A 104,116-nucleotide genomic window follows, 5' to 3' on the forward strand; every position below is an offset into this window, starting at 1 on the left:
AAAAGCAGTTCCTCACAATGGTGAGTTTCATGGTCTCTGGCAGCTCATCCCTTTGCAAACATGAATAATTAAAGTAAACGTCCCATCAGGAGATGCGTGCAGTGAGACAGATTGAACACTGTGTGGAGCTGTGAGTCCTGCAACTTTTCACATGAGAGGGAAAGATTAACAATAAATCTTCTCTCAGCTCCAAAATACAACCCCACGTGACGCTCTCTCTTAGAGCAATAAGGTTCATTATGTTTTTGTTAGTGCACGTTGAACGTGTGTGTGTCCAGTCAGAGAGGTGGCGTAACTGTTGGATCACAGACTGAAGAGAGAACAGAGAGAAATGAGACAGCAACAGATGTATGTCCTCATAATCAGCTGTACATAAGAACACCTTCTCAGCTTAGTGCATGTCTTTTGTGTGTGTGTGTGTGTGTGTGTGTGTGTGTGTGTGTGTGTGTGTGTGTGCGCGAGCGCAAGTGTGTGTGATTATATATTTAAGGTTATCCTTAATGGACACAGATCAGTGGAAGGAGATTAATATTTTATTTGTTTTAACCCCTGCCCAGATAATCATCTCAACACGTTGTTCTTCTCATTTACTGTCCTGCAAGCTTAATGTGTGTGTCTGCGTGCGTGTCTGTGCATCTGTTACCCTCTTGTGTATTTGTGTGTCTGCCTTATAGCATGACATAGTTTCCTGTCATCAAGGCCAAAGGTTGCTAAGCAACTTCCCTTCTGCCGATTGTCAGAAAAGATGCTTCTCCGCTGACTGGCTCACAACCTAACTCTCTCTTATGCTGTCATAAATGTAATGTCTGAGCAAGATGCTGGCTGAGTGTGCTTGGCTGCCCATGTGTTTGTATGGACCACTGTGCATTTCTGCTTTGCGGGACAGAACAAGCTGAGGAGAGAGAGGAGACAGTGGGATGTGGAAATGTGCAAATGTATCGTCTGATAGATTTTTGTAAAGTGATAAATGTTAATGCATGGCAGGATCCCTCCAGTTGTTTTTCTAAATTATACAGCAATATATCTGAGCAGCCTGAGCCCACAGAGTGTGATGAATTACCCAGTGATGGGGCAACTTGTCCCTTATGCATGTTCCCTATACACAACCGTTCATAACTCCATATTTAAGTGAGATGTACAGATCTAAAGATAATGCATGTGTGCACTATCACCTACTATCTTTTTAAATATGAAAAAATGGTGAAGTACTTTACTGAGAAGTGAAAGCTAAAAGGTGAGAGCTCTCTTGCTAATTGTTGAGACATTTATATGGGCACAACGAAAGTCTTTTCTCAGTCTTGACACAAATGTGTGCCCAAAGACCATCAGTGCCATCCCCAAACACCACATGAACCCCAAGAACAGTGTCGTTTTTAAGCATCTTATTTTTAAAAACGTGTTATAGTGTACGTTTTTTACAAATAGGCCTATTTTTTAATTCTATACCATTACTACTTCCTCATAATATAAGTGCTATCAACCTGCTCTTTCTACACGTCCTGTTGATCCCTGCTATGTATCTTGTCATTATGTATCTGCAGGGCTGAGCCTGAGGGGAGATAATGTGCTCGGTTGTGTGTGTGTGTGTGTGTGTGTGTGTGTGTGTGTGTGTGTGTTTGTTCTTCTGTAACCGTCTGTCACTCCGCAGTTAATTTGGCACTCTACCTGCCCCATCTACCCAATCATTGTGTGCTCATTCATGACAGTTTGCTCAAAGACCTCTGACCTCTCATTCTGAACTGCAGCATCTGCAGATTAATTATGTACCCAATCATTTATGATTCATCAAAGTAATGCACAATACAAGATAAATAAATCCCTGTTTTCGTGTTCTCCACTGCCATCGTGACTGTAAGGGAGCCCGGAGTGACGATCAAGCTAGATTCAACTCTTTGGGAGGAGAGAGAAACACATCTTGTGGAGATCTGCACTAGTGAGTGCACTTTTCTACCTTCATATGTGCCAGGCACATTCAATTTGAATTTATTTCAAGGTTCCTCCTGAATGCAAATGTTTGACCCATATTTGCTGTGATCCTTCATAAGTTGTTTATTGATATATTTGTGAACTAAATATTTGACACCGTCATTTGTCGACCGTGACGTTAAGATATACTGCGTATTATACATATTTAGGTAAAGAGGCAGAAAAGCCATATTTACACAACAGACGGATGATTATGTCTTCTTCAAACTGCTGCTGTGAAAACTGAAACTTTAGGAAGATGACATCGACACCACTGACCATGGTGTGTGTGTGTGTGTGTGTGTGTGTGTGTGTGTGTGTGTGTGTGTGTGTGTGTGAGATCTTTTAACCTCTTCATACACTACCACTGTTAGCAGGTCAAACTGTGCAGTATCTGCTAAGTTTCACACTGCTGTGTGTGTTTGTGCACATGTACAGTGTGTGTGCCGTTGTGCTCTGTATCAAGATGTGCCCTCAGGTGGTTGTCATGGCAATTTCAGTGATTGATCAGGATTATTGATCCCTGATCGAATTCCCACGGACAGTGTGTGTGTGTGTGTGTGTGTGTGTGTGTGTGTTTGCATTTGTGACAATGGCATAGAATAAAAACACTTCCACGTATATAATGTTATGTGATGGTCACCATGGAAACACACCCGAGGGGCTCCTACCGCTCACTGATAATAATGTTTGGCCTAGATACCCATCCTCAACTGATAGCAGAGGGAATGTATTTCAGCCCGTGTGTGTGGGTATGTGTGTGTGTGTATTTCAGTGACTAATGTAAAGCATCATTTGAACACACCACAGTGACGGAGCTGAAGTAAAAAATGCATGAAATGATCCTGTGGAGCAGAAAGAGTCTTGCATGAGTTACGACAGTAAGTGTGAGGAGGATGAGACGAGCTGGAAGGAGAGGGAACACGATGGGGAGTGGGAGTGGAGACACAGCCACAGAGAACCAATAACAACCGATTACCTTCCACACACAAACACACTCAAAACACACACACAGAGGCTGCCTACCATGCTCATCAGTGTCCTTCTTGGGGAGAGGAAGATGTTAGCAGTAGAAGTCTTATTGAGTGTTTGTGTGCTTTGATGTGTCGGTTATCTTTAACTGTGTTGTTGCGATACACTTAATGTTTGATGCTGCTGCTGTAACATTTATAACAGTTCTGATAGCTTCAAGGAGTCTTGTCTGCTGTGGGCGTTGATTGGGTATAGCACTGTGTTTCCCTCCTCTGAGTGAAGATCTAATCTTAGTTTATAGACACACTTGTTGTGAATCCGTGGGTCTGAGAATCCTACACATTGGGTCAGAGCAAAAGTTTGCCACAGTTTGTTGAAGACATTCTGCAATCATGATGATTAAGGTGATCTCCTGACTTTATATCTGAAGCCTAACAATTTCCACTTGTTCACTCTGGATTAGACGTCTCTATTTATTCGATAGGAATACTGTTGTACAACAGTTGAATTACAAAGTGGAGCTGCCACCACCAATCACTTTCATTATCTCATCATCTCCTTGTTAGTGATAAATAAGTTACAGATTTAGGCATTTAACATGTTATAAAATTGTTAAAAACAAAGCAAAACCCTTTTCATTCTCATTGAACCTTTTAGTGACCCATTGCGCCCTGTAAGATAAAACTTATGGTTCTCCGAACGGTTATATAGGATAGTTATTTGTGACATTTCTGCACTGTAAACTAAGCACATTCCCCGCAGCCTTTGCTTTATTACCCATTTATGCACAGACTATATTAGGAACAATTGAAAAAGGGTATTGTCTTTAAATCTGATTATGAAAATATCTATGAGTTCAATCTAAAATGTAAAAACAAGACGAAATAACACCTTTACTCTGCTTATGTGTGCATAACTTGTTATGAGTTCATAGATAAACCCTTGATTGTAAGCCTTGTAGTTTTTGAGATACAGACATTTTATTTTCCTCCTATAAGTATTTGGGCACATGGGACTAGTTTTTTCCATATATAATTTAACATATAGATGAAAACAGCAGTCCCATGTGGACAACCAAATGGTTTGACTGATTTTGAAAATGTTTGACATACCAAAGTATCCAATCTTTATTTCAGACTCAAGGTCCATATCACAGAAAGACAAAACACACATCAATAAATAAGAAGTGAGTATGCTAACAACTTAATGCTTAGCATGTTACACTTACATGCTTAATATTAGCAAGTTATCATGCTAACATGCCAACATTTACAACAGCAGGCTGATAAGCTCACATTCTTGATACAACTTCCTGCTGTACAAGCTTGGATACCATATTACTATGATAATAACAGATGACATGTGACATGTCAGCTTAAAGATTTGCATTACTACAGTCACGGCTGATTGAGCCTAAGAATAGAAAAGTTAATACATGTTTTCTAGCGTGTATAGAGCATTATTGCCCCTCAGAGCTGCTGCTGCGGGACTCTTGTTTTCTGTCTAATGGAGTGTAAACCTCAAACAAACACCCCCAGAAAATTATTTGGAGGCCATATGTGAAAATTTAAAAATTAGCAGGAGAGCGTTTAAGACAAGTGCTCCCTGTAAGCTGTTTGCTTAGACCTGCTGCACACTGAGATCTAATATTAGTTCCCAAAGTGGGATCCTGGGACTGCCAGGGAGCCTCAGGGAGCCTCAGGGAATTGGATGTAGCCCCCGGAAAAAGGAGCTGTAGTTGAGTTTCATTTCTATTTAAAGACGTTGAATATGCCTATTCTGCCTTTTTCACTCAGTATCACAAACTGTATACTACTTTAGTCCGTTAACTGATGAGACTTCATAACAAACATAACAAACATAACAAAATAGAAGTTGGATCCTGCTTATAGGCTGTCCATATACAAAATATTATTTGCTTGGAGGAAATTATTTCAGGGCTATCTTATTTGACAGTAACCCTAACCTTTGTCCATTTAATTCCTAACAGTATGTCCTTAAGCGTGCCAAATGTGGGACAGGTATGATTATTGTATGTCGGCCTACAGTAAGTATGTCCTGAAAAGAAGGGGGATTTTGGTGTTTTTAAAGAGGCCCTATATGATTTTTGGGTTTTTTCCTTTCCTGTATGTCTTATAGGTTTGTGTGCATGTAAATGCAATGGAAAGGCTCAAATTCCAAAGTCCTCTGATATTTTGCTCATTTTGCTCAACCTTTGCAATTTTACTTCTCAAAAATCTCAACACATTAACTTTGTATTGGAGTAATTTTACCTTTTAGAAGAAGATGAACCTTTATTAATGCCCCTAGGGGGCAATTCAGTTGTTCACTCTGGCTTGCATTTTATTTTATTTTTTTAATATACACACGCAGTGATAGGCGCACACATGCACATGCAATACAAATACAGTTACAGACTATACAGAATACACATGCATCTGGAGAGGGCCAGTGTGAAGAGGCTGCCAGTCTCGCCGGCGCCTGGGAGCAGTTGGGGGATTGGTGCCTTGCTCAAGGGCACCTCGGCAGGGCCCAGGAGGGTTGCTACTTTACTTCGGCTACATAAAGGCTCTGGAGTCAAACATTTTTCTCTGAAACCTGAAATAGCTAAATATGATATCACCAAGTTGTTGGAGCTCTGCCACCTTTGAATTCAGTTAATGGAGTTCCCTGCTGAGGGTGACAGGAAGCATCATTCTTTTATGTCAGCAGCACCCTAGGATCCGCCCCCCCAAACCCACACACAGTGTCCGGGCTCGCTGGCCGGTGAGATAGAGACAGGGGGATATTGGGATGGGGTGCACTGTGAGGCGGAGGAGAGAGAACAATCACATGCTCTGACTTGCTCTGTCAGTGTCAAGTTATCCGGTATTAAGAATAGATGTCGCCAGCCAAATCTTTCAAAAATAAAATACATATTAGAAAAGACAAATTGCTTCTACGGGAACAAAAAAATACTTTGCTAATGCTTTTTTAGAGCCAGCCATTCTTGTGTTTAATTTAATGTATATTAATGTTCTTATTATTTACAAGTTACCATGTTTACTACCACCAAATGACAAGCTAAAACCCCAAAGAATGTCATAGCCTACTTAACAGCGTAACATTATTTGTTTTCTGTTAGGCTTTGCATGTGCCAAATTTGTATTGCAATCAGGCACACGTGCCTAAAAAGTAAACTAAAGTATTTTTTCCTACCGATATTATACGAATGTCCCGTTCAAGACTGTATTACACCGTATAGTCTGGCTTCCGGGACTACCTTGTCTTATTTTGAAGGTAAGAGACGAGTATCTCCGCATCGCCTCTCCCCGGCTGGCTTGACGCGGCTCTGCCTCTCCCGGTGCGCCTGAACTCCGGTACCTGAACACCGCAGAGCGCGTCCGGCGGCTGAGGGGACACAAACGCACGGGGAGTCGCCTTGTTGTATTTAACTTTACTTTTAATTTAACTTAAAACTTCTGCGCCAAATTCCTCTCTATTTTTCCTCGTTTTGATCCCCCTAACTGACCGACTGAGTTAGGATATCGACAGGGAGGGGGGGGGGGGGGAGGAGGCAGAGGACCAGCGGGCTGCACTCAGATGGAGCACCAGGGCTCCGGGAGCTCAGGGCGCACGGCGGACCCGGAGTAAATGACACCGGTGGATGGACGCTGCTCCCCGGTAAGGAATGCAGACAAAGTTTTGGGATTTTTTGCTATAATATACTTTTTACATTTGCTCTCCTGTCCCATGCACTGCCTTTGGTGAGTGTCCGTGGCACAAAAGAAAATGTCCAGAACCTATGATGACGCTTTCTCTGTCAATGGCGGTGTCTTCCTCAAAAAAAGGAAGAAATTAAAATAATATTTCCATAGGCTGTTATAAAGTGTGGTACTCTAAGTGACCTTAGAGTACTTTATTGTAGGCCTATATATTTACATCATACATTATCACTTCAAGGATAAGACTCATTTTGAGATGTTTGGATTTATATTATTCTGCAATTAATCATAGGATTAATAACACTGGTTCTCTTTGAGCTTTCTAAACCAGATTGATGTTTGGAAATGCTGTATCCTCATAGACGACGTTTATATGCCATTTGTTGGCCTTCAGAAGGATGATGAATATACATTTATAACACTTAGAGTTAAAGGAAAATGTTGCAATTTCTGGATATTAGTTTTTTCTTCTGCTTTTATTGTGCTTGCCACCGTAGGTCATTCATGTTTAAGATTGGAGGCAATTTATGAATTTGTGATGAGGGTTAAAAACGTAATGGGTTTCAGAGGTCTTATAAATGTATTTTGTTCAGGTTACTGATATTTGGTAGGATGATGTAATTTCCACATGCATGGCCTGGTTGTCAGCAAGGGAGGCTCATAATGAGTTTTTTAAGTGTTTTGAAAGGATTCGTCAGCAGGTTTTGCAGAAGAATGCCTTTCTATTTTTTAATGACTGATTGATGTCCGCCCATCAGCTACTTTTGAATCACAACAAAAAGCCTAAACTGTTCGGCCCTGGACTCCTCAGACAATCCAGGATGTGTGCCCATATTGAAAACACAAAAGAAAGAAAGATGCTGGCTGATTCAATCTCATTATTTTTCATCAAATGCACACACAAGCTGTGAACTTGTGTGCCAGCTCTCCTCTTGTCCTGTCACACTGTACGCAATGTTTTATTATATATATGTATATGCATGCAAAGACACATGATTTGCCAACACAATTATCCTCATCCTTCTTGTTTGTTTTCCAAATAATCAGTTTCTTCCTAAGAAATTGGTATCCTTGGAATACATTTAATAGAATCTCTGCTGGGATCAATAACCAATGCGATGAGCACACGGTGGACCAGAAGGAAGAGTGTTTGCTGTGCACTCGAGACAATGTGGACTGTGTCACATGCTCCAACTCCCTTTCTGCCAAACTCCACTGCATACTGCCCTTTACAGCAGTACATGTGAAGAAATGAAAGTAAAAACAAATGAAAAGCCAATAAGTGAATCTGCTCTTGTGATCACGCTGTTAATGAAAACTGAGATTATCAGACAATTTGACATTTCCTACATGATAGTCCCATGCTGCGAGAAATTACAGTCAGAGCTTATAAAAATAAACCACAGTCTGATGTAACTCGACAATGTTGTGAGGTTTTCTGTTAAATTAGAGCTTAAGGAAAAAGTATATTTCCAAGAGCTATAAGTTACATTAATCATCATGAGTGGGAATTTATTGCAAATGAAAAAACACTTTAATCTGTTTATTGCTATATGGAATAGCAGTCTAAGCTACTCTCTCTCTCTCTCTCTCTCTCTCTCTCTCTCTCTCTCTCTCTCTCTCTCTCTCTCTCTCTCTCTCTCTGAATGTCCAGATTGCTTAAAGCCTGTATGGAGTAAAAGCATCAGCAGTAATGGCCAGTTGTCATGAATTGCACAACTGTAGGATTATAATAAAGTGGACTAAGTGCTTCCTGTTGTTTGCACTGATTGTGTTTTCACCTTTAGCTAGATTTATGTTTCCTGCACAGGTTTGCTTGCTGGCTGTGAGTCTTCTCCTGAAGGTCGCCTATTGTTTCAGAGAAAACACAGAGAAGGATCTTTTTTTTGGTTTAATGCTGCTGCTTCGCTAGAGGGTAAAGGGTCTCGTGGACAGGATGGCAGGCTTGACAGTGAGCGCAGTTTGGGTTTATTTTGAGTAGCTGCATTGCCAGCCACAAGGCAAAAACAGCAAACACACACACACAGTCACATGGTACACACTCACACATGATGCATCAATTATGTTGTTGTGTCCTGAGCAGTTTGCCGTTGCCCCTGCGCCCTCTTTCAGGTTCAGGCTGTTCACAGCACGGCCATGACGGGCACCCATGACCCAGACCTGCATGAGCAGCACAGAGGACCAACGCAGGAGGAGGGGGATGAGGAGGAGGAGGAGGAGGAGGAGGAGGAGGGGGAGAAGGTGCATGTGTCAGTTGAGGGAGATGAGAGGGAGCAGGAAGAAGAGGAAGAGGAGGAGGAAAAAGAGGAGCTGCCGTACCCCACTCTAGCACCAGTGGTTCTTTTGGCTCTGACCCAAACCAGCCCACCCCGCTCCTGGTGCCTCCGAGCTGTCTGCCACCCATATCCTTCACCTAAAGCCCTGCGAACTTGTGTGTGTGTGTCAGTGTGAGACTGTTTATAACGTGAGAGAGACATTGTCTGTTTGTGTTTCGGCTCTGTCCTTTCTCAAAGCCGTTGTACCTACAAGGCCCCAGCGCTGAGATGTTTACTTTACTTTTAAACACAGGAGAGACAGAAAGAAGGTCTGAATTGTGAGCGTGTGTATATATATGTGTGTGTGTGTGTGTGTGTGTGTGTGTGTGTGTGTGTGTGTGTGTGTGTGTGTGTGTTGGAAGACCTCAGTTATTTCCTTGGACCCATTAGCTGTAGGAAAATATGGGTAACATTTGTCCCTGATTGGAGGTTTCCATAGTAACAAGCCCTAATGAATCTCCAGGGTTACAGTCGCCTGTCAGTAGCATTGTTACCGGCTTCCGTTAATACAGCCGAAAGAGTCACAACAGAGTAAGAACTCGCATCACCTCCCAAACCTTGCTCTGCTTCTGTCTTCATCATCTCGCCTCCCATTCCCCTCCCTGTCTCTCACTCTCCGTCTCAGCCTCTATCCACATCTGCTGATGACGTGAAGGTGTGAGTGTGTGTAAGTCTGTTATCAGCGCTGGATTGCTGTGTGTGTGAGTAGCTATGAATACTCCGAAGCATGCATAAACGTCAGCAACACCTCAGGGATTTGTCAAGCCTCTCCAAATTGAACATTTTCCACTGCTTATGACTCGGTGTGTGTGAGTGTGTGTGTGTGTGTGTGTTCCTCTGCGTGCGTGTGTCGCTGTGCGCTTGTCTAGTGTGCACGTCCGTATTTGCCAATGTCAGCACTCTGTGTACTCTATAAAATATGAAGTCATAATTGCTGAATAAATAAAATGTACACCAAGAGGAAAAGAGTACGAAAAAAAACTACAAATGCCATAAACAAAACTCCTCTGTACCCTGCTGGGCTTCATGGGTGCCTTGTACTCTAACTGTGTCAGCACAACTTAGTGGACACACACACACACACACACACACACACACACACACACACACACACACACACACACACACACACACACACACACACACACACACACACACACACACACACACACACACACACACACACACACACACACACACACACACACACACACACACACACACACACACACACACACACACACACACACACACACACACACACACACACACACACACACACACACACACACACACACACAGGCGTGTGAATGCCCTCACACAAACGAGGGAATCTCCCATGGAGAGGCTCTTTAGAGGAATCACCTGGTTGCTTGGCAACAGCGTAGCTCTGCCCCGACGGCACGGTTACTTCTGATTGCAGCGTTTGTTTGTTTTTGTGTGTTTGCGTGTCTGTCAATCAGTCCATGTCCATACAGCATGGCTACTGGCGTGTGTCCAATTTCCTGTTTATCGTATATGTTTCTATACTTGTGTGTGGTGTGTGTTTGTGTGTAACTGAGTGATCTGCGGGGTAAGTAATGTGGGTGGACGTTGTTCGACAAGGACATTAATGTGAGCACACTGGGAGGGGGACCATCCCCAGGAGCTGTAAGTCCCATTTTTCCTGAGGTGACCCCTCCTTCCTTTCTGCCTTTTTTCTTTGCACTCAATACAAATTACAAATTCATTTCCCTTCTCATGTCCTTCCATTTCCTCCCTTTTTGAAAACACATGTGCCAAACCTTCTTTGTGCCATGTTTACAAAATACTGTACATCTCTCCACCCTAGCACATCTGTCTAACACATTTATTTGGAACAAAAAAAACAACAAGATTGGATTTTGCTATTATATAACATTCTCTTGTACTCTTTCAAAGCTACATTGATTTGTGTAATTTCCTGTTTCTTCGGGAGGAGAATCACTCGGAGAGTGGAACAAGGTGCCCACTTTGTGAAGTGCTAAGCTCTCCCATGTAACATATGACACACATGGAAGCACGCACACACGTGGGGATGTGCGTGGGCAAGCCGACACACACACATACGAAAACACGCACTCACTCACACACACACACACACACACACACACACACACACACACACACACACACACACACACACACACACACACACACACACACACACACACACACACACACACACACACACACACACACACACACACACACACACACACACACACACACACACACACACACACACACACACACACACACACACACACACACACACACACAGACAGACACAGGACATAACTTATTCAGCAGTGCATGAAACATTCAGAGCGTTTCCTTTTGTTTAAAGATGAGAAAAGCTGTAGCTGTCACTCCTATACAAGTATCTCCTCCCGCCTTTCTTCTTCTGCACTCCATCTGGTTTCTTCTTTCTCTCATCCCTCTTTACTCACTATCTGCCCTCCTATTTATCTCCCTCTTTTCCTTTTCCTAAACTGACTCTTAATTGCGTTGAGGTGTGTGTGTGTTTGTGTGTGCGTGTGTGAAGGGGGATTGATAGGGAGAAAACGATGAATAGGAGGAGGTCCTACTCAAAGTAGGGTTAGCTGTCAGAGGCATTTCAGCCAATTAACATGATTCGTGCAAGTGTTTCCATGGTTACTAGCTGTTACATTGTAAGGGGGTGGAGTCAGAGGACTTGACAACCTGACAGTAACTTGACTTGGACCACCTTCATTTCAGACACACACACACACACACACACACACACACACACACACACACACACACACACACACACACACACACACACACACACACACACACACACACACACACACACACACACACACACACACACACACACACACACACACACACACACACACACACACACACACACACACACACACACACACACACACACACACACACACACACACACACACATCACAGACTTTGAGTCTAACTGGGTTACGTTTAATCAAGTCTGTGTGTGGATATCAGAGTGCAAGCGGGGGTCTAAGCAGCGGGCGCATGGGGGAAGTCGTGAGCAGGTTGCTCATTCATACAGAGTCGCTCACATGTGAGGATTTCCATCCAAACCACACGCTTTTAAGTTCAATACCACTTCATAGTTTGGCCAGACTTTAAAGGGTTTTAACGTTATTAAATAATTTTGATAAAAAAATAATTTACCTGGAGTGGATTCTCCTCACCCAGTTTGAATGCATTTGTCTTCTAAGGCAGCTTTCTAAGGAATAGCTACTTAACCTAGACAATGTGTGTATACATTTCTCGCCCTGTGTTGTCTAAGAAAATGTTGCTTTCCTCCAATGGGTCCCTGCTGAACAACAATTCCCATTATGCACTTTGTTGTGGTGCGAGAGAGAGAAAGTCAGGATCACCAAAGTCATTATGATTCATCGTCTGGGTCCAATGAATAGATTGTACGGTAATCAATAGTCTTTGGAATATGTCAGTATGAGCTGACTTTCTTACTCTAAGATGCTATATTTTAGTTAGTCATGCAACGGAAGGAGCCACAGGTGTCTTTGTTTGTAATAATCCAGCTGTTGGGCAATGATAAATGTAAGTAAATCATTCACATTTGACAACAATCCATTAGGGTTTGCAGTGAGTAAATGTAAGTAAGCCTTTAATAAGTAGGGTTTGGTCCTCATTCTTTGCAGAGCCATTCAAAAATGGCGACTGGAGAGGTTTTACTAATAAATTCAAGGACTGGTAAAAAGACAAATAAAAAGGAGCCATGCTGAAGTTATTCTTAATGGTTTGAACTTGATACATATAGAGCTATAAAGATAACAACGTCTATTGTTTAATAAAGTGTGCCTTGTGAGGCAGTGGTACGACGTTGTAAAACCTCCTCCAGCTGAAAAACATGGCCGTATATTGTGTGTGTATCCAGATGGCCTGTGTGTCCCTATGGATGATCCTTTTAAGATAATGAACATTGCAGATGAAAATGTTCCCTTTCGCTGGCCTTGGCATGTATACCCAGCCAAGGGTGGAGGATGATGCCTGAAAGATCAGGCTGATGTTATCTGATCTGATTTATAATGTCGGCCTGACCTTTATTACCTGTGTTGGCACTCGAGGGGAGTACAAGAGGGGGAGAGCGCGAGAGACAGGGAGGAGGTGGTATATCTTGGCGAGGGAGGAAGAACAAGAAGATGAGACAATTAGGGAGACAGGATAAAGCATCGAGGCCATGTAACATTTTCAATTGTTTACACTTTAAGCTCTAATGGTCAGAGTCTTAACCTCTTTCAGTGCACTGAGCCTTTTTTTTACTCAGACATGAAGCCATTTTTCTTCGTCTCATCTCTAATTTCCCTTGTTTCTTGCCCTCTCTTTCTCTCCCCTCTACTTCTCCCGTAATGCCTCTCCATCTCTCTGACGATGTTAATTATTAAGGGTAGTTGTAGTTTATCTGTTGGCTGAGACTCAGCTTTCTAACAGAGAGACTATAAGCTCTTCCCAAGGGCAGGCATATGTGAAGATATGTAGAAAAAAGAACAGGGGGCGGGGCTGGCGGTTCGTAGAGAAAAGGAAGTGTGCATGGGAGGCAAAAAGAAATGCAAGAAATAGTACGGAACGAAGATGGGAAATTATACCACAGTGTATGAAGGAAGAGGGATAGACAGAGGGCAGAAGGAGCAGAGCAAAGAGAAAAATAATTGGGCCAAAGAGAGGGGGAAAGGGCTGTAGATAAAAATGAGAAATGATGGAGGGAAAGGCTGAGTGTGAGAGTAGATAAAGGAAGAGCAATGAAGAGGCTGACACAGAGGGACAGCGGAGAGGACGTTCCCTTCGCGTTTCATCACTGATGTTGAGTGATGGGCCAACTGTGGAAAAACTCCCCTCGCAACCATCACTCACACCTTGACCCTGCCCTGCGCCTTGTTTTCACTCTGTGTGTGTGTGAGAGCGTGTGTTTTATGGACACTCAGGGTAACTTATAAAGATGGAACAGGATTAAAACGAGTCTCCTCAGCAGTGAGGAAAGGATGGAGCTGCGCTAAAGGACATCGTGTGTGCTTTGAGAGCGTATTAATTATGTTGTGTTCCAGTCCAGACAGGATGCAAGCGGATTGTGAAACTCAGAAGTCAGTTCCCACGGTGAAATGGGGGTTCCCATGGCAACGAGAGCGAAGGGAGGACACTGGATTAGCCTCTCTCTCTCCCTCTCTCCCCCTCTCTCTCTATCTATGTCTCAAGGGTGATAAAGGATTGTACTCTCATTAATTTTTCTGCCCTCTCGAGAGCAAAGTGTCCGGGGAAGGGACTCTATGTGTGAGCGTGTGTGTTTCCTATGTGTATGCTTCCAGGCTTTATTATGAACGCGTCCTTGGCTCTTAAATACGTTCCTGTCATCCATTCAGCAGTTTTTAAGTGTGTGTGGCTGTGTTCGCATGAAGGCAACACAATCATTCCTTCAACTTTCCACTTTAGACTATTTTCCTCTTTATATACTATACACCTCTTCCTACTTGAGTGTTTGACAGCTAGATGCACAAACACCCGCCATATATGCAAGTTTACACTTAATCTGACTTCAAATGTGTTTCCTGGTAGCTCTCTTTCTTTTGTAGTTGTGAATATTAAACATGTCAACATGTCCTGTCAGCGTCTGTAAATTCAAGTTGATACATTTGAGCTTATATTAGCAATTTCCCACTCTTAAAAAAGTGCTTTTTGAGGTTACCCCTTTCAGTTCTGTGCCTGCACATTTGATTTTGCAAGCTGTTAAGTGCAAAGTTGTGCACATAACAGTTGTGCTTGAATATATTTTGTAACATCAGTCTTGCATCTTTTTGTTTGCAAGGGCGACATGGCTCGAGTTGAATGTGCCAGTTTTCTTCTTTAGTGCCTCCTCTGGGTTTCTACAGACCATTGACTCGATACAGCTGGGTGTCAAAGCAAAGGAAACACCTGAATAGATGAACGGAGGAACATAATGAATGCAGATGATTCCACATCGAGCACAAAGGGTCACTGCGTGGCTTGATGAGAATGAAAATGATGGTCTTATCAGTCGCCAGATCTCAAAGGGGGAATTCAGAGTAACACGTTTTACAATTTATATATACAGTCCATGGTTGTGCAGTGCTTTTCAATATCTTGGATGGATGATATGTATCACTCAGGTAGAGTTTAGAGTGTTGTAAAACCTAACCTAACTGGTCTGGCAGTTTGTGTTGGTACACACTCTTGCTTCAACCCTTCATGTTATTTTCCTTTACGTTTTTGCCCATCTTTAATTCCATTAATCAGATCTCAACCCTCTTTAAACTAAAACATTGACCCAGCAGCTAATACCTAAAGAATATTGCAGGAATGAGTCTTAAACCAGGATATCAGTTCCATCCCTCGCGTTGCCAGAATTACTGTCTCCGCTTAACACTAGCTTAAGTGTTTGTCCCCTTTTTTCCCCCGTATGACATCAAATGAAATACCCCACTTGTGAATGTTAAAGGTTATATGTGTCTCTAAAAAGGCGGTTGCTAATAAGTGTAAAAAAACTAAAGACTGGAGATTTCAGAAGTTGTCTGGGACATTTTACGCCCTCATGCCATCCTCGAAAACAAATCTACTTATTTGTGGTGACGTTAAAGTTATGCATCCATGGTGTAGTTTGTTTATAGCTACATGTTAGCTTTCTACTTCTTTTGATTGCATTAACACTTCAGAAGTCTGGGTGGTGTTGTATCAGTTCAGTTTCTGTTGGCTTTCTGTGGAGGGTAACTAATTGTAATCAATGTTCAAACTCTGCTGTGGTGTTTACACTTAACCTCATGTCACATGGTTCGAGCGTGTGAGCATTTTGGCCATCCTCCTGAACTGCGTGACTCTCGGGATGTTCCAGCCCTGTGACCGCACACCCTTCCTGCTGCAGGTAAAACACACACACACACACACACACACGCACGCACGCACGCGCGCGCACGCACGCACGCACGCACGCACGCACGCACGCACGCACGCACGCACGCACACACACACACACACACACACACACACACACACACACACACACACACACACACACACACACACACACACACACACACACACACACACACACACACACACACTCACACACACACACACACACACACTGAAATTACAAACTAATTATGCTCAGCTCTGAGACTTTATTATCAGGGGTCTGGAAAGTCTTTGCTTTAATTTTTTTCTCCCTCTTAATCAGTTTACACTAATCCTCTGTGTGTGGTTGTGTGTGTGTGTGTGTGGTTGTGTGTGTGTGTGTGCACGTTTGCAGGCTCTGGATGATGGCATCTTTGTGTTTTTTGCTGGGGAGATGGTTATGAAGATGGTGGCTCTGGGGATCATAGGTCAGAGCGGCTACCTCAGCGACACGTGGAACCGATTGGACTTCTTCATTGTTGTGGTGGGGTGAGTTGTTGGACAGACGCACACAACCACGTGCACACCTACACACACGCATTTGACATTAAATATAAGCCAAAATCGTGTGTGTGTGTGTTTTGTGCAAAGCTTAGACACTTGTTTAATGCCAGTTAAATGTCAAGCGTGTGTGTGCGCGTGCTTAGAGGAACCGGTGGAAGTTTATGTGTGTGCGCGACAGCTCTGCAGAATGACAATGGCATCATTGGGTCCTGAGAGACAGAGACCTCGGTGATTGGTAGTTAAAAGGCTATGTATCCCAGATACAGTGCACTGCTGGATTCCCTGTAGACGCCAGAATTGGCCAAGGTCAGGCTGATCACGATGCCATTGACACAGCGGTGGCTTTCCCTCTGCGCAGAATGCTGGAGTACTCGCTTGATGGACACAACGTCAGCCTGTCAGCCATTAGGACCGTCCGGGTGCTCCGCCCACTACGAGCCATCAACAGAGTTCCCAGTGAGTTTGTCTCCTTATTCCTCCAACATTCACTGCACTCAAAGCAGGGCTGGGCAATATATTCATTTTAAAGCCATGTTGTGATGTTAAACTTGTGTTAAATAAGTGATGTCTTTCCCGGGTCAAATGCCGAAATACAGTGAAGAGATGTTTTGTGAAGTAGTCAGACTGTTCTAGCTGTTCAAGTTCATTTACAAGTACTGTACTTAAGTCAAATGTAGAGGTACTTTACTTGAGTATTTCCATTTCATGCTACTTTATACTTTTGAAAATGTTGTTTCTCCACTGCATTCATCTGACAGCTTAAGTTACTTTGCAGGATCATATAATTAATAAATCAACTAAAGGATTATGATATAATGAATAATAATAATAATTCACCAATGATAATCCAAAAAATATAACATAATTATAAGGAAAACAGTCATTTTAGTTTTGCTATTTAAAGTAAATGTAGCTGTTTATATTCTCTATCACCCAGCCCTACTCAAAATGTAAAAGGTTTTGATTGTCTTTCGTTGTTTTGGCTCTGTACATTGGATTTGAAATGAAACACTAACTGTGAGGTTAAAAGTGCTGACAAGGCCTTTTACACATCCGACCAGTAAAGTTGGAGCAGAAGAGTGTCCTCTGACTTTAGGACAATGCAGCAGGTCGAAGACGGTTAAGACAGAAGAGAGATGGAAAATAAGGAGATGTTGATGGTCAAACCGTACAACAGTTCTTGACTCAAGACAAGACACTGACCTGACTGCAATCTATAATCAGTGGACAGCAACATAAACGTCACCTGCTTTTGTCTCGATTGTGGTCTAGGGAATCAATTCTCCTAAGATCCAATTCCAAAGAAAAAAGTCAATTTCCACACACATTAGTCTTCGCTGCATTGATTTATTTAAAAAGTGTCAACATTTTGACACACGGGGGCCTTTCTCAAGACATATTAAAAATCATTAAGTATCACATGGATTAAATACAGCCCATAATTGCATGGTAGCACAAAGGGCTCAGATCAAATGACCGACTGCATTCCAAATCATTATCTGGTGTGCTTGCTTCAGACTAGAATGAGGGCAAAAGGCCTCAGAAACAGGCAAGATGAAGATGTCTGCAGTTCAGGCCTGGCAGAACATCAGCAGGACAGATTCCAAGTGTCTCCTGACATCTGTGGGTCATAGCCTTCAGAAAGCCACTGACTTAATATTAAATATGATGACTGTGAAAGAAAGACTGCTTTCACTTTCAATCCATCAACTCTCTGTCCCCTATATCTGGTGGGCCAAGTATAAAAAGGGACGCAATGTTTGACATGGAAACACCCTTACCTGGAAGTCAGCAATCACATACAAAGCCAAGACAATGAAAGATATGTTACTGTCCTTGAACTCTCCTAATTTGATTGCCATTAACAGCTCCAGCTTTCCTCTTGATGAATGCATGTTTAAACAAATAAGGACACAGTGAACAAAGTCAAGGGAATCATTCAGGTTGTTCTTATCAGCTTCACACACTGGCCATCCATTTTTTTCAAACTCAGTGACCAAACTCAGGCTGAGTGTGTTTCAGGTAGCTGAGTGTGTTTCAGGTAGCCAAGTCTAGAAGCAGTGAATAGGAAGCATTTTGTATCTGTGCACTTTAGCAGAGTGGAGTATTATTGTTTGGATGGTAACTATTTACCATTCAATACATTACTGCTCCAGTTTGTGCAACATACAATAAGGTGTCTCCTGTCTAGAGTGACCTCCAGTGACCTTTATTTTACCATAAAGTTACAGATGCTATTACATTCCACGGATGTATAAAGAGAACTGGATGCAGGATGAGCGTGAGGCTTTAAAGCCACTTTTTTGTAGTGACCAAACTGTGGCATTGCAACTTCTGTGTCAATTAAGGTAAAGCCATTTGGTCATAAAAGTTGTAAAATGCACTAATAGTTTCTGCTCTATGGGCAGGAAGATATGAATAATGTTATACTCAGAAGTTGAACTTTTGTTGGCTTTTCTCAATAAAATTCCCTCCACTTCCAATGCTGTTTCCAGCCCTCTTTATACATCCATGGTGTGTCACAGTTGCCTATGGTGTTTGTGCTGCATGTGTGTGTGTTGGCAGGCATGCGTATCCTGGTGACCCTCCTCCTCGACACACTTCCCATGCTGGGCAACGTGCTGGCACTGTGCTTCTTCGTCTTCTTCATCTTCGGCATCGTCGGCGTGCAGCTGTGGGCGGGGCTACTGAGGAACCGCTGTTTCATGGGAGAGGATGTCAAAATGTGAGTAACCATAGTAAACAGCAGATGTCACTTCAAGAGATTCATTGGCCTCATTAGTTTGAAACCTCTTTAAAAAGTTTGCTCACAACTGATTAGCTTCTTTCCCATAGCTGTTATTTCTAAGAGAGGATCGATAACACTGATAGTCTGATCTAGTTGTTCTCTAATCAGCGCCGTCTGAGAGCAAGTAAATGTGTTTCCTGCAGTAACCTCCAGCATTAGGGATCTTAGGGATCACAAATCAAGGGATTAGGAGGGCTAAGTGAATTTCTATGTTCCGGTATTCAGGGACTCTCAGTGGCTGACTCAACGTGATCCCTCAGAGTTTCACTGTCCCTCCAGCTCTCTCATACATGATCCTTCACGTCATGCTCGATATCTGTCTAACCGACGCTGGAACACAATCGCTCTCAGTCTCGCTCCCACTCACATGTACGAAAACATGATCAGATAATATCACATAAGATCAGATAACATCATGTTCAGCACCTGACCTCACATCTGATCAACCTTCCCACTCAGATAATAATCCCTGACAGTGGTGGCTGTATGTAGAGGTGGGGGTTCATCGGAACAGCCTCTACTGTTGTACCGTTTGATTTACTTAGATACAATGTTGTTTAATAATTATTGTGCAGTTACTGTTACTTAACTAAAATATATGATGACACTTTATTTTAATAGCAGAACACTCAAAGCAAAAACTAAATTAAAACCAGAAAAGTTCACTCAGTGGGATGCAATCAAAAACACTAAATTATTAAACATATTAAAATTGGAACTACTACCCCCGCGACCCGACCACGGATAAGCGGGAGAAGATGGATGGATGGATATTAACATTAAGTAAAGAAAATATACATTTGAAAATATATAGTCCTATAATCACACTCTCGCAGACTTTTCCGGTGTTTCTAAATTAGATGACAATGTATTTGTGTCATTTAAGAGGAAAAGATGCCTGTTTTTTGTTGTTGTTATTACTGTCAGGAAATGTACAACCTAACCCTGGTCCGCCCAGTAGTAATAGTCAGATCGCTACTCCTGCTGATTTTAAAGCTAGGTCTGGGTTGGGTTTCATCCACTTGAATGTGCGCAGTCTGTTAGGTAAACTAGATTTTGTCCGTATCTGGGCAAAATCGACTGACGCTGACGTCATTGTCTTATCTGAAACATGGCTAAATAAGTCTATTTTGGCCTCTGACATTGCCTTAAATGGTTTTAATGTGTATCGTACCGACCGGCCTAATAAAGGTGGTGGCGTTGCAATTTATGTTAAGAATAAGTTCAGTGTAACCACATTAGTTTCCAAATCGATCAGTAAGCAATTTGAATTTTTAGCCTTAAATATAGAAGTGGCAAAGGGTCAACAGGTCATGGTAGTGAGTTGTTACAGACCCCCCTCAGCTGTCAAAGACTCCTTGTCTTCACTAGCAAATATTTTATCACAACTAGACTACAAGGAAATAGTGCTACTTGGAGATTTTAACTGGGACTAACCAGTCCCAGTGACAACTGCAGTGTCAGAGGATTTAAAAAACCTTTGTATCTCATTGAATGTTACTCAGATTGTGGACAGTCCTACTCGTCCAAATATTAAGTCCCCTAATAAATCCTCCCTAATTGATCTCATTTTAACTAATGTTCCCCATAAATATTCATCTGTGGGAGTATTTGCAAATGATCTGAGCGATCACTGTGTTGTAGCCACAATTAGGGACACTAAGGTCCAAAAGGTTAAACCTCGCATTATCATCAAGAGAGACATAAAACATTTTGTGGAGCAGGGTTTTGTGCATGATCTGTTTGATTTTGATTGGGGTAAAATCGATCTGTGTGCTGATGTGGAAACCGCATGGTCTTATTTTTATCTTGGTTTTATGGAGATCATTGATAGACATGCACCCCTGTGTAAATTTAGAGTAAAGGGACGAGACAATCCTTGGTTTTCTGCTGAGCTGTCCAGTCTCCTTCATGAGAGAAACAAGGCCTGGGCAAAGGCTAGGAAATCAGGCTCAGAGGTAGAGTGGCTGCGTTTTAGGCAGCTAAGGAATAGCTTCACTTCAAATGTCAAAAGTGCAAAGTCGAAGTACTATTTGTCAGTTACCACAGAAAACCTAAATAATCCTAGGAAATTTTGGAAAGCAATAAAATCGATATCAACCGGTGAGATCCGTAATGAGCTACCTCCGTGCCTTACCACAGCATCTGGCTCTATATCGGACAGGGCTACTATGCTAAATTGCTTTAATGAGCATTTTGTGTCCTGCGGTTCTATGTTTGATTCTGTTTCTAACTCTGCTTCTGTGAACACTACAGTCTGTGACTCTGAACAACGTGGTCTGGAAAACCCTTTCAGTTTTACTCCTTTTACTGTCAATGTTGTTCATGAAGCCTTATCTAAGCTAGATCCTAGGAAACCAGCTGGCACGGACAACTTAGAACCTTTCTTTTTAAAGATAGCTGCAGACTTTATTGCTCCACCTCTTACTTCTCTTTTTAACCTCTCCCTCAGCACAAATACAATTCCAAAAGTATGGAAGTCTGCTTATGTCTTGCCTTTACTGAAAGGAGGGGAGGCAACTATTTTAAATAACTATAGGCCAATCTCTAAATTGTCAGGTTCTTGAACGCCTAGTGAGTGAACAGGTAAAGGAGTTTTTATGTACAAATGACATCCTGTCTAAACATCAGTCAGGATTCAGAAAGAAACACAGCACCATCACTGCGACAATGAAAGTGGTGAATGACATTACTAGTATTTTAGATAATAAGCAGAGTTGTGCAGCGATGTTTATTGACCTTTCCAAAGCGTTTGACACCGTTGATCATTGCATCTTAAAGCAGAGGCTACTTAGTATTGGCCTATCCAGCCTTGCAGTGGGGTGGTTTGTGAACTACCTCTCTGAAAGGTCCCAATGTGTTCATTTTGATGGACTGTCTTCTGAGTGGTTAAACATTTCTAATGGTGTACCACAAGGTTCTGTTTTAGGACCACTTTTATTCTCCATATATATTAACAGCGTAGGTGATAATGTGGATGAAGCTACTTTACATTTGTATGCGGATGATACTGTAATGTATTGTGCAGGTCCCACCGTTAAGGAGGCTGTTGTTAAATTACAAGCTGTTTTTAACACTATTCAGACTCAGCTCTTTGAATTAAAGCTTCTTTTAAATGTGGATAAAACCAAGGTAATGCTCTTTTCAAAAGCAAAAAAGACACCAGAGCCTGTTTTAGATATTGTAACTACGCAAGGAACAAAACTTGAAGTTGTTGCCTGTTACAAATACCTTGGTATCTGGCTTGATGATTGTCTCTCTTTTAAACTTCATGTCAATAACCTGCTAAAAAAACTGAGGGTTAGGCTAGGGTTCTTTTTCAGAAACAAGTCCTGTTTCTCGCTTGAGGCCAGGAAAAGGCTAGTCACTGTGACCTTTTTACCTGTGCTGGACTATGGGGATCTGGTCTATATGAATGCACCTGCCAATTGCCTGGTCAAGTTAGATGCTGCGTATCACAGTGCACTGAGATTTGTGACAAACTGTAAAGCATTAACCCATCACTGTACCCTGTATGCAAGGGCTGGTTTGCTTTCACTAACTGTACGGAGGCTCAGTCACTGGTACATTTTTATATACAAAGCCATGCTAGGGAAACTTCCATCTTATATCTGCTCCCTGATCTCACGGAAAATTGTAAGTGGCTACTGCCTGAGATCGAATGCTGTGGTTTTATTAAATGTGCCAACTGCTAGGACTGTCTTAGGGAAGACAGCTTTTAGATGCGCAGCTCCTCTGTCTTGGAATAGTCTGCAAATTAAATGGAAACTGAACAATCTGGTGCCACTAAATGTTTTTAAAGCTCGGTTGGATGCTACTCAATCGGAAGCTATTGGTACCTGTTTATGTGGATAATTTTGTAAATGATGCTGTATGATGTCCTTTTGTTGTTCTATTTATGTTTTTATGTTTCATGTGGAACTACTTGAGCAGGTCTTCCTTGGAAAAGAGATCAATGATCTCAATGGGATTTTATCTGTATAAATAAAGGTTTGAAATGAAATGAAATGAATTTAAAAGTGTGAATCCCCAAAACAATTAAAGGTCCTTGAGCACACGCAACACATTTTAAAGTTGACTTTAATGAAATATATTATGTCAACAGGTTACAAATAATTATATTAGGTTAATTGAAAGCAATAATAGTACATTTAAATACTAAATATTAGGTTCCATATATGATATAATATTATTATGCTATTCCCTTTTAACTAATCTAATACAATTATGTGTAATCTGTTATAAAAACACATTTAATTGAAGTCAATGTTTATTTTTTCAATGCAAACAATCATGAATTTAATTAAATATGAAAAAAGTGAATACAATACAACAACAAATATAGAAAATACAATAAAATATAGTAAATATAATTATTATAACAGGCTACAACCAAAAGGGAATAGGATTATGTGTGCTGCACTAGGCCTGTTTTTTTTTTTTACTTCTCTGAAATTAGAAGACTTCTAAGTGTCAACCTCTATGAAAATGTTTTGACCAAGTGTTAGAATTGTATTTACGCATCGACTGCAACGAGGCAGATGGCCTTTGCGGCTGGAGACGGAGAGGAGGGGCCAACTATAAATGTTGTGTTTAATAACAGCCATTGACAAATCCTACTGATCACAGCCCATAATAACTAAAGGCTAAACTAAAGATTGTGATTCAAGAGTGAGTAGGCAGAAGGGTCTACTCAGTTCCTTGCCATATTGTTCCCTGTTGTCACATCCGAGCGCTGTAGACTCAAAATAGTTCAGATTATTTTCACTAGAACGCAGTATTATGACAACAACAGAATCTTCAGCACTGCATTATTCTAATTTTATCACCAAGCCTGCAAGCCAGGACTCTGTGATTGTATTTCTAACGTAGTGCAGCTGTATCAGGAAAGACAATGTGACATTGTTATTGGCTCCTGCTTTAAACTCATGTTGTCACAATAGCCTCCTAAATAAGTAGCATATATATTTCCACCCGAAACAAATTGTTCTTTGGGTTTTAGTTTCAGTTAGCATTTGAGACAATAAACAACAAAATAACCTTTTTGGATAAGAAGTGAGAGCCCTGCTCCTCTGTGACCCGTCTCTACACCACACACGATTGATTGCTTATCTCTCCACTGCACCCTGTCTCTCTCTTTTCTTTCTCCGCTTCATCTGTATTTCTCTTTCCTCATTTCCTCCCTAAACACTCTTGTGTATTACGCACTGTCTTTCTGTTCTCTCCCAGAAACCAGACCATCTGTACAAACAATACGTTGTTTAACGATTTATTTTCCTAAAAATCGCTCAAACGTTACCTGAATTTGTCCAGATATGTATTTTTTGGTATTCTAAGCCCCTTTTGTGATTCGTTTCAAAACAAACAGAGCCATTCTATGTGTTTCCCATTGGACCAAAACCAACAATAAAATGGTTTTGCTATAACAAGTTTTATTTTTGCAGCCAGATTCTAATACGGCTTGTTCTTCGGTGTCATTGTTGTAAAAAAAAGAAAAGAAAAGAATATTATTGAGCACATGTTGACAAGTTCCTCCATTTAAATGAACATGGGCACTTTAGTTTATATTGAGTCAATCTCACATACACATTCCTGCTGTTATAGCTCATCAAATGGCTATTAATCCGTGACTGAAAATAGTCCAACAATCCCTCCTGTCTGAAAAATGACAGTGAGCAGCTCCTAATGCAAAAATTAAAACTGTTTTTCTTTACTGTGACCCATTTTTAAAGATTTACATCTTCTTGGGGACGGGCTTGGGGCAAAGTTCCACAGACAGGAACAAAAGTAGAAAAGTTCTGAGATACTGTCTGTTTGTAGAATGGGGAAACCTACTTTAGATTTAAGCACATATATTAAGTATATTATAGCCCCAGCTGTACCAAATGTGACAGTATGTATTGGCTCTTGCTCTATGCTGTTCTGTTAACCTACCCTCCGTAATTAAGGTGTTTCTAATAAATTCATACGAAATGTTTTTCTCTTCTTCTCCAGGAGATATAACATCTCCTTCCTGAGTGGCTACTATAAGCAAGATGGCACTGATGACCACCCGTTCATCTGCTCAATGGACAGAGAGAACGGGATGCTTCGATGTTCGGATGTTCCTCGCCGCCGTGTGGGCAGGACTTACTGCCTCCTGAGTCCTGAGGAGGCCCGGACAGAGGAGGGACTCAGAGGAGACGATTCGGGGTCATGTGTGAACTGGTACCAGTATTACAACGAGTGTCTGACGGGGGAAGTAAACCCACACAAAGGAGCTATTAACTTTGACAATATTGGATATGCATGGATTGCCATTTTTCAGGTAGGACTTCTTTAAAGGGATTGATCTTTTATCAATAATGATGATGCAATTGAGACATCTCACTGTGAGTACTGTGTGCTTTCATACAGGTGATCACTCTGGAAGGTTGGGTGGACATCATGTACTACGTCATGGATGCACATTCTTTCTACAACTTCATCTACTTTATCTTCCTCATTATAGTAAGTGCACTCTCACGCACACACACAAAGCTAACATAGGTTTTACCTTTTCATGTTGTACATCATATTGAAGTGCTTTTTCTCATTTTCTCCCCTCATGTTTGGAAATGGGCTAGTCAAACATTTTAAACTTAGCGGAAACCACCAGGGTTGAAAATAGCAGCCTTTGAAGAAGTGCCAAAAACTGCTTTTAGAGCCACATGAAGCTGGATCCAGCAGACCAATCTCAACAGACCCCCATGTTAAAATGCCCCACTTCACAGCAGTAATACACGTCAAAAAATAGCAAATGTCTACTATTTTTATTGTTAATGTATAAAAGCATGCATAATTAAGAGCTAGGACTGAGTGATAGGTGGGTGCCTCAACAGATTGGGCCGCTAGCTGACTCACATTGTACTTCACCCAGGCCCGCCTCAGCTACACCTCTTTGGACACTTTTGGATTAGTCTGGAGTACTATGGTGGCTTCACTGCCAGCCAGGTTTGAAAGGGCTGGAGCCTCACAACAACTCTTCAGAACCTTGTATAACGTTTTGTTAAAAACACTTCTCAGCGTAATTCAGTCCAGTTCAAAACCTCTGCAGAGAACATCCTGAGCTGTCGTATTGGATTGCATTAGATAAAGTTGAATACATTGGACACTGGACTGTGTTTTTACAGTGTGTCATGTTTTTTTGTAATGACCAGGTGGGCTCCTTCTTCATGATCAATCTGTGCCTGGTCGTCATAGCAACCCAGTTTTCTGAAACAAAGCAGAGGGAACACGCCTTAATGAAATCGGAGCAGCACGCCCGGCAGCTCCACCAATCGGCTTCTACGCTGGCCAGCGACAGCCAACCAGGGAGCTGCTACGAGGAGATCATCCGCTACCTGGGGCACCTGGGCCGCAAGGCGTGGCGGCGCCTGGGCCGCTGCATCACTGGGACACGAAAGCACTTCCACTGCGTGTGTCAGAAAGACCCTGGAGGCGGAGCCACCAGGGGGGGCGGATCAGGGGAGATGAACGGACTCGCTAACCGGCACTCGGGCCACGTTCCCAACGACCTGTCACACCTTCATCAGCTTTATCACCAGCATCACCAGCATCATCATCATCACCACCACCAGCAGCCCCCCCAGCCTCAGCAGGAGCCTGAGGTGAGAAACGGAGGGAATGGTTTTAATTATCCCTTCATATCGCCCCTCCTCAGCCACTTGGATGCAAAGGCCCGGGACAAGAAGAGGCTGGTTGCCAAGGAGACTGTCAACAGACTGCCACAGCTGGTGCTGGAGCATGGTGAGAACCAAGGGGTGTGTGTGTGTGTTTGAGGGTGTCAGTGTTTGTGCTCCGCTATTAGCTCGTCAACCTGGTCCCTGCAGGTGTGACTGCTTGGGTGTGTTGATTATTTAGATTAAAGGGGTTGTTAACAAAGCTTTCAAAGAAGAGTTCAACCCAAAATGTAAACACTTCTTCCTCTTACCTGTAGTGCTAATAACCAATCTAGATTATTGTTGTGTGAATTGCAGAGTGTTGAAGATACTTAATACATCTCAAATATAGGGGGATTGAATGGCATTAGCAATGTTTTTGTTTCAGAAATGAATACCAGTTAATACCAATACCAGTTACCAGACCAATACCAGACCGTTTTGTGAGCAGATTTAATTAGACACCGTTTTCTTTCTACCAAATTACAAGTGCTTACCATGTCACTGCACATAACAAATTGTGCATTTATGGACAAGAGCAAAAGAGGGAGGGGATTTGTGGTGCTCTAACTACCCTCATTTGCCATAGCCCCCCTGTAACTCATAACCCCCAACACATGTATGTGGTTTATTTTACAATATCATTTACTTTTATTTATTTGTTTATGCTTGTTTGCATCTCTCTGTCTCTCAACATCCAGCACAGCTATGCACCTCCTAATGTACTCACTTAACAATTTCACAACACAGACACTCACTCTCTTAGCTGTTGGGCTTACGGTAATCATATGCCAACAATATTTAGACACTAAATCAAACCACTGGCCAGCAGTGCATCCACCAGGATGATATATGTGCGGTGAAATCATTTTGATTCATTAGTCGACGTTTTGTTCACTGGCTGCATCAGTTTGAGATTTCAGAAATTGACGCTGAATGTTGACAGTCCTGTCTTTTGCTGACTGCGTGTGTGCAAGCCAGGTCTGTGGAAATGATATATTAAGATGGGTTTTGTAAACCTTATATTTATCCCTTGAGCTGAATATATTGCGTTGTTTTTAAAATGAAAGGACATTGTAATTTTGTGCATGCATGCGTGTGCAACCCCCATAACACCAGCAAAGGAAAATCTCTGACTCTGTTCATCATACCAGAGGCTCGTGCTCAATGTTTTGGTGTAGTTCAGTAGTGATTTCTGGTGTGGGACCTTGCTGTTGAGTTTTTCAAATGTAATTTTGATGCTTTGAGCACAAAAAGCTGAGTGCAATCCAGAAATTGTATCTTAGAAGTGGATGTAGTCACTGTGATGGCATGGTTTTGAAGACTCACATTTTGCCCGTCGCCATCTTGGTTTTAAGGTCATCATGTTTTGTGGAAACAGGAGTGATAAAAGAGCAAAGTACAATCGAAAGCTTTAAGTTGACCTCAATTTTACAATAATATGAATATATTGAAAACACACTGAAGGGGTTAAAGTTGTAAGACAAGAACATGGAAGACACCAGATGGTAGCAACATTCGATCTAAAAGGCAGCAAAACCTTTAAAAAACCTGCTTTATTGTCTGCCATCTCCAATATTATTGAACTCACACCAAAACAATCGAGAATGATAAATAGTGCTCAAGGTAAAAAAGAAAAATACTTGGATTTAAAGATGAACTGTCCCTTTGATGTGCCCCTGTGTTATCGGTAACTTTGCTTTATTTCTTCTGATTATTTCTTTAAAATAAATAATCTTTGAGACCCAATTATTACAGAGCATATTTCCCCACTCGCCCTCGGCAGCATTTAGACATGCAGCTCACAGAAGTCTGTCACCTCTGACACAGTGTATGTGGATTAAATATGCTCAAAGTATTATAAAAAAGGAGAAGAGCTTCTGCATGCCCTGCACATTTCATTTTACATTCAAAAGTGTTCAGACCTTGATCAGCCTGCGAGGCAAACTGTACACTTTGTTGTATTTCTACATTCAGGTAATAGGCCCAAAGGAAACGCATCTGTCACCCTTACATAATATTGCACTTGGGGTATTTTTGGCCTATTGGATTTGTAGAAAACAAATGTGGAGACTAAGTGATGTGATATATGAAAGGGGAGGTCAACACACATTTACAGGAGTTTCATGCTGGATAAACAAATAATCTGTTAAAAACATTTGGCAAATGCTGTCATACAACAAAACACTGTATTTAACAAAATAAGTCAAAAGAGTCATAACGCTTTAGTCAAACCTATTCAAGCCTACAGATTGCAGTTTTAACAATTGATAATTCATCCAGAACAAATCTCCCTGACCTTTTTGTACATATCTCATCCTCTATGGTTGATTACCTTACATCTGAGGAGAGACATAAAATGAAGGAATTAGGATGTGACTGTTCATGGAAATGATTAACAACAGGATATTGTAGAGACATGTCACCCCGATTGAACATCTTTTACTTACTTACACTAAATGTGTTATAAAATGTATTTTTAGATAATTAACGGCAGCATGTCTTGGCAGAGACAATGTAAATTACTCTGGATAAATCACACACTTTGAGAACTTGCCCTGGAAGATTTTATGGTTCTGATTTTCAGATGTAAAGGGTTTAAAGGGCTCCTCCAAAGGAATGCCCTCCTACATATTGGGGGACCCACTTCACAGAAACATTCAACTGGACGGTCAAATTCAGAGCAGCAGATATCCTGACTTTAATTCCCTGATACGCTCCAAAACACAGCACATACTTTTAAAGACTCTATACTTGGGCTTTAGAAAACTATTTTCCACAAAATAACACTGAAAACATCACAGTGATTTTGTCTGTTTTCTGCTATTTTCTCAGGCCACAACATCTGGCTTTATGCTTATTTTCCGAAAGCTTCATTCATAACGTTCATGTCAACATTCAAAATGACATTTCAACTTTAAATCAACATTTGATTGTTAATTATTTTTTCTTGCATGTCTATTCATTCTGTTTAAACCCAGTATTTCTGCACGGTTGCAGATAAAGATGAAGCTACAATAATCAGTGTTTCCCCTGTTTACCAGCTCTGCAGAATTATGAGTGCCGATGCTAAAAATGTAACTCAATCATTAATATTTCCTACTCTCGCAGCTTAGTCTCTCCACACACGCTCATGGAGTGGAGCAGAGGAGAGACAGGTGAGGAGAGGATAACACTGTCTGAACCGGTGGCAAACAGGCTCTAAATGAATGGTATTATCCTATTCATAGATTCTAATGGTGGCTGTGAAGGATTTGTTTGATCCATACATTTCATAAAATGTGTAAAGTTGGAAAGTCAACATTATTTAAAAAAAAAAAGATGGATAGCATTTCCAAAACCATGCTTTTATCCATAAATATGCTGCTTTTATCCTTATTTGTTGGTGTCTAGCCTTTCAAAATCAACAATCACTACTTGCTCACCCGCTTGCTGCACACAAAGGGAGGCAAGCACTGAAAATGTATATTCATTAAAGAAAGTTAATTTAATAGAAAGAGAGAGTTACTCATGTAATCCCATTAATTACTTTATTCAAATTGAGAATTTTCTTGGCGGATAATTATTTTCTTCTAGGGTGATGATGTCATGAAATATGACGACAGACCTTTGACATTTGTATAATCTCGCTAGAAGTTTCCAATGTCAAAAAAAAGGTACAGCCCTACCATCCAGTGTTAGAAGCCATAAGTGGTATTCCCCATTATGTTTGACCTTCATGTGTAAAATGTTAAGTGACAGAGAAAGTACAGTGTATACAACTCAGTGGTTAATGTAACTGGCACACTTCCAGTGCAAAGAAAACTGAGTAAAATTCAGTGTGTGCTCGAATGCATTGGCAATCCTGGGCCGAATTATTTTTACAGAAAAGGTTTTTTTGTAACGGAGAGCAATTTTTAGCAATTCCGCCTGCTGAAAGTTTCCCTGCAGCCCATATTATCTATATAGAGGCTCACCACAGAACGGCTAGATTGGATTCACTATATCAGTCTCCAGTGAAACATGAATTTGTTGTAATTGTGATGACAAGTGAACTGCTGCTGCTAGATTAGTCTTTGTTGTTATGCCATTGGAGCATTCCTCCCGAGATGCTTGCTAATGAATTCTGCTGAAATCTTACTCCCGCTTCACTCCACGCCCCTTCCCCCTATCTCACACACACACACACACACACACACACACACACACACACACACACACACACACACACACACACACACACACACACACACACACACACACACACACACACACACACACACACACACACACACACACACACACACACACACACACACACACACACACACACACACACACACACACACACACACACACACACACACACACACACACACACACACACACACACACAAACCCCTGTTCTAATAAAAGATCTCCCCCTCTTCACAAAAGCATCCCAACTGCACAGTTTTATTGAATTTCTCACAGATAATTAAATGAAGGTGCTCTCCTTTACCTGGCAGATTATATATTGAGTGACGAAATATCATCTGCAGGATTGCAACATGCGGAATCAACTATGTACCATTAACCTTGTGCATGTAGGATGTATGATGTTAATAACCCGTGTCTATATCACCTCTTCCCTGTGTCTGTGCAGGTGGGTGTACCGGGCAGCCTGGGTTACCGTTGCCAGGTGAAGTCCCAGGAGACTCCTCAGTATGCCCGTATTGCATCTACTACAACCAACTGAGTGATAGTGAACATGTTAATGAGCATCCTGAAGATCAGCATCATGGTTACAACAAATCATGCCATGGCAACAGCCCGTGTCATAGTAGCAGCCCATGCCACTGTAGCAGCCCCCCCCGACGCGTCGATGCTCAGGTGTCGGAGCCGAAGAAAAGGCTGTACAAGCGCTGCTGGGCGGGACTCCAATCTAAACTGGAACTCATCGTTTCCAGCAGATACTTCAGCAGAGGGATCATGATTGCCATCCTCATTAACACACTGTCGATGGGCATAGAGTACCACGAACAGGTATGTAAGAGTCTGAGTGATGGTAAGAGGCTGCACGTGTGTATGCACATGCATAGCTATGTGTGAGACACTTGCAGATTGGATGTGGTTCAGTTTGATTGAAAATGGATGTGCTAATCACTGTGAAGTCAATAACCCCACCCTCCAATCAAAACGTACAACACCAAGCATATGGGATCACCAAGCGTGTGCGTGTGTGTGTGTGTGTGTGTGCGTGTGTGAGTGTGACTTTGTGTGGGCTGAGCACGCATGTATCAGAAGGTGGAGAACCTCATAAGACCTGAAGTGTTAATTAAAGCATGACCCCGGGACAGGAGAGAGTGAGCGGTGTGGAGACGGGGCAGAGTGAGAAAAGCCAGTGTGAGCGAGTGAAGAAGTGAGGAGGAGGAGAGCAGATCTGACATTGTGATTGGCTGAAAGGCAGAGAGAGACGGTGGGAGACGGGGGAAGATTGCCGTCGGCCCATTTCCTGAACAATATGATAGACTTGAATGGCCTTGACGTCTTGAATATCTAACATTTAAGGATAAGACCAGCTCTTTTTTATCCTTTTTAAAATGAGCCGGTCGTTTGAAGAGACCAAAACCAAGAGTGAACTGTTTGAATGAATAAAGGAATAGAAGAACAGCCTGATACCGTTTTTTCTCTGTGCCATAGAATTCGATTGTCATCTAAAAAAATATTTATTACAAATACAGAGCGATACAATGTAGTTGGATTACCCTTCCTCATTTCAGGGAACGTGAACAGTGTGTTCATGTTTTTTGAATCCCCGGAAAGTAGCTCTTTGACAGGCAAATGTCACGAGCATGCTCAGAGACACACCTTCTTGTTCACACCGCTGCGTTTGTTGTCAAGCTGGGAGAAATAAACCACAATGTTTGTATTTACTGTAATGAAGAAATGCCACCTCATGCTATGTTTTCAATACCTTCGTTTTTATTCAACAAGATCTCCATGGCATGATGGCATGTGATGATGACACTCTCGATATGTGAAGAATAAAACTTAAAATATGTGGTTCTCAAACGGTTTCTGTATTGCCCCTGTTTACAATCAGAAAGCCTTTAATGCGCCTATCGCCCTGCAAACAATTGTTTTTACAAACCAAAAATAGTGTGAAAATGACTGACAAAACATATTTGAAAATAATCATCTAAAATGTACATGAACTACTTTTGGATTCATGAAAATGACTACTTAAACATAGACTTGGACTGAAAAAAACACTCTGAGAGTAAGATCATTTTTAATATGCACAGTGTTTTGCAGTCGGACTCAATATTGATAGCCTTGCTTGACACTCCTTTTGGACTAGAATCAAATGAATTCAGCTCCAACTCTTCCTTCCAGTCATGTGTGTCCCTCCTGTAATACCTCTACAGACCCAAGAGTGGCCCGCCCTGCAAATTGAGAACCACAGCTTTAAGTAATATGAATGACATCAATAATAAAAAGTATATTCCCTCAATCTACTCCAGAGGATAGTCAGTGAAAGCACACCTGTATTCACATCCTGGAGCAGCTGCGCTCTCCATATCTCATCATCCATATAAAGCTAAACTGCAGCCTTGAGGGGCATTTCAGAAACATGTTTACTCTCCTCACTGCCAGTCTGTCTGTCTCTGTTTATTTGTTCATTTTTCTCTCTGCCTGTCCAATATGTACATCAATCTCTCTCTGTTTTCTCTCCACAAACACTGCGCCTCTTCAGCCGAAGGAGCTGACAGATATTTTGGAGATCAGTAACATGGTGTTCACCAGTCTGTTCAGTCTTGAGATGCTGCTGAAGCTGGCAGCTCTCGGGCTCTTTGGCTACATCAAGAACCCCTACAACGGCTTCGACAGCGTCATCGTCATCATCAGGTGGGGCTCTAGAGGGAGGGAGGGGTCTTTCACTGTAAGTTAACCCCAAAATAGATATTCTGTAAGTGGATATTGGTTTTTGTCGTTTGAAAATCCTCCCTGTGAGTCAGAGTCCTGAGCTGTCACAGTGGCTCTGCAGTGAAGCACTGTGGCTGCACTCTGAAGTCTAAGGGACCTGTATTCACTCCATTATGAAGTACTACAAGCTAAATTATGTATCTGAGCTGGAAGGGCTTTGCTTGTTTACTGTACCAGCGCACAACGGTATCCCCTCCTTAATTGGCTGGTAAGCTGTAAACAGCATTGGCCCATTTCCTCTTTTCAGTTGCCACATAGCCACAACAAAAACGACTTAGCACTTTCCTTACCTGAAATGAGACTATTGTGCTTTGATGCTAATGCTGATTTAAATGGAGTTGCAGCTGTGGTTAAGAACATATTGATTCCTTTGCTTGCTTAAATGCAAATCTAACTTTGTGTTTATAATGCTGCTTGTGTGTGTTGCAGTGTGTGGGAGATTATGGGTGAGGCAGAGGGAGGCTTGTCGGTGCTTCGTACCTTCAGACTGCTGAGGGTTTTGAAGCTGGTCCGCTTCCTTCCTGCTCTGAGGAGGCAGCTGGTGGTGCTGGTGAAGACCATGGACAATGTGGCCACATTCTGCATGTTGCTGATGCTCTTTATATTCATATTCAGGTATTTGTCTTCCTTTCTCTCAAGGCTCACCAACCAAACCCTTCTTTTCTCAGCTTCAATTATACCTTTTGGAGAATTGCAATCATTATTTCTGACCTTTTTCTTACACTGTTGCAAAACGTAATTTACCACATGCATCATCACCCTTTCCACTCACACAATTATTCACGCAGGCAGTATTACATATCCATAATAAATTACTATGTAATGAAAGTAATGTATTTTCTGATTGTTTTGTGTCTGTTTGTGTGTTGCAGTATCTTGGGAATGCATTTGTTCGGCTGCAAATTCGGTTTGCAACAAGACACTGGAGACACCTTACCTGACAGAAAAAACTTTGACTCCCTGCTCTGGGCGACTGTCACTGTGTTTCAGGTTAGACAAAGACACCGACATGCACTATTCCCCTCAGATACAGACACACCAGAAGAGTTCATAAGTACACTGACAAACATATTTAATGTTGAGGAAATTCCCTCAACAGCTTAAAAAACAGCTTAAACAGCTTAAAGTGCGATTTTAAAACTAATTGGGAGGAAATCAGCAGAAGCCGCCGTCACCCGTAGGAGACCTGACGATATTCCCCATTTATTCATGTGCTCCAATTTGAGAGTGCTCACTCTCGACTTTCCAACAAAATAGAAAGACTCTCCCAGTGGGCAGGTGAGATACGCTTCACAAGCAGAGTCGGAGGAAGAGTAATGAATCAAGCGCTCCACAGGAGCTCATTCACCACTGATGAGCATCATTAACGTTCAACTGACTATGAGATATGAAAGGAAGAACCCTCTTGCATTATGACTCCTATTATACTTACAAACAGCTACTACAGTTGATATCTGGTCCGTTCTGTTTGACGGTGTTTGTCTTGTATCTCTTCCCCTCTGCAGATCCTCACTCAGGAGGACTGGAACGCGGTGCTCTACAATGGGATGGCCTCCACCACGCCGTTGGCCGCCCTCTACTTTGTAGCCCTCATGACATTCGGCAACTATGTCCTCTTCAACTTGCTTGTAGCCATTTTGGTGGAGGGCTTTCAGGCCGAGGTAAGGGGCAAAGATGCAGTTTCATTTCAGCTACCCAGAGAACGAGGCAGCGAGAACGGGACTAATTGAGCTCTGTTGTGCTGATGATACCAAAGCTGCCTACGAGAGCATAATCTCCATTATCCTGCCTGTGTGGCTTCTCCCCTTTCTCTCTGTATCCGCTGTCTTCCTGTTCTTGCACAGTTGTCCTCTCTCCCCCCCCCCCCCTCTCTCTCTCTCTCTCTCTCTCTCTCTTTCTCTTTTCGTTCCCTTGTCTTTCTTTCTTTCTCTCTATCTTGTATCTTTCTCACACACACACACACACACACACACACACACACACACACACACACACACACACACACACACACACACACACACACAATTCTCTCCAGGGTAGGATGTGTTTGATATCGCCTGCCATTCACAGCTGGTGAGCTTTTGTTGTTTTTGTTGTTTAGTTTTCATCTTTTATCTCCAGCATCAGAGAACACTTGCTCGCGCTCTCTAGCTCTATCATAAACACACACACACACACACACACACACACACACACACACACACACACACACACACACACACACACACACACACACACACACACACACACACACACACACACACACACACACACACACACAGAGATACCCTTTGCCAATGCCGTCTGCCTCCATATTTCTGGCGTGAATTTTAATTAAATTCAGTAAAGCTTTATTGGCGTGACGACAGGAGAGCGCTGCCAAAGCCATGCATATAACTCAACTAGAACACTGGAGATCCCCTTCGCCCGTCTGCCTCCCGCTCTTTGTTTCTCAGTCTGTGCCCCATTTGATCACTTTTATACCAGTCAACAGACAGTGGGGAAATGATCATGATGCACATTACGATGGTAGTGGGGATCCCGGTGATGTGGGTGTTTGTGTGTTTAGGGTGATGCCAACAGATCCGAGGCAGATGACGAGAGGCAGTCGCTCTGTTACGAGGATGAGGAGAAGTTGAGAGAGATTTGCGCTGCAGGTACTAACTCTTATATTAATTCAGAGCTGGACATGGAAACATGGACCCTCAAATGCATGACCATCCAGCTTTTAAACAAATCAACAGCTTTACTAAAGGGTGTTTTAAAAAGAAAAGATACACAAACTGAAGTATTTTTACCCAAACTGTGTAAACATTTTGGGTAAAACGTTTACAGACCGCTTCCTCGTTTACTTATGACCTGCCCTATGGTACTAGTTGTGTTGCAAACAATACCAAGAACCTTTCCCTATTAGATCATTTTTATGAAACCCAAAGATTCTGTAAAATTGTCTATTAATTTGAAAACTTTCCATGTTTTGAATTCTTTATTCATTTAATAACTGCTGCACATCCCAGAGTTTCTCTCTCTATGGAGATGTAAAAGCTGTTTTCTAACAGAAATGTAGTCAGCCAGAAATAAATACTGTACATTTTCAAACGGTGCTTTTTATTACGCTTTTTTTTAAACATTGGTCTGATCTTAGACCTATTTTTAACAACTATATGCTGAATGAATTGGTATCTTAATTGGGAAACTTCATCATGTGTATCACTAAATTACAAAATGTAAACTACACCTCAGGTTTTCAAATTCACAAATCAGAAAACATGACCTCTGTTGCTGAATTTTGTAGCAAAAACTGTGAAAAATACGTTTTAATAAACAGAAATGATCCTTTAACTAAAATGTTTTCCTTTGGTTGTGTTTGTGCAGAGCTCAAGATCCAGGCCATGATGTTGAGTCCCAATGGTCTCCTGAACCCAAAGGCCTCCATGCCCCAGCTCCAACCCCCCCCTCCTCCTCTGCCCGTCATCACACACACGGCAGCCACGCCCACCATCAACTACAGCCAGTCGCGGCGGGCGAGTGGCGTCTCCATGGACGTCCACAGCCTAGAGCTGAGGTCTCCGGTGAGCCACATGATTGTATTATCACCACATTCAAAAGTGCAATAAAGTTGATTTGCAGAAGCACTCAAAATTAAAATGATAAAATATATTAAAAAGAAGAGATAAAGTTGAGCTGGGCCTTCAATTTGATTGGAAAGATGAATGTCTTGAATGTCTAAAGCTGAGGATTTGTGATTGTTTTGCAGTGTAAAATTGACACTGATATAATCTAAATGAGAAAAAAAGCTTCCTTTTGACCTTTAATTAAAGTGGAGTTTGTTTGTTGACATTCGGTGATTCTCGACAAAACCCATCATGGGCATTCTTAAGACACATATATTTGAGGCATTTACTTCTTCATATAACATTTGCAAAGCAACATTACTTGAAGTACCAATTTTTCGGCTGGACTGTTCAATTGACTCTGTGGGTCTGCATGTCGATATTTATTACCTGAGTGGATCCAAGCAAAGCTTCTATCGGCTCTGGTCGTGTGGTGTGTCAGAACCATCACAGGAGAGAACTGTTTTCCGGCGGTTTAACAGAGAGTCAAACCTGTGCAGCGCAGAGAAAAATGACATGCATTGCTGCTCTTTTCAGCCGCCGCTGCCGGTTAATTGGTCAGAGATGGTGTTCTCTCCATGTCATAGTCTGCTCCATCATTCACCAGTAGTTTTCCATTCACCTGTCTCACCTGTTTTCCACACCCACTCGTTAACTCACTCTCTTTCTCTTCTGCACCCATTAGCTTCTGCCAGTATTTAAACTCGCACCTGACACACACTCTTTGCCAGATTGTACTTTGCCTCATGCTTGTCTCTCCCGCGTTCAACACTAGATTGCCTACCCGGTTCCGACCCTGCCTGGCCCCGACCTGCCTGCTCTGCCTGTTTCCTGATCCTGCCTGTCCCTCGACTATCCTGCCTGGCCTGTTATCCGACCCTGCCTGTATCCACGCTGACCGCCTCGCTTACTCCCTGACCCTCTGCCTGTCCCTGACTCACCTTCTGCCCGCTGTCCTCCGGTGCGTTATACTGCCCGGTTGGTATTCCTCCGATCCAGTGGAATCTCCAATAAAGGATATTACCAATTCTCCTTGGTTTCTCGAGTGCTGCATTTGGGTTCTCCTTAAGACTGTGACAGAACAATCTGGCCTTCTGTCACAGTCTTAAGGAGAACCCAAATGCAGCACTCGAGAAGCACCGGAGGACAGCGGGCAGAAGGTGAGTCAGGGACAGGCAGAGGGTCAGGGAGTAAGCGAGGCGGTCAGCGTGGATACAGGCAGGGTCGGATAACAGGCCAGGCAGGATAGTCGAGGGACAGGCAGGATCAGGAAACAGGCAGAGCAGGCAGGTCGGGGACAGGCAGGGTCGGAACCGGGTAGGCAATCTAGTGTTGAACGCGGGAGAGACAAGCATGAGGCAAAGTACAATCTGGCAAAGAGTGTGTGTCAGGTGCGAGTTTAAATACTGGCAGAAGCTAATGGGTGCAGAAGAGAAAGAGAGTGAGTTAACGAGTGGGTGTGGAAAACAGGTGAGACAGGTGAATGGAAAACTACTGGTGAATGATGGAGCAGACTATGACACTCCAGCTGTGGATGAGTGGTTAGAGATGAGGGTTTTACACTCGAGTTTTACTGGTTCTTATTTGTGACATTTCAGGTGGTTGGACTAATTTATTTCTGCCTGGAAAGTTATGTACATGTTTTTGACCTTCTTTGAATCCAGTTTCACACAGCACAGTGTTTTCTTTTCAAGACTTGAGAGGAATGAATATATTTGCTATCTAAAAAGCTTTTTATTTTATTGCCTGTTAGGCCTCTGTCTCTCACACATTAGGTGTTTTACATTAATGTCCTGCCCCCTCTTTCTGTGTGCAGTTTCTCATGTGGAGTCACATATCATTTGTTGATTAAGCTAGGACAGAAATGGTTTCGATGCGACAGTCACATAATCATTGACAGATAAAAACGAGATCACAAAGGGTCCTGAATAATGCTCTTAAATCTGACGGCCTTATGTTTGTCCAGGCTGGTATTTGCTCTACAGCAGTGCTACTGGCCAATAACTCCACAGGGTGCCTTCAGTCTGTTAATGGAATACTTCACCCACAAAATGACCATTTGTATTCAACATAAATTACTCACCGCACGTTACTTTAAACTCTCGAGGAAAACTCTGTGAGCGAAGAATAAAAAATTGAGAAAGGTATTGATGAACTGAAGCAAAAGCAAAACTCTATCAAAACATCTTTTGATAATATTCAGACTCCCACGGACAATATTTTATGAAAGTCGTGAGCATACTACTGGATAATTCATCAAGGTTATTATCGGTTTTTTATTCTTTGATCACAGTGGAGGCCCATGAGAAAAATAATGTCTTTTCAAGAATTGAAGGTAAGGGATAAGTGTTTGATATAGAAATGGTTATTTTGTAGATGAAGTATTCCCTGAAAAATGAGATGTTTACTTGCACTTAAAGGTCACCTATAATAAATCCACTTTTCATGTCTTTTATACATCAACATGTGTCCCCTCTGCATTAAGAGATTCTGAAAGTTTCAGGAAAAAAGATTATCTCTCTTTTTGTCCTGATCCATTTATATAAAAACCTGTCTGAAAATGAGCTGATCAGATTTTAGCCACTTTATGATGTCATAACGATTTTTTGGCTTGTCTAACCATTAGCCAATCAGCAACCAGAGTAACCCCCCTCCACCGTATCGCCTGAATCTCCTCCTAGAGCACCATTGTGTTTTATTTTAACCCAATATCTCTCAGAGGGGCGTTGGGAGGGGCTCCTTATTTTCATCTAAAGTAACAGACCCAGAATCAGCACTTTAGTAACAGGGCTGAAACAGAGGGGATTATAGGATGCTCCAATGCATGATCTGTTTGGTATTTCGAGCCAAACACTTCAGAGACATGTTTTGTATATATCTGAGACCTATTATATATTGATGAAAAACAGTATAATAGGGGACCTTTGAAGAAGTCAGTCAGAAATAGTTCTTCCCGTTTGAAGTTGGCTACACAGGATCCGTGGGAGAGCCGGCGCTCCAGCTGGACGAGCATCAGCCGAGCCCCCAGCCTGCACCGGAGGAGCCAGTCGGGGGAGATGGAGTCGCTGCTGTCCGACACACACACCAGCTCCAACTACAGCAGCAGGGACCAGTCTCTGGACCAGGCGGACTACCTGCAGGTGCCCGTGCTCCACTCCCCCGACTGCAACGGCACCACCTTCCACCTCCCGGACCCCGACGACGCTAACGTGAGCACAAACTGCAGCGACACCCAGGACGAGGACGAGATTGAAGAGGTACGGCCTGCCTCATTTTTGATTATTATTTATTTGTTCCAGATTAAAAAAATATTGATGTAAGGCTGTTTAAATGAGTCATGAGCACAAGGTTGTTTTCACTGTGTGCCGCTTCTGTTATTTCCAGTTAAAACAATTGAATAAAAGAAGTCGCTTCAGCGTGTTCAAAAGTTCAAAAATCTGCTGCTAATTATCTTGCGAAGGCATAATTCCAACCTTAGTACCCTTAGACTCTTTGAAAATATTTAATTAGCTGAATTTAATTTATGAGCAGGGAGGAGGATATACTGGGCACAAAAACTTGTGCTGTGTTGGGCTTTTTATGCACTGATACAACACGAGTCACATCTGCAATGCAACACAAATGATTTCATATGTGTGTGTGTGTGCGTGTGTGTGTGTGTGTGTTTCTTTTAGAGTTTCTGTAAGAAGTTGAAGAAGATTCTGGAGCCATACGAGCCTCAGTGGTGCCTGGACCATGAAGAGTGGTCTCTCTATGTGTTCGCTCCTCACAACCAGTAAATACACACACACACACACACACACACACACACACACACACACACACACACACACACACACACACACACACACACACACACACACACACACACACACACACACACACACACACACACACACACACACACACACACACACACACACACACACACACACACACACACACAGCCTTTGATTCTTTCCTCACGAGTGGCCTAAGTGGCTTAAACCACAGCGTGTGTTAAACCTCACAGTTGAAGGGGGGAGGTAACATCCAAGATGAAGAAATACAATTTTCCCTTTTATCAATTAAGCTTCTCCAGTGAGAACCAGCACATTACGTAGACTTATGCAGTGAAGTAGAGATGTTCGTTAAAACCGGAGTAACTCATTTAATTCCTTTTCTGTTTCTCACTTCAGGTTGAGGCTGTGGTGTCAGAGGGTCATCGGACACAAGCTGTTTGATCATGTCATCCTCCTCTTCATCTTCCTTAATTGCATCACTATTGCACTGGAGAGACCCGACATACAGTCCAACAGCATGGTAGCACACACACACACACACACACACACACACACACACACACACACACACACACACACACACACACACACACACACACACACACACACACACACACACACACACACACACACAACACACAACACACACACACACACACACACACACACACACACACACACACACACACACACACACACACCACACACACACACACACACACACACATTCACTCTCTATTTATCTATACTTGTGAGGTCCCTCATTACATTATGCTTTCCTGAACGACATTGGAACAACATGCTAAACCCCAACCTCGACTGTGTGGTTGGGTTTAGTGCTGAAAATTAATTTCTGGTCTGGTCTTTTATTTGATCAATATTATACAACACAAGCTGTTGATTACAGAGTGGTTCATCTGCTCGCTGCTGATGTAACAGCAGTTTTTGAGTCATCATAAAAACACGTGCTGTTCTAAAAAATTGTGTTCAACATGTTTCGACTACAATCATTATGGATTGTTGGATTTTTCCTCCAAGCTCATTATATTATATATATTATATATAACACATTGCAGTTAGAGTACTACATCTTGTGGGACTTAAAAGACCCTTCAATTAATGAATGTGTTTCTCTGTGCACAATTCTGTGTGTTGTGTGTTTGTGTGTTTTTGTGTGTGTGCGTGACAGGAGCGAGTGTTCCTCAGTGTGTCCAATTACATCTTCACTGTGATCTTCGTGGGTGAAATGATGATCAAGGTAACCATTACAAGACACGAACGAGCACTTCACTCCAAATTCAATTTCTCTTCTTACTTAAAAAAGGGCAATTTTCTCCCTGGTTGTGCATCAGAATCACTTTTAAACCAATTTTACACCTCATATTGTTTGATATGTGTGTGTGTGTGTGTGTGTGTGTGTGTGTGTGTGTGTGTGTGTGTGTGTGTGTGTGTGTGTGTGTGTGTGTGTGTGTGTGTGTGTGTGTGTGTGTGTGTCAAGGTGGTTGCTTTGGGCCTGTACTTTGGAAAGGGTGTGTACCTGCAGAGCAGCTGGAATATTTTAGACGGAATTCTGGTGTTTGTGTCCATGGTGGACATCCTGGTCTCCCTCGCCTCATCGGGGGGAAATCGAATCTTAGGAATCCTGCGTGTGCTTCGTCTGCTCCGCACATTGCGGCCACTCAGGTAGGAGTGCAATGTTTTTTTTTGTGTTTGCTCTAATAATACTATCTTGCAGTGGTGGAAAAAGTATTTAGATCCTTTACTTAAGTAAAAGTACTAAGACTATTCTGTAAAAACACTCAATCACTCCAAGTAAAAGCACTGCATTGAGGACTGGACAGGAAATGTACTTAAATTATAAGAAAGTGTTGAATGCAGAAAATAAACTCAAAACGATTGAAATAAAATCCTAAAATATTAAAATATTTCAAAAGAAAAGCCAGAAATCTTCACGTTTAAGAAGATGAAACTGTGAAATGTTTCTTAACAAAACACGACCTAAACAATTAGCAAAAAATGCAATCCATGGTAGTGAGGTAGAAGTATGGCACAGAAAATAAATACTCGGGTGATGTACCGGTACTTCAAATGTGTAGTTCAGTACAGTACCTGAGTAAATGTACTTAGTTACTATCCACCACTGCTATCTAGTGTATTTGTTAATGTGTGTGTGTGTGTGTGTGTGTGTGTGTGTGTGTGTGTGTGTGTGTGTGTGTGTGTGTGTGTGTGTGTGTGTGTGTGTGTGTGTGTGTGTGTGTGTGTGTGTGTGTGTGTGTGTGTGTGTGTGTGTGTTGCAGGGTGATAAGTCGGGGCTCCTGGTCTCAAACTGGTGGTGGAGACTCTGATCACGTCTCTCAGACCCATCGGGAATATCGTCCTCATCTGCTGTGCTTTTTTCATTGTGTTTGGAATTCTGGGAGTCCAGGTAAACATGTATACTCTATATTTCCCCGTTGGTGCAGGAACAGCCTTTTCATTTATTTTACATTTTTTATTATAGCATTGAACAATAATCAGTTAAAGCTTTTCCCACGTTTTAAGTGCCCAGACATCCGAAGCTTGCTGTCTGTTCTCATGTGAGAAGCAATTGATCACTGTGGTTTAGAATTCACAAGGCCCGCCTCACAACATGCTTCAGGTAATACAAAGTGAAGAGAAACATTGGGAGGAAATGCAAATGAGCTGCTGATTAGGCTCAGAGTCTCTGGAATTAATTAAACATACAATGGTTTAACTACGTAGGGATTGTGCTGAAAAGGGGCTTTCTTAACATTTCCCCATGATTTCTGTATTATTAATGTCATTAATGAATGCCAAATTAAACCTGTTTTAAATCAAAGAAAACCCAGTTTTACAGTATGTATAAAGAGAAGGATCAAGATTATCATTTTATAAAACAGTGGGTCTTAATATGGGGCTTTCCTTTGAGTTGCAAATTATTAAAGGCTTGAGAAAGAAAATGTTTTTTCCGTAACACAAATCATTTCTTTATTACTTTTGATTAATAATTGCTTTTTGATTTTGTGTAATACGACACACCGTTTCATCGCCTCAGGCCTCAAAGTCCTTCAAAGGAAATCATTTGCGGTGGGAAAAATGCTCTTTGGTTTGCTTTATTTTGAAGGGCCAAAATAATGTTTTTAACATTATTTTAATGGTATTTTAGGAACAAAAGTGATTTACCATGAACACTTTCTGTGAACTCTCCTCTTAATTATTTGCCATTTTTCAAATATTCCTGCAAATTAAAAAGCTATTCAAATGAACGCTTGCAAATTAAAAGATGCTCAATGCATGCTGAAGCTAATATTAACACACAGGCTTATATTTCTCAAAAACACACTGAATCATCTTGTAATGAGAACACTCCACGCTGCAGTGTGTAATGACTGTGAAGCAGACCGGACCAGATGGTACTTCATATCTGAGCTGCAACATACAGGCTGCAGGCGCTCGCTGAGTAATTTACTGTACAGTAATCTAAGAACCTCGTTACACTCTGTGAAACCTTATTTACCTGGGAGCCACAGTGTTATTGGATGTGTTAATCGTTTGTGCACACATCTGTCTGTGAATGCAGCTGTTTAAAGGGAAGTTCTTCCACTGCGAGGGGCTGGATGTGAGCAACATCACCAATAAAACCCACTGCCTGGGGTCGGGATACAGATGGGTTCGACGGAAATACAACTTTGACAACATAGGACAGGTTTGTCACTCTGAACACACACAGCACTAACCGCTCGTACAAATGGATTGACAGCGTGACACTTGTGTATGTGTGTCTCACTCTTGCAGGCGCTGATGTCGCTGTTTGTTCTGTCATGTAAAGATGGATGGGTCAGCATCATGTATGACGGCCTGGACGCTGTCGCAGTGGACCAGCAGGTGAAGAAATGCACACAGAGAAGGAAGAGGGAGGATTTGGGAGGATGTGGGAAGTAAAAAAAGAAAAGAACATCAGGGAGAAATGCAAACTATCCAGTCGTATACATCGTTTTGAACTGTATCTTGGTTCTGTTTGTGCCAGACGCAGGCACAATTTGATCTTGTGTTTTAAAGCAGAAATGGGAAACATTTCAGCAGGAGAGGAAGGTGTAAGAAAAGAAAAAAGGCAGATGGAGGAATAGATGTGTGTTGACAGTGCTGTGCTGACTCAGGATTTACATTGTCGTCTTGTTTATTCTCTCCCCTCTTCACCCCTCCTCACCATCATTCGTCACCGTCTGGTTCTCTTGGATGCTACCTCTCCTCCTCCTCTTCCTCTCCTCTTCCTTTTTCCCTCTCTGTGTCCCTCTGCAGCCAATAAGAAACAACAACCCCTGGATGCTGCTGTTTTTCATCTCTTTCCTCCTCATCGTCAGCTTCTTTGTGCTCAACATGTTTGTGGGCGTGGTGGTGGAAAACTTTCACAAGTGTCGCCAGCTGCAGGAGGAGGAGGAGGCGCGGATTAGGGAGGAGAAACGACTGAAACGGCTGGAGAAGAGGAGGAGAAGTGAGATATGGGAGGGGAAGGGGAGGAGGGAGAACGAGTAGCATACAGCACATGGCAACAAGTGTGTCACCCATATGTGAAATTTGAATATGTTATTTAAAAATCTGTCCGCTCTAACATTTTCAATCTTGGAGGAAGGCTTCCTACGAGAGTTTTAAACCGAGCTATAAGTAATTGCTTCAATTCAGCCACTAGAGCAAAGTGTGATTTGTGTTTATCCTACGTCACAGCTACCACTGCCATTCTTTTACTTGAATGTCTTTGAAGCAGGGGAAACAATTGTACAGTTTTCATTCGCTACATGCAGAAAATAAAGAAAAGATGGCATGTTGTTGAGTATAAGAAACACAAGTAGAAACAAGCTGTCAGTTATGGAAAGTGACCATGGATCATTTGCAAATGTGTAATGAACTGTAAGTCAATCTGCTCTACACAATATTGGAAAGGCTGCCAAAGAACAAACAATTTGAAGATTATTTACTTCAAAAATCCTTCCAATGACAATTTGAAGCTTTAAGAAGCTGCAGGGCAACCAGTTGGTGTTTCAGTTCATCCAAACGGTGTTTGATGGGGTCGAGACTTGGTTGCTGTTCAGGCCAGGCAAGTTGTTTCACACCATCCTGGAGAAACATCTCTTTATGGACTTCTGCATTGTGCACCAGGACTTTATCATGTTGAAAAGGGAAAGGGACTCAAACTATAATTGTATATTATAAGGGGACACCCTTGTTTGAACCCAAGGGCCCAGCACAAATCAGAAAAACATCCCAAGACTAAGCACATGAGACAGGTGTGTCCAAACACAGGCCGTATATTGCAGCTGTTATCATACACATACTGTACACACGATAAACCTCTTCTTCTTGCATACATACTGTATGAGTACATGCATCATTTCCCACATATTATGCTCAGATACACAGTTCTACTGCACTCTCTTTCTCACTCTCACTCCGTCCGCCTCTCTCTACAGTGTAATCTCTAGTAGTGCTTTCCTCATAGTCAGTGAACTGGCTGGCAGCGAGCGTTTCTGCCCAAAGACACCTTGAGGTGTGTGTGTTGGTGTGTGTGTTCTTGTGTATGTGTGCGTCCCTGATGGATAGGATTGAATTCCTGAGGTGGCAGTTTTAGCACACACACACACACACACACACACACACACACACACACACACACACACACACACACACACACACACACACACACACACACACACACACACACACACACACACACACACACACACACACACACACACACACACACACACACACACACACACACACACACACACACACACACACACACACACACACACACACACACACACACACACACACACACACACATATGCACTATCCCACACATGGCAGTGAGCCACTTGGCACACACTTTATCGGTGACTTCATTGCCGATATAATATGTTGTTCTGAATAATTTTAATGACTGTGTGTGTGTGTGTGTGTGTGTGTGTGTGTGTGTGTGTGTGTGTGTGTGTGTGTGTGTGTGTGTGTGTGTGTGTGTGTGTGTGTGTGTACGCAGGGGCCCAGGAGAAGCCATATTTCGCAGACTACTCCCCGTTGCGTCGATCCATCCACACCGTGTGCACCAGCCACTACCTGGACCTCTTCATCACCATCATCATCTTCACAAACCTCATCACCATGAGCATGGAGCACTACAACCAGCCTAAGGTAACCATGGCAACACCTTCTACTACCTGCCCTAGAACCATAGTAATGAAGCGACTTGCGCTGGTACAGTACAGCCCCAGCGTGTGTTTGATGTATGTGTCTTTGTGCCCCGCAGTACTTCGAGGAGATACTGAAGTACTGCAATTACGTCTTCACAGTGGTTTTTGTCATCGAGACCATTCTCAAACTCCTCGCTTTTGGGCTGCGCCGCTTTTTCAAAGAGAGGTATTGAAGCGCTGACATCCACTAAACTCCTTAATCTACCTTCATATATTTGTACTTACTGTTCTATACATATTTACACCTCTATACATTTATGACGATCCTCTTTACATTCAGTTCATTCTAATTGATATTGCTTCTTTTTTTTACATGTCATGTAAATTATAAGATAATTTTTTATGATCTAGATTCACATTGAGTTTTATAAATTGGGTTTTTATTTAATTAGCATTTTTGGAGGGAGCCTGAGAATTAAACTCTATTGCCAAGGCCTGCTTCTAAATAAATGTTATTCAAACGATAAGAAACTTGAACTTGGAGAGCGTCTTGTAAGCGGATTGCAGCTCATGTGACACAAGCGCCACGTCTTAGGGTTTCATTTGACTGCATTTCCACACTGTCATCTGTCAAATAAGGAAACTTAAACTTCATCCTTAGAAAAACTGAAAAATGTGTGTGTGTGTGTGTGTGTGTGTATGAAGATGGAACCAGTTGGACCTCGCCATTGTGTTGATGTCCATCATGGGAATCGCTCTGGAGGAAATAGACCTGAATGCTTCCCTCCCCATCAACCCCACCATCATACGCATCATGCGCGTCTTAAGGATAACAAGAGGTACACACAGTGACACAAACACACAAGATAAGTTAACCCTTTATGGATCCCCCAGGGAGAAATGCAGTGTCCTTTCGACAGTTATAAGTCCAGATATATAGAGAAATAAAAAACAGAGTAGAACTTGTACAAGAACAAATAAAGACAACGTTACAAGGTAAGTAAAACAATATTATTAAGAGAGCATATGGTGTAATTGTAAATGGAATAATACATATTATGATTGTGCAATGATTCTCAATGTTGTCTGTGTTAACCTACAGACAAATATATAAAATATAGCATTTGATGCACTAAGAATGTAATAACATATTATAGTATAACATAGTTCAGGATAGTATAACAATAGATATACCATTTATAAAACCGCACAAGCATGATGATGAGTGTCTGATAAGAGCTGACACTTTACCATGTTTCAGTGCTGAAGCTGTTGAAGATGGCTACAGGAATGAGATCTCTGTTGGACACGGTGATGCAAGCGCTGCCTCAGGTAAGAGGCAGCTCTGATGCTGTGAAATAAAACGTGTCTCTTTAACTGCGCGCCTGGTTTCCAGATCTGAAGAATTGCAGACAACTTGTTTTATTCCACGATTCATCAGGGCTGGCACTGACTGCTCCCCACACGATTTACTAACAGACTGTTCAGTGACACTAAATTACCAGCAAACAAGCATGACTACATCCTCACGCTAAAAACGGCTGATCCTTAAATGGTTCAGTGATTAAATGGTTTCTAGGATTGTTTTGCAGCTCGGTATCTGTTGGAAGATACAATATGAGCCAGAAAGTCCAGACTGAAAGCTTATCGTCACAAAGACGCAATTTATTCACAAAGGAAAATAAATTGCCGGACTGTAAAACATCTCAAGTTGTCACAGCAGCAATATATTTTCTCCTCTTTTATTGATGCTTGTGATGTAAGAAGTAATATTAGCCAAACATGTCATCCTGTATGGAACTTGCACCGATCTGAATGGCCAATGCAGAGCCTTTCCAGATGACATCGCACTGGGATGCGGCCAATGTGATTTATGAGGCCATATCCACGTATCTTCTCCAGGCCTCCATGATGGCACCTGTCTCATTCAGGATGCTGCATTTCTTTTGATGCAGTGCTATTATTGGTCTAAACAAGATATTCACAAGCACTCTTTAGACACATTAGTGGCTCCAGGCGAGACAAGGACAGGTGGTCGGTCCACCATACTGAAATAACTCAGCTATTTAAAGGGATTGTGAGGACATTTTGTATAGATATTTGTAATGACTTCAGTGACCCTCTTACTTTTCCTCTAACACCACAACGAGGTTAGATTGTTGGCCACTATTGGAGGGATTAACATTGAATTAGCTGCACATGTCCATATTCCCCTCAGGATGAGATTGTATAACTTCTGTGATACCTTACATAACCTTACCCAGTGTGCGAACTATACCACGGTCTCCAGGGGAGCCGGGATTATTATTATTTTTTGCGGGGGGGGGGGGGGTGGGTAAATGCTGATCCGTGCATTAATAGCAACAGCACAGACATAGGCCTATTATAGACAATCTGTTGCACACGGGGTGGTGCCACAGGTCTACATTTACATGAAACGTCCCGATGGATCATGTTCATGTCAACAGATTTCCCGAGCATGTATGGGCTACGCAAACTTCAATCAACTTGATAATAAATAATCCACGGACCACCAATGTAACGTTTGACTGTTTAATGAAATCAACTTAAAATGACTCAAAAACAGGCTACATTGTTTCACATGGGCTATAGCCTATTATGGCTGTAGCCTACATAGAGCCGAACACACGCGATAAGAGCAGCCAGCGGCACCAACCATGAACAATATTAATATTAATAATACAGCTATAGCACAACACAACCCTCTCACTGCCTGGAGAGACGCGACGCCACACACACTACACAACGGCTCGTCTTCTTGTGTCTCTCAGCCCCCAAGTTAACGTTAGCTGTCAAGTTAGCACTGGCACTGACCTTAGCTCCCTCCTCTCTCGGTTCTGTTGTAGCAGCAGTACGATATGCTACCACCAGCTACATTCGGTTGGTCTTCTTGATCAGGTTGTTTGGCCGTCTTTTTAAAGAAATTGCCCAAGGTACGTTTTTTTTCTTCTTTTCGACATGTCAGCAGCAGCAACAATGCCTGGTAAACATGCAGCGCTAACTAAACGAGCTTGTGAGTGAGTGGAGCTGCGGGCAGCGTGCACGGTGCAAGCAGGCGACACTTTTTTCATGAATCATAAACTCTAAATATAATTTTATTTCACTTATTTTACACCTTTGAAAAAAAAAACATGCCCAAAATGGAATTTATTTGGTCATCATATCAGTATTTTAGAGAGCTCCCCCCAAATGTCACAAACCATGTTCCCAGGGGAGCTCATGTCACCACTAGGGGAGCTATAGCTCCCCTAGTGGTCCCCTCCAGTTCGCACCCTGACCTTACCCTCTGAACGCCCTTTGAACTCGTATCTGGAGGCTGTGTCTTGTCAGGAAAGCTTTAAATGTTATGTTACCTTAGTTATAAGGTCTCACCCATCTTTATAATATATCCTGAAGCTTATTTAGATCTCGTGTTTAAGAGCATTGTAGAATCCTGGTAAATTACAGCAACACCTGGCATCAAGAAGTTGATCAGACATAAATCAAAACCCAAGTTATTTGGAATTTGTGATACATGGCTTTTAAAAGAAAATCTTCTTGAGTAACACCTTTAAATTGTTGCTCTTATCCCGTCTTATAACTCTCACCTTTTCTTGATTCCAAAATATTTGAGGTGTCCAAAAAACGGGTTTATGACCAAATATCTGCAAATGAAAGACATCTGCGTTTTTATGTTAGATGCTATTAGGCAAATGTTAGCATGCTAACCGACAAACAAAGATGGTGACTATAGAAACACTGTTAAGCTATTAGCATGGAATAAAAGTGAGAAAGACATAAAGTGTTTCCAGTATGTTGTAGTGCTAGTTATAAGCATATTTTGACAATGAATTGGATAATGTCGTCAATCGAAGGTTTTGTCCAGAATCAACGTTACATCAATACTTTAACATGGTAAACACTACTGCTAATTATCAGCGTGTTCACAGCATTTGTACGTCATCCACACTCAAAGCAATGCTCTGCCTACCGCTGTGTGAATCTTAGACTTGTTTGAATATGAAACGTGTGAAGAGTAATTGGTGAGAATAGTGAACTGTTGCACTCTGGTGTGAGGGGGAGGATTCAGGAAGGATCTACCACAGCCCCCTCGGCTCAGCGGACCCTCAGGGGACCCCACCAGAATATAAGAGAGAAGAGAGGAAGGGGGAGGGAAGGTGGTGTTCAATAAGTGAGAACAGCTATGCAGGGCAGACAGACGTTTATAAACTGATTTATTTTGTTCCCTCCTGTTCCTAAGGCAGCTAAATTATAATTATTTATAATTATAATGGCTAATTCCAAAATCATAGCACACTGAGCTTCGTTCATTCGATGTTTGTCCACACATTAGTGCAGCAAAATTCCCCATGATCCTTCACTGCCTTCCCACCCACAAATGATGCCGATTGTCTTTGATGTGACAGATCATTGCGGGGGATCTAACCCAGGTCTGTGCAGTGGTGTCCGTGTGCACTTCATCAATACGTTTATTCATCATCTATGCGGACACCTACCTCCCACCACGGGGCTACACAAGCCAAGTCCCTGTGAATTGCTTTTAAATGAGAATAAACAGGCATGTGTGTGGTTCACGAGGACTGGATCGAGGATATGAAAGTGCCCCTCCGTTTCTCAAATAAAAACATCTGAGATGTGATTGTACTCCAGGTGTCATGATTTTGTTTAAATGTAGTAAACATCAATGCAATAAGGCTTAAGCATTCTCTGTCTATTGCCTCTTTCTATCTGTTTGCATGTGTGTGTCTTTCTCTCTGTGTATCATACGCTGTTTATATCTGTGTGTGCGTGTAATATGTCTGTCTAGGTGGGGAATCTGGGTCTGCTCTTCATGTTGCTGTTCTTCATCTATGCAGCTCTGGGAGTTGAGCTCTTTGGAAAACTGGGTTAGTGTGTGTGAGCGTGTACGTGCATGCATGTGCGTGCGTGAGTGCATGCATATAAATCGCACAGATGTGTGTGTGAGTGCGTGTGCCTCAGCTGACTCTGGCGAGATTACGTAATTTGCATAAATTGTGTTGTTATATACATTAATGATGTCGATTCAGAATCAGTGTTTTTAATGAGTGCAATCATCTACACACAATCCTCTTTCTTCTCTCCCCTCGCCTTCCTCTCTCTCACACAGCCTCTAATAGTCTTTTCATCCTCTTTCAGAGTGTTCAGACGATAACCCATGTGAGGGCCTCAGTCGCCACGCCACCTTTGACAACTTCGGCATGGCTTTTCTCACACTCTTCAGGGTGTCTACCGGGGACAACTGGAATGGGATTATGAAGGTTATTTTCACTTCCTCTCCTCTGCCATGTGGGAGTTTTTAAGAAGACGGATGGATGTTTGTGTCTGCACACATGTTCTGTCTCAAAGCGTCGGTTAGGGGACAGGCATTGCATTAAGCAGAGGGAAGATCACTGTTTTTATGACAGACCCAGGGCTGCTGACATTAGAGGGTTAGGGGAGTATATTATTCTTCTGTGACAGGCTGAAGGTCTGTTCACACTCAGATACACATCTCCCCCTGTTGGAGAAGAAAGGGAATACAACTTAGTCAACTGGAGGGGACATATTTAAATAAGAACAAACATTTGGGTATCTGGAGTCCCTGCTGAGCTGAATTTGCTTTTTTTATATTGGCTGCCAAGATAATAAACACAGGATATAAGAAGTCATTTAGTTTTGGCTTCTCATAAGTCTCAATATACCTAACTATCTGATTAACTCCACCACTGATAACTCTTTGCAATGTTTCTAACAAGCCAATCAGAGCAGCAGAGGTTTTTCTAGGTGTTCAAAGTGACAGGTGTTTACAATGGAGGGTAAATACAGGTATATTGAGATTGACAGTATGATACAAATGTGTTTTTTGAACATCATAGAAACATTTTCTTGTATTTATGAACCTGAAAATAAGGACAATATGTTCGCTAAATATATCTGAAAACAACCTTTAATCAGTTTTCTATATTGCCTTGTAATCTCTTTCCCCTTGTCTTCCAGGATACGTTGCGAGAGTGTCGTCCTCATGAACGCCACTGCCTCACCTACCTTCCTCTGATCTCCCCCATTTACTTCGTGACCTTCGTCCTGACGGCTCAGTTCGTGCTGGTCAATGTGGTTGTGGCCGTTCTGATGAAGCACCTCGAGGAGAGCAACAAGGAGGCTGCGCTGGAGGAGATGGAGGAGAAGAAGGAGAAGGAGGAGATGAAGGAGAGGGAGGAGATGAAGGAGAGGGAGGAGAGGGAGGCGGCCTGCCGGCGCCTCAGTTCTGTGTCTGTCGGTGGAGAGCATCCTAACGTGGACACACCTGCCCAGGTAACACAAAAAGTCTGTTTTCCTATTTTTTATGTGAGAGGGTTAGGTTGTGGGTGACAATAACGATGACAGTGGTGATAATCCCATGTGACAGGTGCAGGTTGAGGATGAGGATTGTTCCCATGGCAACCTGCTGAGCATAGGACGCAAGCCGTCTCTCCCCAGCGACAGCTACGCTCAGCCACTCAGATGCTCCCCCTATCCTCCCATCTGCCACGAGGCGTACTCCGGCTACAGCTACTCAGGTAATTTGGTTGTTTATGGCCAATTAAAGTGAGGAACCGTTCTCACTGTGCTCCAACCGCTAACTGATCGCTGTAAAGGTTATTGCTTCCATAAATAGCAGAAAATGCAGTTGAGATGTGATGCAGCACAACAAGACCTTTAAGAGGGAGATGGTTTTTAGTCTTTTTTTCAGGAACAAATTGGTTAGACTTGTTTGTACAAAACAAAATGACTTTACGATATTATTTTAATCCTTTGGAAAACGATACGATATTTGCTAATATAACAAAGTCTGCCCATATGTGATTTCCATTTGCTTCAATTAATGGGCCTCAAAGCGGAGCGATTTTGAAACTAAATCACAGACGAGTTGAACACATCAGTAACATTTATATCAACTCACAAATCATCTAAAATATGATTTTACAATTGTATTACATGGCTTTGTAGGATGCTGAGGCTTGGGGATTTCAAAACAAAGGCCTGAGTTAAGGATGATGATGTGTTCGATTATTAACAATTGATCAACACATCAATGTTAGGATTTTGAGTTATATACATGTCAAAAATCTATTGTATGTGTGGTTTTTATTTTGATCCCATTTTTTTATAGTCTTTCATAACACGCAAAAGATCTCTCATGTTAGTTTGGATGATGATGCTCCATTGCAAAAAAGAAAGAAGATATAAGGCTTCGGATATACAGACAATATTTTTTTATAGGATCAGTGAATTGTTGTTTTTTCTTATCTTACAGAATATGTTCCTGCTAACCAGATAAAGGCTTTGGGGTATGAAACTGTGCATTAAAAAAATTGATGCAGTAACTATTCCTTTTTATATTGTAGTTTAGTACAGTATAATATAGTATAGTGGATTTAAAGCATCCTAACTTTAAATATATAAGTAAATATTTGGAAAACATCACCATCAATTGGAAGAAGGCAATTCAATAATATCACAAACAGCCAAATCCAAAGTCAAAATCAAGGTCTGGACCAGTGGTACTCAACCTTGTCCTAATCAGGAGCCACATTGACGAAAAAATATTTTTGCAAGAGCCACAATCCAAAAACGCTCCTTTCCTCCCTGAAACCATTATGCATTTGAGAATATGGATAATAGTAATATGTTACTAAGGAATGAAAAGCATAATGTACAGTGCAATAACTGTGATTTATTATTTTCACTGCAACCACAAAACACACATTGCTGATCATCACTGCCCATAACAACAGATAACAGACAGCATGCCCTCCTAGCTAGAGTAGAGTAGAATCCGACAGTTGAATTTTTTTTGCCTCTCGTTCCAGGTCTTTTTTCTCAGGAAACAACGTTGAACAAGCCAGCAGTATGCAATCCTTCACCATTTCTCCATCAGTATATGGCTTCATCTTTTTCATCAGTTCATGTGTGATTTTGTAGGATGCCTCTGTCGCTCTTTCACTCGTATTAGTGTGGAATAAGTTTTTTTGAGCAGTTCGGTTCTGTTTGAGTCTCGCCAGCTTTTCCGCCCTCAGCTCTCCACCTTTCGGAAAGTCGGTACTGAACTTCGGGTGTTTTGTGTCGTGATAGCGCTGCAAATTGGACCTTTTTAAATTGTGGAATGACGTTGTCACAAAGCAGGCAGATGCATTTTCCCGAACCGGTGGAGACGAAGAAAAACTCGAGTTCCCAGTCCTCTTTAAATGTTCGATATTCCTCTTCATATTTTCGTTTCCTATATTCCTTTGCCATTTTTGCATAGTGCTGTAAGCTAGTTTTCCCAGTGTGACGGGGCAATTATCTGGCGCACCTGCAATCAGAGAGCGAAACCTGAAATAAGTTGTGATTGGTTGTTCAGAGGGATGGGGGGGGCGGCTTAATAGACTGATGTGTGACTTGTGAGTGATAATGAAATGTTGATGAATTCTGCTGACGATGTTTTCTTTTTATTGTTTTTTTTTAACATTTTATATTATAAGTGGGACTTAAAAGAGCCGCAACTAGTCTTAAAGGAGCCGCGGGTTGAGTATCGCTGGTCTGGACAATCCCTGACTTTAGAAACATCTTCCCTCTTTGGCAAAACGGTATTCTTTTTTTGTTCAATGTGTCTATGTGAACTCTGCCCCATGTTCTCCTGCAGGCTCCGTGAGCTCTCTGTGCTCCAGTGGAGGCGGCTCCATGCTGCAGGTTCCCGGAGCTCTGCCGGCCTTCAGCCACGCCTCGCTGGGGGTCGGACGCAGCTCCAGGCCAAAGATCTGCCTCAGCAACGCTCAGAGCATCGACAAACACTTCTCACACAGACTCACCCCTGCTGACAGCATCGAGGGGTACAGGTCGAGTCCGGCTCACGGAATAAACCGGCACAGACTCAGCTCTGCTCACAGCATAGATGGATACAAGCTGAGCCCGGCCCATCGAATAAACAGACACAGACTCAGCTCCACTCGCAGTATGGACGGTTACAGGCACCATCCAGACAGCAACGCAGACAGACCTAAACTCACCTCCAGCCACAGCATAGACAGACAACCCTCACTCAGACTGAGTCCCACCCACAGTGCCAGCAGACATTCTTCTCGGTGGCTCAGTCCTGAAGAAAGTTTGGACCGAAACATGCTGAGCCCCTCTTATGTTCCCGATGACTCGGGCCTGAAGAGACCAGCATCCTTCCGCAGAGCAAGCAAAGTGTTACAGAGACAGGTTTGTTACTATCACTTGTCTATATTCGCTTCGCATTTCTTTAATGTCCTCTCTTCAAACAGAAAGAGATTCAGCCAAAAGAGGCAACAGACAATAATATAGCTCTAACTTACTATTAATGAATAACTATTGATTACATAATAAAATGGCTATTGAATAACACCATCTGCTTTTATATCGGTTACCTGTCAGACTTGCTTTCACTCTGAAATTCTGTCTGCCACTGCTTACAATCTGTTTGGAAAACTAAGGCTTGATTGCAACTCATTCTCTAAGGAAAGCAGATAGCCCTAGCTGTACAAATTGCAATCACTTGGTGTTATGCTTATCTTCAAATTGGTTACGTCAGCAAGCATTTATCATTCATTTCCATAAAGCTCAGGGGTTGTTTTGGTTGCAGCATGGGCACGGTGCCAGAGGACAGGTGGAGACACCTCGCTGATGGCAGAAGAGTAGTTTAATTTAATTACTCTGAACAGCATTGGGAATACATTATATACTGTATGTTAAATATTACTTGGTTTTCCATTTGTGGTCTATTTAAGTTGCTAAATGTAACGCTAGTGGTAGGTTTCTTTTGCCACTTTGACTTCACATTTCTGATCCTTTTAGAGATTCTTTCTAGACATCCTCCACAACATTTTGAAAACGATTTTACCTGCATAACCCAACACGTTGTCTGTGTCGTCTACGTGTGTTTCTTTGTCTGCAGGCGGCTGTGCGCTGTGACTCCATGGATCAGAGCGGTTCAACGGACGACTTGGCAGAGCCTCCCCTCACTGTGACCGCTGTCTCTTCCACACCACCACGCCAGAGATCTTCTAGTGTACACACACTGAAATTCACACACCCCCAGAGGGTCATTTCATGCAGGAGCAACAGCCGGAGCAATAGTGAAACCACTGGGCAAGAACATGTACCCGAGCAGGCCATCTGCGGCTCTCAGCCAGGAGCAGATGTGGAGGAGAGGCCTGTCAGCCCACAGAGACCCTCCAGCCTGAAGGTGCCCAGCTGTGAATCCACCTCATCAAAGACCCTCTGCAGAGCGGCCAGCCTCAGCCCGGACCCCGGCCCACAGTCAGAGACCGCAGACGAGGAAGTCGGCCACATTAATAGTTCTGATCACTCACACTCACAACTCCCTCCTGGCTCCCCACACAAAAGCAGACACCTTACCCCTAGCCCCGTGGAGCACAGGAGTCGCCTCAGCCAATCAGTGTCTCCGGTGTCGGGCAGGAACAGGAAGCAGAGGGTGAGCCCGCCGCCAGGAGAGGAGCCCATTACTATGGCAACCCAGGTGATGGACAGCAGTTCTGAGCTGAGGAGGCGGACTCTGTCATTTGACGCCACGACCCTCTCTCCTAATCAGCCAGAGGGGGGTTCTGTGGACGACTGAATAAACTCTTTATGATCATATTGTTGAAGAGGAGGAGCCTGATGTGCTGCCGAAGCACACGAAGGGCGGGAGTTACAGTCCGAAACAGGAAGGATACCTGTTTCCTGTTATGGGCACATCTCCTCGTCCCCTCCCATCCAATCACAAGAGTTTCACAGGGTGATTGAGCAGAAATATTTCGGACTGTGTGTGTATGAGTGTGTATCTGTTCAAAGACTTTACCCGTTGTGCTTTCTGCACAAAACATGCACATAAGAAGACGTTTCCTTTTCTTCTATCATAGTCCTAGCTTTAGTTGAGACATAGTTGTCCCGCCCCTGCTATATTTACTCAAACATTAACCTTCCCCTTGCTTGCTCTCCTTCTTCTGCCCTCACTCTCATCCTTTTCACGCACCTCAAGCCTATGTCAGAGTGCATGACAAAATTACCTGAAATATGCAGCACAGTTACAGTTTCTGACGAATCTGCTCATGTACACATATGTTAAAAAACAATAACACAGCAACTAACTTCTTTTAAATAGCGACTAATCTGCAGATGATTTCTTTAAGTAATCATGAATCTTTTGGTCTATAAAAGAGCGAAAATGGTTTGCAACTCACTGATTCACATTTGAGAAGAAATGTAGTAACAATCTAAATAGTTGCAGATTTGTTTTGAATGATACACCAGTTAATCAAACTGTCTTTCAGCTCTACATACAGCATCTTATTAAGACTTACATTTTAATTTGCCAGAACTGTTTACTTTTTAGTAAAAATCCCTTATTTTATTCTCTGTGGTGCGAAAATTACAGTTAATGTTTACAAAACAAATTGAGTTTTAAGTGAAAAACTTTAAAAGTTAAAGATAACAAATCATTTTATATTAAAAAGCTTCATTTTGTATTGCACGCTTATGTAGATTGGTGCAGGCACACTTTATTAGAGAATTATTGCTCCAAAAATTCTAATTGTACAACAACTTGTTGAATCTTATTGTCTTCTAACAGAGTGGATGTTTTTTTTTTTAAATATGACCCTTTTCGTACCTCTTAACTAACAGTATTTTTTCCGGTCTAATCAAACATGGACATTTTTGTGACATTTAAGAAGCCTCCCCCTCCTGAATCCATCGAGTCAGAAAAATCAATTTGCGCTTAGAGCCTCTTAGTTAGAGTAGTGTGACCTCAGTTTAGTAGTTTCTACCTCTCTTTTTCCTGATCCCACCCATTCGAATGTTCAGTCAGCTTAGTTTCTCACCCCCTTCACTTTCCTTTTATCCGTCTTAGTATTCTCAGGGTAGAGGTAGTTCAGACGCAGGTGAGTATGACGCATGTGATCACAGGTCTGCAGTTAGATTGCCCCCCTGTTGTCTGAATCTGGAGCTGGCCCGTCTCGCCTGACGTTTGAAGAGATTTTATTGCTCGGGTCTAAGGGTGAAATTCAGTAAGAAACAGAAGGGCTTATTCAGGTGATATAACGGTGTGTACAACTTTGTAGAAACAAGGCTAAGATTATATTTTATTAACAAAGCGGCAATGATATGAGAACTACAAAGGTGAATTTCTACATGTCTGAACGTCAATTTATCTGCTGATGATGGCGGCAATGAAGATGATTGATTATGATATCAGTGTAATGGGATGCTGATTTTAAAGATGATGATGATAATCCTGACTCTGGGTGATAATAATATAATAATATAGTATAATGTTCCTGTAGGAGGAAAGCAGTGAATGATGGTAAGTTCACCTGCAGTAACATGACTGGACAGTGATGGAATAAAACCACTTCCTGTCTGACTTTTATTTGACTCCATAACAATCCTTATACACTTTTCACCCTTTCTATGTAAGGTTTAAAAACACAAGATCTAGGTGTCCTGCGGGGACTTAGAAAGCATTGAAAGTTGATCAAACTGTTTAGTGTTAATTAAACCATGGTGAAGTCTCAGGTTGGATATTCGACATGGATTCATCCTGAGGCAAGCAGCATCTTCTTACTCAGGTTGAGAAAGTTGGCCGTCAGAGGATGCTCAACACACATCCAAGACGTTATGACTCATAACCAAAGAGTTTTGCTTATGGACCATCAATACACGACCATTTAAATGACACAATGTCTATTTTACTTTCAAAACCTCTGTGCCCACATGTTATGGAAGATACTGAAACGAAATTGGACCTGGTCATTCTGAATTTACATTAACATATTTATATATAATAGCCTAAAATCCATAAATTGAGTTGTAAAAAGGTCCTGTCTAGAAATACAATGCCACATTGGTTATCACATTGATGCCAGATATTGAAAGGAATCAATATTTTTTATTAACAAACCAAAGAGTTATAACAACAATATTCACATAAAAAAAGAAGCATTAGAACCCCATTGTAAGAAGTGTGTCTTATTTGTCCAGTATACATGTACAATGCTGTATTGATTTGGAGTCACATGGTCAACGATTGTTTTTCTTTTAAATCTGATATTTTATGACCTGTCTATTTTTTATTTTACTATCTTTGTGAAGCACTTTGTTACTTGAAATTTAAAAAAGTGCTATACTAAATAAGATGTTTTACAATCAAAAAAGGATATATCTGCATTTACCCTGTTAATGTCTTTCATCATAAATCGCTTAATCCAAAAGTTCTTTAGGGTTAATTACTAAAAATAGCTTGTGTACCCTTTCCTGTCATGGTCCTCCAGCAGATGTTGAGTAATATATAAAACACATACTTGGATCTGGGTGTCAATACATAAGCATAGTAAAATGAGTTGCTCGCATTGCAAGAAGCAAAGATGACATTATTTAAAGATTACAGGAACAAAGGCAGACTCACAGCTCTGATAGCGGTGGTGGATAGATTTTATTTTTACATAATTAATTTGACCACTTCATCATATCACAATAAAATATTGAATCACATGAATATTTAACGCTGAAACCGTATAGCATTCAGAATGCATTAAGCTGTCTTGCCTTTATTTTCTTGCCAAGAAAATATAAGGATTTCTGCAGCCCCTCGCTCATATCTAAGCAGTCTATTTGTCAAGCTGCCTGCCTTTCTTGAAACAGCCAATCAAGTGCCACATGTCTGCAGGGCAGCTTCTGATTGGGCGGACTGACTGACTGAGTAGTAAACAGTAGCTACACAGCTTCACTGTCCTCAATACTTCCTTCACTAAATACTTTGTATCCCTTCATAAGGCAGATGAAGCATCATCACTGATCTACATCTAACGTTACTCTGCACCTCACCATATGAACATGCAGTCAGGGTGTGTGTGTGTGTGTGTGTGTGTGTGTGCGTGCGTGTGTGTGTGTGTGTGTGTGTGTGTGTGTGTGTGTGTGTGTGTGTGTGTGCCTCTGCCTCCAGGTGTGTATACATTTGTGTGTCCAGGTGTTTATATCCAGTGGTGAGTGAGTACAGCTGTGTTTCCGTGCATCTATATCTGTATGTGTGAGTGTGTGTGCATTAACAGAAGACAGTATTCTCGACACACAGAGTTACAACTATCTAAGCTGAGCCAGCAGTTGCCATGGTGAAAATAGCTCATACATCGTCACATGACCCTAAATCTCGCCAATCCCATGAGAGGGTGGAAAACCATTTATCAGCGAGGCAGGAAGTAGTCCGTGCCCGCGTTGTACGCATGGGTGTATGGTCGTACGCAGTGTCACTCAACACACACCTCTGTTTGTCTGTCTCTAGAAGGTAGGGGCCACAGGTCTCTGCTGTGTGAGCTTCTGGGGGTCCAGGGTCTCAGTGAATGGCGGAGCCTGATAGGGGTTAGTGGTTACTATGGTAGCTCCGTTAGCGATGGGGTACGGTGTGGCTCGAGCGCTGCCAGCGGGAGGCTCCAGGTGTTGCCATGTGAACAAGTTTCTGTTGCTTCCGGTTAAAAAGCGCCGCAGTGCGCTCAGGGTCAATACAGCCTGTTAGTAAGACACACACCCACACAAACACACGCACGCACACCCACACAAACACACGCACGCACGCACGCACACACACACACACACACACACACACACACACACACACACACACACACACACACACACACACACACACACACACACACACACACACACACACACACACACACACACACTATTATTAGAGGATGTTAGTTACACATTGATTTGTATTAGAAGCACATCATTATATATTATTATGTATGTAGATTTTGTGTTTTTGAGAAATGCGAAAATGTATACCAGATTAGCAAGATTTTCAAATATGAGACATGTATCCACAGGACAAACTTAATCAGACTGCATTGCAGCTCTACAGACCGGGAGCAAATACAATTATAAACCAGTTGGATAAAATCATTACAAATGATAGCAAGTGAGTGAGGACAGTTGGAAGAGCTCATATACATTTACTGTAGAAAGAATATATATAAATTCATTGTAATTCAATCAACGGTAGCTCAGACTTCAGACATGGAGTCATGATTGATACAGTCATGAGAGGAAGACATATGACTTGAGTTTACTTCAATGTGAAGGTCTGCTGGTAATGGCACACAATTGAATCAATTTAGGGGGCAGTGTAGAGTACAAAAAGAATGAAAATGTAGTTTGCAGTATGTTAGTATGGGATTCTGAACACAACCTTAGAGTCTACAATTGTTAATTAGCACTTAAACAGAAAGCTGAGGCTGACAGGAATGTAATTAATTTTGGTGATAAAACAAAGTCATGAAAAAATGTTCTGATGATGGCAGAGATGAAACGTCAGAGGTTTTTACCAAAGTCACTAGGATTCATCCTCTAAAGACTATGAATCTCTGTATAAGACTTAATGGCAATCAATCCAACAGTTTTCATTTGCAAAACCAGGAGACTCAAGAAGCAAATTCAAAAGGGCATCCAAACAGCTCTCAAAATGCTATACATCCTCTTCGGAAGAATATTGAAAAGATTTGCTGCAGAACTATTGGGTAAAAAATAGTATTTTGTGACATACTGTACATCCCTGAAACAATTACAGTTCAACCTCTCCACATCCTCTGACAGTGAGATGAATGGCTGCTATTTGTTTGGTGGTCAAACTGTTTTAACAAGCTCTATTGAGTTGTCAATGGATAATAAATCAGTCGGCAATGTTCTCTGGGATATTTCTAAACTTTCTATTCAAATCTCGCTGAGGGCAGCTCTTTTATAAGAACACCCTGTCCCCACAGTATCACACTGTCACGCCTGGAAACTGTCACAGTCTGACCTGCTGGCTACTGAGCAGCTTAAGGGCCTTGCTCACGGGCAGCTTTATGGTCGTAATGGAGGACATGAAAGAAGCACTGCTTTTACACTTTGCCCACAAAATGTATCCTGCTGGTCAGTGGATCAAACTCTAAAAACTATAAACGTTAGGGCACCACTGACCCACACAGTTATGACCATGGTTGGTTATAATAAAGACAAGGTAACTACTTGTTTTCACTTCTCTTCTCCTCACAGAATTGAATTGAAAAATAACATAATTCAGTTGTTGAAGCCCTACTCTGAATTTGCCAGTTATACTACTTAACTACTATCACTGAAGTAAACGTGTCTCTGTGAATGTGTGTGTGTGTGTGTGTGTGTGTGTGTGTGTGTGTGTGTGTGTGTGTGTGTGTCCTAGCATTACTATACTTGTGGGGACCTAAATCTGTTTACACAGTCACGTGTGGGGACTTGCTTCACTTATGGGAACAAATTGGAGGTCCCCATGAGGGGAATCATTAATTTTAGGGTGAAGACTTGGTTAGGTTTAGGATTAGGGTTAGGGTTAGGGTAAGGTTAAGAGTTAGGGTTAGGGTAAGGTTAAGGGTAAGGGTTAGGGTTAGGTATGTGTTGGTTATGGTTAAGGTTAGGATAAGTCTCCAGGAAATGCATGTAAGTCAATGTAATGTCCCCTGAAGTGATGTATACATGGTATGTGTGTGTGTGTGTGTGTGTGTGTGTGTGTGTGTGTGGTGTGTGTGTGTGTGTGTGTGTGTGTGTGTGTGTGTGTGTGTGTGTGGGTGGGTGGGTGGGTGGGTGTGTGTGTGTGTTAGGCTAGAGAGTGGTGGTAGGGCTCTTTGGTAGGAGCCTCTGCTTGTCCTCCATGAAGGAAATGCTCTTAAATGTGTTCATTGCCAGCAGACACTGATAACCCTGAAATACACACAGATACACACAAACATGATGATGATGATGTACATACATTACATTCACACATGTATGAAAAGAGAGATGAAAGGTTTAACACACACAGGTATAAGCATACAGACCCAGGTCAGGATGGAGAAGAAGCAGAAAGCGATGGTGGCTCTGGCGGCGTCGGAGCCTTGGGCCAATGGCAGCTCGTCTGGAGAGGTAGCCTGCCACTGATTGGCCAGAAAACAGAAGCCAACAAACCACAGGAAGCTGGCAAGACCTGAAGGTGTAAACACGGGGGTACTACCATAAGTACCAACATTTAAAGTAGGGTACTATTCATGTAGGCTTGCTCATTACTACATTATTGGACTACACATATTGATACAATAACATGAAGAAAAGTATTTATTTTAGCATGACATAATTCTTGATTCTTTGAAAGGCTTCATATAATTTGAAACAATCTAACAAATATAAAAAGCTTAACATTTGCAAATGTTTCACACATGTCTAATGTACTTCTAACACATTTATCTTTTTTTGTTCATTTACATAACAATGATTAAACAAGTTAAAAAAGGTGTCAAACCATTCCAAGGGACCCAAACTAAGTATACAGTGGTAAAATAAAGGAAAATACTGAAGTACAAGAATCTTAAACTTGCACTTAAGTAAAACACTTCAGTACATGTACTTAGTAACTTTCCCCCCGCTGTATTTGTGTGCGTATATTTACCAGAGAAGACGAGGTCCAGCAGGACAGCCCGCCTTCTGTCCTTGACGCTGCTGATGGAGGGGAAGTAAACGTCCAGGATCAGGAAAAAGATGCTGCCGAGGAAACAGAGCACGCCTATGGTAACACCAAAGTTACAGGCGTCAGCGTTGTTGTTGAAGACGCAGAGCAAACGCTCGCTACCGATGTTGATGTAGCCCTCGTTCACGATGCAGCTGAACACCACCATGGAGAAGACCTGCAGGGGAGACACGTGAGGGTCTTTATTATTGTAACAGGAGGAAGAGAATGAACTCACACTGCTCTATGAATGACTTTCATTCCTCATACACGCCACACATCTCACACACCATAGACAAACACTGGTCCTGTTCAAGTGTTTGTGAGTGAGTCAAAAATGCAGTTTTTCTCTCTAACAGATAGATTTAAAGGGGAAGTTCACCCAAATGTTATTTAAAAAATGTATTCCCCCAGTAATTGGCAATGTTTTACTGATTTTGGATTCATTGTAAACTGGCTGCAAATGTTCATTCAGTTTGGTGAAGTAGAGATTACCCAGAATTTGTTAAAGGGTAATTTCACCTAAGTTACAAAACATTTTGCCACATTCAATTATATAAAGGCTAACACACATTTTCTGCTTTATTTACAGAAATGTTAAGATACCTGTCAAAAAACAAAGTTTAGTTACTGTGGATAATCCACAGAGCATAATATCAGTAGTTATTAGAAACAGTATTTTGCATAGAAAATAGAGAAAAATCTTACAGTAGTTGTGATTTGTGGATCATCCTAATGTCATATTGACATTTTACTTCTACATATTTCAATAAAAGATCAATTAATTTTTCAAGCAAAACATTTCCATCACACTGCTTGCCGTTGTCTTACAGTATGTGATGATAACATTACTATTTTGGGGGTTTGGTTTGACATTATAAGCTATTTGTTGATCATCACCTTTGGATCCAGGACATTTTGGGTAATTTTTCACTATTTCCCATACATACATTAATTTCAATGTCTTATTGTCACACAATTAATTGCACTGATTGGATCTGTAATATGTTTGTTTTTTCTTATCTGAATGCTTCCACTCAACTTGATTTAGTTTGCTAAGGACACATTGGCTATGACAAACCATTGTGAACAGAATTGAGACAAAGATGGTTTATTGTGTGCTTCTGTTTTCTTGCTTTGTCTCCTTTAAAACCTATTTGTTCCTTCAGTGCACATTAAACGCTGTGTGGTGACTCACATCTGCACAGTATCACAGACAGCAGCGAGAGACACAGAGAGGTGTTACATTCTGGTTAGAGGGCATTCAAATCCAAAGCGTTCACATCTAGACACAAAGAGGCTCCAGATAAACATATGGTAATCTGACGCTGCTCCTGGAGCTCCAGCTACAAGCTGCATCACTGAAATCATTTTTTTATTTATCAGACAGACCCGGCACAGAGATTCGAAATACGACAAAACCGAGCATTTTATTTAAAATACATAGGCCTACTAATGTATATCAATAATAACCTGATAAAAGACACCAAAGCACAGAGCGAGAGACGGAGACATTGTGAATGGGAGACAGCGTTGGGAGGGGGGTGCAGGTAACGTTAGGCCTGTCCATTGATGGCAACCCACACGTTGCAGAGAAGGCTTACTTACCCACGACATCAGTCTGAGCACTGTCCGGGGATGCGTGAAGAATGCGACCGGATCGAAGGCGACGCTGCCGGCCTTACCGGCTCCGTAGGCGCCCGCTGACTCCATCCCTCCGGCTTAGTGCAGCCTGGCGCCCGCAGAGAGAAGCAGAGGAGTCGGTGCGAGCTGCGCGAAGCGTGCTGCTCAGCCTCCGAGTGAAGTCACACCGCGTCACCGGAGCACAGACCGCAGAACACACTGGCAATTACCATTATGGGTTTTTATTCAATTCTGACCATTGCTTTGTGTTCAACCTTGTTTCATTTATTGTTTTTTTTTAGTTTATGTTTTTTTAAAAATACTGTTTTGAAAGGAAGACGCCCCCTACAAGTGGATAGCCTATTACATGCTTGCAAATTCATAATGCAAACCAAAGTTCCACAAACCTGTTTAATGTTATAATTACAGAAGGGCGAGTTCGATAGACTATTAATTAACATTGATTCATTCTCAGTGGAACCATATCTTCATAATGTTATCTTCTTCATTTGTTTAACAGAATAATCTCGTGCAATTTGAAGATTTTACGCAAAACTTGTCATTCAAATTGATTGACTTTTTGCTTTATGAAGAGATATGTCCAATGGTGAAGCAGCATGGCTGTATGTCAGTGGGCATAACCCCAGGGCCTTTACAGTGACGTCAGGTGCAGAGCATCTATACTATAGGCTTAATGTTGTACAGTGAAAGAATACCATTAATGTCAACGTTTTGTGTGTATATAATGTATGATGTTCATATTTTTTTATATTTTCTTGAATCCAATCAAATCTTAAACATCAGAACTATGAACTGAAGCATTTATTTTTATTATATTGTATCTTCAATGACAGCTTGGTACATACAACTGATTTGTGTTCAGAGATACTGACTAAAAGGTATCAGACAATCACACACACACACACACACACACACACACACACACACACACCACACACACACACACACACACACACACACACACACACACACACACACCACACACACACACACACACACACACACACACACACACACACACACACACACACCACACACACACAACACCACACACACACACACACACACACACACACTACTCTCTTTGTTTCTGTATTAAAGCTCGTCTTTGGTTTGGTTGGCTTGTTTTGCCTCTTCAGCTTTTGCGGCCTCAATGTACTTCCTCCTGTCCTCATCCTCCTGAAAAGACAAAGAAAATAAGTTTATTTTTAATTTGGATTAAAAAGAAAAAAGGCAGCTTCTTAAACTCCCTGCCGCACAAACAACTGCAGTAATGTTGCTGGTGTTTTTGGGGTGATATTTTACCTTCACTCTGTCTTTTTTGGCTTTCTTCATCTCTTTATCTAAAAACTTCAGCAGGCCCTTTACCTTCCTCGTACCGTTGTAAACCACCACCTGACAGTAAAAACAGACATCGCACTGAACATGTGTATGTCATGTGTTCCCCACAGAGCAGAGATAACACATACAATCCCATATCGTTCATAAGTCATTTTAATTTAAGTGCCTTTTTATGCAGAGGACACAAAGTGAAATATTACAATATACTACATATCCCTCCTCATTTACACACTAAACAGGATGTTCGTCTTTTGTGAAAACAAGGTCACACATGTGTACTGTCAAATCCTCCAATTTATATATCGAAACAGAGTTGATGATTATATTTGGCACAGAAATATTTTTGAATTGGGACACACTTATTTTTGGGCGACAACATTCAACATCCACAAATATACAAGCACATATTTATTTGGAAAAGGGAGTGTGGCTGCTAGAAAAAATCAATTACAAAGAGATAATCCAGGCTTGATATAACTAAAAATGACAATGTGAACTGCTGCTGTTTGATCCAATAAAATATACGATTCATAAGAAATTACACAAACATATATAATTGACTCACCCGTTCAGCATGTAGAGCAGGGAACAGGCAGAGGGATGGGTAGGCGCCCTGCATTGACATGTGGATGTCATTGGCTGAGGCATCGATGCGAGCGACGACCACGTCCTCTCGCTCCTTCAAGGCCTCGGCCAACTCCTCCCACAGTGGAAACAGAGCGTGGGACTCAGGACTGTAGGGAAGATCTGAAACACACATTTCATTATTATAAAGACATTTCTAGGAAGTGTCAAGTTAGATCAGCTTAAAGAAAACAACAAAAAACAGCAGATGATAAAAAGCAGTGTGCCCCCGTAGGCATGGATTTGATGATTCCAAGATCAAATTACTTCAAGGGGTCAAGTGATTATTTTTAAACCTACATTACCTAAAAGTTATTCTGGCAAATGTGATAGAAAGCAGTTTAATATGCACAGTACCCTTTCTGCAGATATAAAAAAACCTAACCCTTCATTAGGAGTCGTGATTCTGGCCACCCTCTGAATGTAAGTCAAGTGTTCGCCCTTCTTTTGGCTCTATTTTTGGTCTCTCCCATCTCTTGAGTTAACAGCTAAATGCTCCATTGCGAGTTATTTGCTGACCTGACAACACATTTATATGAACTGTTAACAACTACAAGGTAGAAAAAGTGTTAATAAAAGTAAATCGAACTCTACGAATCAAAAATAAGCTGAAAGACACTGAAACCCTCATAGAGCTGATTGTAACTTGATAAAAATAAAATGTTGAATACTCCAGCTGATGTTAAACGTACTTACATGTAAGCTAAATGTTCCACTTTTGAACCTCATTAAGCTTAGTATTAAGTATCTAAGTGTCTTTTTACATGTACATATCTAAAAGTCCAAGTTTACTGGATAGTTTTTAAACTAAGAAGGTTTTCTTACGTACAGAACATGACGAACACAGTGTTGTCAGGGTTAAAGCCCACTTTCTCCAGAGTCATTCCCACCAGCTCCTTCACCGGCTGTGTGTCCCATCCTTCAGGTATCGGCTCACTCTGCATCTTAGGCTGTTTACATCAACACAAACACATTTAAATCACAACACTGTTTCCTTCAGTGTCCATGTATCACACAGGTTGAAAGTTACCTTAGCCTTGCCGTCTAGGTAGGACTGGCAGAACGTTTTTATGGTCTGTACATCCAGAGTGTCAGAAGGCAGGTGATAGGTCACATGGTCTGTAAGGTTGACCATCCGTATGAGAGGAGCCTCAAACTCCCGAACACGGAAGTACTCCATCAGCCTGCCGTTACGAGGCTCATCCACGTTCACCCACACAAACAACATCTGAATAAAAACACACGCAGAGGTGAAGTACTCCATCTTCTCATGTGCTTCTCATGTACTTCCATCTTCTCATGTTAATAATGTGTTTGGTTTCTACCTTTAACCTGAACGCTTCTGCAGCGCTGTTAAAAGCAGAGTGGATCTCTTTAAAGTCAGCAGAGCTCGTGTTGACGAACAGGAGGGCATGGTTTAACACAGGTGAGGATAGTATCTGAGTGGATGTCTGCAAGAAAGAGAATAGCATAAATACATCAGCATTAACAATATATGGTTATGTGGTTTTTCATAACAAATGAATGAATACAACCCCACAAAATGTCTCCTTTTCATTTTAATTTGTGTCTTGTTTTTTAGGGTTATTCCTATCAAGTTACATTACACTTCTTATATAGGCCACACAACACTACTTGGTTACCAACACCAAAAATGTCTAGTTTGTTTGTTGATTTTTAAGTGGAATACAATGTGCAAAAATATCAAATTATTAAAATAAATCAAAATTTCGATTTAAAAAATGACAGTCTTTGTTATTTTGGAATTACCCATTATTCTTTTTTTAAATATACTTTTCATCCTATTGTACTGTTCCAAATCTCACGGATGGGTTGTATTGTTAGGATGCAGTTCAAACAACAACATCCACAAAATAAAGTGAAAGGTCTGGCCCTATGTACTGGAAAAACGACATAAATGAACTTCAGATTGTCAACCTAAATAGATAGTTGAACCTGCAGACTAACATTTTAACAAATAACATAGGACCGTCAATGAATACATATAATGCAGTAACACACAACAGAGAGTTTAAATAAAAAATAAAAAGCCTAGAGAACATTTCCAGACCTGGGAGTAGAGCAGTTTGTGTGAAAATGATGCCATGCGTCTAATACTCTACCTGTCCGGTGTACTCAGTGGCAGGCTCCATCTGGTAGACGGTGATAAAAATGATCAGCATCTCCTTAGATGTCTCAGGCATCATTTTGTAAGCCTGGATGAGCTTAGACTGCAGCAGACACACACACACACACACACACACACACACACACACACACACACACACACACACACACACACCACACACACACACACACACACACACACACACACACACACACACACACACACCACACACACACACACACACACACACACACACACACACACACACACACACACACACACACACACACACACACACACACTGGGTAAGAGACACACACACTGGGTAAGAGTGCAATGAAATGAATGTGTTCAGCTTGATATGATATATATTTAAATCCCATCTTTTGCATCCACAAATAAAACAGAGAGACGCAGACCTACAGTATGCAGCTGTATTTCAGGGGTTAGTGTCTAGGTTGTGTTTAAAGTACCTTTTTGAACAGCAGTACAACATCATGTGTGAAACCATATTTGCTGATAACGTCATTGTTCTGTGTCACAGCAAAGTTAATGTCAGGAAGGTCGGTCGCTGCAGCGTAAAACATCTGGACGTACTCGCTGTTCAGCTCCTACACACACATTCAAAACACACACTTTGTTAGTCAGACAGTTGGATAACAGTCATGACTCAAATGGGAAGCTGGTAAATCAAAGCGATGTTTTTTACCTTGAAGAATCCAACCACCGTCAGCTCCTCTGAGGCCTCGGATTGGCTAAGATCAGCGATGAGGTCATCAGCAGACCCAGAGCGCCTCTTCAGCCAGGTCAAGATAGAGGCCGAGCTCTGAGGAACTTCATCACAATCACAAATCATTTTAAGGTTAATATGAAATAACAATGCTAGAGCCCGGTACTATGGCCAAACAACAAAGAAAGAGCTAATGACTGCAGATGAAAAAACATAGAATAAAAGTGGTACTGTACAGTCACATTATCATAAGAAGACATCACTGCAATCACAACCCTGTTAGTTCCTAATTAACCCTTGCTTATTTTATATAGGCTTAGCTAATATCAATGTATCTACATCAGTATTAAGGACTTTATTTGGACGTACCAGGACAGGGTACAGGGTTGAGTTATCTCCAGAAATGTATAAAGCAGGATTGTGGCGAAGCCCGTCACGTTCAGTTCTTTTGGCCAGCTCTTTCTCTTTTGCCACATCCACTACAGCCAGTTTGACCTCTGACCCCTTCAGCTCTGCAGCAGCACCTTCAAACGCTGCTGAGTACGATGGCCTTCTCCAGACAGAGGAGCGTCTACACACACAGGAACAGAGACACAGAAGAAAGATTGATGGCAAATATTGCACTTTGGACTTGTTCATAAAACTAAAACCAAGAATAAGACATAAATGCATCGATAATTTAATGATATAACATTAAGTTGAATCTGTAATAGGCTATTCTGCAAAATTACTTATTTAAATGCTGGTACTTCGAGTATTTTGATACAATACTTTAATATTTTTGAATGGAGGATTTTTTCACTGAGATAAAGATACTTATAATGAAATATCTGGGTACTCATTCCACTGCTGACACAGTAAGAGTAAAATGCCATGATATACTGCAGGTTTGACCTTGAGTGTTGCCCGAAGACAGTTACAAAACATTTAGTGGGTGTCATTTTAATGCTAACAGCCTTTATAAACATATAGGTCAAGATCAAGCTGCGTGAGTCTTTGTGTGGGACTTACAGAAGTGCACCAGCAGCTGCTTATATTTCCTCAGTGCCCTGTTGAAATTCCCTTTGTTCAGCTGTAGAACGCCATCCTCCTTCAGGGATGATTTGTCTGCCTCTCGGTTGGGTTGTTCGTCAGCGGCGACAAACGCACAGAGACAGAAGGCCGTCAGCCCGAGCAGCAGCAACAGTTTCCTCATGGCGCTTCACCTACTGACACACTGGACACTGGAGACAATCTTTACAGGGAAGGTAAGAAGGGAGTGGTGGAATAAATTGTGTGTGTGTGTGTGTGTCAGTGCTGAGCTGGTAGATGTTGAATGCTATTGTTATCTGCCGACTAGACCCACCACCACAGTCTGTAGCTGATTAACTTCCCTATCTGAGCCCTGCTGTATCCCTGCTATTGGCTGCTTTTCATATCAAGTGTATCACTAATATCTAGATGCCCTTTGCCTAACTCTGTTAGCCTCGGCAAGGTCAGAATGGAAGCGCACACACTCACCATACACACACCACACACCACACACACACACACACACACACACACACACACACACACCACACACACACACACCACACCACACACACACACCACACACACACACACACACACACACACACACACACACACACACACACACACACACACACACACACACACACACACACACACAACACACACTCATGCGAAAATCACCACAAATGATACAATAATAACAACTTAACAGCTTTGGAGTAGTAACTGAGACCATTTTTTATTTCCTTATCAACATGATAGGACGTAATAATATATTTATATTCAAAAAAAAGTTGTCAGGGTTACTGCGCATGACACATCATTACAAGAGGTAAAGCAGGTGTGTTGATCAGTCCTGCATTAGAGTGCATAGATTCAACAGCAGAGGCAGCGCACATATCCTGCAACCACAATCTACAACTTGTTTTCTGCACCTGGTATTCACATCAAGTCGATATGATTCATAGTTCACAGTACCACAAATGACTCCATGAATCCTTTCTTGCAGAGGATTTCATGGGGAAATTGACAGCTAACTCTCATTAGTTTTTGTCTGGTAAAGACATAGCTCAGAGAACATAGTGCACAAAAAATGAAAAGTATAAATTGTACGACTCTTCTGACAATCGATGTGGCCAATTTAATCGACAGATCTGTAAAAACTGAGATTCTCCACAAAGAAGTAAATCTTTTGGTGTACCAGAACATATGCTTATATGTTTCTTAGAAATAAGTCACATTCAGGATCAAAAAACGAATCAACCTAAGAAATGTCAGTCAAATATACCGAAGGACAAATTGGTTGACTGATAAACTAAGACGAGATGGTTTTCCAATCTTCAAGGACAGAAAACAGCTACTGTAGCTAGGCTCTGTTCGAAAGGTAAGTTACACCACTGAAAAGCTTTTGTGTTTCTCAGCTCTAATAATACAAATTAGGAACCTGTCTTTATGAGTAAACTTGTAATGGTTGTAAACATTTTTTTTTAGAGTATCCAAAAAAGTATTCTTGATATTGTCTTGTGTATTAAAAGTTCTGTCATTACTTGAGTTGCAGCAGTTGCAGTCCTGTGTTAATGTTTGACAAAAGATTAAAGGCCCTGCGCACCCACCACAGTGTGTTCACTCATTCCCTGTCCGAATAAGAAGAATAAAGCTTTTATACTTTTGTGTTTTTACTGCCTTAAATGTTGAAGGCAATCATCTGTGTGGGTTTATCTGAGATGTGCATGACCTTTAGAAGAACAATTAAGCAGAACAATATTGTAGCATTTTAAGTACATTTGTGTTTTCTAATATGCTTTGTTTGCTTTAAAAAACAAATCATGGCGTTCAAGTCAGGACAAGCCATCTCCTTCATCTCTAAAGTAAACATTAATTTAAGCTATATTTACATTTAACAAACTCATAACAAATATGTAGTTCTTTTAGTATTTAAATGAAGGAAATACATTTATCAAACATGTTAAAATAAAATATAAAAATGGTTGATGATGACCTCACGTCCTCTTTGTCATCATTAATATCTTTAATATCTTTATTAAGTCTTTTGTCTGCACTCAGGTATGTTGTAAACTTCGAAACACGTGTTAAAATGGTCAAATTAAAAACATAAATACATTGTTACAAGGGTTCTTGTCTACTTTTTACGTACAATACATTCTTGTGTGCTGTGCCCTCAAAAAAAAAAATATATATCTCAAAGTAGGACAATATTAGAAACTGAAAATTAAACATTTTGGTACAAAGTACTGATTATGGGAGCCCTGAGAGGCAAGAGAGGGAAACAAATCTGGTGATTCGTTTTAAAGTTTGGGCTAAAATCATTTCTCCCTTGTGTTTATAACGTAAGCGGAAAGGCTTTGCCGGGATGATCTTTCTTTGTTCCATTTCTTCCTGCATCAAAAGTTTGCCAGGAGAAAAAACTTTGTATTTCGATAGATTTTACTTGCCAAAAAATCTCACCAGGATAATTTCTCTAGGTGATGTTTTCATAGTAAAAGGTTCCATGTCAACACTTCAATAAATAATCCCATTTACAATATCGGGTGATGCCTCTTGTGACACAAAAATATCCAAACATTTTTAATGAAAAGTCTATAGAAACTTCTCAAACAGCAAAGCCACTCGTCAGTCCATCCCTATCTTCATTTAGTTATGTATATACCTTTTAAACCTCACATATGTGATGATAAGGCAGGGACGTAAGAGTCTATTCTGCTCCCAAATCCCAAATTTCTCCCCTGCGTAGGTCGGGAGGTGTTTTCATTCCTAGATGAATATTATTTATCCGTGTTGTGGGATAAATATTCTATGAGTGGTATTAACAGAGATGCCTTACTAATCCTGACAGTGTCATCTTGTGTACGTGTGCAGCTCGTTTCCACACTGTGGGCAGGAATGATGTGCATCTTGTAGGCTTTTTATAGTTAACGGAATCAGACAGCAGCCACAGATTAACCTGAAACACAAACAAACATGCAGGGACACAACACACAGTCACGTGTTAAAGCTGGTTTAGCATTTTGGAGCTGAATACTCATGAAAGTGTGCGTTTGTGTCTCACCCCATCATGGTGAAAAGGAAACACATGCACCATGCGGTCTTCCCAGGCAGGTAGGAGACTTTAGTGGTGACGACGTGGTGGCAGTGAGGGCAGCGCGCCACACCAGGCACGTCTCCCAGATGTGTCACTGAGATGGGAACAGGAAGTGGCTGGGTCGTCACGACGACGGGCTGAGAACGTCTCCCGCCGACAGACTGTGTTACACCAACTGGCATTCAGAGAATAAAGGGAGGACAGGGGAGGACGTCAGGGAGAACCGTAATATTAAATATTATATCTCCACGCTCAAGAAGAAAAGTAAAATGTGGCTCTCATACTTTGTGTAACTGGGTGGGTTATGACTCCAGTGTTTCTTGTCCTCCTAGGATTTGGCAGCGTCAGGACAGGAAAAGGATCTGGCTGGATTGTAACTACAAAATCATAAAGAATTATAATTAAACAACAGCTTGCTCCCCCCAAAACAGAGCTTTACCAAAGACTCCCTCATATACATCTCTAAACTCACCAGTCGGGTAAAAATACAACTTTTAGCTGCTTCCAAATGTCTCTGCGACACTCATTTTAAATGCTAATGCAGCCAAACACACAGCAGTTGTTGTCATTAATCTTTGTGTACTCTGGTAAACATGCGAGCTGGTAAATATAGGGCTGCAATTAAATATATTTGTCATAATTGTTCGGTTCTCTGACAACAAAAACAGAAAAAGCAAGAAAAATCTTTGGTTTGTATTTCCCTTTTAATTGTTGATAGTGTCAGCTTAAAAAAAACCTTTCCACCCCCTAATGCTCTCGGTTATCACCTACTGTTATAGAAGTTTCAGATTCATCCATCTTGCAAACTGTTAACAGAAATATCAGTTTATGGGTGAAAAATACCCAGGTTTACGCCATACCGAGACAGGGAAACAATAAGTCGTATTTTTTAATTTAGCATGGATATTAAGTGTGGATGTATTCTCTGTGCCACATGATGAAGTGTGACAGAAATAAGGAACGAGAGACATTAGAGATGTAATCTTACCTGCTTCTCCATAAGTGGGAGGAGGTGTTGGGGGGTAATAGTGGGAGGCGTTGTAGGAGGGGGGAGGGGTGACGTTGAATGCATCTGTGCTCAGAGCAGGAGGGTGGAGACGGGACTCCTCATACGAAGGGGGTTCCATCAGCAGATCATCGAGTCAAACAGGAAGCTAGCAACAAACAGAAACAGCAGATAATGCTTACTGCTGGTGTTTAGTTCAGTAAAACCTTTATATTGCATCATTTCCTTTTTACTGGAGTTAAACGCACAGATTTCAATCATGTAAAATATGACATTTTTCTGTTTATTTTTTTATTTAACCTTTATTTAACCAGATAAAAGCATTGAGATAGAATCTCATTTGCAATGCTGACCTGGCCAAGAAGGCAGCAACGTTACACATAACACAAACATATGAAATATAGAGAACATAACTAAGAAAACAAAAGACGAAAAAGCAGTCACTACATTGTGCACATTAGGACAGTAAGAAAGGTACACTACTTATTACTGCAAGAGCAGCTAGTGGTAAGGACTTCAGACAGTGGTACAAATTCATGCCAGAGAGAGGTGAAGGGCTTTTATTTGAATTTGGGCTGTTTTGGGTTCTGACAAGCTTCATTTTGGTCAAAGTTTTTCCCTGAAGGTCCAGGCGTATCTCTCAGCAACCATTAGTAATTAGCTCAGTTGTCATCAATACAATTTAGCTGTCAAGAGACTCAATTCATACAGGAAACAGTATCATCATCTGTCTGGGAACTATGAAGCAAAACCGGTTACAGCATCCCCTCGCAGGGAGTCAAGGTCATGGAGGAGTCAGTGGAAAGCCACAGGTTGATTAAGGAGGATTTTCAGACTTGGTTTAATGTTAGATACGTGGACATTAAGTGGAAGTAAGATCATTCTGGTATAAAACAACACTTTTTGTTGGGTGGTGTAGGTCCAGATCAAATTGTGCAATCTTTTCAGGGATATTTTTGTTATGAATTGTTGCACTCACTTATATTTTAATAATCAGCAATATGATCCCATGATTCTCTGATGTAAAACTTGACTCATTATTATTGCCACCTGCCTTATTCTTAATCTACAAATAGCATGTACGCAGTTTTAGGTCCACAGGTCATACTGCTCTTTATTGTGTCCTGTGTGTAAGAAGACACTGCACACAGGCAGTGTTATGCTAGATGCAGAGGTGGGAAGTAGTGGAGCACAAATACTTTGTTACTGTACTTAAGTATATTTTTCTGGTATCAGTACTTTACTCCACTGCTTATTTTTCTGACGACTTTTTACTTTTACTTTTATTTTTAACACAAATACCTGTACTTTCTACTTCTTACATTTTAAAAACAGACACATTACTTTAGTTTGAATGTGTGTTTGGTGGCGTGATCATTATTATCTAGAGTCATTGCGTGCCTATTGATTTGAACACGATCCGTGTATCCATCATTTCCTGGTCTTCTCCAAAGAACAGCGACCAATGAGAACTTTGTCATTTGCCGTTGTTCAGCATCGAATCATTCATTAGCTAACAATTACTTTATTGTTCTATTAATATAAAGACATAATTACTCTGTAGCTATGTTAGTTTGACAATAAAGAATCTTGAACCTTGAAGTGAGGTCAGTTAGCCTACTCTTTAAAACAGATGGTAGTTATGGGCACTTTTTGGGTACATTTCAAAGCTCATACTTCTTTACTTTTACTTGAGTAAAGAAGTTTAGTCGACACTTCTACTTTTACCAGAGTATTTTTAAACACGAGTATCTGTACTTTTACTTGAGTAAAGGATGTGCATAGGCGGCGCGTGACGCTCAGGTTTTGGAAGGCTAAATCACTTTGTTTTACCTGACGCTGCCCGCCTCCGGCGTCTATAGAAAAGAGATCAACTCAGTGAAAGCACCGCCTGCTGAAAAATCAGAGCTCAGTGTGCGGAGTTTAAATCTATCAAGTCATATTACAGGAGAAAGGAAATACAGTTTAAACTGCTGTATGCAGAGAAGACGCCGACGTGTCGCACTTATCATTCATATCACATTCAATCAGATCATCGATCATATAATATCATAGCCTATATTATCTCCTTATCTGAGTCAGCTGAGCCGTATCTGGCCGTGCAACACTCACAGTGTCACATACTGTATGCAGAAGTATTATTTTAAGCAACACATTAGGTTGACGAAACACTCAACTCAAATGTAATTAAAGTCAGATCCACTCGTGTCTTATGCGGCTTTCACACCAGCGCTTTTCAGTTTCTAGCTCCGAGCGGGAGCTTTTCTGGTTCAGCTCCGGTTTCCCTTTTCAGCTCCCGCTCTGTGCACACCGCCCACTGGCGCCCCAGAGCTGCGTCATGACGTCACCGTTTACATCGCTGATTTGCCCCCCAACGGAAGCTCACAACAACTGCGTCGGGTCGATGATCGTGTTGCTTTTAATCACACGAAGCCAGAATAAATTGAATAACGACTTCTCCAACCTTATACTTTTCTCCAGAGTGCCGTGGTTCATTGTTTATTAATGTGTTTCTGCAGCATTTACCGACCGCTGCAGTGCTGCTCTTCCACATGAGTTTATTCTCCCGTTAGCTCCCGGTTAGCTCACACTGCAGCGGCCGCTCTAAAGTATTCACTGTCCGACTCACACAAGCAGCTGATGCATATCCCCAGTTCCCTTAGCCTAAGTGAATGTGTGTCAGTCTGAATTGACACTGTTTGGTATCACAACGCTCTTATGAAAGTGTCTTTGGTATAAAACGGGTGATGTTAGCATAGCAACCAAAGCTAAACTGACTACTTGCATCCGATAGCTGCAATAATACAAAACAACACGTCTGCCTCTCTCCACAATGATCGATAACAGCGAACGGATGGTCAAAGTAAGGCACAAATAAACAGAATCACACGAAGCCTGGTTAGTGTTGCCTGACTTTATAAAGTGTGTTTATAGGCACTACTGCTTGTAGGCAGGCATAACAGTCGACCCATGGGAGGTGGGTTTAGTTTCCTGCACGCCTCGACGTCACCTCTTAGCTCCAAAGCTCTTGCCTCTGGACCGACAATTTTTTGGAGCTGGAAATGAAGCGGATTCCGGAGCTAAGAGCCGGCGCAGCTCCGGTGTGAACTGGAAAACCCGGCACTTTTCAGGCTCTAGCTCCGAGCCGGAGCTGAAAAGGCGCTGGTGTGAAAGGGGCATTAAAGGCATTAAAGGGGCAGTGATATCATAAAACTGTTACGCTTTCAAACACTCGGTAGTTTATTTATTTTGTAACCAGTTGTTCTGTATTCACCTTGCAGGTGGCTTGTATCCTGGATTATTATGTTTAAGTGTCTAATATTAGTTTACATTTCATTAATGAAGTATGACGCTGCGCTGTCAGTACACTTGTCCCTGTTTGTGATTGGTCAAATGTTGCTAACCCCACCCCTTTCACGTGAACGCGCTCTCAGCTGGTGAGAGAAGCCCTGGCTTGATTTACCGAGTTGATATTAACCAGCGTCGAGATCTCGTTTGTTAGGGTTAGTTTAGATAACTCAAACATATCCAGGGTTTGAACTGGCTTCGTAGTAAAGGGCACAGGTGGCTGCATAGCAGTGATAATGTCAAAGACACAAACATTATACATTATATTTTATTTTACCAGGATGCAGTGACACCAGGGCCGTATTCACCATATACATTGGGGGGGACACATCCCCCCCAATATTCAGATACACTCCAAATGTCCCCCCCAATAAATAGCAACAAAAAAAAAAGTTTAAATTTTTTGATTTTTAAAATTAAAATAAAATTGCTATTCTATAACTTCTTTATTTTGGTTATTTGTATACTTGAAAATCTATATTTTCTGTTATTGTGAACTTCACCAAAATGATATTTCTTTTCATATGTAAATTGGTTCCTTATTTTGTACCCGGGGGTGTATTTCCCTGTTGCACGTCTGCGTCCACCTTCAGTTAGCTTGATGCTCCAAGCAGGTCAGTCATGTTTTAATTTGCCCTCCATCAGTTCTGGTATCTTTTCTAGTTAGCCCTAAAGTAATCTATATTATTTTATTTCGTAATGGTAATGTTAATGAACCCTCCGTTTAGCTTCTTTGTGTAAGTAACTTGTAGTTCTGATGTTAAAACCGAACTTTTCAGGAATAGTAGCTAACTAGCTGTGGGCTAGCTGGTTTCAGTTGTTAGCCAGGGTTTGGCTAGTGTCAGCTATGTGGAAAATGACGGTGTCGTTTTGGATGTAATCCAATAGATATTTATTCATGTGGATTATTTCTATTTTATTTTGTAATTTGTAGGGTGTGGAAAGATTTAAAACTGTGATGTGAGACACCTATGGAATACCAAAGGTGCCAGAATTAATTAAATAATAAATATTCTACAATTATTATGAAATAGTATTTCATAATCGTCAGAAGCATTTAAAAGATACTCACACGCAGGAGGTTTGCAGTGTGCATCATAGCTTGTGCTGGGTTTAGAACGCTCAGAATTGCTAATAAACATATTTAATGATCTTATATCCAGCGCTGCTGACCCGTATTCATCACATCAGCAACTGCAGATCGCCGAGGTCAAGCTGTAAGCATGAGCAAGAGGAAGGGTGGCAGTGACATTAGACAGTTTTTTGGGCAGCCTCAGAAAAGAAAAAAAGTAAGTTAAGAGCAGTGAGAAAGTGAGTATTGTTTCCAGTCAGATAGCTTGTTTACTGATAATATTTCTTCCATGTTCACTCTGGTGTGTTCAGAGTAAAGAGAGAGAGGGAGAGAGAGAATGTGAGCATGGCGACCAGACAGGGAGAGTGTGCGCTGGTGACATGGAGGTAAGTCAGAAAGGAGCTATATTGATGGTTAAGACAGAATAATGACAACATAGCAGTCTAATGTTAAAGGGGACCTATCATGCAAAATGCACCTTTGTACGTCTTTTAAACATGAATATGTGTCCCCGGTGCGTCAGGGAACTCACCAAGAGTCAGAAAACACAACCCTCTCTATTTTCCTCTGTGCCCAAATCTCTAAAAAAGGGGTTGCAACAACGGATCTGAAAAAAACGGATCCAGATTGAGCACTGTCCTGATGTCAGGACGGTGGCGCTACGGCTATTGGGCCAACTCCACCAATCAGGAGGAGACAGCCACGTGCTTTGCCGTTCTAAAGCGCTGGAGAAGCTGTAGAAGCTGTAGAAGCTGTAGTACATTTAAAAGGCCAAAAGATGGTGCTGTTCTCACTGAATTCAAAATGTCAGGCTCAGTGTTAATTTGAGCGAAATGAGGAATGGCTAAAATGCATGATCTGTTTGGTATTTTGAGAAAAAAAAAGTATAAATATGCCTTATATAGGTATGGTCCTATACTATATTATTCAAATATAGCATGATAGGTCCACTTTAATGTACAGACTCCTGTGTCCCCCCATATGTATAATGTGTATCAACAGTTTTTCTAGTCAATAGTTTACTGATATTTCTTCCATGTTCACTCTGGTGTGTTCAGAGTAAAGAGAGAGAGGGAGAGAGAGAATGTGAGCATGGCGACCAGACAGGGAGAGTGTGCGCTGGTGACATGGAGGTAAGTCAGAAAGGAGCTATATTGATGGTTAAGACAGAATAATGACAACATAGCAGTCTAATGTTAATGTTAATTTAAGATGAGATCATCCTCATATGTATTTCAGATAATACCATCAAGCAGGGAGAGTGAGTTTGACAATGAGAGAGAGAGCAGCCAGGCAGGCGAAAATGAAGGTACAGGAAAGGAAGGGGAGGAGCTTGGACTTTGCCCAAATCATCCAAATGTGAAAGTCATACCCAGTCAAACCCTATCAAATAGAATACTCTACTTTCAGGAGAAGTGGTTTGAAGATCATACATGGCTCCATTACAGCCCCTCTGTAAAAGGGGTCCTCTGTTTCTATTGTGCTAAATACTTTGCAGCACAAAAGTCTAAGCTTGCGTCAAAAGCAGATTCAGCGTTTGTCAAGACTGGTTTTAACAATTGGAAGAAGGCACTGGAGAAATTTAGTGTGCATAAACACAGCCAGTGTCACAAATTAGCTGTGATGACTAGGATTCAGGAGCCAGAGCCTATTAATGTGCAACTTTCACGTGAGCTTGAAAGACGGCAGCAACAAGCAAGAAGAAATCTGATGAAGATTGTTGAGGGTGTGAGGTACTTGGCGCGGCAAGGTCTAGCTTTTCGAGGTGATCAGAAGGAGAGTGGGAATCTAAGCCAGCTTCTAAAGTACAAGGCAACGGGCGATGCAGAGCTGACCTCCTGGCTAAAAGGTCCCCTCGATTTCACCAGTCCGGAATTGCAGAACGAACTGTTGAAGGTGATGGCCAATACAATCATCAAAGAAATTGTGTCGGAAATAACATCAATGCCAGTGGTCCAGTTCGCAATTATCATTGATGGCACCCAAGATATATCAGGAGTTGAGCAGGAGCCAATATGTGTGCGCTCTGTAGATGCAGATCTACAACCAAAGGAAGAATTCCTGGGAATCTACCAAGTGTCATCAACAACAGGGCAAAATATAGCCAAGATGGCATGTGATGTGATGACGCGCCTACAGCTTCCTCTGTCTCAACTCCGAGGACAAACTTATGATGGTGCCGCAAACATGGCTGGACGATTGCAGGGAGTACAAGCCATTTTAAGGAAAGAACAACCGCTGGCTGTGTATTGTCACTGTGGTCCCCACTGCGTGAACTTAATTACGCAGGCTGCCTGTGGAGCCTCTCCACTAGTAAGAGATGCAATGGGTCTGGTCCATGAATTGGGGGGCTTCTTTAATCAATCTGGCAAGTTCAAGTTGATTTTCCAGAATATCGCAAAAATCAGAGCATGGTTCAACTTTCACCTCACTGAAGCCTCTCTGTCCCACCAGGTGGACTGTACGTACCCCTGCCATCCGCTCAGTTCTCAAGCAGTATGAGTCAGTGCTGATGGCCCTTGAAGAAATGGCATCATGCAGCTCACCTGCAACTTCAGCCAAGGCCAATGGTCTTCATGGAACATTTCTTAAAGGGAACACTGTGCTCGGCCTTTTAATGGCTGAAGACCTGATGGGGGATTTAGAGTGCCTGAACACCTCCCTGCAGCTTAGGAAACAGACCGTTTCAGGCATGTCAAAACAAGCATGGAGGTCAAACGAACGGAGGAGCATTTTGATGTATTGTTCTCGAAAGCAACTGCTGTGTCAACAAAGTTGGACCTACAACCAATTCAGATCCCTCATGTCCGCAAACCTACAAAGCGTTACACGGGTCAGGCTGCAGCCCATATCCATCCCGATGCCCAGTCCTTGTACGGAGTCCAATTCTACAATGCCTTGGACACAGTGAATACTCAATTCATAGAGAGGTTTGAACAAGCTGGATTCCACAAGCTGCAGCAGCTTGAAAATGTGCTGCTACACGGAGACATGGACAAGGTGGTAGAAGAGTATCCTGAATTGATTTCAAGACTACTGCAGGTGCAGCTGGCCATGTTTGAGGCTAATTACACCTATGAAACAAGCTCAGATGTTGCTAGCATTATTCGGGAAATGGTGCCAGAGGTGAGAGGTCTCTTCGGTCAGGTGGAAGCTTTAGTAAGGCTTCTGTTGGTCGTCCCTGCCTCTTCTGCAGAGGCCTAGAGGAGTTTTAGTGCCCTGAGGAGGCTTAAGACATGGCTTAGATCATCGATGAGTCAAACAAGGCTGAATAATGTGGCCATATGTCATGTGCACCAGAAGAAACTGGACAGACTGGACCTTGAAGGAATATGCCAGTCTTTTATCAGTGCCAACGATAAGCGCAAAAAGGCTTTTGGGTCCTTTACTTGAGGGTTGGGCTTTTTGGGCGGGTGTCTGGGAGGAAGTTGGGGGTCTTTTTGATTTTGAATGAGCGGCAAGCAGCTAGTGCGAGTCGTGGCTGTAAAACAAAAGGGCAATAAAGTGTTCCTGTTTCTATTGAAATTGCATGGCACAGACCTTTCTATGGATTGAAATGCTTTAATGTGATTATGGTTATAGTTGTACTTTATTCATCCCTAATCTCTGCCATTACAAACAACAAAACAAGAAAAGCTAAACTAGATAAAATAGGGCGATGTAATACAATGCACAATTAGACATTATGGTAAAACATTTTAACCAGTTAAGCCCCAAGCCTGTTTTTCAGGTCTCAGGTTTGAAAATGACATTCCCAGAACAATTGACTATATCTTCACTTCTAAAATGGTTAAACTAATAATCTTTTTTCTCAAAGCAATGATAAACCTGTGAGTTGGATGTAGAAAAAGTCAGAATCAATATAGATGTTTTTAAAGTAAATTCAGATTGAAAATAGTAAAAAAATGTAAATGATAGTGTCCGTGCAAAAAATAAACCATTACTTATTGTGAAAACCACTCTTGATTGATGGGATAGTAGACTAAAAGCTTTAGGAATCCAAAGTACAACATATAATAAGTACCCTGTATCAAGATTGATGCAAAACAAGTATTTACAAGGCACACCTTTATATGATCATTATAGTTATACAAAATAAGAGAATAACAGAATAACGAAATCATTCCAACTCATACTACAGTTTAAAAAGGGAGTGATTTGTAAAATATGCATAAAGAAAAAGTAAATCTGTTCAGTTCTGTTTCAAATGGGTGTTGTTGAGATGTATCCATAGATTTAGTCCCTAATGTTGCTCTCAAAGTGCACCAGATTGATGCTTTTAACTTTAACATTTAAAAAAAAATCTTAACGGGGGAGCATACCCCCAGACCCCCCTAGAGGAGGTTAGTTCCCCCCCCGCCCACACCCCCCATCAAATTGTCCCACCCACATTGAGGATGCTTCCTACACCCATGCCTGAGACACAGTTTCGTGACTATTGTTGTGTTTTGCCCCCACGGGCAGGGGCATGGGGTTTAACAGGTTTTAAAGTATCCAATGTGTTAGTGATTTTTTATGTATTTTCCTTTAGAATGGCAGGAAATTAGTATTCAAATTTTTATTGAATTTTTGGTCCCCCCCAATGTAGACTCCATGAATACGGCCCTGAGTGACACACATATTTGGGAAGGCTTAGCCTTCCCTAGCCTACAGCACCCGCAGCCCCTGGATGTGTGTACTTTTGCCATCTCTGGTATCACATTTCTACTGTCAAAATCTGATCTAATCTCTGATGCTGAAATGTACCCTGACCAGAGAAGCAGATGACACACACACACACGCACACACACACACACACACACACACACACACACACACACACACACACACACACACACACACACACACACACACACACACACACACACACACACACACACACACACACACACACACACACACACACACACACACACACACACACACACACACACACACACGTTCGTTCGTCTACCTTTATGTTACCAATTACTGTATAGACCAGGTAAGATTCTAAAATCACAATACCTTAGATTAGATACAGAGAGAGGTTTATTATGTTATGTTGTATGTATATATTTAGTGTTTTCATTATTGTGTTGATTGCTTTAAATGTCTGGATTAATCATCAGAATCCGCAAAGTAAATAAAGTTTCCAAACAAATCGGAGTGAAAAGTTCAATATTGGCTTCTGAAAATGTAGTAAAGTAAACATAAGTAGCATGAAATGGGAACGGCAAGTAAACTAGCAGTAACTCAAAATTGCACTTGAGAAAATGCTGAGTAACAACTCACCACTATAAACGCAACACAGTTTACATGTTCATGTAAACACTGGATGGATTTTAACAGTCATCACAGTATGAACACAGTAAGTCATGTGATTCCATGTCACTGCTTCTCCAAAATGTGTCTTTATGCCAAAGAGAAACTTAAAACTAATATTTTCAGCCAGTGAACACACCTGCTAAATGCAGCCAAGTGACTCCAGCTCACATGGGACGTCTTCTCTTGGGTAAACAAAATAGATCCAAAGCCAACGTATCTGATCCAGCAGGGTGGAGAACAGCCACAATAACAAACTGTCCGCTACGTGTGCTCCTTCTAATTAAACAGTGTGATGTGTGAGATTTAAAGAGCAGTGGTCTTACCTTAGACACATGAGGAAGCTGGGCTGGCAGGAGGGCACTCGTCCCATGTTGGTGACAGTTGTGACGTCACAGCCTGTTGGACCGGTTCTCCTCTGGAATTACAAACATTTGAAATGAGTAAGGACCAAACCCTCCCCACCAGTTTCACTTGTACAAACAAACTCAGCCAGTGTTCAGGCTTTCTTTGTAAGATTATGCAAACCTATTCTGTGGTAGCACTTTTTAAACTACATCTGCAGCATTTGCTACCATTCTTATAGCAAGACATGAAATAGAATCAAGCACATCAGAAAGGTTTATACAATTTATTGTATGAAAAGCTAATCATTTCTTAAAATCACAATAGTTGTGTAGAAATAAGGAATACAAATAAATTACCTGTAGGTTTTTGTAGTTGTTTTTAGAGGCAATGCAGATCTTATTCTGAATGTTTTGTTTTTATTATGTATTTTCTTATTCATTCATTCAACCTTATCTTGTATGTATATCTAAGGATGTATCAGTTTATAACACACTATGATGTAGTTGTAAAAGAGTTCAATATCAAATAAATTGTATTAAAAATTGAAGAAGTAATGATTAATACGCAACTAATTATCATTAATTGTTATTTTATCATTTTTATTTTCAGAGTGGCAGTACTTTATTTCAAAATCCTCGCTTTTTTATATTTAATGTGACAGTTGTGATGTCAAGGCCCTTTCACCTTTCAGCCAATCACATTCATTGTTATCTTATTTTCTATTTTTTCTGACTTTTTAATGTAAAAAAACCCATTCGGATTTAACAATTGTTACCAATGGAAATTGGACTTATATTTAACCTTTCTTTACCCGTTTCTAAGCTCTAAACATGTAGCCTACACTCTAAAAACGAATTCAGGCGACCTTTCACCTCCACTTAATTAAATGCATGGTTGCAAGATAAAAATGTGAGTTAATTGATTTAGATAAACATCTTAAGTTGCAAACATTAATTTATAAGTTGTGTTGATGTAATAATGTTGGTAATTACATCAACTTAATATTGTGTGTAATTTGAACTCTGATTTCTGCATTAATTGACTTAAAACTAAATTCAAGTTGTAGTAAGTTATGCAATTGGCTTGATAACTTAATTGTTCTACACCTTGAGTTAAGGATTTCAAGTCCACTCCCACTTAACATGCCTGGACACGTTCCCACAGTTAAGACAAATAGAAATATACAAAGGACATTTTAAGGTGAGTGTCATCTTTTGTCATTCAAATACAGTTCAATCAGGAGAGACGTGATGTATGGAATACATATTTATTATCGGTCACATTATATAAATGAAACATAATGATGACAGTTTATAACAAGTGAATTAAATGGTGTTTTGGCGATTAGGCCCAGGTTTTGTAGGATATCAATCGGGAAGGGAAGAAGATTAGATTAGATTAGATTAGAATCTTTAATGACCACACAGCCAGGCTGGTGGAATTCGTGTTCAGTGCAGAGTATTACAGCTTGTTCCATACAGTTGAACATACAATAAACAGACAATAAAAAGTACAATACACAGCACAGGGCAAAGACATATCATAATTTAAAATTCAAGGTGTGGTGGATTATTATTGTTCATTGGGGTTATTTAGAGTCCATTTAGTGTCCGTATAGCAGAGGGGAAGAAGCTGTTTTTTAAGCGAGCGGTTTTGGCGGACAGTGACCTGTAGCGCCTCCCTGAGGGCAGAAGAACCGTTTCCGATGAACCCCCCCGGGTCTAGACACTGGTGGTGGTGATAAGTGGTTAGGTCCGGTTGGAAGGGAGAAGGTTAAGCTTGGCCCTGAGTTCAATCAATCGATCAATGATTTATTTATATAGCCCAATATCACGAATGTTACATTTGTCTCAGTGGTCTTCACAGTTTGTACAGAATATCAGTATGACAATACGACACCCTCTGTCCTTAGACCCTCACATCGTACAAGGAAAAACTTCCGAAGAAAACCCAGTTTAAAGGGAAAAATGGGAGAAACCTCAGGGAGAGCAACAGAGGAGGGATCCCTCTCCCAGGACGGACAGACGTGCAATAGATGCCGTGTGTAAATTGAAAAGATAATACATTTGCAACATAGGTAGTCCAAATGTTTGGAAATGCATGTGTGTGCATGCATGGAGTTGAAAGCAGGAGGCGAAGGGGTGGAGGAGGGTTGCGCGTTGACACCTGGAAGACAGCTGATAGGAAAGGGGAGAGCATATATAGAGGGATTAACAGGTGCGATAATTAGGCTTGTAAATGGATGGGCGTGATAGGTTAGCTGAGGAGTGGCGCTCCCTGTCATTTAGATGCAGGGAGCGAGTATTGCCATGACGAGCAATACGGAGTGTTAGGTCTTCCTGTCTGAACTTGCGCTAAGCTTCATTAGATAGCCTTGTAGTTGCACTGTATATGCAAATTGCTGTTTGACCAAAATTAGCAGCCTTTGAACTGTGAATAGTTCTGTGAGAGGATACAAAGTAGTAGAGGCTACTGTGAGAGTAAAAATACTTTGGTTACTATTGTGATATCGCTTTTTATTAAAAATGAATCTCGGTGAAGCAGATCAAGGACATGCTTCTTGAGGTAGGATCGTTATTTAGAGTTGTCATTGAAATGCAAGTTGTTGGCAGTCTCCCATTCAGAATATATTCATTTAGGTCATTTCTCTTTTTTTCCTTTTTCAAAAATAGCACAATACAATTGAAGTAAGCAGAGAACTATAGCCATCCGCTGCCTTGTCGTGTACCTCAGAGAAAAGGAAGAGGACCTTTTCAAGGAGTTTAGCGACGTAATTAAAAATCTTGAAATAAAATAAAATCCATGGGCACAGGACAAAAGCACTGCTCTCTGTCAGTTACATTTTGAAGCATATTGCACTTTTGGCCACACCCCAATCAATAATATCTTAGCAACGTTCAGCATGGATAGGTGTTGACAGCAATGGCATGGGAAAAGGATTGTGTAACATTTGAAAAGTGGCTTCTGCTCTTCTCTTAACCAGTTCAAGTATTGTATGGAACCAGCAAAACAGATGAGAAGATACACTAAAACTTGCACGGTTTTGATTGACACAATCTGTCCACTTGCATTTAAACACTAGGCAAAGTACTCAAAAGCACCTCTGTGTGTCTTCAGGACCACATTGCCATGACGACACACACATGCAGACTCAATAGGTGAAAACAATACCAGCGTTGCTTTTGCAGCTGGTAATAATGGCTCTGAATTCTCTAAGAGTGACAGTTTGAAAAGTATGAAATTCATTATCTCTTATGCACTAACTTATTATTTGATGTGCTTCAAAAGGACATGAATATCGCCTTCATCAGTGACCGGTCCACCCCAGGATCTGACCATACAATGGCAACCATCGTGGTCGAGGGAAACAAATGAATGAGGGAGCATTCTGCGTTAAATGTGTTCATACTGTTTGAAATAATGACTGTCGGCAGTGTAAACATCTTTTGTAAAATTGATGTGTGTGATCTGCAGATTGGTGGCCATTGAGAGTTTGTTTGTTTGACAAAAACTTTCCAGATTTTACATATTTGGCACTGGTTTTAAATATGCAAATGCCTCTAACTTCGTTGTGATGGCAGCATGTGTTTGCTGTGTCCCCATGTCCCATGGTAATATGGCTCATGTGTTTATTTCAACCCGGTATCACGGTGAGACGTGAACATGTGACGCTTTACCATTGCTGGGAGACGTGAAGATGTCACGGTTTCGTGTTTTCAAAACGTGAAAGGCGTGACAGCTACACGGTATTGTTAACCCATCTTAACCAGTGGAGAAATACCCGGAAGTGCCAAGCAAATGGTCTACCGCGCCTATTGGTCGGTTTTTATTGTCAAAATTAGATGTTTTTAATTTATTTTGTAATCCTCACACTCGATTTCGCCGATTTTCTTGTGGCTCTAGCTGGTCGAGACCTCTTTCAGCAGAAACAAAGGCTACGATGTTAATCCATGTGTGTTGTTGTGGAAATAACGGACGTGACGTTGTGTGATCTCTTAGCAACTGAAGTCCGTGAAATATAAACACCACTAAGGGTCAAGGGTCAAGGGTTTTTGTTATCAGATGCTAGCTACAGTGTAATTTTGGCATTTCAAATCTTAGATCCCGAGCTCCTCCAACAGTGCAACATAATATAAATAGGACATAATAAGAAAAATACATAAAGATAAATAAAAAATAGTGCAAAATGCACCACTTTTGGTTCAAATTATGAAACCAGTAGATTCATTCATTTATTTATTTATTTGTGTTACTCCAGCTAAATCGATGTTAATCCATTTATGTGGTTGTGGATTTACTGTACGTTACGTTGTGCGGTCGCGTAGTAAGTGAACACCATGCTACCGATTACTGTCCGGTGACCATGACCGCACCGGACATCTGCTACAACCTCCTCTCTGTCTGACTTCGCCAAGCAGGTAATGTGCTGCACCGCATGCCTCCAATATTTGTAATGTTTATTGCAAGTAAATCAGTTGTAGTTACATATCTTTTTAAAGCACGAGCTAGCTAAACACATATTAGCTTTACTTGACCGGAGATATAGTGCAGTGATGAGTCCTATAACCCGGAAGTGAGTTCGCATTTTACAACTATTAGTTCCCTCGTCTCAGAGTCAATGGGATTTCTCCATAGGATTTTGGAAAATAGCTCGAAATAAGATCTGTGGAAAACGAACCTGCTTTATAAATGCACGTTTTGTTCAGCCGGATAATCTCCACATATCTACCCTACTTTTATACTTTTCGAATCATAAATCTAATGGCCAGAAGCAAAATGCTAACGTTATGCTATAAACTAACTACAGACCATGGATGTATAATAAGAACCTTTAGAATAATTACCTTTTTAGAAGTACACAAAAACATAACTGCTAACAATGTAAATGCTGTGTTGGAAAAAAAAGTGAATGTAAGAAAATGTTGAGTTAAATACTTTTGGCACTGTATATACAAATCTTGGAAAAATGCCTTTGTGGCTGTCATACTTGCATACAGTGGCAACTAATAGTATTGTGAAGAAATGTCATGACAACCATCTTCAGACTGTTACTGCACGCTGATTGTTGTGGTCCTATTTAGGACAAAACGTTCAGAGCTGTCCTTGTTCCAGTCCGCCCCTGATTGATTAGTGCTTTAACTCGTAAATTACCCCCAATGTTAAAGCTTGTTGATGATATGTGAGATTGTAAATTGTCATGCATTCTAAAGTGTTCACTGTATTTTTTTCCTTCAACAGATAGCCTACCAAAGAAATATCAAACAGCACTTTTAAGAGCCTTTTTCAATTTCTTCTCTTCTCCCTCCTCAGAGCTATATTCCCTACATTTCTTACTGTCTTCTCCCAATTTTTACCATCTTCATCTCTGTCTCTTTACCACTTTCTCTATTGTATTTATATGCACGCACATACACACACACACACACACACACACACACACACACACACACACACACACACACACACACACACACACACACACACACACACACACACACACACACACACACACACACACACACACCACACACACACACACACACACACACACACACACACACACACACACACACACACACACACACACACACAGTGTGCCCACAGGTAAGAACTTACACTTTTCACGATTTATATATAGCATTACAATCGACTAACAGTGTCATATATGTATGTCTTTGTTATGCAAAACTTACAGGGAAATAAAAAATGTCTAATTCGAGCTGGTAACACAGTAGACGACGTTGCAGTGTATTATACTGTAGTACTGCTATAATTCTAGATTATATTATAAAAACAATTTTATATATAGGATTCAACAGATTAACATTATCATATATTTTTGTCAAATTCAAGATAGTGCTTTTACAGTGCAATGTCATGGTCAAGCTTGTAAGATAGTAGAAGTTGTGTAACCTTACGTTTCGATTACATAATATTTTACCGCTGAATTTTAGCTTTTCTTTGAAATTGTACTAAAACTAAGTAAGGGGCCATTATTGCATTGATACTAAATTAATTTACTCAAATTAAATAAAAATGCAAGTGTTTTTATTCTATTCTAAACAGGATACAGTTTTTGTTGTAGCTTGGGGAGGGACTTACAGTCACGGACTAGACAAAGGAAAATTAGTCAATATTTGTATTTGATTGCATTCTGAATTTGAAACCCATTTTTAAATGACCTTGTCTTTTATTTGTCTTTATCTCCAAAAGAATGCCAGGACCAGGTTCAACTTCGAGGCAATGTTCAAGCTGCTGCATGTCACTCAATGTGGCATGCAAAACTTGCAAGTTCTGCAAGGCGGTGCAGCCCCGCAAACTGCGCCTTAACAAAAAGATGGAGAAGTTTGATACAAAGGCAAACACCTGGGTCCAGGCCCAAAAAAGAAATAAAACTTCATCCCACCTGAGGGATCAAGCTGCATTGGTGGTATGTGATGGACTTTTTTTTTTTGTTGGCCTGCATGCATAATTAATAACAGCCCTGTACTTGTTCATTCTGGATTTTGAAAACATATTTACATTTGATACAGAAATGTAATATCTGACCATATCTGATCATAATTACGTAATACAAATCTGCTGCTCAAAGCCCTAGGTAGAAATGGGCTTTGAGCTGTTGCACATTATGCAAATGTCATGACCTGCATGAACTGTGTGCCCCAAAAGAACGTTGACTATATGTGCATTCAAGTTTTAAAGCACTGACAGAACACAGCTAAATACATTTGCACTATTTAATCATTTATCCAATTCAACTTACATTCGAAATAGACATTTTCATCAGTGTGTCAGCTCCCTGTCAATACAACTACTGTAGACACAGGGATAAGTTATGTTTATTTAATGTTGGCGAATCATCGCTGAATTTGATTCAATGTAATTGAAAGGTACGCTGTTTAATAGTGAGGTTTCGAAATTGCAACCAACTGAGGACCTCTCCCTTTATAAGCGTGTAAAAAAACCTACAGTGGCCATCCATTGCCATAACAACATGAAAGGCCTTCTCTAGAGCCAGTGTTTTTTTTCTTCCGATTGAAGTACTGTCGTAACATGGCAAATAGAAGAGAGTGAAATAGACCGGCTCGCTATGTATATATGAAGGGCTTATTCTAAGCTAATCACAACAAAAAATAGTTAGAGGTGATTATACACATTAATGGAAACCTAATTATGAATACCATAATCAATTATATCTTATAGAACCCCTATAAATACTCCACAGTGTACTTTAGAGATAGAGATATTATCTCAACATTGTGATTGAGCCTCTGCGCAAATGCAGAACATCTAGTATACTTGTAAGGCATCCAAGTGAATACTCACCTTCTAGTAGTACAATTACCCCAAGCACAAGACTAAAAAAAATACTGCAGGTGATACAAAAATTGCGACGTTTATGTTGTAGAATGGCTCTAAACTTAATCCCACGTAGAATCTATGGCACTGTTCATAAACCACAGTGCTGCTCCACAAACCTAGATGATACACAGTGTACATTCCGCCAAGAGAAATGCAATGCAGAATAATGTTCAAAGATTCTACTTGCTGATCGCAACAATCTTAAGGCTGTTAATGCATGCATAAAAGAAATGTCTTTGTTATTGCATAGGGGTTGAATATTTGTGCAAGCAGTATATGTGATTTATGTTTAACAACTGGTTTTGCCTTTGTAAATAACCAGGGCATAATTGTTCTGAAATAATGTATATTTTGGTTTGTTGGAAGCTGGAAAAATGTCAGGCCCTTGGAGCCAGAGGCGTCTTGTTCCTAGCCCGGCCTGGAATCAAGAAGGAATGGACCTGCGAAATTATGATGCCAAGGTGCAATGTCAGCACCGATGCCTCCACCTGCCTCCGAAAGATGGAGGTCTTATTTGAATTTTTTGCGAAAGGTATTGTTGTCTGTTAAAGTGAATAAAGAAATTAAGTAGGTAGTACTGTAACATTTTTGTAGAATTAACCAATAATGTCATTGGAAATGAAATTAGACACTTAGATTTCGTTTTCTTAATAAAGTTTAGGAGGAGCCCATAGGGGTAATTGACAGCAATGAACTTACACCTCTTCCTTAAATCAAGCATACAAATGGGAGAACTAGTGAAGGACATGATGATGTTGATGCTATCCAAAGCTTATTTTCTTTAATCTAGGTTGGAGTCATACAGAGCCTGCAGCAGCCTCCGAAACCCCACAGCCTCCTGCGGAAAACTCGCCAGCCACATCAAGTAATTGCAGAAGTCTATTGTACCACTCTTTTTTTTTTTTTTCTGACTATATTCGTTATATGAGGATTTTATAAACAGCCAGGAGCTGACCATTCAAAATGACATTTGTTGAACTGCCTAATGAGACAAATAACGCCTAAGAACTTAATGTCATTACTTTTATTAGCACTTATGAGGACATTCCTATTGGTGGGGTGAGAGACCAATGTGTCCCTTTTCTGTGGTAAAGTTATGTTTGCATGGTGCATTGAGTGGTTGTACTTGATGCAATATAAACTTGTGTTATTTTTGTAAGCTTCAAAGTCATTGTCACTTTTAACAGCAACTTGTATGTTTTACAAATTGTAACCTTTTCTTTTTCAGAAGTTCACATTGCCACGGCAGACACCCCCACCGAGTCCTCTGGTAAGTAGCACAGCATAGTTCATCGCGAATTCCAGTGAAATAGGAGGTTCTGTACATTGAAGAAGGTGGCATACATCCATTCTACTTTTTCTACTTCTATGTAGGAAACCTATCCGAGGAGATGTACACCCTGACACTCATCCCTGTCCCAGCTGCAAGCACCTATTCACTCCCTTCACCATCGGCTGCATCCCAGCCAGGGAAGAGGAAGAAGGGTTAGTGTTTTGTTTGTGTGATTCATTACATTTTAAATAATGAGTGTTGAGTGTTATTTGCCCTCTGGCATCATGGTTTATAATAATAACACTTGTCATTTAAATGCACCTTTCAAGGAACCCAAGGTCATTTTACATATACAACAGAAGTACAACACAATTCACAGATATCTTAGGGAAACCGTCTTTCCATAAATAGGGTGTGATTTGTGATGAAGTCATAGCTGGACGCTAACAAAGAATATTATAAAAGTTATTTAAGTTACATAATACATTTTGACATACTCCATATTTGAAGTCAGTATATCAGGAACTTAAAGGGAAAAAATCATCTATAGCCCACAGAGGTTGTGATGCTATCTATGCCCCAGTCTCTACCGTCACTTACATTTCACTTTCTTACATTTGTCACAGGTTTGCCCACAGAGCGCTCCTCCACTCCAAGAGTTGCTACCTCTGTAGCAAATGGGTGTAGCAGTACCACAGGTGAAGGGATGAAGAAGAGGAATAAGGGTATGTTTTGTTTTGTGGTACATCCTACTGAACAAATAAATGGCTGTATTCTCCCAAGTCCTTTTGCACACCACAAGTTACGCACATTTCAGACAAGATATCAGATCCAGGTTTCCATAATCCCTCTCTTTTTAATAACCATAAAGGTTTGCTCAATGACTTGTCTTTATTTATAAGGTGGTTAGAAATGATGTTTCATGAAATAAAACAAAAAGGAAGTTGGACACAAATAGGCCACATTGCAGATTACCTAATGTTCTCTTCCTATATGAAAGTCATTAATCAAATATTCGTCTGGAGGATGTTAATAACTTCTTATTTGCACCATTTCAGGCTGCAGAAAATGCTCAAGGCAGCAGATATTCCACTACAATGGAATTAAAGACAGAAGGGTAGAGAAGGTAAGATGTTGAAACTGACAGAGCATGAAGCAGCAATGCATTTACCCGTGGTCGCTGGCTAACACTTGTTTTTGCCTGTCTGTCTGTTTGTGTGTGCCTGTGTGTAGGGAAGAGAAGAGGTAATGGTCTGCTGGCTGCCTTGCGCATCATGGTGAGAACACAGCTCTTTGGTTAGCTTTTTTTAGACTGCGTTATAAATAAATGTATTACTTCATAACTAGTTTACTATCAGGCTTCTACAAAACTGACCCTAAGTAATTTGTTGTTTTATGATAACCCATGCATATGAAATTATCTTGTGGCACATGCAATGATCTTATGGTTGTTTTTATTCATTGTGTTCTTCAGTGGGAGAAAATGGGAAGACACCTGGGAGCCTGCCAGTCAATTCAGTCAAGTCCGTGACACAAAAGGACTTTGATCTGCACGTCCGTCAACCAGCAGCTCAATGGGGATCATATGTTTCAAACCACTTTCTCCTCTCGTTCTCTCGTTTACGTTCATACCTGTCATCCTTCAGGAGATTGCACTTTGTTTTGATCTAAGAAGTTGATTATGTTAAGGTTTTGGTTGTGTGTGTGTGTGTGTGTGTGTGTGTTGTGTGTGTGTGTGTGTGTGTGTGTGTGTGTGTGGGTGGGTGTGTTGAAAAAAAAATCTATTTGTTTTATTAAAACATTTCCCTTTTTGCAACATGGAGTCAAATGCTTCAATATTGTGTCATGAGACACTACTACACCACATTTCAAATAGATATAACCCATGAAATAATATTATAAATATTTAGGGATTGAGATTGTGAAATCTAACAAGTACCTTTGTGTTAATCTGAACAATAAACTGGACTGGTCGGATCACTGCTGCTATCTACAAGAAGAGACAGAGCAGACTATCTGCTGAGGAGACAGGTATTTTGGAGTGCAGGGGGCACTACTTCAGACCTTCCATGACTCTGTGATGGCATAAGCAATTTTTTATGGTCTGGTCAGCTGGGGCTGCAACATCTCGGCTGCTGTCAGGAAAGTTACATGTAGTTTGGTAACAGCACCAGAATGGACAGGGTGTGCAGACACAGGAGAGCCGAGTCAAGGGTAAAGGAGCTTTGCATTAATTGTATTTATATTGACCCGAATGGTCTACAGATTGAACGGGACTTTAGTGGCACTAGATCTAGGAGTAGGCAATGTCATTTTTTCACCTAGTTGTATCCCATAAGTGTGCATCTTACTGAGATTAAGGAGGTAAAACGATATTCCTTAGTCCTTGATAAACCAATCGGACAACATGAGAATTTCTGTTCCAGTTTGTTCTTAATGGCAACATGACCGCAACACATGCTCTTTGTACCAAAAGGACAACAATGTAGATCTGAAATACACACCTACATATAACAACAAAACAGTTCGACTTCCTAGCTGACAAAACTCCAACAAAGCAAACACAAAATGTGGTCATTGATCCTCCTGTTGTCTTCGGGTCAAATCTGACCGATTTACTACTTTCATCAATCAAAACTTTTTTGTTTTACATCGATTGCATTAAGGCTTATGATCTCCTTCACAGTAGACATTTGAACATATACAATTGCTGATCAGCACTTTCATTGAATTGTTGATGATTTAGTCAACTTTTTAACACCAATGACCGCTATAAATAAATGGAATTAGTAACCATCTGGATCAGATACAACACACACATACACACTGTATGTGTTTCCCTCCCTTATGTGCCCATCCCCCCATGTGAATCACACCTGGCACACACAAACACATACACACAGAAGTATTCGCTCCGCTATGTTTGACAAACCCCGTGACGAGTCCTCAAGCTCTGTGATTGTGGCAGTGTGCCGTGGGTTACGCCGAGCATCGAACAGCACTTTTAAATGGGATGGAACCATGGCAGACTATTCAAAACTGGATTAGGATGAGTCCACCCCGTCCCCCCCCCTCCCCTCCCCCACCCCGTCCCCAGAAACTACACATGCTGGCTATTGTGTGTTTCACAACATGCTCTATGGCAGGTCTCTACTGGGAATTGTAGTTTTAAAAGACGTTTTAAGAACATAATAGGAAGTTGCCAGTATTAAAACTGTGTACATCCCTGGAGGTTTAAGGGATAGGAAACACTCAAATGTAAAATATATTATTAACAAATTGGTGAAAATTGCTTGTGCCCATAATGGGCAGCATTAATATATACCCACATGACAGCTAAGGTCAGAAGAGCTTTATTTAACAGCTGGTCTTATGTCTGTGACCCCTCCTCTTGTTCATTGATAAGCCTGAAACATGCACTTGTCAAGGTTCAGAGGCACATTTTGCAAATATGGCAGTAGCCATCTATCATCTTAAGATAAGATATACTTTATTGATCCCAAGTTGGACACATTTGCGTTACATCAGCATGTGTATAGTTGGAAATATGCAGTGGTGTTTATTTGTAAATCATTTAGTATAATCACACAAATTCTGTGTTTTATATTAAATAATTCTGTGTTCTTTATTTATTGATTGTTCAATACCTGACAAGGTCAGAGATGAAAAACTTTGGTCGCAGGTTCCTCAACAGTGCATCACAAGACATCTTTCAATATGTGTGTATACCTCCACCATTAAACTGTCCTATTCTGCACATTTCTTATACTATCTACATACATCTTATAAGAGTATAATAAATATGTATAATATCAGTTAAAATAAGTGCTTACACATACAGTAGTTAACATTGCAGGAAAGCAATATTAGTACTTAGTCAGGCTTAATATTTATCTATATAGCCTACCCCCAAAGCTTTTTTCTTATTCAAAAGAAGACCTTAACCTAAAGTGTTCTTTAATGTTAAATAAGCTTTATTAGTGTGTCTGTCTGTGTCTCCTATTAATATTTAATAATACAAATAATAAAATGCAATAACGTGGTTTAACCACTAGGTGTCCCTTTCTATCAGCTGTGCACCTTTATGGTGTAAATACAGCCCATCTACCAATTCGATCAAATATAAAAGTCAGCCGAATTAGTGTTGATACTGCAAGGAGACTTATATTGTGAAGAGAAATTTAAGATGTTGTTTAATTGCTGACATATTTATGATCCACGTCACATATTCAGTTTCGGCGGCAGTTATTCATGTTTGTCTAGAAGTCTTCTCATCAGGCTCTATAAATATAGAATTACGGCAGATATGTAATATTTAATGCAGCCGAACCGTGTATTACAATGACGTTATGTGATGACCTCCAAAGACAAAAGCAAGCACACTCGGAATAAAGTATTATTTTATTTTCTTTAAATGTTTTCGGATTTCACATCAACAGGAAGTCCGGTTACTAAAATGTCCGTGCGGAACAATACATCCGTGGTGAATAATGTCAATCACCCATAGCAATCACCACATTACACACATTCCTTCACATTTTAATTTACATTAAAGTATTTCGTGAGACCTTCTAAAATGTTTTAAATATAATTATATATAATATAATTAATATGTTAGCTTATTCTGTGGTATGCATCCGTTTTTGTTTAGATGCTATGCCACTTTAGCTGTAACAAGTGGCAATGTCCCCGCTGTGGGACTAATAAAGGATTCTGATTCTGATATGAGCCAGTTGAGGTGTTGCACAGGGTGTCAGAACTTGGACAAACTTGTATGTGTTCTTATATGTAGCTGAATGCTGTTGTAATGGTACATTCAGAGGGTGTGACAAACATTGAGACTCCTGTGACAAGCTGTTGATGGAAAATGAGTTTATTTAATACAATTAGTTATGAGAAACATTAATAAGACAATATATGAGCCAGTTCAGATGTTGCACATGGGTGTCAGAACTTGGACACAGCTTATACATTGCCTCTTATATGTAGATGAATGCTGTTTAAATGTTACATTCCTAGTGTGAGAAACATGACAATACATGTATTTGTGAACTTGTGTACCTGTTTTACTTTAAGAAAGCCAGGCGAATACCTGTCAGACTATGGGTATTGGATAACATCTGTCCAGTTGGACGGAAGTGGGCTAAAATAAGCATTTGATTTAATCAGATAACAGATTATGTGAAACTTCAACAAAGAAATGAGTGGAGTTGACACGTAAACCATGGTTTGTGAACTTCAATTCATATAGAATGTTGTGTTTTTCTGCGCATATTTATCCCAGTTCACAAAGGTAAACAACACACAAGTTCCAGGCCAATCGTTACGAGTTTTAAATACAGAAATGATTTAGCCAATCAGAATAGAGATCCTGCCAGCACCGGAGGCAGGCTTTACTGCACTCGCAATGGTGACAGTGAAGGGAGAGTTCTGCTTCTGAAGATAATATCTAAGATAAAACCGTAATAACTCAATATAATGTTTTCAAACCCTAAACGGCAACACTTTGTAGTTGTAGGTAGGTGTGTGTGTGTGTGAGTGTGAGAGAGGGCCTGCTCACGGAAAGCTGGTTGCTGACACAGAAGGACTCCCGAATAGGTGAATTGTGGTAAAGAAATAAAAAATAGAGAAAGTGCATCTCTGTCAGCAGAGCTTCTGTCAGTCAGAGGGTTAGGTAAAGGTTGAGATAGTTATCATGTGAGGAGAATTAACTAAAATACAATACATAGCAATGTTTGAACCAACCTTAGTCATGGTTTGTTTTAAATACAAATGTTACATATTCCTCACAAGCCACATTTTTAAGGATTGTTCAAGGCAATTCATTCCAGAATGTTCACTTAGTTCAAAGAAGCAACATGCATAGTAAGATAACAACTTTTTTTCACATTATTTGAAGTGAGAGGTTGTGTGTGCGAGTGCACACAATGTTATTGGTTGACGATAACTGGCCTCTGGTCTTAATACTGGTAGGAGAGGTTAAGTACATTTCAGTCAATATCATGGTGTGTGACATTAACAAGAATTCTGACTGAGCAGAGGTATGTGTGTCTGTGTGAGGGAGGGTGTGTCCGAGTGTGTGGGTCAATTATTGTAAATGTTTAGATGTTCATGTTCTATGTGTGAGAGAGAGTGGCACACAGAGGAAGAGACTGAGGGAGCACACAGAAAGGAGAGAGAGAGGTGGGGGGACATACACCCAGCATGTGTGCCTATGTGTATGATGTGGCTCTTTGCAGTAACGCAGGGAAATTATTGGCTCTCAACCTCTAACTGGTGGGCCACCCCTGCTGTACACCCTAGTGTCCTTCAGGGTAGGGTGGGGGAGAGAGGCGCTGTGCCCCAGCGTCCTTTCCTCAAGGAGGGGGTAGGGTGGGGGAGAGAGGCGCTGTGCCCCAGCGTCCTTTCCTCAAGGAGGGGGTAGGGTGGGGGAGAGAGGCGCTGTGCCCCAGCGTCCTTTCCTCAAGGAGGGGGTAGGGTGGGGGAGAGAGGCGCTGTGCCCCAGCGTCCTTTCCTCAAGGAGGGGGTAGGGTGGGGGAGAGAGGCGCTGTGCCCCAGCGTCCTTTCCTCAAGGAGGGGGTAGGGTGGGGGAGAGAGGCGCTGTGCCCCAGCGTCCTTTCCTCAAGGAGGGGGTAGGGGGGGAGAGAGGCGCTGTGCCCCAGCGTCCTTTCCTCAAGGGGGGTAGGGTGGGGAGAGAGGCGCTGTGCCCAGCGTCCTTTCCTCAAGGAGGGGGTAGGGTGGGGGAGAGAGGCGCTGTGCCCCAGCGTCCTTTCCTCAAGGAGGGGGTAGGGTGGGGGAGAGAGGCGCTGTGCCCCAGCGTCCTTTCCTCAAGGAGGGGGTAGGGTGGGGGAGAGAGGCGCTGTGCCCCAGCTCCTTTCCTCAAGGAGGGGGTAGGTGGGGGAGAGAGGCGCTGTGCCCCAGCGTCCTTTCCTCAAGGAGGGGGTAGGGTGGGGGAGAGGGCGCTGTGCTCCAGCGTCCTTTCCTCAAGGTGGGGGTAGGGTGTGTGTGATGTCCTCATCAGGGTCTTCCTCACTGTCATCACTGATGTCACTGTCTTGGTCATGGTTCTCCACAGAGTCATCAGGCCATTGAGGGGCATTTGGTCCGATTGCCAGGCTGTAGGCCGAAGAAAGATGCTGGATGTGTGTGTCCACGTCAGCAAGTCTTTTCTTTAGAGACTAGCTAATCCATCTCTCCTTTCTTGAGTCATGTCTAGGGCAGAACATAGAGAATAGAATAGTGAAAAGGCATCTCATTTTTGTTACTAGTACACACTGTGGATGTTAAGTAGTATTTGGGTATGGTATCATGGAATTTACCACTATGTCCTCCACAAGACACATGTTGCATCTGCATCCTGATCTTGTCAGCCTAACTTCTCAGATAAAGGCAGTGCTGCCTCATCTCCCTCACAATTATGGCCCTCTCCTCCACAAGTCTCCTTTTGCCCATGTAGGCATCGAAGACTTTTTTTTGGGCCAAAATGAACACCGATTCTGAAGAGAGAGGAACAGCAAGCATACCATTACCGACCAAGCATGCACAGTAGGATAAGTGACCGGTCATAGTCCATTGACTGGGAAGCTGGTGTTATAGGTCTTGCTTAGTGCCAGAAAAAAACATATTATATAAACACAAACAGAGAAGCTCTTACCATCACTTTGCACTTCCCATAGCCATATTAGACTGTCTGTTGTTTGCTGTTCTGCAGACAGTCTTCTCTCCACCTCTTCTTCTTGGATTTCTGTTTCAGGAGGCTGTCCGGTGTTGTACTGGCGTATTGCCGCTAAGAGTTTGGTCTTTTCCTCCCTTAACCTTTTGCGACGCAACTGCCGAATCTTATTGCTGTCTATATGACGTAATTGTAAAAAAGATTACAGAAACAATGTTCAATGGAATTTTTTAATTACATGACTGCAACTGAATAATAATAACTTACCAGTCTGTCTATAGAGGCAAGCTTTCTTTTGGCACAGCCCTAGAAATAGCTGCTCAATGGACCTCTGGAGAGACTGATTGTCGCCTGATGTGTTGTCTTTGGTAAATAACAAGAAACACAGTTTGAGAACAAAGAAAACATTGGTGTTAATACTATACGTTAAATAACAATGTTATATTATCAAGTTAGGAAACAGCATACCGTTTGTTGCCCAGTCTCTAACATCATTAACCCATTGTTGGACTTTGTCCTCAGGGCATCCAAGCTCTTCGCAGGTGTCCTTCATTTTTTGAGTCTCACCCTCCAACATTGTGATTGTCTGTTGTAAAAAAGATGTTGCAGATACAGATGTATTTTCAAGATTTTCACCCAAATTTCCATAACTTTTCATGTCTTGAAAACAGTAATTAATCATTCAAACTTTTCCAGACCTGCGCAAGCACTCAGTATCCAACACTTTACCAGCTTGGACAATTATTTGTTTGTGACAGGTTTGCACATTAGCCTTACAAATCTAATCTTGTCATGCCTATGCTTACATGGCCAATTACCTTGACATATCTCTTGGCCAACACCACATGAAGGTTTTCCTGCTTCCGTCTGTTCCATCCCATTGCATGGACAGTCAACATGTCATTGCGAGCTGTTTTTAAAAGTAAAATTGACAAGCAGATAATATAACTTGGGTATTTGGAAATAAACTCATAAAAACTCTAGTACAGTTGAAACAGACTACATCAAAGACAAAGATAAAGTAAAGTAAGAGATGGATAATAACTTCAAGACAGAATTATGTTGGTCTAATGACAAGAGGACATACCTGATTTTGTCATGTACTTAGTTGTGATGGCACAACGTGACAGAAAGCTGTTCACCATCTCCACTTCTTCCCCGGCCGTCGAACCAG

At 41.3% G+C, this 104,116-nt stretch overlaps 4 protein-coding genes across 4 annotated transcripts; 1 reads left to right on the plus strand and 3 right to left on the minus strand.

The window, feature by feature from the left end:
- Window positions 1–6,514: 6,514 nt before the first annotated feature.
- LOC117448170 (voltage-dependent T-type calcium channel subunit alpha-1H-like) lies at window positions 6,515–59,855 on the plus strand. The gene is given in 36 exon segments (XM_034085335.1): window positions 6,515–6,600; window positions 8,754–9,043; window positions 15,800–15,893; window positions 16,281–16,414; window positions 16,788–16,885; window positions 18,995–19,154; window positions 25,212–25,524; window positions 25,614–25,706; window positions 26,396–26,984; window positions 31,521–31,900; window positions 33,615–33,766; window positions 34,274–34,459; window positions 34,717–34,834; window positions 35,350–35,505; window positions 36,414–36,501; window positions 37,220–37,416; window positions 40,422–40,715; window positions 41,133–41,233; window positions 41,637–41,760; window positions 42,430–42,498; window positions 42,739–42,923; window positions 43,538–43,550; window positions 43,552–43,665; window positions 44,821–44,946; window positions 45,036–45,125; window positions 45,540–45,732; window positions 47,275–47,426; window positions 47,542–47,651; window positions 48,131–48,264; window positions 48,687–48,757; window positions 52,254–52,332; window positions 52,604–52,725; window positions 53,444–53,758; window positions 53,853–54,003; window positions 56,109–56,668; window positions 57,381–59,855. Coding segments are annotated over 36 exon segments (6,765 nt in total). The 5' UTR covers window positions 6,515–6,570; the 3' UTR covers window positions 58,065–59,855.
- A 499-nt stretch (window positions 59,856–60,354) lies between these two features.
- On the minus strand, window positions 60,355–66,761 carry LOC117448120 (synaptogyrin-3-like). Its single transcript, XM_034085255.1, has 4 exons — window positions 66,585–66,761; window positions 64,920–65,154; window positions 64,315–64,460; window positions 60,355–61,987 (listed from the first exon to the last, which is right to left on the minus strand). The coding sequence occupies exons 1-4, from the start codon at window positions 66,687–66,689 to the stop codon at window positions 61,760–61,762; spliced, it is 714 nt and encodes a 237-aa protein (XP_033941146.1). The 5' UTR covers window positions 66,690–66,761; the 3' UTR covers window positions 60,355–61,759.
- A 940-nt stretch (window positions 66,762–67,701) lies between these two features.
- Window positions 67,702–72,666, minus strand: LOC117448028 (protein disulfide-isomerase). Its single transcript, XM_034085092.2, is given in 13 exon segments — window positions 67,702–67,799; window positions 67,926–68,015; window positions 68,527–68,708; window positions 69,415–69,535; window positions 69,616–69,813; window positions 69,911–70,036; window positions 70,709–70,816; window positions 71,187–71,324; window positions 71,423–71,547; window positions 71,813–71,833; window positions 71,836–71,985; window positions 71,988–72,014; window positions 72,455–72,666. Coding segments are annotated over 13 exon segments (1,554 nt in total). The 5' UTR covers window positions 72,639–72,666; the 3' UTR covers window positions 67,702–67,715.
- Window positions 72,667–73,984: 1,318 nt separating this feature from the next.
- LOC117448144 (lipopolysaccharide-induced tumor necrosis factor-alpha factor homolog) lies at window positions 73,985–76,684 on the minus strand. Its single transcript, XM_034085292.2, has 4 exons — window positions 76,546–76,684; window positions 75,842–75,934; window positions 75,525–75,732; window positions 73,985–75,419 (listed from the first exon to the last, which is right to left on the minus strand). The coding sequence occupies exons 1-4, from the start codon at window positions 76,682–76,684 to the stop codon at window positions 75,314–75,316; spliced, it is 546 nt and encodes a 181-aa protein (XP_033941183.1). The 3' UTR covers window positions 73,985–75,313.
- Window positions 76,685–104,116: the final 27,432 nt, after the last annotated feature.

The sequence above is a fragment of the Pseudochaenichthys georgianus genome, chromosome 1 (genome assembly GCF_902827115.2).
Source record: "Pseudochaenichthys georgianus chromosome 1, fPseGeo1.2, whole genome shotgun sequence".
Taxonomy (NCBI): domain Eukaryota; kingdom Metazoa; phylum Chordata; class Actinopteri; order Perciformes; family Channichthyidae; genus Pseudochaenichthys; species Pseudochaenichthys georgianus.

Excerpts from the sequence above, each read along its gene's own strand:
- LOC117448120 (XM_034085255.1), bottom strand. The coding sequence starts at position 66,689 with ATGGAGTCAGCGGGCGCCTACGGAGCCGGTAAGGCCGGCAGCGTCGCC. Across the intron at positions 65,155-66,584 it reads TGCTCAGACTGATGTCGTGG|GTCTTCTCCATGGTGGTGTT; the intron begins GTAAGTAAGCCT and ends TCTCCCCTGCAG. Across the intron at positions 64,461-64,919 it reads GCTGGACCTCGTCTTCTCTG|GTCTTGCCAGCTTCCTGTGG; the intron begins GTAAATATACGC and ends TTACACCTTCAG.
- LOC117448144 (XM_034085292.2), bottom strand. The coding sequence starts at position 76,684 with ATGGAACCCCCTTCGTATGAGGAGTCCCGTCTCCACCCTCCTGCTCTG. Across the intron at positions 75,733-75,841 it reads AACCCACCCAGTTACACAAA|TTGGTGTAACACAGTCTGTC; the intron begins GTATGAGAGCCA and ends TCTGAATGCCAG. Across the intron at positions 75,420-75,524 it reads TTCCTTTTCACCATGATGGG|GTTAATCTGTGGCTGCTGTC; the intron begins GTGAGACACAAA and ends TTTGTGTTTCAG.